Source organism: Sturnira hondurensis, unplaced genomic scaffold, assembly GCF_014824575.4.
Source record: "Sturnira hondurensis isolate 20B ecotype Veracruz unplaced genomic scaffold, ASM1482457v3 Scaffold0004474, whole genome shotgun sequence".
NCBI classification, from domain to species: domain Eukaryota; kingdom Metazoa; phylum Chordata; class Mammalia; order Chiroptera; family Phyllostomidae; genus Sturnira; species Sturnira hondurensis.
Window position 1 is genome coordinate 2886058 of NW_028077105.1, and position 144179 is coordinate 3030236.

At 42.4% G+C, this 144179-nt stretch overlaps 2 protein-coding genes and 1 pseudogene across 2 annotated transcripts; 2 read left to right on the top strand and 1 right to left on the bottom strand.

Moving 5' to 3' along the window:
• The first annotated feature begins 5090 nt into the window (after nt 1–5090).
• Nucleotides 5091–19945, top strand: IL22RA2 (interleukin 22 receptor subunit alpha 2). The gene is made up of 5 exons (XM_037045883.1): nt 5091–5208; nt 8708–8843; nt 11177–11355; nt 18182–18351; nt 19322–19945. Exons 1-5 carry the CDS (start codon nt 5148–5150, stop codon nt 19469–19471), a joined length of 696 nt encoding a protein of 231 aa, XP_036901778.1. The 5' UTR covers nt 5091–5147; the 3' UTR covers nt 19472–19945.
• A 30528-nt stretch (nt 19946–50473) lies between these two features.
• On the bottom strand, nt 50474–51311 carry LOC118986765 (40S ribosomal protein S4-like; annotated as a pseudogene).
• Nucleotides 51312–63068: 11757 nt separating this feature from the next.
• On the top strand, nt 63069–93896 carry IL20RA (interleukin 20 receptor subunit alpha). Its single transcript, XM_037045667.1, has 7 exons — nt 63069–63328; nt 80521–80656; nt 86185–86363; nt 87493–87668; nt 88236–88380; nt 90940–91079; nt 93007–93896. The coding sequence occupies exons 1-7, from the start codon at nt 63205–63207 to the stop codon at nt 93796–93798; spliced, it is 1692 nt and encodes a 563-aa protein (XP_036901562.1). The 5' UTR covers nt 63069–63204; the 3' UTR covers nt 93799–93896.
• The last annotated feature ends 50283 nt before the right edge of the window (nt 93897–144179 follow it).

The window sequence follows — 144179 nt, forward strand, 5'->3', positions numbered from 1 at the left end:
CAAAGCAGAAAACTCTTCTCCCGGCGCCTACTAAAAGCCAAGCACATGCTGGCGGTGGTCCCTATTCTGACTCTGTGTAGGGCAGTGGTTAACTAAGAGCTGCGGCTCCGAAGTCAGACCCTTGTGTCAGACCCCCAACTTCGCTCACCGCCCAGGGGTGGGAAGCCAGGGCACTTTTCTTCAGTTTGCCGTGAAGCAGGGGTAATAGCACTTCTCTCCTAATGTGCTTATGAGATAATCTCGTGGAGCCCTGGCATGGTACTGGGCCAATGGACACACTTAATAAAAATTACCCTAAGGGTGGGAAGGAAACAATAACTAAATCATCACATTCTTAGTGGAAGGAAGAAGTCCTTCCGGACTGTGACCAGAGGACCTCACTGAGGTTGGGAATCGGGTTGGCCTCTTGAGGAAGCGGCATTTAAGCGTAAATTAAATGGTGGCTGCCAGGACGGTGAGTGGGGAAGGAACTTCCAAACCTGACAAACTGGGAATGTAGGATCCTGAACTCCATTTTTTTTTTCACATTTGAATGTACCTAAGGGTGTTATTTTAATTCCCTTTTGTTCTCTCCACTTTCAAACTGACCTTTTACCCTCAGTTCAGCAGTGCCACGGAGCAGAGGCCATCCTCACTCCAGGAACGACTGCCACTTGCTGGCAAAAGCTAAATGGCTTTGTGTGGCACTGACCCAGATAAGGAACAACCCAGACAGAGATGTTACAGCTTCCACAGCTGATGTTTCCAACCCAATACCGGCCCTCAGCAGAATAAAGGTAATGCCCTACTTTGGAGCTACAGGATTTTTAAACACTGAAATATAATTGGCATATAACGTTAGTTTCTGGTGTACAACGGGATGATTTGCTATCTATATCTATTGCAAAACGATCACCACAATAAGTCTACTCAACACCCCCCACCACACATAGCAGCAGTTTTTTTATCTGGTGTTGAGAACATGTAAGATCCGCTTTCTTAGCAACTTTCCAATATGCAGTGTAGCATTATTAACTCTAGTCAACATGCTGTGCATTACCTCCCCTGATCCAATTTATTTTACCACTAGAAGTTTGTACCTTTTGAATATGGGATGTTTAAAAGGGTTCAGGCGAAGAGTCTAGAGACTCCAGAAATCAAATGAACTTGGCGTTCTGGGTTTCTCTGGGCATTTGGGGAGGGGCTGCAGGGATCAGAAAGAGCATCCTGTGATATTTGAGTGCAGGATGAAGACCCCATTGTAAGCGGGGGAAACTAGGAGGAGTATATTTTGAGGGATTTGAACTCAGGTTTCACCTATCTCCAAAGTGCAGGCTTTTTCCACTTTGGTCTGAAGTCTTTAGCTATCTGTATTCAAAAAGGGACATTAAACTTTCCACTTGTCTTTGAATACACAGCATGCTTTAACTTTGACAACCCTGAAACTAGCTCCAGAAATAGCCTTAGGTGAAGCTGGAAATACATAATAAGTGACTTAATACGGTGCTCACACATAATGCTTCAGTAAATGAGATCCAAAACGTCATCACTTTAAAAAGGCATTTCCCTGACTGGGTTTCATGATTTAAATTTTTGCTTAGAAGCTCAGCATCCATCTTGTTGGACTGGCATGACACTTAAGCAGTTGTCTGGCCATGTTTATTTTTGTTCATGAATAATAAATTAACCTCTACTAATTTGTCTTTTCGCCCGCCAACTCCCAGAAAGCAGAGTCATAAGGGAGGGGATTTCCACACTGTGCAGGGTTGCGTAAGTCGGCATCTTTTTCTTCTCTGGAAACAGTGAAGATGAAAAACAAACGGCTTTTCCACTGGGAAATTTTGTTTTTAATTCTTTAAAACCTTGGGATCAGAAAAAGTTATCTAAGTTGCAAATTGTTAAAGGCAAAAAATAAGGAAAATATCTTACTTCGGAGCCAAACAGGGAGCCTATGGGATACATTTCAGAGTATATTCCTGGTATAAATACTTGTATTAATGTAAAATAAAGAATAAAACAAACAAAAGAAACCTCTGACTCAAGGAGTTCTTATAAAAATAAACAACAAATTAAGTGAAAGACAGAAAAGAGGAATTTTAAAAGGTAAAGAAGATATAAATGAGACATAATATTTTCAAGAAAGTAGTTACAAAATCTGGTTCCTTGAAAAATATTAAAGATAAATAACTAGCTAACAAGTAAAAAATAAGAATAGGGTGACAATATTATTACTCAAGATAGAAAATTATAAAAGGGAAACCACAGAAGCAGGGGAAATTGAATACCTCTTCAGGGAATAATTTGCTCAACTGTGCAAATAAATGTAAAAGCATGAATAAAATGGACACACTTCTAAAGTCCATATAATTTGTAGAAACTGAACCTGGAAGAGACTGAAAACCTAAGAAGACTAGTGATCCTAGGAGAATTAGAACTGGAAAACTGCCCAGGAAATGCCACCCCCACCCCAGTCCCTGTACCCCACCTAGAAAAGCACCCAGATGATTTCTCTGGGAAGCCGTTCATTCCTAGGTCACACAGATTAACTGGTTCCACTGAAGAGTTGGCCATGGCGCCACACAGTGTTGCAAAGGCCCGTGCTGCCTGTGTGTGTCTGACTGAACCCCAGGGGCTTCACAGATCGGAGAAGCCCATCAGGAAAACCATCCTATAAAAGGGCAGAGAAGCATCTTCCTGTTCTTTTAGGTTAAATCTTGTAAATTTATGCCCGCTCCTAATATCATATTCATTTTCACCAATTCACCAGACATTCACTAAGTGAACATGACATACAATACCTTCTCAGGAAGAGCATTCAAGCAGAGGGGACAACTAGTAAAAGGTCCCAGTGTGGGGATGCGCCTGGCATGTTTGAGAAACAACAAAAAGACCATCCCTGCTGGTGCACCAAGGGTTAGGAAGAGAGTTGTAGGAGATGAATTTCAAATTAACAGAGCCAGGTAATATAGCCACCTTGTCGGCAACAGTGAATTTTTTGACTTCTATTCTGAGAGAGATGGAAAGACATTGGAGGGTTCTGAGCAACGGCTCTGATCTGACATTTAAAAGGAACATCGCCTTGATGCACACACAGGACAGTGGCAGAGGCAGGGAGAATGGAAAAGAGGCTGTAGCTACAAATCAGGCAAAAGATAATGGTGGTGGGGACCAGTGCAGGGGTTGGCAACTGGCTGGATTCTGGGCATGTCACAAAAATATTTTTAGTGTGGAAAAAGTACAGGCACATGCTAAGGCACATGCTAAGGCACATGCTAAGGCACATGCTAAGGCACAGTGAGGATCATTCAGCGGAAATTTCAAGATCAGTGAAAGACCTTGGTCAAGGACAATCAAAACAATCTTAATATTACAGAACAGAGGTCCAAGGGGGGGCAATATTTGGCCCACCCAGGGACGCCAAAAACTGTTACAGAACAGATACACCAGCCTGGACTTCAGAGGATGGTGTACTAATACCGTCCGAACCACCGACTGGGCCCAATCGTCTGTTGCCAATTGGAAAGACATCTCTCAATGCCAGAGATTTGTGAAAAGGAAAGGAAATGTTTATTTAATGCTATACAGACCTAATATAGTAACCTAACATCTTCATTAAAATATCAAAGTCCTTTAGGGTATCTACCTACACACACACACACACACACACACACACAGCGCTCCCTCTCCCCCTGCCCTAATTCAGGGTACCAAAACTCAGGAAAAGAGCACACATCTGTTTTCCTAGGCCACTGGCACTGTCAGCTGTGTCTAGGCAGAATCTACAATTAATCCAAAGTCATGTGGCACCTTCTCACCGTCCACTGGCAAGAGTTCTTTGTACCCATTTTTCCAGGCAAAGTCTCTCCTGCTCCCCAGGCCACACGGCTAAAGGGAGCACCCCAAAGCCACATGGGCCTCTTCTACCAAAGCTGCAGGGGTCTGCACTCCACCAAAAGTGCATGGTTCTTTTTCAATGGCTTTCAAGAGGTAGGCTTTGGGAAGGCAGGGGCAATGTCCCTTTTATTTGCTGCTGCGGCCTTGCTGTTCAGGACAATGCCTAGCACGTGTTAGTGCGGCAAATATGTGTTAAATTATTGACCGAATGAATGAATGAATCAGTACTGCTCAGCAGCCATCACTGTTCCTTACTAAAGAGACTATTCTACCAAGAACTTGAAAGAGACTACACAAGAGGAAAAAGAAGACAGAATAGATTTCCTCTTTTGAGCCTCTTTAAAAAAATATCTTTGACTCTCTTGTGCTTCAGTGTACACTTTCAGTGCCTCTAAAGATAAGTGATAAAATTTTTTCGGTAAGAAGGAAGATATAATGAATCATGGGCAACAAACAGATGACCTAGTTTGATCAGATTTCCAAGAAGATATGAAAAAGATCTAATATAGCTCAAAATTATTTCTCCACTTCATCCTTTTAAGGACCCATTTGGTTTGACTTACTCAAAAGTTACTCAAAATATTTATCAGATACATGGGCACTGAGGGTGGGAATTCAAAGGAAGAGGCATTACTGGCGTGGGGCTCAAGGCCACCAAAGACTGGGAAGACCGATGAGTGTGGCAGTGAGCCCTGAGGAGAGCCAGAGGGTGTGGAGGGTATGAGGTGTACCAGGGACATTACTCAGAGTGCTTCCAAAAAGGGAGGAAAAGGAAGAACCAATCAGAGACCTCACTTCCTCTGAACACTGATAGCTGTAACTGCCAGGCACTTCACTCATAATTAGCATATCAACAAAATTGGGGCTGGTACCTCTTTGCCTCTAGGGCTCAGAGTCCCTTAAGATTGCATGAGTTCCTCCATCCACTCACCTGTGAGCACCTTGCACAATTCCTGCCCTACCCCACCCTCCACCAGTCCTCAGTGGTTTTTTTTTGGCTTTTGTACGGTTAATAAATCCCTAATCCCTGCAAAATCAAGCCTCCGCATCAAAGTGAGTTATAGCAAATGTCCTTGGAAGAAACTGTTTTACTTTCATAATTTCCCAAATAATAATAAAATGTATTAACAAATGAAATTTGTGATTGCTCCAAGGAACCGCTGTTAAACTCACGTGAGATGCTCCCCGCGAGGATTCTAGTTTCCTCTTCTGTTCAGAGCTGTGCTCTCACTCGGGGGAACGCTGGTGGCCAGACCAGTCTCTCTCTCTAAACCATGACGCCTAAACACAGCCTTCTGGGCTTCCTCATCAGTTTCTCCCTGACGAGTGTAGCAGGTAAGTTCTTCATCTCTTTTTAATTGCTCACAGTTTTGTCATCTGAGTGTGTTCAGGGGGCTGTTAGAAATGACCCTGATGCTTTTCTGGGCTTTGTAAACATTTCAGTTTTCTTCTGTCACGAAACGGTCAGCACAGATGTAGAGTCAGCTTCTACCTGCAGCCTGAATAAATCCACGCGGGCTTATGGTGTGGCTGCTACTGAGGAGGCTCTCCCAGTGGGCACAAAACACTTCGTAAGGCCCAGTGCACACCCACCTCCGTCTCCCGGCCACTTCCTTTGCCTTCAGGGGATGTGATAGCGTAGTGGGAACAAGAAGTCTTCTAAGTCAGACCGTCTGAGTCTAGATTTCAGCTCTGCCATTTACTCTTTAAGAGAACTTGGGCAATTGACTTACTACCCCCATGCCTCCAATTTAGCATCTGTGGAATGGGAATTGTATGCATTGTGAGGATTAAATGAATTAATATATGCTAAGTACTTAGAGCCATGCCTGGCACAGACTAGGAACAGTAAAAAAAAATATGAGAATTTGCTCTTGATATTCATGGAGAACTCTTCAAGAGCAGAGACCATTTATCACCCCAACACAGCTCTGAGCAAGGCCATCAGAAACCCCAGTTAACAGATGGGTACCTCTCAGTGTAAGGGGCTCAAGTAAGTTTCCTGAAACTGTGCAGTTGCCTGGTGCCTGTGCAGTTGATAATATGAGAACAGTGCAAGCCTCCATCTCCCAGGATGGCATGGAGTTATGTAGACTATGTCTCTGGTCCTTGGTAATACCAACGACTAAATTAGCATATATGGCAGGAACCCGTATGCTGCTGGAATGATCCTGGCTCTGAAGCTCACCAGAACGGTAACCTTGGGCAAAATATGCAACTTCTTCAAGTCTCAGCTTCCGTATTATAAAAATAAGAATAAAAATACCTGCCTTATTTGGTGTTTGTGGGGATGCAATAAGAAGTAAAGCCTTGAGCATTGTGCCTGATAGATGTTTAATATACATATATATTTTCAGTGTTCAATGACTGCCAGCTGGGAAGAGGAAGGAAAGAGGGAGGAGGAGGAGGAGGAATACCTCCAGACTGTAGCTGTTTTGCTCTCCATTAGCTCCCCTCTCCAAGGCTTTGTTCTTGGTTTTCTGTGGTGACAGGCAGGCTCCGGGGTTTGCTGCTGCTCAAGTCCCTTCAGCTCTTCGAGGCTTAGTTTTCAGTCTGTGAGAGGAAGATCACAGTAGGACCTTTTCGTAGAAGAGCTGTGCAGATTACAGGAGTTACTGCAAGTAAAAGCCCCTGAGTGTCCAGTACACAGTGACTTGCTATGGTTTTGATGGTCATGACGAGAAAAGAAATCCCTCGACAAATGAGATCGGGGGCACCAAGCCAACTGTCTCTGGGGCAACATCAACTCTAGGCAAGGGCTTCCTGAATGTGTGCCTGTCAGCCCCTAAAAACGTTTAGAATTTTTATGTACTAAATATGATTGATTAGGTAGCAGTTTGGGTGAGCAAAAATTAATGGTGGCAGTGGACTCTTTCCCAGTACATGCCATCATTTGACGTACGGAAGGAGGGACAGATGATAAAAACAATCCCCCTCCAATAACAGTATTATCACTATTTGGTTCACAGAAAAATACCTAAGGAAACATTAGGAAATAACAAATCTTTGTGTTCAGAACTGAAGTCATGGGCTTAGGAGTGTTTGCTTCCACTTCAATGATATTTGAGCAAAAATTTGAGGTATGTGGGTATTCCAGGAAAAGGGAAGGACATTTGCAGAGACCCTAAGTGGAGACCACATCCCCCTTGGAGCAGGAAGAGAAAATGAGGTGGGGGGCGGGGACAGGATATGCTTCCTGACTCACTTCCTGTCCCACTTTCCTACCCCTTTTCAGAAACTTTGGACCTGCTGAGGAGGTAAAGCTTTGCCTCTGCACATCTTAGGTTTATGGCTGGGATTCTTTAACAAAAAGAAATATTAACAAGAGAAAAACAAGTTATTAATGCATGCAGAGCACATCACAAAGGAGAAACCTAAAGGAAGAGTAACTCGAAATTGCCTGACTGGTATAGCTCGGTGGATTGAGCTCGGGCCTGCAAATCAAAGGATTGTGGTTCGATTCCCAGTCAGGGCACATGCCTGGGTTGCACGCCAGTTCCCAGTGAGGGACAAACAAGAGGCAACCATACATTGATATTTCTCTCCTCTCCTTCCCTTTGCCTCTAAAGATAAATAAATAAAATATTTAAAAAGAAAAAAAAGAGTAACTCAAAATGGTGGGTTAGAATGATATATGTTAAGTGTTAGAATGTTAAATGTTAGAACATTTTTATCTTACATAGTATCTTCAGGGGAAAAAATACATTTGTAGAGACATGACAGGAGAAATGCAAACAATTTCAGTCTTCCAAAAGTGGAAAACTCTGGAAAAGTTAAACGTGTGACAGGAAGCTGGGTTGTTTGTGGATTCCTCTGGCGCCATCTCTGGGTTGACAGGAATCTGTCTCCTGTAAAAGGAGACTTCATATCTTGCCTTTAGGCAGGAAGGGGGGAAGGTTTAAAAAGGTTTTCCTGAATATATTGCTTACTTGCCTTGAGCTCAAAATAATTTTCATGCCAAAGAGGCATATTTTGGGGTGACATATTCTGGTTTTCTTCAGATTCTAGAAGAAAATGTTGTCAAAGGTCTCTTGCCTCCATGGGACTAAGTGCAGACTGGGCCACCCATGCCACATGACCTGAGGAGGAAAGTACAAGCCATGTCAGTGCACGGTTATTCCCCTTCCTGCCATGATTGCTGTTGAGACCCTTCTCAGGACCACTAGGCCCCACAGCAGGGTCTGCGCAGTCTCCCTCAATAGCATCTATCAGTTTGGGCAATTGCACTGGGCTGCCTGAAGCCAGGATGCAGGCAGGTAAGCACAGCCATTCAGGAGAGGGATGGCAAAGCTGACTACCTGGAATGCAATGAGGTTGCTAGGAGTGGGGGAGGACACTGAGGCAGGACCCAGAGGTTGAGCGAGAGCCTGAGAAAGGAGGAACCAAGTGCCGGCCTGAGGTTCTGGGGCCAAAAGTGATCCCAGGCAAACTTCTGCCTCAAAGCAACAGAATATGGTGGCTCCTAGGAAGGTGTTCGAGCGGCCTGGGTGGGGGTCTTTCATCTCAGTCATTACATCCCGTGGCCATTGGGGAAGGGACTAAAGATAATATTTTTCTCACTGCTATTTACTTCCTCTACAGTTTGGGAATGGGGTAGGAGGATATATCACTTACGTGTTTTCAGTCTGAAACACAATTGTTCTGAAACTTCAGCGTACATAAAATGAGCACATTGAAGATTCAAAATGTTGATTTCTGGGCTCCATTTCCACCATCTGCAAGGAAAGTGATGACTTTAGGGAATCTTGACTCAGGTATTACATTGAAAACTACTGCGAATAGCAAATAGTGCTCATATCAACTTTTGGTGTTTTTCCTTCTCTTATTATTTTAGAAACTCATCCAGCCCACGAGTCTCTGAAGCCTCAGAGAGTACATTTTCAGTCCCGAAATTTTCGCAACATTCTCCACTGGAAGCCTGGGAGGGCTGGTGCCAGCAACAGCACTGTCTACTTTGTGCAATATAAAACGTAAGTAACTTGAGTTTTCTCCAGCTGACGGACATGGCTGCTGGGAGAACGTGGTCTAGCATGCAGTGGAGTTTTAGTATCTGAGCTCTTTCTCAGTTTCAGGGAGATTGAGAAAAAACAGAGGTAGGGACAGGATTGTCTTCTCTCCCCTGAAGGCCACCTGGTGACATAAAATGCATGATTTCATGCAGCTCATTGGGGACATATGTCAGCCCCTGAAAACCCAGCGCCAAGCCCTTACATGCTCCGCCTTCGGCATCACAACAGAGTCTGCACATGGTGGGCTCTCAGTATGTGCTTGTCAGGGGAGCGTTAGACACAACTTGCTTAGCGCATAGTAGGCACTTAACTCAGTCGACATTAATGACACTTGAAAAATAAGTTGTGGGACACCTGGAGATCAGTGTGTAAGATACATTTTTATCTTAAAAGTCATTTTTTAGAGAGTGTTTACTATTTAGAAAAGGCATTTCAAAAATTAATGACTCCTGTAAGCATGAACACAAAGCAGAACATGCCAATGCGTGTTCCTCTTGTGTTATCTTCAAGCTCGTTCAGGGGCATCACTGCCAAAACTAAGATACAATCAACTCCTCTCCTGAATGGAGCCTGGAAACACAGGTTCCCGATTTGCAAATAGCAGGTTTTGGCACTCACAGCTTTCCTGGCTTGGTTGATTTGCTGTTGGTTTATGAGGTTCTTCCTTCTCCTACGTAGTTTGCTATGCTGGCTGGGCATGAAACAGGAGTTGTTATGGTGTCATTTTCAAGGTTTTTCATCAGGAATTCAGAAAATCAGATGCAGCTATGGACCAACATAACAATTTTTATTCCATAAATTGTCTCTCTATAATGATTTCATCATGTCTCTAGAGCATGGAGTAGGTCCAAGGTCAGATTATTTTCCTAAACTAACCTCTCACTAACTTCAGGACTATTTTTAGAAGTTTATCAGTCTTTAACTGCTGCTACTTTTCTTACACTTGGATATAATTTACAAATCTTTGCAATAAGCATTTCTCCATTCCAAGAATAGACTTGTGTATAGTTGGAAGTACTTCCTGTATGTACGAAGCTGGGATTGGTGCTATTTTTGTCCTCCTTCCCCCATAAGCAGTCTAAATAGGTCCAAAGTGGGCCTACTTGTGGCCCAACATAAAAAGTGAGTTCGCATGATACTAATTAAGGTTAAAGTTTAGGGCAACATGGAAGAATTGTGTATTCGCAAGACTTTTTCTTAAAGAGGGCTCCCAAACTTGAATAAAATTCAGACTGCCTGGATCTATTCTTTGCTCTGTGTAATTTTCCAAAGCACAATGCAGATTTACGTTTTTGAAACCTTTTGCTTTGGTCCTATCCAGTGCATGTGAGTCTACAGTTTATGTCTGTCTCGTGTGGGATGGGACAAAAGGACAAGGTGCCACATTAAAAGAGAGGCCAGTCATCACAGCTGAATTCAATAAAAACAATGTCTTATCAATGCAGAACAATTAAAAGCCATTAAATTGTGCTCAATCTGTGTTGTTGGTTCTGTTTTAATGTTACCTTCTGATATAAGGAAACTGTGGATACATAGTTTACAAAGTAAAGACATCAGCCTAATCCTCATCCTGTAGAAAGTCATAGATTTCAAGTCCTCTGGCAAATATTTTGGAAGACTTTCTCCCAGACTCTAATTCCTGCTCTGCTCCCACCATCCTCTCATTGCATTGTCTTCTTTTTGTCACTGATAAGGAGGTAAGCATTAACCTTCTCTTTTGCCGTTCACCCCATCCCCTAGTCTCAGGGTGAATCCATCTGTCTGCCTCTGCCTCACTAACTTTTTGTTTTAAGTTTCATGGTTACTCCTCCCTCTCTTCCAGCTCCCTATTACTGGACTCCTTATACAGCCCTAACTACAATCCCCACTCGATTTTCATTACAGAAATCACCGTACAAGTTGGCTAATCATCACTTGAGATCAAACGTAGTAGCAACTTCTCAGAATCAACCACATTACTAAAAAACAAGCTGATGAGAAGTGAAGAAAACCACAGAGTTGAAACCTCCGAAGCGTTAAGGATGTGGAGAGCTAGTTTTCAGAAACAGAAGTTGGTCCATACAGCAGAAGAAAAACTGCACTAAGTAGTTAAATATTTATAGCAGGTTTCAGGCTTGAATTTATCTTTCAGCAAGAGATTACTCTGGTTAACATGAAGAAATCTTTTAAAGAGTACTTTAGAGTAGCCATAAGCTTTCACAGTAGTACTGATATTGGAGGGTACTTTTCAACCAGTCTGAAAAGCTAACAGACTGAAAAAAGAAACTCAGGCATTTCTTTTTTCCCTTCTATAGGTATGGACAGAGACAATGGAAAAATAAAGAGGACTGTTGGGGTACTCAAGAATTCTTTTGTGACCTTACCAATGAAACCTCAGATGTACAGGAGGCTTATTACGGGAGGGTGAGGACAGCCTTGGCTGGGATCCACTCTGGCTGGACCATGACGCCGAGGTTCACTCCCTGGTGGGAAAGTGAGTTCCGTGAGTTCCTTTGCATTTGCTTTTCTTGTCCTTGAATAGCCCTCATAGAGCACAGCCAGTTGTGGGACTCCGTGCTTTTTGGAGGTCCACACCATCATTTCACTGGGTCTGATAATACTCAGAACAATGCTAGAAGATGGTTTTCACTATCCCTATTTCACTGGCCAAGAAATCAAGGCACAGGGGCTTCAGCAGTTGCCCAGGTCCAACAGCCTATATAACCTACATCAGGATTCAAATTCGGCTGCATCTAACTGCAGAATTAACACTGTATCCCTCTGCCAGACTGTTACCTCCTAGGTTAAAAAAAAAAAAAAGGAGTTTTAGACAGCAGAAAGGAACTCTACAACCCTAGACCCTTCCTAAGAATGGAGGTTAAGTTCCTGAAAATAATCACTAGAAGAAGCATAATATCGTAATCTAAGATGTAAAGGAAAAAATAAATCACTACCAACAGACCTTATGTACAAGAGTACACAAAAAGGAAAGAGGAAAGAGAAAAAAAGAAAGTGTTTAATGTACATGTACACAGATACGCATAGCAAAACAAGAAAGAACATAAGGTATTTATTATAGTCCTCATAACTGCAACCAGTCATGGAGATTTTGTTAATATTGATAACTGTTTCTCTCATTATTAAATCAATGTTCACTTTGCTTCCAGCCAGCATCTCAGCTCTCTGCTCTGGAGGAATCTGAGTCCTTTTGGCCTTTCCTGTGCAAGCTTGACATAATCTTACATTGATTTTTTATCACAGGATATAGAGCTCCAAGAGATGCCTCAGAGAATACCATGTACACGTCTCTCTGCCTCCACTGTGTCTCCAGCAATTCTATTTCTCTCTGATAACTAGAACCAATTGTCCTAGACAACACAAGGACCTCCTTTTCTCTTTGTTGGTTAAATGCATCCAAGAGCTTCAAACAGTTAGGAGGAAGCCTTAACTTCCAATTCTTTGAAACGTTTGCTGTTACAACCCGAAGGATTGAGGATCAGGTACATGGGAACCAACTATTTCATGGGCCATTCACTATGGAAATTGCCCCTCTCACTCCCACATCTCGCACCTTAAACCAGTGAATTCTGTCTATGGAAGAAATAGTGCCATATATTATTGGTCACACGATTAGAACATACACCAATTCATAGATGGCTTCTCAAGGTGTTGTCTCCCAAACTGAGCTTTCCATTATCCACTTTACTTTTCTGTAAAGCCATGGGCCGCTGAGTGATGAGATATATGGTAAGGCTTCACTTCTTACACATTCTCTTAGTTCTTCTGTCATAAGCAATACATCGCGAGCCACCAGCCTCATGAATAGGGTGTCCATTGCATCCATGGAGTGGGGATGGTCAGGGGGATTGCTCATGAAAGCACTGAAGCAGGGAAGACAAATCTGTAATCAGAAAAGTGGGGACTTCTGGCCAAGATGGAGGTGTAGGTAGAAACATTGTGCCTCCTTGCACAACCAAAATTAAGGACAACAAAGACTTAGAAACAAAAATACAACCAGAGCAGACAGAAAATTGAACTGTATGGAAGTCTGACAACCATTTATCTAGACTGGTAAAATGGATGGAATCAGCGGCTGACAGAGAAGGGTCCCGGCAGGAAAAGGCAGTGGCTGGCAGACCCCATGCGCAGGGTGACAATGGGAAGACCCAGTGAGGCGCACAAGTCGGTTGGCTTACTGCAGTCACACATTCACGTGCAGATAACCCAGGCAAAAAGGGGCAGCGAGACAGACTGTGCAACCCAGGGCCCTAGCACTGGGAAATAAAGCCTGAAAGCACCAACTGAAAACACTTGTGGGGGTTGAGGTGCTGGGAGAGACTCCCAGCCTCACAGGGGAGTTTGTTAGAAAGACCCACAGGGTTCTAGAACATACACAAGCTCACCCACCTGGGAACCAGCACCAGAAGGACCCAATATGCTTGTGGGAAGTGGTAGAAGGGACTGAAAGAGAGAGAGAGCAGAACAAGCGCCACTGCTCCCTCTCTGACCCCACCCCCACATACAGCATCACAACCCAGCAACTGGGTCACCCTGCCCTAGTGAACACCTAAGGCTCTACCCCTCATATGTAAAAGGCTTGACCTGACCAAAAAATTATGGCTCAAACAGAAGAACATATCAAAGCCCCAGAGCCAATACTTTTAAATAATCAAGAGATAGCCAACCTATCAGATGCACAGTTTAAAATACTGGTGATCAGGATGCTCACAGAATTGGTTAATTTTGGTCACAAATTAGATTAAAAAATGAAGGCTACACTAAGTGAAATGAAGGAAATCCACAAAGAACCAATAGTGGTGGAAAGAAAACTGGGACTCAGATTAATGGAGTGGACCAGAAGGAAGAAATAACCAAAGAGAAAATAATGAAGAAACAAGAAAGTGAAAAACAACAAGTGAAAAATTAGGAGAGGCTTAGGAAGCTCCAGGACATCTATAAATGCTCCAACATCCGGATTATAGGGGTACCAGAAGGGGAAGAGGAAGAGCAACGAGTGAAAAACTTATTTGAACAAATTATAAAGGAGAACTTCCCCAATCTGGCAAAGGAAATAGACTTCCAGGAAATCCAGGAAGCTCAGAGAGACCCAAAGAAGGTGGACCCAAGGAGGAACACACCAAGGCACGTTATAATTACATTAGCCAAGATTAAAATGAAGGAGAGAATCCTAGAAGCAACAAGAGATAAGGGGACAGTCACCTACAAAGGAGTTCCCATCAGACTGTCAGCTTATTTCTCAAAAGAAACTGTACAGGCAAGAAGGGGCTGGAAAGAAGTATTCCAAGTCATGAAATGCAAGGACCTACATCCAAGATTGCTCTATCCAGCAAAGCTTTCATTTAGAATGGAAGGACAGATAAAGTGCTTCTCAGATAAGGTCAAGTTCAAGGAGTTCATCATCACCAAGCCCTTATTATAGGAAATGTTAAAAGGGGTTATCTAAGAAAAGAAGATAAAAAATATGAACAGTGAAAGGACAGCAAACTCACAGTTATTACCGACCACACCTACAACAAAAGCAAACTAAGTGGACAGCTAGATCAGGAGCAGAGCCACAGAAAAGGAGATCACATAGAGGGTTAGCAACAGGGGAGTGGGAGGGGGAGAAGGGGGAAAAGGTACAGAGAATAAGTAGCATAGACAGTGGGAAGAAAATAGACAGGCGGAAAGCAAGAGTAGTGTGGGAAATGTAGAAGCTAAAGAACTTATGACACATGGACATGAACTAAAGGGGGAGAATGTGGGTGGGAGGGGGTGTGCAGGGTGGAGGGGAATGAAGGGGGAAATGAGACAACTGCAATGGCATAACAATAAAATATGTTTAAAAAAGAAAAAAGAAAAGTATCTATTCCAGTGTCACTTGTCCCTTCCCTGGTGAAATGAACAAAAAAAAACTACTATATAAAAGGAACTATATACTAGACTTGGTTCATCTTACTGGGAAATTGGACACTCAGCTGTGTCAGCCCAGCTTTGGCATGAGGAAGTCCATACTGTCAAGTCTATATTTGGTCTCCATCCATTTCACACCATCGCTTTGTTCATGAACTTGCCAAGCAATTATGGGTCATTGGGGAAATAGGTCTAAATTGCCCCCACCTAGATTTTTTAAAACAGCTTCTTAAAACAGCTTTATAGATATAATCACACCTTTATAATTACCCATATCATGTGTACAATTCAATTTTTGAGTATATTCACAGGTATGTACAACCACCACCCACACTCAATTTTAGAACATTTTTATCACCTAAAAAGAAACTCCATACACATTGGCATCACTCTCCTATTCCTTTACTTTCCAGCCCTTCAGCCCTAAGCAATGCCAGTCTACTCTCTGTCTCTATAACGTTCCCCTGTTTTAATATTTCATATGAATGGAGTCATATAATTTGTGGTCTTTGGTGACTGGCCTCTTCCATTTAGGATAATGTTTTCAAGGTTCATTTATGTTTCATTGTATTTTAGTACTTTAGTACTAAGTACTTTAGTACTTAGTACTTTAGTACTTTGTACTTAGTACGTTTATGTTTCATTGTACTTTAGTACTTTGTTTACTTTTGCAGCTGAATAATATTCCAGTATATGGATATACCACATTTTGTGTATTCATTCCTCAATTTGAGTGGTTTCCACCTTTTGGCCATTATAAATGTGCTCCTTTAGACATTTGTGTATGAGTTTTTGTGTAGACATGTGTTTTTATTTCTTTGTGGTACATACCTTAGCAATGGAATTGCTGGGCCGCATGGTAACTCTGTGTCTAATCACCTGAAGAACTGCCAGGCTGTTTTCCAGAGCAGCTGAGCCATTTTACATTCCCGTGGGGTTCTAACTTACCCACATTTCCAGAAACACTCACTTGACTTTTCCATTATAAAACTTCAGGTAAGTGTTGCTGAGGATGTAGAGAAATCAACATTCAAAAGTTCAAAATCTCATGGGATACTTTGCAAATGGGTAACACAACTAAATGTGGTACGTGTTTCATCCACAATTCATAGAGGCTTAACGAGCCCAGTGAAAGGGTCTCAGCAATAGAGGTGCAAAGTAAAGCCACTTGTCTTTTCCTTGAGAGGAAATGTCTAAACAAGCCCCGGAGGAAATTTAAATCCAACATTTTGCTCCTCAAGCCCCTGTAGTGCCTAGTACTTCAGGCACACCAAAGGCAATCAGTATCATGTGATCAATTTAGTGGACCAATTTGACATCCTGTGAAAGATCAATGACTCTGTACATTATATGTAACAGAGAGCTAGCACGGCCGTGAAAGCCAAGTGCAGGGAACTGTTCTGGCACTTTCTAATTATTGGACAAAGGGAGAGAAAAGCAGTAATTGTGTACTAAAGACTGTGCTCGTTGGCTCCAGAACCGAGACACTGTAACGAATAGACATCACACCTCGGTCACCATCTGAGTACCTTTACAATGATCCCTTTTACTATTCAGTCTTTTTTGTGGGGTGCAGGGGAGAGGGTACAATTCAAATAAATGAGTTAAATGGGGAATTGACACATCTTACTGCCTCTGCACCGTTCAAGGTTTGTGATGCACAAAACTCTGCAGTTTCCCCACGGATACAACAGTACTTTTGATTTTCTATTTTGTTCAAAGAAAGGCAAAGAAAGGATTCCATTGGCTTCCAGTTGACCTTTCATCCTGTAGTAAGTTTCATGCCATAGCTAAGAAAACAAAAATGGAAATTGATTCTCTCAGTCACATGCATCTATATCTCATTGTATTTGCTTTTATTACCTGACAGCTACAAGAACCTGAGGTGCATTCCGAGTCCCCAAGGATTACTATCAGCTCAGAATCAGGATCCATTATTAGGCAAAGCAACTGTACTTACCTTTCTCCATTTTGCAATTACGCTCAGGGAAGGATGAAAGAAGATTTATCTTAAAACTTGCAGCCTTATTACCTCACTTGCCTTTCAGATCTCTTTCTAATAATGTAACTGGTACAATGTCCTCCATTAGAGCCAAACTATTAATCGTTGGATCATGGCCAAAATGCTACATGCAGTGGAGTTTAGAAAAAGTCATGTTTGAGTTTTCTCTTCCTTCAACTGGTAGGAGAGCAGAATGAGAATTGAGCCAACCAATCCATAGTACCCAGCACATTGATTCTTAGAATACCTTGAGATTTGAGCTCAATCCACTGCACCCACAATTCTCTCACTGAAGGAAAGGAGATTGTGTGACTAAGCTGGTATACTCCAGTGAGGGGAATTTTTCAGGGTAGTGTGCTTATTGATTTCAAGCCTAGAAATCGGGTCCAGTTTAAATTTATCCATCAAACAAAGCCTTCTTGATTATGACCCATTTTAGGATACTTGGTAACATTAGCCAAAGAGATTAGCTGAAATGAGATGAAGCTTTGGCTCAATTATATTTAAAGTGAGATAGTGTTAAGAATGGGTTGTATTATTTCTAGACCCTACTAAGAAAAAAAAACTTAAAACGCTTTATGCCAGGACCTCATAGGTAGAAGAAAACCAGTGTATAAAAAAATAAAACAATTAAAATCAGAGCGACTTTTGCTGAAACAGTAATGAGAGCCCCTCCCTCCTGCTGTCTTCTCACCCTCCAACTTTGCCTTCTGCTGCCACAGACCCTGAGGCTTCCTGAGACCATGTTTTGGAAAACACAGTTCTAGGCTGTTAGGACAGCGTGTTCCTAGAGTCTGCAATCTAGGACTAAGGAGCCAACTGCAGGCACTGACCCACCTGGGAACTATTTCTGAGTAGCGGGAATTGTTTTAGGTTACAAGGCTCTGGTTTCTGGTGTCTATCTGGAGACAAAGCAATATTTTTTTTTAAAAAGCTTCTTAAGTTAAAAGCAGCATTTGAGGCTTCAGACACCCAAGGGAAATATTTATACGGATCCAGGACTACTAGAGACACAAATCTGTGGGTCATTTGCATATAGTACAATGAGCAGTGATAGAATTGTTTAGGAAGAGAATATTGTCTGGGAGGGAATGCTGAGTAAGAACAGGTATTGGGGGAATCCTGACAAAAGATGCCTTAGTTGGGGAAGCAGATCTTAAAAGGAGACTGAGAAGAAATAATGGTACTTTTAAAGCTGAAACAGAATCTATTATATCTTTGTAAATAAAGAAGTATCTTCAAAGAAACTTCTCAGATATTTATATTGCAGATGCCAGCGTATCTCTTCGTAATTATTTTTTGCCAGATCTCCAAATTTAATAATATTTGTTGTTATGCAAAATGTATCCATGTGAACATTACATTTTTTAAATTATTTGTCAACATCTCCTATTCTTTTCTCCAGCAAAAATAGATCCTCCAGTCATGAATGTAACTCAAGTTAATGGATCCTTGTTTGTGATTCTCCGTGCCCCAAACACACCATACAGAAATCAGAAGGGAAGAAATGTACCAATGGAAACTTACTATGAGCTGGTATACCGAGTCTTTATAATTAGCAATTCACTAGAAAAGGTAAGTTCAGATGAGTAGATAAGTCTGGCATTTTGTTTTCTTTCGTTCATTTGACTAACATTTTAATCATAAAATGTCTTCTCTCTGGCTACCGTATCCATTCTTATTTTTTTCTTGTGTATTTTCTAGAATCTTCTCCCTCACCCTCATCGATAAGGAATTCATGTTCAGTGTTATCTTCACAGTGTGTATGTGTATATCTGTGTGTCTGCTCTTTTTCAGTCATGCACCTTGCCTCCACTCAATCTTCCCGGCATGTCTAAAGATTGGCATCAGCAATGTTTCATTCCATTTCACTGCTACAAACATTCATTTGTATGGACTTTCCACACTTTATTTTAAAGTGGCTTTCAGATCAGAGCATTTTATATTTGTACCCATTTTGCTATGATATTTTAATTTATTGTCTGTGTCTTTATCTTGATTTGTTAGTTCAATACTCCTTTTTGGGTGGCCATCTAAGACAGGAATCCTTAAGTCCTAAGGAGCAGAACCCCATTCAATCTAGTTCAAACAGAAAATAGATAGGTAGATGGGAGTTTAACCAGGAAATGACAAGCAGTCTTGTGGACAGCAGAAGGAACAAGTATAGAGCTGCCAGGCTCTATAGTGGCTGGGAAGGCGAAATGGAGAAGCGCGTCTTGGAGGAGGACCTCAATCTGCCTCTCTGTGGTCACATGTTGCATGTCTACGGCTGTCTCCAAATCTGTACAATTCTCACCGCACAGTTCAAACTCTGAAAAAAGAGCCTGGCCACTGGGTCAGGGGATCAGCAGCCCTCACAGAGTACCCACACAGCCACTTGACCTGCCTGTTTGTCCAGGACTCTGGAGAAGGAGGGTGTGCCTGGGAAGAAATCAGCCCATCTGCTACTGTGACCAGGAACAACTTATTGATTGAATCAAAAGTAGAGCAAGTCAATGACTTACTGAAAACCACTTACCATCTCTTTTATTTTCTCTGTGTATAGGAGCAAAAGGTCTATGAGGGAACTCACAAAACTATTGAAATTGAAGCTCTAACACCTCACACTGGTTACTGCGTAGTAGCTGAAATATATCAGCCGATGCTAGACAGAAGAAGTCGGAGAAGTGAAGGGAGATGTGTGGAGATCCCTTGAAGGGGTGTGGTGTGCTCTGCAACGTGGAAATCAAAAGCTCCCTGAAAATGGGTTGGCTCATGTTTGAAGGGTCTCATTGACAACTATTTTTATATTTTCTTAAAGTCATGTTATACTTTTGGAACTTTTGTTTATCTACTCTTTCTTCTTTTATATTTCATTTGTAAAATAAATTTAAGCAATGTGCCCCCCAAAACATATTAGAATTTAAAGAAGAGGCAGAGAATAAAGGTTCTATGAAATACAGAGTTTTACTTCTGAATGTAGCATCCCTACCAAGAATCTCCATTCTTCTCATCTAAGAACTATCTCATCTAGTGAAATAGTAGGCATGTAACAAACTGTTGTTGAATTAAGTTTTGACAAATGCCATAGGCAAGCAATCCTGAAGCATTCTTTTTCACTCCCTATTGAGACAATTTGACATAGACGTACCACTTTTACATGAATGAAATTTTTACATGAATGAATGATTTTCCCACGTATTTTATATTATATGAATATAGCTTTTCATGCAGCTATTTTTATTATAAATGATTTCTACTTCATGAACAATTTTTATCTAACGTAAATAAGAATAGTATTTGAAAAAAATCCACAATAGCATCCAAAGACTGAAGGATGTCTCCTCAATTCAATTTCCTCTGTTTAGCACACACCCACATTAAGGTTTTTATATCTGTTTTTGTTTTGTGTTTTAATATCACCTTAGAAGAATTTAACCTTATTCTCAAAATCAAGTATGGTATTTCTCAGCAACAAAGTAAGAAGGAATCTTAACTCTAATTCAGACCATGCCTACCCCTCCACCGTCCCTACGGAGAGTCTCTTGCCGGTTGCATGTCTGTCATTTCCATGTACAAGCATCTTATGAATGACAGTTTGACTGCGGATGGGGGTGGGGGGCTCAGTGTGTGGGGTGGTTCAGGACCAGGCAGAGGTGTTGGCTTGCAGCAGAAAGCACACAGTGGGTGACAGGTGACCTGGGAGAGGGCCTGGTGCTGGCAGAGATTATAGGTCTGATGAACACCCTCCAACGACACCCTAGCAGCTCCACTGGCCACTCTGTCCCCCAGGAAATGCATGTGGCCTGAAGCTCAGTGCTCACACTCTGGGTTCTGTCTTACATATCCGTGTAAGGTTGTCTTTCTTGTGACAGGTTAGAGAACATCTGTACAATTCCTCATGAAAATTGCTCCAAAATGTGATAAAAATATAGTAAATATTTCTGGGTATATCTAGTTGTACAGAATAATAAATGGATTAAAAATTATTCAGAAATGCATGAAGGGAGAGAGTGAGAGATACAACAAGATCTGGAGAATTGGGTTTTTTAAAAATATATTTTATTGATTATACCATTACAGTTGTTCTATTCCCCCCCTTCATTCCCCTCCACCCCCACACTTCCTCCCCCCACCATTCTCCCCCCCTTAGTTTATAACCACGTGTTTCAAGTTCTTTAGATTCTATATTTCCCCCACTATTCTTGCCCTCCCCCTATCTATTGTCTACCTACTGTCTATGCTATTTTCTGTACCTTCTCCCCCCTTTCCTCCTCCCACCCCTCTGTTGCTAACCCTCCATGTGTTCTTCATTTCTATGGTTCCACTCCTGATCTAGCTGTCCTCTACGTTTGCTTTTGTTTTAGGTGTGGTTGTTAATAACTGTGAGTTTGCTGTCCTTTCACTGTTCATATTTTTCATCTTCTTTTTCTTATATAAGTCCCTTTAGCATTTCATATAATAAGGGCTTGGTGATGATGAACTCCTTGAACTTGACCTTATCTGAGAAGCACTTTATCTGTCCTTCCATTCTAAATGAAAGTTTTGCTGGATAAAGCAATCTTGGCTGTAGGTCTTTGGATTTCATGACTTGGAATACTTCTTTCCAGCCCCTTCTTGCCTGTAAGGTTTCTTTTGAGAAATCAGCTGACAGTCTGATGGGCACTCCTTTGTAGGTGACTGTCCCCTTATCTCTTGCTGCTTCTAGGATTCTCTCCTTCATTTTAATCTTGGCTAATGTAATTATGATGTGCCTTGGTGTGTTCCTTCTTGGGTCCAACTTCTTTAGGACTCTCTGAGCTTCCTGGATTTCCTGGAAGTCTATTTCCTTTGCCAGATTGGGGAAGTTCTCCTTTATTATTTGTTCAAATAAGTTTTCCACTCGTGGCTGTTTCTTTCCCCTTTCTGGTACCCCTATAATCCAGATGTTGGAACATTTAAAGATGTCCTGGAGGTTCCTAAGCCTCTCCTCATTTTTTTGAATTCTCCTTTCTTCACTCCTTTCTGGTTGGATGTTTCATTCTTCCTTCTGGTCCATTCCATTGATTTGAGTCCCAGTTTCCTTTCCATCACTATTGGTTTCCTGTGCATCTCCCTTCATTTCAATTAGTTTAGCCTTCATATGTTCCTCTAATTTGTGACTATAATCAACCAGTTCTGTGAGCATCCTGATAAACAGTGTCTTGAACTGTGCTTCTGAGAGGCTGGCAATCTCTCGGTCGCTGAGAGTTATCGGCTCTGGGACTTTGAATTCTTCTTGCGCCATCTTTTGGGCTGTTGGTGCCTGTTACATAGCAGGATCAGAGCCCTAAGGTGTTCACCAGATCAGGGCAACTAAGTCCCTGGGTTGTGATGCTGTATGTGGGGGCGGGGTCAAAGAGGAGGTTCCGTCTGTACCTCATGCTGCTGCAGCCCGCAGCTGCCACCGGCACCTGGTCCCACTGCACGCGAGTGCGCCACCGCCATTAGCCCTCCACCACTGGGTTCGCCCCCTGGGGCCTGCGTGGTCCGTCTCACTGTGCGAGAATGTGCGACCCAGGTCAGTCTGCCCCACACCCTGACTGGGTCCGGGCCACTTGCGTGCCTAGGTCGGGGGATCCTTCCTGCCCGACTCTGCTCTGCTGCTGGCTCCGCCCCTCTTACCGTCCCGGTTGAACGGTTCGTGGTTGTCAGACTTCCGTATAATTCAATTTTCTGTTCTTTGGCTGTGTCTTTGTTCTCCAAACCTTTGTTGTAGTCAAACTTGGTTGTGGGAGAAGGCACAGTGTTTCCACCTATGCCTCCATCTTGGTGGAAGTCTGTGATTGAGAATTGGTTTTATTGCTTTCCCCTGTCGCCAGAAAAAAAAAGGATTTGAGCATGGAATGAGAGACTAAAAGTTACTTTAATCTGCTTTTGAATTATGTGTGAGGAGTTAGGATCACGTGTGGCCAGAAGCATTCACGTTTATGAAATTCAACATTTCTGAAGCCTGATTTAAAAAACAGTCATGGTTGCCTCATGAAAGCTATTAAGCACCATCGAGTTTGGGTTTTGTCTGTGCTGCTTCGTGTTTGCTTTCATGCTGAGGCAAGGCCCTCAGGCACGCTTAGGCAAGAATGAAATACTTTGTGAAAAATAACACTGTCACACTCTTCCTTGTGTTAGGAATAGACTGTCATCCTATTTTAATAAATCTTTTAATTTTTGCTTTGCATTTTGAAATATTTGTTATTTGGGTTATTTGAAAGAGGGTAAACTGTATAAACTCTCTGTTACAGTGGGTGTCAGAAGTGCAAGCCCTGGCCTCTGCTTGTCTCCCTCTCTGCACCCCCACGCCAGCCTTCGCGGGAGAGTAAGGCAGCAGGTTGTACAGAACTAAGAAAAAAACCCCTGCAATTGATCTCGTCAGAATAGGGGTAGTCCAAGGACAGGGACCTCGACTCCGAGGCCCCAAAGATGCAGATTATTTTCCCTGTAAGCTAAAACCTCAATTCCTTTTAGCATCTCTTCAATGATAACTGGTCTCTCTTTACCAGCAGCACCTGGGCCTGATGTGGGCGGGGGCTGGCCCACTGGGCACTCCTCCCCCTCTCAGGAGCCCTAGACCTCTAACCTCCAGATGGTTACAGAAAGCAGCCAGTTATGCTTGACTGATGCTCTCATGAATGAGACAGACCCCCAGATATTTGCATTTGGGACTTTTTTTTCTGGTGAAAGATTAATCTAGAAGAAGTGCTTTGCCATGAGTGAAACTCACTCCAGACACACTGTGCAACTGGACGTATCTATATTTTAGACAGAAAGACCCTTCATCCTGCCCCCAAATCACACTGTGTCCAACTCTGAGGGCCCGGGAGATGCATTTATTTCATCTAGGAAGTCTAGGAAGGCGGGATATAGGTGAGAAGAGGCAGTGTGGCAGCTAGTGTGACCTCCGCACAATTTATTCTTTTTTTCACACTAATCCCTCATTTCACCCACTCACCCCAGGATTCCCACATGACAGCCCCCAGAACTCTGCTCACCATGTCCCTTCCCTGTTTCTTTGTCACTTTATCAAAGGGATCCTTCTCACCTCCCCAGTGCACATGTGCAGCACGATCACCTAGTGGGACGTGACTCAGGAAGCTCACTCAGAGTTCTTTTCAAATACTGATGCTGAAAGGAGAAGGAAGAAGTCTGCTCTCTCTTCTGGGATTATGCTTTGAAAGGACCAACTAAGCTTGGAGCTGCATTGGTCAACATTCCCCCCAGACAGAGAAAGCCCATTAGAGTAGGAAATCAACACAGAGGAATGGAGAGCAGAGGTGGAAAGAGACAGATTTCTGCGGGCACTCAAGCAAACCCAGCTATGCTGAAAACTAGTCTAGCTTCTGCCCTGGCTGGCGTAGCTCAGGACATGGAGCTATCAGACTGAAAACCAAAGGGTTGCCGGTTTGATTCCCAGTCAGAGCACATGCCTGGGATGTGGGCCAGGTCCCCAGCATGGAGTGTGTGAGAGGCAACCACACACTGATGTTTTTCTCCCTCTTTCTCCTTCCCTGCCCCTCTCTCTAAAAATAACTAAATAGTTTTTTAAACTAGCCGAGCTTCTGAACTTTGACTTTGAGCAAGTAATTTTCCTTCCTCTGTGCTTCACTTTCACTAGACATCTATAATTTTCAACCAAAAGATCCTTGACAAATAGAATAAAATAAGAAGTGTGTGTGGCATAATTTGCATGCTGTATTAACAAAAGTAAACTTTTTTATGTCTACTATAACCTCCAAATATTGAGAGAAACATTGTTACAAACTGTTTTTCCACAGATGCAATTTGACCTCAGAAAAGCCCGTCAAAAATGTGCCTGTGGTTCTGGTCAGGACTTTATCAGAGATGTTGTTAGCCCAGGTCTTATGTGTCCAGCACATTCTCATCTTGGTTATATCCCTTGGTTCACATTGCAGCTACCTTGGTATGAAAGACATGCAGAATTTTATTTGTACTCATTTCATAATAGCAATCAAGGCCCCATTAAATATTCTTCAGAAATCATAAGGCTGTATGGTTACTATAACCAAAGAGCCAATTTCTCCCTCTTAATCTATTAATATAATATTCAAGGTAGGAAAGTCCTTTTAGAATGCTCCAAGTTCAGGCCACAAATATTTCCCGATACCTTAATATATACTCAGGACAATGCTAGTGGCTCTATTCCATATACCACGTCTATAGTGTCTGCAGAACTTGTTTCAAATGCTCACAGCATCCTTGTTCTCTCCCTCCCTTCACACACACACACACGCGTGCACACACACGGAGCATCTCCCGTTATAGGCTCGTTGCATGTCATCTCTACTCTTTTGAGAACGGGGCTGTGTAATTCTGTCTAAATTCCAGCCAATACCTGACTTCACCACTATCCTTCATCTTTACATTAAAAAATCAATATTTTGCATTGTTTGAAATTAATCTGTCATTTTTTGTTTTCTCAAACTAACTTTAGCAAAGAGGAATGTTTCCAGACACAATTGTTTGTCAACTCTTCATCAGCCCAACAGCCTCCAAGTTGACTTTTGTTCTTGTTTTTGATGTTGCAACTATACCCCAAGGCACAGGGCCTGGGCCATCAAAAGTTTTGCAACAGTGACAAGAATGGAGCTGTGGAGGCAAGATACTGAAAGTTTGCCAAGACCTTCACAAGCAGGAACCTACTGCCATTAATAAGTATTGCAATGGTTCAAGTTCACTATTAAAAGTAATCAATCCTTCTCTTATAAGAAAAAGTAGTTGAGATCGTTACTCTTGCTTTTCATAAACCTATAAAAGAAAATGTGAACTCATGTTGGTCTAGAAGCAAAAGACCTAATCTACTATTTAAGATCTAAACTTAATTTTTGAGCAGCGTCACCCTGAATGAGCACAAATTCCTTCCCTTCCTGCAAGTAAGGGAGAAAAAACAACAATCTAATAGAAAAGCAATCCAAAGGTTCCCTTCAATGGCACAATGACTAGTGCCCACGGACACACTCTAAGTATTTGTTGAGAAATTGAATTATCTACCTTGTGCAGACATTTGTTATGCTTTCAAGATGCTTCATATTGGAATCTCTGTCTTAAGTTTGAGGGACCCCCAGTTTAGGAGATGGTAGCAGGTGCTCTGTCTCCAAACCTCTCTCGCAACTAAGGGACAGGTACCCCCGCTCTGCTAGTATGATATCCTGCCCCAGACTTTGTGGCCCCAGTTTAGCAACAAAGGACCAGTCTTGTGTCTAATCCATTCTGGCCAGGGCAGTGGCAAGGTGGCACAGAGACAGCTGTGGCTCCAGTTTTGGTGACAGAAGCCCAAGTCTAGAGTTAGAGCTCTGAGAGATGTAAGCTCTAGTGGCCCCGGGGCAACATAGGAGTCTTTAATGGACAAATCTGTGACTCACTGGGACACAGTTCCTGGCTTCACAGCCTCCACATCCGGTTCTCTTCCCCACACAACCCTGGGGAGAGCCTGTGAGTTACCCCAAATCCATTTTTTAAACTTGTATAGCATATAAACAAAAGTACTCAAGTCTTAAGGACATAGGTTTGTCTTCTGTATGCGCTGCAGATCAAGATACAGAACAGCCCCAACAGGCTGAAGGCTTCTTTGCAGAGTCCTCCCTCTCAGGGTCCCTCAGGGGCAGCCACACCCCTGATTTCTATCCTGGGGATGGGTTTTCCCTGTTTTTGAACTTCATATAAATGAAATCCTACAGTGTGTGGTTTTCTGCATGCGGCTTCTTTCTTTTGACGCTATGTCAATGTGGTGGTGTGTATCAACTGTCCATTTTTTAATTAATGCATAAATTTCTTTTATATGTCTGTAACACAATTTATCTATTCCCTTTGTGGACATTGGGATGCTTCCAGTTTGGAGCTATCACAAATAAAGTTTCTACAAACTTTTCATGAATGTTTTTGGTAGTCATATTTATGGATTTCTATTGGATATATTACCCAGGAGTAGATCATTGGGTTTAAGTATGTTTAGGTTTAGTGGTTACTAACAAACCCACTTTTCAAAGCAATTGTTTCCATGTGCACTTCTACCAGCAATAAGAGAAATCTAGTTGTTCTACATCCTTGTACATACTTGGTATTGTTATTATTTTTAATTTTAGCCATAATGGTGGGTATTTAGTCATGTTTTATTGTGGGTTGTATATGTGTGTGTGTGTGTGTGTCTTTAAGTGAGCATGTTTTAAAGATTCAAATTATAAAGAGAAGAGTGGAAAAGTTTATTCAAAGGATTATAGGAGTGGGAAAAGTATTTAGAGTTATTGAAAGAAAGAATGCTAACTTAGATACAAATGCAGTTAATGTCCTACATGCCAATAAAACTGTAACCTTTCAAGTTATCTTTTCCATGGAAAATCATTTTTATCTAGACAGGAAAGAATTTCTTTGCCTTATTCTAGTGAGAATAATTTAGTGAGAATGACATTTGATCTTCTAAAAGTCAACACCTATCTCAGTTGTAAAATATCGTAATACATAGCAATTAGTGCGGCAAGGATGAGCTTGTCGGACAACGAAAAGACTTGTAGTTTGCCGCTCCAAAGCATTTACTAGATAAACTGAGAAACCGCCAAGTTTGACCCAAAACAGGGGTTGGCTTTCTAGCCAATCCAGGCTACAGGACAAGCAGCTCAGCTCATTGCTTATCATGACCCAGAACAACCCATTCATTGTGCTTTTGTGGACAAACCTGAAAGACACCCTGTAGAAAGCAGTGAGGAAAGGCACAGAAGAGAAAAGGAAATTTAAAAAATAAACATATATGTACACATGTATGTTTAGGTTTAAAACATATGCATATATGTTTATTTTTTTAATTTTCTTTCTTTTCTACCCCTTTTCTCACCACTTTTTATAGGGGGTGCTGGTAATTGTAACTTTTCAACTTTATCACCTTTGATGGCAAAGAAAGCCACACCCAGGGAAAGATTCCAGCATCATCTTTCTGAAGCTGGAGATGAGAAGTATGGAGTAGGAACTCATGATTTCCCTCCTCTAATACCCCTTCCACGTTCTATCCCTGGAATTGTTGAGGATGCATGATGGGCAACCCACCCAGACCTTTCTTCCCGGGGCCTTGGAGCCCCATCTGAGTTTAATACCAATAGCTGTTCTTCAACATTTACCAGTGGACATGGTAGGACTGGGAAAACCCCAGAGAATATCTTGGGGGCCAGACACATTCCTGCATGACTACATTGGAAAGAGCAGTTATATTTATTCCTGAAGGTCAGAACAAGTTACCCCAGACAGTCAATTACCCCATTTGAGGTACTCACACTGTAGCACGAGGAACCTAAATTTCCACATAGCAGTTTCAGTTTCCAACCTGTTTAAGCCATTGGAATTGAGTCTTTGTTCCTCCTAGTGGAACATAATCCCCAGCTAATGAAGCAAGTTCAAAACTGTGAGGTCCTTGCTTGTCGCACGGAGTCTGGGACTTTATCTCGTAAGCCTGCAGACTGAGAGAGTGGGAAAGTCTCTGCTCCCTCTCCTTGGGATGTCCCTCCTCTTTTGTCACTTGGCTGGCTCCTTGCCCTGCAGGTTTCAGCTTGATGTTGTCCCCTCGGAAGGCCTCCCTTCATTCCGCTCCTAGAAGAAGTCTCTCTACCTCTATATTACTATGTTTCACAAGAGTCTGTTTTTCTCCTCGTTGGAATTATCACACTTTTTGCTTGTTTTGTTTGTGTACTTTCTTTTTAACGCTCCCCAGGCCCCACTAGACTCAGCAGTGCCACAAGCAAGGCTGCTCTCTCTTGGTCTCTGCTGATTCCTCATGACCTAGAATTGGCACATAAATGGTGTTCAAGCATTGTGATTGAGTTAATTAATGATTTTCTAAAAGCAAACACTGTATCAGATTTTAGTTTTAGGAAGATCACTCTGGCTATCCCAGATAAATAGATGGGCAGCAATGATGCTTGACCAGAGACTAAGAAGGAAGTCTGTGACAAGGCCTAATAATAGGACACAGCCAGGGCTTTTTGGGTTGGGGAGCAAAATTCTACCCTTTTCAGCAAATAACTGGTCTGATTCTGGAAAACAACTATTGGCTTGTTACCAGCTCTGAAGAAGGCTCAAAGACTGGCCATGGGATGCTAGGTGACCACGTGACCTGACCTTCCAATCCCAAATGGGTGTCCTCCGGGATCATCAAGCTAGGAGGAAGGGGTCATAGTCAAGGCTGGATCCAAACATGTTCTTACAATAGAAATAAGCTGTAGGACTTCTGGAATCAACAGACAAGATAACCTACTCTGAGAACATATGATCCACTCAGCCTCTTTCCCAGACACAGTAGTTTTTCTCAACGTGCTCACAAGCAGCTGTCTATCCCATAGGGATGAAGATTATTATACATGGCTTGGGAGCACCAGCTTCCTCTGATTGAGGCTGACCTGGCTACTGCCAGTCTGAGTTTCCTTCAGCAACAGCAGCAAGCAACCTGTGAACACCTTCTATGTGATCACATCATGGAGGGGGCAGTGCTTTGTCCCCGCTGGAGTTCCAGATCTCCCTTCTCCTTCCACATCTAGATTTAGGTTTTCTCTCCTAGCCTATCAAGCTTCTGGCTGGCCTGGACCTATGGACTTACTAAGTGTCTTATTCACTAAATTGAGGAAGTCCAGGAAGCTCAGAGTCCCAAAGAAGGTGGACCCAAGGAAGCACACACCAGGACACATCATAATTACATTACCCAAGATGAAAGATAAGGAGGGAATCTTAAAAGCAGCAAGAGAAAAGGAGACAGTTACCTACAGAGGAATTTCCATAAGATTATCAGCTGATTTCTCAAAAGAAACCTTACAGGCAAGAAGGGGCTGGAAAGAAGTATTCCAAGTCATGAAAGGCAAGGACCTACATCCAAGATTACTCTATCCAGAAAAGCTATTATTTAGACTGGAAGGGCAGAAAAAGTGCTTCCCAGACAAGGCCAAGTTCAAGGGGTTCATCATCACCAAGCTCTTATCATACAAAATGTTAAAAGAACTTATCCAAGAAACAGAAGATGATCAAAACTATGAACAGTAAAATGACAACAAACTCACAGCTATCAACAACCAAACCTAAAAACAAAAACAAAAACAAACTAAGCAAACAACTAGAACAGGAACAGAATCACAGAAATGGAGATCACATGGAGTGTTATCAGTGGGGGTGGGGGATGGGTGAGAATGGGGGAAAAGGTACGGAGAATAAGTAGCATAAATGGCAGGCAGAAAATAGACAAGGGGAGGTTAAGAATCGTGGGAAATGGAGAAGCCAAAGAATTTATATGTACGACCCATGGACAGGAACTAAAGTGGGGAAATGTTGGTGGGAGGCGGGGTTCAGGGCAGAGGGGAATAAAGGGGAGAAAAAAATGGGACAACTGTACTAGCATAATCAATAAAATGTATTTAAAAAATAAAAATAAAAGTCTTCTTCAATATGCAATTTAAAAACTTAAATTTAACTTATTTTGGACTATGCAACCCAAGAACTTGTGAGTTCTGCTCAAGCATGTACAACATCCTTAACAATGACTTTGGTGCCAGAAAAAAAAATTACTCAGGGGACATTAATATTTTGTTCAGTTGGTACTTGATTTATGAAAACTACAAATTCAAATTCGTTGAGGTTTTTTAAATTTAATTAATGAGCCTCATTACTGTGCTTATAAGGCTGGAAACTTCTAACAATCACTTTTAAGAGGGATTTTTATAACCTAATTGAATTATTTTAAGTATTTATGAATTTAATATATTCCACATCATCTTTGAGTACTTCAGCTACACAAGAAACAAGAGATCGAGAACTGTTAGAGGCCTGTTGTTTCACCCTTCTTGAAAGCTACCGAGTTAACCTGTGCAAGTTCCTAGGCCCTGGCAGAAGACACAAGACTCTTGGGTCAGAAACGAAGGGTATTAAGACTCATAGCGATAGCAGCAACCAGAGAATCAGCATTCTGTGTTGATTCACTGTTCAACAGGTCTGGGTAGGACCCAAACGAAATGTGATGACTACATTTAATGTGATATCCTGGATGGGATCCAGAAACAGAAAACAAGGTATTAGGTAAAAACAAAGGAAATCTGAATAAAGTATAGACTTCAGGTAATAATAATGTATCAATCAATATTGACTCATTAATTGTGACAAGCATACCCTACTAATACAAGATGTTAATAATAGGGGAAACTAAGTGTGGGGTATATGGGAAATCTCTAGTATCTTCACAAAATTTTTGGTAAATTTAAAGCTCTTTTAACATAAAGAATATTTTTGAAGTTGAGTAAATGAAGACTATTAAATAAATGGGAGTACGTTCAATGTTGAAAACACTGTGAGAACTATGGTCAGCGGCTTGGGAACACTGGTTTTGCACATAATGAGAAGCATCTGAAGTCTCTGCTGAGCACTCACCCTTTCCCACCAGTGTGACCAGGGGAGACATGTGATCGAACCTGGGTTACATCGCCAGATGATTCTTATGCATTAATAATTAGAAGAGTTTTTCACCAACCACCCTGAGAATAAGCAGAGACTAACCACGGAAAGCAGAGCTGAAACTTCTTCGGGAGTGAAACATGCCTTTCTCTGGAGGGAACTGGGGCTTCTTGACGTCTGGGTTCTCAGGGGATTTCTTAGGTGGGGAGTTACTATCAACACTGGGCACTGGTTTACCACAAGGGTGTGGTTCTTCAGACGCCTCGTGTCCTTCAGCAGACCCCTCGGCAAACTTGAGTCCTTACCTACACAGACAAGATTGCTCACCCTGGTAGTGGGGAGAAGGAATCCAGGACCACACCCCACGATGCCCCAACCTCAGTAGTGCCTACTGCGTGTTTTTCTTCCCAGCCTGTTCAAAATCATCTAGGGGTTATGGCATCTGTCCCTCCCTAACCTCAACAACCAAGGTCCCGAAGTGAGAGAACAGAGCGCCAGCATTCCTCGTCCATAAATGAAGGACAACCAGAAAAGGCTGGTTGGAAGCAGCGGTCGGAAACTTTAGGCTACCCGAGAATCATCGCGGGGGGGGGGGGGGGCTCACAACACAAGCCACTGTGCCCACCTCTTTAGCTCCTGCTCAACACAGGGACAGTAATTTGCATCGGTAACAAGTCCCCGGATGCTGCTGCTGCTGCCGGTTGGAGGGCCGCCCTGTGAGAACCACTGATTTCCATGATCTGGAGGGTATTTGCTTTTTTTCTTTGCTTATTCAAGAACTCCGTTGTGCAATTTCTTTCCTTGTGCTTATAGAAAAGCTAAAGGATGCAAAATACTTACATGGCAGAGAAAAAAATAGCCTATTTGCTAAATTGAGATTAAGACCTCAATTAAGATTGGATTTGACTCTGTTCTATTCTTTCTTTTTTTTATTGCTGTTCAAGTACAACTGTCTCCATTTCCACCCCCACCCCACCCCCCACTGTCAATCCTACCACCTTTGGCTTTGTCCATGTGTCCTTTATACATGTTCCTTGATAACCTGTCCCCTTTTTCCCCCGTTACCCCCTCCTACCTCCCCTCTGGTCACTGTTGGTTTGTTCTTTATTTCAATCTCTGATTATATTTTGCTCACTTGTTTGTTTTGTTCATTAGGTTCCACTTATAGGTGAAATCATTTGGTATTTGTTTTTCACCACCTGGCTGATTTCACTTAGCATAGTATTCTCCAGTTATGGTAGAAATTCCTTCTTGCTTTCTGCTGCACAGTATTCCATTGTGTAAATATACCACAGTTTTTTGATCCACTCATTTACTGATGGGCACTTAAGCTGTCTTCAGCACTTGGCTACTGTAAATTGTGCTGCTGTGAACATTGGGGTGCAGAGGATCTTTTGAATTGGAGTTTCAGGATTCTTAGGGTATAATCCAAGCAGTGGTATTATTGAGTCAAAAGACAGTTTTATTTTTGAGTTTTCTGAGGAAATTCCATACTGTTTCCACACTGGCTACACCAGCCTGCATTCCCACCATCAGGGCACTAGGGTTCCCTTTCCTTCACATCCTCACCAGCACTTGTTGTTTGTTGATTTGGCTGTTATGATGGCCGTTCTCACTGGTCATCATAAGTGGTACCTCATTCTGGTTTTAATTCGCATCTCTCTGGTGGCTAGTGATGTTCAGCACCTTCTCATATGTCTCTGGGCCCTCTCTATGTCCTTCTTAGAGAATTGTCTATTCAGGTCCTTTGCCCATTTTTTAATTGGGTTGTTTGTCTTCCTGGAGTGGAATCACGTGAGTTTTTTACATATTTTGGAGATCAAACCCTTGTCCAAGGTATTATTTGCAAATATATTTATTATATTATTTTCTGAGGAAATTCCCTACTGTTTTCCACAGTGGCTGCACCAATCTGCATTTCCATGAGGAGTTTGGAAAACTCCATTACATCAAAACTCAGGGCACCATCAGTGAATATGGTCTCCTGTTGGAACAGAACGTGGTGGGGAGATCATGGGCATTGAGAGACAGCATGAAAGAAAGCCCCAGGAGAAATGGGTAAAGCAAAGGAGGAGGTGAGAGGGGGTCATCAAGGTCACAGTCTTGTCTTGACCCTTGCTCACCGTGTGCAAAGCATTGCAGAAATCATCTCAATCACGTGGCACACTTCCTTATGCATTATCAGTACTGTTGGGTGGGAGGTCCAAAGGCTCCAGTGGCTACAAATAGGCAAGGTGACACTAAGTCAAAGGGCAATATTGGAAGGTCATCAAATTCATTGATTGTTTCAAATGCGCTTGGTTTTCCCAAACACATAACAAGATATCAGTGGAAAGAGTTTTTATTGACTGATTGATTGATTAATTGATACATTCTCTCTTACATGTATAGTATTCAGGGACAAAGCTGATTTTATGAATAACTAGAGCATATGGCTTTTGGGCCTCTTATGGCCAAGGAGACATGTCCAGGTTTTCACAGGACAATTCATTATTATCCCAGCGTCCTGTGTAGTCCTCAAAAGTACCGTGGTTTGGATGACAAACTGTATTACTTAAGATAGATTAGATAAATTGCTTATAGTTCTACTATCCTATATGTCCATGGATATAATAAGTCATTTATATTTATTTAATATCTCATATCTTAAACCATATCTCTATAAAATAAGCTGAAGATTGTTATCCCCACTGTGAAGTTTTGGAAACCCAGGCTCAGAGAGGCTACGTGGCTGACCAATATCACAAAGCTACTAGAGACAGAGTAAGAACTAAGGCCTTTTCCAAGCTGTAGCCCAATGGAGTTCTTCCAAAATAGTATTATTTGAAAGTAAACTGGTCCTTCTCTTTAAATTCTATTGTCTACCTGTCCCAGAAAACAAAATTTTTTCATTAAGATGTTTGTTCCTTTGAATATTTTAGTATCAAATTAAAATTTTCAAAGGTGGTAGAAGTTCCTCTTAAAATAAAAATATTCTAAGCTTCTATCAACTAATACATCGGGGTGGGGGGCGGTAAACATAAGGTGGTAGAAAGCTGGGCGCAGTCTAGTGGGTAACGAAGGGCATGCCACCACCTGGACCCATGACTTCCTGCCCTGTCAGGCAGTAGGCAGAAAGATGGTGAGACCAGCGAGGAGGAGATGGGCCTTCTCAGAGGTCTTTTGTTGAGGGGAGTTGTGGGAAGAGGGGGGCATCATATTCTGCCTCTCGATTTTGCCTGTGTGGTCCCCGGTAATACTAGTTGATTCGAAATAAGCAGAAACTAATATTAACTCTGACTGGAAGCAAAGGGAGGCTTTAATGTTGGCCTAAATTCTCCTCTTCCAGATTCCGGGACGGAGAGGACCTTCTTATGGAGAGGGACCCGATCCACAGATGGCAGCCAACACGCTCCATTTAGAAGAGCATTTTCAAAATGTCACCAACCAATACAGGAGTTTATCCAGAATGAGACCAAGAATCTTCCTGGTATTTCTTTCTCCTCTGAAAGGCATGATTCTGGGCCATGCCGCTTGTCCCTGGTGGTGACCCCCTGTCTTTCCCGCAGCAGGGGGTGGGGGTTTCTTGATTAAAGCAGAGACTCAAGGAGAAGGCTGTTAGAAAATTGGAAAGAGTGGCAGGGAGAGAGCAGATGCTCCTGCCTTGTAAATTAGCAGAAGATTATGCATGGCCAGCTGCACCATATAAATGCCCGGGTTTTACACCACGCCATGACCCACTGTGTTTATCATATGGTCCAGCATCTGGTCAATTCTGTCCCCAACTTCCATATATCTATTCAAATCAAGCATTGGCTGGGGACTTATTTATGTATACAATTCAATCCCGATCATAATACCCTCCTGAGGTCTTAACTTGCAACACAGCCGAGATTTAACCCAGCGCATCCTTTGTGTCACGACTCTAAGTTCCTCTTTCCCCGGAGCATCACTTTCACAAGGCGCAGGCAGTGAGTAGCAGTCAAATGAGAAATACACACACACACACACACACACACACACACACACACACAGGTATAGATATAGAATTCTCAAAGCCTTTATATACCCAGAGAACCAGAAAAGGGTACTCTAGAATAAGGGAAAAGTCATGTTTTGTATGCCTTCAATAACTAAGATTTTAAAAAAGAGAGACAGGTTTTCCTGTGTTTTAAAAATCTTGGCCTTAACCTGAGGTGGCGTGAAGGTTTTCTAAGTTTCTTTCTTTTGTAAAGACATTTTCCAAGGAGAAAATCCATTAATTGATTTCTTACCTTTGGCTGTTTTGCTTTAGATGTCTTCATCCATTTATTTTTAATAGGACCCAAGTTGCATGGGCCCATCTTTGTGGAACAGTCGAAAGAATACTCTGATCATCCTCTCACCCGGCCCATCAAAACAAATTTTAGGTTGATCAAAGCATTAAATTGAAAAACTCAAACCAAAAAGAAACTTAGAAGAAAACACTTTACCAATTTTTTTTCTGGTGCCTGGAAGGGGAAAAGTTTTAGATTATAAAAACAATGGAAGAAGTTGTAATAGAAAAAGATTAATAGATTTTACCCCATAAAACTTTAAATTTTCTAAGTCTTAAAATTTAACATACTCTGATTTAAAAGACAAAAAGCAATGTGTGAATTTCTTTTTTGCAACAGATAATGAACACAGTTAATGACCTTAACAGATGAAGAATTCTTAGGGATCAACAAGAAAAACACCAAAGCAAACACCAAATAGAAAAAAGACACAAACAGTTCTCAAAAGAGTGCATAAGTATGCCTCTGATTGGTATGACGTGGGATAGATTAAGATCTTCAGATTATTCAAAATAAAGCAACATAAGAAGGAATTATCATGCTAATAGTAATACTTTACTTGCAAATAGAGTTTTTTTTAAAGACCAAAATATTTGCAGGAGAATATTGCCTTCCTCACTATCATTTTACTCAGTCAAAAAGTCGTCTGGTATCTAGAGGCAAGTATGCCTAGAAAAGGCCAACCCGAAACTCTAACCCTGGACACCAAAGCATGTTGCCCAGTGGAACGCTTTATCTACGACCCAGCGTGGTATGAACAAAGGGGTCTCAAAATCATTCACCTGGTGACTTACGAACATCAGTGATGGAAGAAAAAGTAACTTGTTTGTTTCTACGACATCGTAATGATCAGCGTATTCTCTTTATCGGATTTTGTTGCCTCCATTTTTCCGTTGTTTTTGAAAGGCAACATCATCCCTTCGACCATGTTTCACACATACGTCATTTCAGAGATTTATACAGCAGAGTTGGTAAACAAAGGCTGTGCAAGGTGTGTCTCTGCCTGGTACAGAAAGAAGTTGTTTAAGACTTTAAAGTGATTTGGAAATTATTTAAGAATTAGAGGAAAAAAAAAGAATTAGAGGGTAAGAACCATCAGGTAAAAGCATTCAGTTGAGAGAGCTGGTTTTGAAAATGCAAAGGAGATGAGGGAAATGAGCTGCCTCCTTTTCCCCATCATTTTTATTTCATTTTAATTTTATTTAGGCCCTCTGTGTGCAAATGCATCAGTAAACACGCAAATGTGAAATTACACAGCTTGAATTTGAAACATATTATTGAATGGAATACTATAAATGTGGTCACAGCTGTTTCTTCACACTCTTCAAAACATAGGTGCCAACTTGGCCCACCGAGTGGCTTCTAAATATCAATGATGCAAAAAGCATAAACTTGGTTTTATATAATGGGGCACTGCGGAGATTTTGTAAGGCTTCCGATTTTACTGCGCACGCTCTAACAGCCAGAGGTCACACAGAGAGAAGGAACTGTCTCCCTTTGACCTCCACTGGGCTCCACAAGCCCAGTCTCCCGTTTACCTTTAGATTCTCCCCTAATAGGAAGAACACTGGCGTTCAGAGCGACAAACTGTTCACAGCTTTATGTTAGGCACTTTACCTACCCTGTCTCACTTAATTATGAAAATAATGGGATAATCTCCATTGTAACGATTAGAAATTGGGGCTCAAGGAGATAATGCCATGGTCCATAATAATAAGAGCCAAGATACTCAAGTGCCATCCCAAATAGCAAAGAAACATGAAATTTTGCTTACTTAATTCTAATGATATGTGTGAGTGTATTTTCTTTGAAAAGTTGTGATCTAAATATGAGATATAGGATAACACAAGGGTGTGAACCAAAACATAGGTTTAATGAACATGCCCTTCTTTCAAACACAATGGTATCATAGTGCATGAATCTTAAAAAGAGGTCAGGGCCTATTTTAGTTCATAAGGGGCAAACATGCTTTCTTCAAGCTAAGCTGTCAATTTATCTGAGTGTATGGAAGGAATAAGGCACTGCTGGTTCAGAATAAGGAATTTGTAGATTAAAAATAGCAGAGGGAGCTCAGTTTTTTACCTCTTCGTAGCCACGTGGCACGCTACTGACCTCCTGTGGCTACATTTCAAGGTGCAGTCTTGAACTTAAACCAGTTTCTTTGGAGGGCTAAGCAGCAGTTGCCAGAAAGAACTCTGTGGAGTAGGTTCCCCATGCTCCTGCGTCATCATCAGGAAGCTGATTGTCATTGGACTTGAATGTGGAATTACTGAGCTAATAAGCCAAGCTTTTCTCTGCTTGAAAGCCACAGTGCACTTCTCAATGATTTGCCCATGCCTTTGCCCACAGCCCAACTTCTGTGTGTCGTCTGTTTCTGTTCACTGAGCAACTATTATATTTGGGGCATCTGATGGTATTTAACCTAAATTGTCTCATTTTTTTCTAAATTGTCTCATTTAATCATTGCAAAACTTGCATTGTCCCTATTTTACAGATAAGAAACTGAAGTTCAAGGAGCAGTATTTTCTCCCAAATCAAATGCATAAAAAAGGGATTTTGAAAAAGAGAATTCACCTCTTCCTCCCCATCTTCAAGGTCTGCTAACATCTCCATGAAGGTTTCCACAACTGCCTGGCATACAGAAATCTCACCCACTCCAAACTTTTGTACTTAGCATCCCGTGCTCTGAATTATTGGATGTGAGTGGGTAAAAACTCCAGGTGGTGTCTGGAGGGGAGGGGTGTGGGGCTGTAAATCCAGAACAGAACGGAGGCAGCATCTGCACATGTCGTGCCAGAGAACAAGGGTGATGGCTGACACACCTGCCAGTCGCTCCCCGTGCATTGGGAACAGGACACCTCAAATGCTTCACATGTTCCAATGACTGAATCTTTACACCAACCCCACAGTGTGAGTATTATTAATAGCCCTGTTTCATGGGTGAAACTAAGACACTGAGGAGTGAAAAAGTTGTTATGGGTTGAACTGTGTCCACAAAATATTCACGTGTTGAAGTTTTAACCAGTATCTCAGCATATGATCTTATTTGGAAATAGGGTCATTGCACATGTAATTAGTCAAGATGGGTGTTATGCTGCAGAAGGGTGGGTCCCTAATCCAGTAAGAGCATGGCCTATTAAAAAAACACCATGTGAAGAGACAGACACACACGGTGGGGCGGGGGGAGACACTGCCCCCAAGGAACACCGGAGATTGCCGACAAACCACGGGAAGCAAGAAGAGAGGCATGAGACCAACCCCCTCTCACAGCCCTGAGAACAGAGATCATTTTCATTCTTTCTTTCCAACTTGGATACCTTTTATCGATTTTTACTGCTTAATCCCTCTGGCTAATAAAAGCCGTAAGCGTGAGCACTCCTGTCTCGTTCCTGATCTTACAGGAAAAGCTTTCAGCCTTTCACAATTGAGTATGATATTTGCTATGAGTTCTCCCATATATGAGAGAGTTTTTATTACGATGAGATAGTTTCCTTCTACTCCTAGTTTATTGAGTGGTTTTATCATTCAAGGACATTGAATTTTGTCGAATGCTTTTTCTGCATCCATTGAGATCATTGTGTGGGTTTTTTCTTTATGCTGTTAATGTGGTTACAGGAAGACCTCACTTTACTGAGCTTCACTCTATTGCGCTGCACTGATACTGCATTTTCTACAGATTGAAGGCAAGATCCTCCACCAGTAAAAAGATCACACTCACTTTATCGAAATCTTCTGTTTATTGCAGTGGTCTGAAACGGAACCTACAATATGTCCTAGGTAGGCCTGTATTACATGAACACATTTTCGTATATTGGAACATCCTAGCGTTACAGGAATAAAATGCATTTGGTCATGGTGTTTAACCCTTTTAATATGTTGCTAAATTCAACCTGCTAGTATTTTGTTAAGGATTTTTACACCTAGGTTGGTAAGGGATCTGTGCCTGCAGTTTTCTCTCTTCGAGTGTCTTCACTCCGTTCTGCCCAGAACCCCCGGTCCTGTGTCTCGTCCACTCTCCTTCAACTCACAGGGAGACCACGCAGGCCTGCCCGGCGCCCCTTCCCTAATCAACAGTACTGAGTGGAACTTACAGAATTCAACTGTTGAGTCACGGTCTGAACTTTTATGGGCACTCTGAAATAAAAGAAAGGAGGTGCTTGTAGAGAATTGGAAAAATGAATTAGTCACTTTAGAAAAAGAGAGACGATGCAGACCCTGATGTTAGTGGGAACTTTCTTCTGTCCTCTTGAGTGTTCACTTCCTGTGAAAAGGGCTGTAACTCCAGGCCGCTCTCTACCCCTTTAACCCAGCAATTTTTAGCCCTTTTCATCTCACGGCACACGTAAATTAATCACCACAATTCCGGGGCACACCAAAAAAATACTTTTTTTCTGATCTGACCAAAAAAAAGTCATAATTTTGATTCCGTCACACCAGACAGCTATTGTTGTGATGGCTCTTGTCATTTTCTCATTGGACCATCTAAGGGAAAAGAGGTCAGTGCCCTGACTACGCAGCCAGGTGTTGCATATTTTAAAAATGCTTGCAGCACACCAGTTGAAAAGTGCTGTTTCGACTACTTTGCCGGTCAGTCTGGGAAGGATAATCAGACATTCTCAACCCTACTCTGCCTTTCTCCCTCCTGGGAGTGAGCTGGTCGGAGAGAGCAGGAGCTCAGCTCTGCTTTTCGCTCCCAGGAGCCTGCCACCCCCCAGCGTCGCGCCGGCAGGTGGCCACGGTACTATGAACCTATGATTCATAGCATGCCCATTCGGCTCTCATGAGACGCTACACCCTCCATTTTAAACTCTCATCAGCAACGAAGGTATTACCTTTACTTCAACATTTGCCTTTTTGTTTGCTTTTTCAACTAGGTTAGAAATTATGTAAAAAGAGGGGCATCATCTCTTGATGACATCAACAACCGGCAGCCTGAATAGAAGCTGCGGTCAATCAGCAGAGGCTCAAAGAATATTTTTCCTCCTACTAAGGAGTGCACAGCTTCTACCGCTACTCACAGTGTGGTCTGCAGGATCGCGGCAGGCCTGCTACCCAGGGGCCTGTGAGAAACTCACTGTATTGGTTTCCGACCCCCACTTACGGCAATGGAATCGGCATTTTAATAGGATCCGGAGGTGATTCGTGTGTGCATTAAAGTTTGAATAGCAAGGCTCTAGAGAGTCAGTAACAAATGTGAACAAGAGGAAGCATTGCTTTCTCCCAACCCCATCTTACACCATAAAAATCACCTCTGGTGATTGCATGGTTTCTAGATATTTTATTATTTAAAACATCATTTTAATTCACTCATGAATTATGTTTCATGTAGATAGTACCTCACAACAAATTTCTCCACAAACCTCTGCAATAGTAATAAAATTGTATAAACATAAATCCATTTTTGTAAGCGCATAGCACAACTTGCATTTTCAAAGGAGGATAAGTATTTTACATAATAGAAAAATAGATGAACTCTATTAGATAGATTTATGGGTATTTTCTACAGTATTGGGTTTCCAGTCAATAATTTAGCTCTAACTCAGAGAGCCACCGACACTCCCGCAAGTGGAATAAAGCCTTTCGTATGAATCTTTATGAAAGTCTCATTTACATTTTTGGCAGTGATTCACCACTTCTGACAGAAGAGGGTGGGAGGCAAAGGAAAGTGTGACTCATTTATTTCTTCTTTTCAATAGAATGTCAGCCTGCGTCTTACCGAACACATTTCAAGGTCGTGTTGTGAGATAATAATACCTGATGTTGGTGCTGTGCCACCAGTAGTGAAGCACCTTCCCATTTATCGTCTTGTCTCTTCCTCCCACCCACCAGCCAGGTGGGTGCGAGGAGCTTTTTTTCTGATGAAAAAGTCAGGCTTGCTGAGGTGGAGGACTTGCCTGAGATGCAAAGTGGTAAAGGGCAGGACAAGAGGTCCCTTCTTCTCCCTCCAAGTCCAAAGTCCAGGCCCCTCCAGATGGGGCCTGGATGGGATTTGTCCGAACGTGTTTGGTTCCACTGAGCTACAATCCAGATATGGATGTACAAAAGCTAACAGTGATGGAATAATTAGCATGTTTTGGCACTGCTTTAAATGTTTTAAATTTGAAAATTTCCTGAAAATTTACAAATATCCACATTTCATTCTCACAACAACCCAATAATGTAGTTTCCATAATTTTATTATTCCCCTTATACGGATGATAGGTATTCATATGTGCTCTTGGTTTGGGGTTTGAAGAAAACTTATCAATACCATGTCACAAATTAGCTCCTATGAAATTAAAAAAAATCTCTTCATTACTAGAATAAATACATCGATTTGGGTTGTAAATGACTTCACACAACAAATAACATACATTCAGTGGTGTACCAGTAAATACCTAAAATCAGCTTTTTGGAGAGAAAAGACCCCAATTGGTAGATCTGGCTGATTTCTGTGGTGCGATTATTTCCACCAAGGTCAGCATCAAGCCACCAAGTTCACAGCACTGACCCCAGAGCCAGGAAGATGTGTGCAGTCAGCTCTTACAAGCTGGCTCTGACGTGTGACGGGCCCAGGGCCTCGCAAAACCCATTTTCAAGCTGGTGTTCTTCATAGTCGTGAGTGAGCCCAGAATGCTTTGTTTTTAAGTGTAAATTGTAAGAATTTTGACAAGTTTTTGAATTCTTATTAATGAGTTATACTGGTAGTCTTTAGACAGCATGAAGACCCATACATAAGCCACTAAGTCAAGGGTTGGCAAACATTTTTGTCACAGGCCAGGGCTATATGGCCTGGATATTTGTGTCCCTCTTTCCCACAAAATCCATCTGTTGAAAATCTAATGCCCATGGTGATGATGTTAGGAAGTGGGGCCTTTGGGAGGTGACTAGTCATGGAGGTGGTGCCCTCACGAATGGGGTCAGTGCCCTTACAAAGGAGACCCTGAAAGCTAGCTCACCCCTTCTTCCACCACGTGAGGACACAAGGAGACATCTGCCGCTGGGGAGAGAACCCTCACGCAACTGTGTTAGCACTCTGATCTTGGACTTCCAGCCTCCAAAACTGTGAGAACACAACCCTGTCTGTGGTGTTCTGTTGCAGCAGCCTGAATGGACTAAGACAGCAAGAAAGGAAATGTTCTGGGCTTTGCAGACCACCTACCATCTCTGTTGCATATTGTTCCTTGTTTTTACAATCCTTTAAAAATACGAATGTTATTCTTAGCTCTTGGATGAATCAGAAACAACTGGATTATGCCCAGGAACTAGATTTGCTCCACAGGCTACGGTTTGCTGATCCCTTCTCTAAGCCTTGAGAAGGCAAATGGGGGAAAGAAATGAGAATGGTCACCGGGTCAGATACTCCTCTTCTGTACTGCATATGTGATTCAGCATATGTGAAAATGCAGGTCACAGCCTTCTACCTTACAGAGTTCTGTGGGTTCAATTAATTAGCTCCTGAGAGCTCTTCCTAAAGTATAATGTTTCAACAACCATAGGAAATAGCATTATCCTAAATTGCCCATGAACTACTGCAACTACAATCCCAGTTTAATTGAATGAGTACCCAGAGCAGAAAGTACTAGCTCTTCAACTGGAAGCCCCAGAAATAGAAGAGAACTGGAAGAAGTTGGAGTCATTATTATGAAACCCTCTGCCTATTCTAAGCCACCCTGTAGGCAACATCCAGGCATCGAATAGCAATTTCAACCTAAGCTTGACTTAGCATTGTTCAGGGCTCTGACACCGCAAACGCACTGCCTGGCATACAGTTGGTGCTCAGTCTACACTGAATAAACGAACGAATGAATGAATGATCATATCCAATAGCTGAGCCCTCATCTTCTGTGAACTACAGCTCTCCCAAGCCAAAGACCTAACCTATCTGCTCACACAGCCACCTGACTATCCCAGCGCCAAGAGGAGGTCCTCTCTACGGAGATGTTTCTGGGGCTCAGTGGACAGAGAAAAATGAAGAGAGCACTGTGTATATGATATCCAACCATCCATAATTGTTGAATAAATGTCTGACCCATTCTTTATATTTTCAAAGTTAAAATATTATAATCATAATTACATTCTACTGATAGATAATCATTGTAAATAAACAAATAAATAAGAGGAAGAAATCTCACTTTCAAGCTGACTTCGAAAACCAGTCTGGCACTGAGGAGGCATGTCCTGTGAGCAGGATTGATACGAGGACACCCTAGGACAGAGGTGGTCTTAGGCTCCACTTCTCTCTCATTAGTATCTAATGCTCAGACAAAGGGTCACTAGTTGAAACTACTTTATAATGATTTGTTAATCTGGTATACTTTATGACCAAGAATTTTAGAGCATGTTCATTTTTAAAAACATTTCTATTTGAACACATTAGTTGCATTTCAAATTTTGATGTCTAAATCAAAACTCATTCCTCTCAATTCTCCTGTCTCAAAAACTCCCCACCTTCACTCTGGAATGTGAGCCGGGACCCCCTTTTTAACTTCAAATAGGGACAGTTCTACCTACCTGAAATGTGTTTTTACTTTATCTGTTTAGTAAAGGTGTTTTACTACATGAGTTAAAAGATGATAAAGACAGATTTAAGAATCGAGTTTTAGAAAAGGCAAACTTTGTTTTCAGATGCCAGAGAGAAAAACTGTGCTCTTTTTCTCTATCAGTAAATGAGGAAATGGAATTTGGCATTGAATTACAACATGTGTTAGAATCCAAAGAGACCCCATGAAGTCCCACTGGACACAGGAACTGGAATAATTAGAAAAGCTGGTACTGAAATAAATAGCAAGGGTTCTTCATAGGCCAATTCAAACTGGTCGATATGTTTTTATAGAGTTATGAAATCATGCAGCATTCAGTTATATTTCACTTTTATTCATCTCCAGTGAAGCCATGTGCAAACCAGGAAATTAATTTTGAGTAAAAGAAGGATGGAAATACCACAAAATAGTGACATTTTAAATCAAATGAGTGAATCTAAAATTTTCAAAAATCGACTCTGGGGTTAAAAGCAATGAAACAAAGTTGCTTCTAACCTTACATACCCGATCCTAAAATACCTAGCAAGAAATTGCTACTGCCAGACCTCACAGTGTGTAGAACCTACACTGGTGCCCACCCTCACCTCTCCACTGTGAAATTAGACAACACTGCTGACCAGTCTCAATGACTTTGCCTATATAAATTAGCCATTTTCTGAAATCTCTACAGCCTCACTTTACTAACCAACTCATTTTATTCTTTACTATTCTATATATGTTATGAAACATCTTGTTTTCCATCCATTGGTATCCCCAAGAGAATAAATTAATTTAGTAAATAATCTAAGCCTGTGTTTCCCAAATTTCATTGCAAGCAACAGTATTCCTGGAAGATGTTCTATTTTTTAAAAAGAGGTTCATCATCAAATAAATCGGAATATATACTGCCTGATTCCTCTCTTGTTAATGTACAATGCGGCCTCAATTTTTAAATTTCTGAGGAGACTGGCAGTAAAGAAATGTATTTGAGCATGGATAGCGTTTGTGGGTTTTTTCCCCATGTAACATCCCATGGAATAAGTACTCACAGAATACATCTTTTGGAAAATTTCTATAAGTAAACTAAGAAGAAGAAAAATCAACTGATAAATCCCATAGCAATGCTTCAAAGCCAAACTTCGGAGCAGCAGAATTTCACTGCACCATTCTGGGCCCTGGGGTTCGCGCCAACTCCTTCCTCACTTTTACAGGCACTGGGAGGCCCCAGCACCAGCAGGCCTCTCTCCTCCATTCTCCCTGCAGCCCACCCTAGTTACCTACCAGCATTGTTTGTTTAGAGAACAAAACTCTTTGAAGTTCTTTGAGCTTCAGTTAAAAAACAGACTTCTGTCTTCAGCTGGAAGTTAATAGTACTTGAAAAAAATACAGGCACCTCAGCAGGTCATTAAAAGTATGTCTAAGCAAAATAGAATAAAAGCATAAGAAATGATATTTAAAATGTCATTTTTTGAGGATATATGATATTTTTTGGACTAAGCAAAGACATTAGAACTATGTCTACTTCCCCCATAAAATTGCACTAACTTGAAACACCAACGAGCAATTGCTGAAACTGGTCCAGAAGAACAGAGAAGGAAGTGATGAGAAATGGCCTTCCGAATCCCAGAGTGTTTCTTTCAGATGCAAAGTAACAATGAAAATCATCTCGTTTCAGGAAATGCTGTATGGGGTGGACATGAACTAGACTTAGTGTGCTGATCATTTCGCAATACACCCCTATACTGAGTAAGTACGTTGTACACTTGGAACTAATACGATGTTACAATTACATTTGTATTTTATCAGTTATATTTTAACTAAAAAATACTAATAAAAATCATACTTTCACATTTCCCCCTGCCCCCAGTATCCAGAAATTTTCAAACATAGCACTCACCACAATTACAATCCTGTGGTTCTTGGTAACATTATCTGCTTAATGTCTCTCTTACCCACCAGAGTGCGATCTTCCTAAGAAAAAGGACCGTGTCTCCGTGTGCATTGCTGTGTCCAGACTAGCGCAGTGCCAGCACTTAGAATGGATGCGTCAATAAAATATCCGTGGAAGTTAGGAAAGAAGGGAGAGAGGGAAGAAAGGGATCTTTCTGAGGTTTGGTTGTTTTAGCAAAGTGAGGATGGATTTACACTGCCTCGTCTGGTTTTCCTATGGCCCTGAAGGTTAAGTGTGTAATTGGCCATGAACCAGGAGGTAATTAATTCACAGAGGCATTAGATCGTGACATTTCTTTCATGTGCATTGCAATAGTGCACCCATATTTTCAGAGAGAAAAAAATGTAGTTCTTTTTTTTTAATCCTCACCCAAGAATATGCATTTATCAAAACACATATTAGAATTTTAGAGAGAGAGAAAGGGAAAGAGAGGGAGGGAGAGAGAGAAAGAGAGAAAAACATTGATGCGAAAGAAACATCAATCAGTTGTCTCCTGTATGTGACCGGACCAGGGACTGAACTGCAACCTAAGTAGGTGCCCTGACCAGGAATCAAACCCACAACATTTTTTGTGTGTGAGATGACACTCCAATCAACTGAGCCACCTGGGAAGAACAAAATGTAGTTCCTATACCAAATGGACTCCACCCACCCAGATTTTATATCTAGGCAGAGTTGTATGGTCATATGAGGAAAAGAATAGGATAGGAGGAATTAAAACTTGGTATTTTATATCGTTTGCATGCTGCTGAGAAACTAATATTTGATCATTACGATTTGCTGGGAAATCTCAGTGTGGTAGAACTCATTACGACATCCTCAAGGTCATACAAGTGCTTTCGTAGAATGCACTGGGTGTGCACTTACCACTCAGTTCCAAGACGCATTAAAAAATTAATTTGATTATCAGGGAAGGAGGAAGATAAAGGGAATCTGGTCGTTCTGCCGCACACTTTCCCTCTCTGCCTCCAAAGCATGACTAGGTGGCCCCCTTGGGCTGCTGTGTATTTTTCCCTGTTGTTTAGCTAAGGCTGCAAACTGCAGCTCAGTAGACAACCCGACAGCACACAAGGCAGCAAACATTTAAGTATCATCAACTCACAGGCTTGCTGCGCGAGATCACTGATATGTTCGCACAGAATAACAAGGCAGAGGGGAGACAACTGTTCATTTCTTCACTCTGGTCAATTTGATGCAAGCAAAACCACAAATTAACATCCTTTTTATTATTATGCTGGGTAAGGTGTAGGCAAAAAGTGCTGCTTCAACAAAACAGAAAAAGACTCAGGTATTCTCGTATTTCTTTCCTGAGCCTGGATTTGAGGGGGCCATTTGGTCTGATTGTAATTCCTGTAGGTAAGCAGATGTTTGGGCGGCGCAACAAGAATTATAATAATCTGCGTGGGGTGTTCCTAAGACATGAGTTAGTGCTTTCAAACCCATATAGCTTGGAGTTTTATGGAGATGAACCACATGATAGGTCCATACACAAGCATGTGCTCATCAAACTATCTCAACTGGATCAATAGTTCAGCTCATTTGCACCTCCTGACCTCCTGGAACTGACCTGCGAGATGTATCTTCAAACCAATGTCTTCCTTCTAAAGATTAAAATCAGATATAATACATATGTGTGCGTTTTATACATATAAAACCAGCGGTGATACCATGCGTTTTCAGGTTCAGATTTCTTGATCTAAAACAAAAATGGGAAACAAGGTGAAGTGCCAAAAGGAATTAACTTTAAATTATAATCCATTGCCTCCCGACTATTTCAAGGGACACTGCCAGAGATGACTGGGCCAGAGACAGGAGCGGGGGCAAACAGGAAAATTCACAGTAGTAAACCAGTCTCCACAGACCCAACCCAACTAACCGCGAGTTGGCTCTGGTGCAGTGAAAAGAAGGCGGAGCCGGGAATTCAGGAAGCCAGTTTCGAACTGTGGCTCAGAGACTTTTCCCTCAGTGACATCAAGAGGTTACCTAACCTGTCACCGCCAGAGTGTCCTCAGGCTTCGAACAGGGATAACAATACCCGCCTCACAGCACGGGTGTAAGATGATCTGTGGGAAGTCCCTGGAACCCAGCACACAGACACTTCCTGTTTTTTGTTTCTTTCCTCTTATATTTTCTTTTCATGATAATACTTTCATCTTTAAAGTATCTATTTTCCAAGCTCTTCTACATATGGACTCTTTTTTTCATGCTGTATTATCTTTTTAAATATATATTTTATTGATTATACCATTACAGTTGTTCTATTCCCCCCTTCATTCCCCTCCACCCTGCACAACCCCTCCCCCACCATTCCCCCCTTTAGTTTATGACCACATGTCTCAAGTTCTTTTTTTTTATTTTTTATTTTTTTATTTTATTTTTTTAAAATATTTTATTTATTTACCTTTAGAGGGGAAGGGAAGGAGAGAGGAAGGAAACATCAATGTATGGTTGCTTCTTGTGCATCCCCTGCAGGGAACTGGCCCCTGCCAGAAACTGGCCTGCAACCCAGGAATGTGCCCTGACTGGGAATCGAACTGCGATCATCTGGTTCACAGGCTCAAGTTCTTTTTTTTTAAAGAATGGATTTTATATTATTTTTTTAATTATTTTATTTATTTATCTTTAGAGAGGAAGGGAAGGAGAGAGGAAGAGAAACATCAATGTATGGTTGCTTCTCATGCCTCCCCTGCTGGGGACTGGCCCCTGCTGGGGACTGGCCTGCAACCCAAGCATGTGCCCTGACTGGGAATCGAACCACAATCGTCTGGTTCGCAGGCCCGCGCTCAATCCACTGAGCTACACCAGCCAGAGTCAAGTTCTTTAGATTCTATATTTCCCCCACTATTCTTGCCCTCCCCCCTATCTATTTTCTACCTACTGTTTATGCTATTTTTTGTACCTTCTCCTCCCTTTCCTCCTCCCACTCCACTGTTGCTAACCTTCCATGTGTTCTTCATTTCTATGGTTCCACTCCTGATCTAGCTGTCCTCTTGGTTTGCTTTTGTTTTAGGTGTGGTTGCTAATAACTGTGAGTGTGCTGTCCTTTCACTGTTCATATTTTTATCTTCTTTTTCTTATATAAGTCCCTTTAACATTTCATATAATAAGGGCTTGGTGATGATGAACTCCTTGAATTTCATCTTATCTGAGAAGCACTTTATCTGTCCTTCCATTCTAAATGAAAGTTTTGCTGGATAAAGCAATCTTGGCTGTAGGTCTTTGGATTTCATGACTTGGAATACTTCTTTCCAGCCCCTTCTTGCCTGGAAGGTCTCTTGAGAAATCCGCTGACAGTCTGATGGGCACTCCTTTGTAGGTGACTGTCCCCTTGTCTCTTGTTGCTTCTAGGATTCTCTCCTTCATTTTCATCATGGCTAATGTAATTATGATGTGCCTTGGTGTGTTCCTCCTTGGGTCCAAGTTCTTTGGGACTCTCTGAGCTTCCTGGATTTCCTGGAAGTCTATTTCCTTTGCCAGACTGGGGAAGTTCTCCTTTATTATTTGTTCCAATAAGTTTTCCACTCGTGGCTGTTTCTTTCCCCCTTCTGGTACCCCTATAATCCGGATGTTGGAACGTTTAAAGATGTCCTGGAGGTTCCTAAGCCTCTCCTCATTTTTTTTGAATTCTCGTTTCTTCATTCTTTTCTGGTTGGATGTTTTGTTCTTCCTTCTGGTCCACTCCATTGATTTGAGTCCCAGTTTCATTTTCATCACTATTGGTTTCCTGTGCATTTCCCTTCATTTCAATTAGTTTAGCCTTCATATGTTCCTCTAATTTGTGACTATAATCAACCAGTTCTGTGAGCATCCTGATCACCGGTATTTTGAACTGTGCATCCGAGAGGTTCACTATTTCTTTGTCACTTAGAGTTATCAGCTCTGGGACTTTGAGTTCTTCTTGAGCCATATTTTGGACTGTTCGTGCCTGTTACATATGAGGAGCATAGCCCTAGGTGTTCACCAGGGCGGGGCAACTAAGTCCCTGGGTTGTGATGCTGTATGTGGGGGCGGGGCCAAAGGAAAGCAATGGCTGTCCCCTCTGCTACCTCCGACTGCCGCTGCCGGGGGCCATGCGATCCTTCCCGCTGAGCTCAAATGTGCAACCGAGGTCAGCCCACTGCCTTGTGCACTCACTGGGTTCACCCGCTGGGGCCTGCGCAGTCTGTCTCACTGCTCACTTCTCTTCTGGTTTATCTGCGCACAAATATGTGACTGCGGTCAGCCTGCCCTGCACCCTCACTGGGTCAATGCTGCTACCCCGGGTGCCTGTGCATCTGGGTTGGGGGATCTTTCCTTCCTGACCCTGCTCCACTGCTGGCTCCGCCCCTCTTACTGGTCCCGGTTGAACGGTTGTTGTTGGACTTCCATATAGTTCAATTTTCTGTTCTTTGGCTGTGTCTTTGTTTACTAAACCTTTTTTGTATTCAAACTTGTTTGTGGGAGAAGGCACAGTGTTTCCACCTATGCCTCCATCTTGGTGGAAGTGGCCATGCTGCATTATCTTTAATTGACTTCAAACACTCTTGCAATCATGTCACCAAGACCTCACATCTCCCAATGCTCTGCTTGGCCACCAGTCTCTTGTCTCTCTCTCTCCAGCAATGGTGAGGTGGATACCCTTTCCATGAGGAAATCTGTGGTTTGTTGCCTTTGCCAATAACAAAAATGTTGGGAGCTGGCAGCAATGCTGTTGCCATTGGCATCTTTCACGTGAACTACGTCAAAAGAACCAAGGTGTCTTTCTACGCTGGCGATCACACCAATTCTTCCCAAGTCATCACCCCGGTGACCATACACAGGTTACTAGTGTAAAATTGATGAAATCTGTAGTTTTGCCCTTCTCCAAATCAATCTAAATGGTGCCATTCACCTTGATGAAAGGATTAGGGTAGCAGAAGGCGTGAGCGTCACAGGTCACCAGATGAGGGATCCCTTTTGTGCCCTCAAAGACCTTCCTCACTTTGCATTGCCTGTCCTTGGCTTCTGCAGCTGTAATCCCGTGAACAGCAGAGCAACCTTGGTGTCATGGATCAGATGGAAATTCTCTCCAGTCTCGTCATTGCTGATGACATCCTTAAAACCAGCAGGGGAGGTTGCATTGGCTTGGACCGTGCCAGCAACCTTTATAAATTGCTGCGCATAGATTTTCTTTGCTTCATCCCCTGTTAGGGCATACTTAAGTCTGTTCCTTAGGAGAATGATGAGAGGGAGACATCCTCTCAGCCTGTGGGGGCCAGTGGTAGACGGCCGAGGGGCAAACACACTGATCGGTTTACCCATCACCCAGTGCTTTGGGGCTGCTACACGTTTCAGAGGCTTCTTGGGAGCACGAGCTGTGGCTGTGGCAGGCATGGAAAGAAGCCACATAGATTTTTCTTAACTGATCTCACAGCAAAATATGACATAAACATTCATTCTTTTTCACGTATGAGAAAGCTGAGTCTCACTGTAGGATCCAGGCTAATCCCACCAGACTGGACATCGTGCTAATGGAATTACATGAGAAAATAGCTCTATTATATAAATGAATAGAATCAAAGACCAAAGTTTAATAATATAAGACTTTTAAAACTATTAGGTCAGACAGACATAAGAATACCATGCCAACCTAGATAATTTCAATTTCATTTTTTACCACATAGTTGGGGCTACTGGAGAATGGAAATAAATATCCCATTATAGAGTACACAGTATGGAATTTGGTAGGCTTGTGGAGAGCTGTGAAATGATTCTTTAAAACAATTCTTTCTTGTTTGTGGTTATTGTTTGCATAAATATACAGGTAGTATATACACATAAATATATGACAGTTATTAAAAAGTTCTTGCCATACTAAAGTCAATGTTAACTAGTAATAATGCATCAATTTTAGCAACCTGAAAAAGAGTAAAATAACAATATATTGAAATACTAGTGGTAAAACATTTTTGTTTTATATCTATTTTTCATTCTTTTACTACCACTAGCATACATGAATACTACTATGAGAAGTCTTCATTTAAAAATGAAGTTTTAGAACAACTTTATGAAAATCTCAGAGAAAAAAAGATGAAACAAAGAGGTAACATTAAGGGTTCAATGTATTTTTTAACAACTTTTTAAATTGTATTTTTCCATTACCATTTAGTCCTCTTATATACCCCTCTCCCCAGCAATCACCACACTGTTGTCCATGTCCATGAGTCCTTTTTCCTTTTTGCTCAAACCCTCCACCCTATAACCTCCCCTCCTTAGCTCTCACCCTGTTCTCTGTCTATGAGTCTATTTTGCTTGCTAGTTTGGTTTGTTCATTAGGTTCCACATATGAGTTAAATTACATGGTATTTGTCTTTCTCTGACTGGCTTATCTCACTTAGCATAATGTTCTCTGTCCATCCATACTGTTGCAAAGGGTAAAATTTTCTTCTTTTTATGGCCAAGTAGTATTCCATTGTGTAAATGTCCCATAGTTGTTTTATCCACTCATCTGCTGATGGACATTTGGGCTGCTCCCATATCTTGGTGATTGTAAATAATGCTGCAATGGGCATAGGGGTGCATATGTTCTTTTGAAGTAGTGCTTCAGATTCCTTTGGATATATTCCCAGAAGTGGGATCGCTGAGTCAAAAGGTATCTCCTTACTGCTTTCCACAGGGGCTGCACCAGTCCGCACTCCCATCAACAATGCATGAGGGTTCCCTTTTCTCCACATCATTGCTGACATATTGTTTGTTGACTTATTGATGATAGTCGTTCTGACAGGTGTGAGATGGTATCTCATTGTGCTTAAATTTGCATTTCTCTGATCACCGGTGACATTGAGCATCTTTTCACATGTCAATTGGCCATCTGTATATCCTCTTTGGAGAGATGTCTATTCAGGTCCTTTGCCCATTTTTAACTGGGTTGTTTGTTTGTTGAGTTGAGTTTTAAGATTTTATTTATTTAACCTTAGAGGGGAATGGAAGGAGAGAGGGAGAGAAATATCAATGTACAGTTGCCTCTCGTGTGTCCCCCCCGGGAACTGGCCTGCAACCCAGGCATTTGCCCTGACTGGGAATTGAACCACGATCATCTGGTTCACAGGCCCACGCTCAATCCACTGAGCTATACGAGCCAGGGCTGAGTTTTACAAGTTCTTTATAAATTTTGGATATTAACCCTTAATGAGATGTATTGGTGAATATGTTCCCCCATTCTGTGGGTTGTCTTGTTATTTTGTTGATGCAAAAAAAATTTTAATTTGCTGTGCAAAACCATTTTAGTCTAATGTAGTCCCATTTGTTTATTCTTCATTGGTTTGCCTTGCCTGAGGAGGTATGTCTGATAAAATATTGCTATGAGCAATGTCTGAAATTTTGCTGCCTGTGTTTTCTTCTATGATTTTTATGGTTTTAGGTCTAACATTTAAATCTTTAATCCATTTTGAATTTATTCTTGTGTAAAATGTGGTGTAAAATGTGGTCTAGTTTCATTTTTATGCACTTATCTTATCTGTCCAATTTTTCCAACACCATTTATTGAATAAACTATCTTTAGCCCACTGTATATGCTTGTTTCCTCTGTCAAATATTAATTGATTACAAAGTGTGGGTTTATTTCTGGGATCTCTATTCTGTTCCATTGATCTAAGTGTCTGTATTTATGCCAATACCATGCTATTTTGATTACTTTCTGTTCCATTGATCTAAGTGTCTGTATTTATGCCAATACCATGCTATTTTGATTACTATGGCTTTGTGGTATAGTTTCACATTAGCTAGCACGATTCCTCCAAATTTGTTCTTCTTTCTCAGAATCACTTTTGCTAGCGGGACCCCTTCTGGTTCCCTATGAATTTTTGAAGTACCTCGATTTTTTGAAACACCTCATTGATATCTTAATGAGAAAGATTACCTGGCCATGAGAGGAGCTGAAGAAATGGGCAATAAATCTCTAGAGAGTGCAAAAGAGACAAGGCGAAGGGTGGCGCCAGATGGCACTGGAGAAACAGTCAGGGGCCAAATCTCAGCCACGGTGGAGCTCGTTGCTCTTATCTTAAGAGCAATGATTAACATTTCTGGTAGCAAGATAGCAAGAAAGCCACAGGATAGATTTGCCTGAGAGAGAAATCTCTTTGGCTTGTTGTGAGCCGATTAGAGAGAGCCAAAATGGGCCTTCAGAAAACAGCCGCTCCAGACGTCTGCCGTGTGGCTGGTGTGCGTTCAGCAGGGCCGGGGTGGGGGGGTGGGGGGCTCGCCAAAGACTCATTTACTTATTGAGCTTCCAAACAATCCGGGTGACTTATCCCCTTAGGTTAAAATTTTAATATCTATTTAAACACTGGAATATAGGCTCCACAGTAAAAGGGACTTTATCTGTTGTTGTTCTGCCAAGTCCCCAGCTCCAAAGAGTGCTCAGTATTCAGAGAGTGGTGCTCAATAAATAATTGTTGAATAACGGAATGAATGAATTTTAAAGGAAATACTCCTGTAGGGGCTATAGAAAGTTCCAATGGATCACTTCATACCCTGATATGAATGATGAATGTGAGCACGCAGGGGGTGGGTGGGGCGGCGCTGGGAAGCTATGGGTAAGGGGGCTATGGCAACTTGCTAACTTCATGACATTTGTATTTATGTAAGTATGGGAGACGGACAGGTAATGCCTTAGGTTGGAGATTTTAATAGGAATGACTAAAGCTATACTTCTGAGTCAAATCAGAAGTAATCTGAGTCTGTAATCCTGTGTGGTTAAAAAGTTCTTTCAAAATGACAGCAACTTTTATGTTTTGACATAAACTGGTCATTAAACCATGTTTTTCATGTCTTGGTTTCTTTTTTCTTTCACAGGGAGGAACCGGGTGCTGTCTTTGAACGTAGTCCAAACCAGCTGTGGAACCCCACTGATGTCCAGTCCTGGCCTCCAGGCCTGGACCTGTAGGACAGCCAGTTACTCTAGACAGAAAGGTCAGTGGCAGCAGAGTCCCGGCTCCTGAGCATTGTTTGAGGGCTGAGACCGACCTTGAGATGGCTCATCTGTTCCAAACCTTTCTGTGCTGTTGAGAACCAAAACTCAGCTTTACGTGGGAAGAAAAAGTGATCCCGTATTGAGAAGGTCTGCACCGGTGGGTCTCCATCCTCTGTCAGGGTTGGAAACTAGGACAACACATGTTCAAGCGTGGATAACCCCGGCAGGACAGCCAGACTCAGGAGCGTGGGAGCACAGTGACATCCGGTGGCTGGCGGGGCTTTTCCCAGGTTCCGTGCACACAGACGGTGAAGGATGGAGCTCACACTACAGCCTTTACTTCTGCTTTCGCCCTTCCGGGCCTGGGAACTCCGTCAAACTGCAGGAAGACTCTGAATTCAGACCAAGCAGTTCTACCAATCACATTTCTACCTACAAATCTGCCCTTCCATATTCTCTCCCAGGTTTTCACTACCAGAATAACCATCTCTTTCTAGAGTGGCAATGTTTTAAATTAGATCATAAATGTTAAATCTTAATGTTCAACATCTGAGAAAAGACTAAATTCCAAAATTACATTTTGGTTTTAAAAATTAGGCTTCATCATTCATTCTGCAAATCTTTATTGCGTACCTCCTTGGTACCAGGCAGTAAACAAAAGAGGAATTCGGACCCTCTTGGATATCCTCATTGGAGAAGACAGACAGTGAAGTACACACACATGTATTCACACACACCTACCTATACACTACGGATGAACACCATGTTGAACGACCCGTTGAAGCATTTGTCTGTTTTTGTATTGGGTGTCTATTTTTCTTCATCAATTTGTATGAACTATTTGCATTTTCTGCCTTCTTTCGATGCATACACATACTGCAAATTCCTTCTGCTCTGTACTTTCTCAGTCTCTTTAACAGACATTTTTCTGATGAACAGCTGTTGTTAATTTTAATGAATCTAATTTGTCAACTTGTACCTCTATAGTAACTTGGTGTTAATCGCCCAGTTTTGCTTTTCTTTGAGAGTGTCATGATTGTTCTAGCCCATTTTGAAATAAAAACTCCAAAGTGACCTACATGCTAACCTAGAACTTTCAACTCTCATATCTAAATTACTTAAATTATCCAGCAGAGGGAACTATGCTACAAAAGAGTAAAGCCGAACTACCTCTGGGTTTGGATCAACATAGGTTAGTTACTAAGGTGGTAGTTTTGTCTTTCCATATCAGAAAACAGGACTCTTTAATTTCTTTTAATATCCTCTTTATCTTTAATATCTTCTTTTAATATGCTAATTAGCATGCCCAGCAGGCAGGTGCGACCCCCAGCTGAATTATTACACCAGCAGTTGCTGCATTGAGATCTATTTTGGTGATCACGCATGCCAAGGCATTCGCATTTGCCAGGATTTTCATCTCCTTTATTACCACTATTCTTTATGCTCCTGACTAAAGTAACCTCTGTGGCGATTTATCACCCTCCCAGAAGCCAACGTTTCTATTAGGAGAACTGTTTCCATTTTCTACAGTAGTTCTCAACCTCCCAACAGAAAAGAAATGACCAAAACATCACAAATCCCTTAGTTAAGATGTTCTAGAAATTAAGTAATAATTGCCTCATATCCGGAATATATGTATACAGAATGTCCTATACATACAGTCTTCTAAAATCATTCTACTTTTGCCCTCACATTCAGTTCTTGAATCTTTTTTTTTAAAGATTTTATTTATTTATTTATCTTTAGAGGGGAAGGAGAGAGGGAGAGAAACATCAATGTATGGTTGCCTTTCGTTCGTCTCCTGCTGGGAGTTGGCCTGCAGGGAACTGGCCTACAACCCAGGCATGTGCCCTGACTGGGAATCACACCACAATCCTCTGGTTCGCAGGCCCGTGCTCAATCCACTGAGCTACACCAGCCAGGGCTTGAATCGGTTTGTTGTCGCACAGAGAACAAACAGTTCTGGAGGCTGGAAGTCTGCAGTCAAGGTCTTGGCAGGGTTGGTTCGCTCTGAGGGCTGAAAGGAGGAATCTATCTCATGCCCTTCCCCTGGCTTCAGGGGGTCACTGGCAGTCTGGGGTGTTCTGGGCTTGTAGACACATGGCCCCAATCTCTGCCTTTCTGTTCACATGGCACTCTCCCTGTGTGCGTGTCTGCACCCGAATTTCCCTTTGTATAAGGACGCAAGTCATATGGCTTCGAGGCCCCCCCTATTCCAACAGGACCTCACCCTGATTTACCTGATTACATCTGCGACAACCTGATTTCCAAACAAGGTCATTTTCTGAGAAATTGGGACTTAGACCCTGAATATATGAACTTGAGGGGGGATATTATTCAACCCATAATAGCTCTTTAATGCATCTGAAATTATTTTTGTATGTGGTATGAAATAAGGTAATTTTTCCCAAATTCACTGAAAATTTCATTCTTTCCCCCATTAATCTAAAACACCACCCCCCCAGGTCATTCACTGGATGTCCATAAATGTAGGTCTCTATATGCTGTTTCATTCGTTTTTTAGCCTGCCACATTGTCTTACTGTACCTTTACAATGTCTCCCCTCGTCTCATTGGTTTCTCTCATTGCAGGGTTGTTAGACTTGGAGCCATATGTTCCCATTCAAAGGACAATAAAACTTATCTCCCTCAAAGCCAAATATTTGCAGTCCACAGTAGGGACTCTCCCCTTCTGTGTCCCTGGAGATAAGAATTCATTTACTTTCCAAAGAACTTGTTGAAATCAGGGACAGCGTTTCTCTCCCTCTCTCCAAACGTGATAATGGCAGCTGAGTAGTGTGCAGCCTGTACAAACCTGCAGACTCCTGGCTTGGGTGTCCTCGGCTGCTCAGCCTCTACCTGGCTCTCATCACGTCGCCCCGAGATAGAAAAATGGGGCGTGCAGAACTGATACCGTTATTGCTGTATGTCAGTGATTTTCACCTGTGTGCCACAAGAATTTTTAAAACATGCAATACCTGACTATTTAGTCTGGGGCACTGGCCTCTTTTCCCTTAGACTGTCAAATAAAAAAATGACAAAGCCAACACCATACCTACCTGGCGTGACTGTATCAAAATTATACCTATTTTCGTCAGATCAGCAAAAAATACATTTTCTGGTGTGCTGCAGCATTTTAGTAACTAGTTTACATGTGCCATAAGATGGAAAAGATTAAAAATCGACACTGTGTGTACTATGATCTCTGTTCTAGAAACCTCGTTTGGTTTTGACATAAAAATGAACAAATGCAGATACGAAGAAACTTATCATAGATCACTCCCAGCAATAAAAAAAGATAAAAACTACTTATACGTGGAACAACATAAATGAACTTCAGAGATACTCTGTTGAGCAAAAGAAGCCAGACACAAAGGGATACAGACACAATGGTTCCATTCACTGGGAGGGGAAAGAAGAGTCAAACAGGAGTCAGGTGGCAACGGAAGTCGAAACGGGGATCTCCCGTGTTGCACGGGTCTGGGAAGAAGCCCGAGGGAAACTTCTGGCATGCTGGAAATACTCTATATTTTCATCTGAAGTTGGTAACGTGGTTGTGTAGAAATGAAAACCTTAAGATTGGTATGCTTTATGTACTTCATGTATGCCACGCCTTCATAAAAACTTAAAAAAAAAAACTTCAGCCAGTTGTTTCTTCGGAATTGGCAAGTGATTCTAAAATGTATATGAAACTGCAAAGGGCAAACAATATCCAAGATATTCACATAAGAGCAACATAAAGGGACTTGCTCTACCAGGACAAAGATAAAGTAATTAAAATGGTACTGGAATAGTAACAGACAGGCCAATGGAACAGAGTCGAGTCCATATTCATGCACGACATGGAGCTTATGAAGGAGGCGGGACTGAACAGCTGAGAGGAAAGGGTGGAGAAAATAGCGCTGGGTCAACTGGTAAAATGAAACGTAAACCCCCACTTCTCATGATATATAAAAATCAATTCTAGGCATGTCATAATTTGAAATGTGAAAAAATGAAACCGTAAAGCTTTCAGAAGATAGCTTAGAAGAACATCTTCATGACCTGAGGGTGAGATAACGTTTTTTAAACGGGACACAAAATATAATGACCATAAGAGAAATAATGGTAAGTGGACTATATTACATTTAAGAACTTCTTTTATTACCCTAGTAAGAGAGTAGAAGGGCAAGCCATAGCAACAGGAAAAGTATTTGCAACATATTACAACTGCTAAAGAGCTTATGTTTGGCATGTATAACAAATTCCTTCAAACAAATTAAAAACAAAATAAAATACAATCTAATAGAAAAAAATAGGCAAGAAACTTGACCAGATCATAATATGAATGGCTAATAAACAAACTTAAGAAAAAGTTCTAAATGTCATTAATTGTCAGTAAAAGGAAAATAAAAACCACAGTGAGATACCACCACATACCCTCTAAAATGACTAAAATTATGAAGCTTGAAAACACCAAGTGTTGGCAAGAATGTGGAAGACAAACTCACATTACAGCTAACAGGCACGTACATCATTACAACTACTTTGGCAAACAGGTTCAGCATTATTTACTTAAGGTGAAATCATGTTTGTCCTATGATCCAGCAGTTAGACTTCTGGGTACATATCTGGCAGAAAATGTGCACCTAAGCAGGAGACACAATGAGTATGTTCAAAGAACACTACTGTCAATAGCTCCAAACCAGAAACAAAGTTCATCAAAAATAGAATGAATAAACACATTGTGGCATAGTCAGACTTCACAGCATTACACAACGATAAGCAACAACGCGGATGACTCTCATAGTATAATGTTGAGTGAGAGAAGCCAGACACAATGGAATACACACTGATATGGGGCAGAAGTGAAAGGTAAGAGAGAGGGCTCTGTGGGGTCAGCAGGGTTCTATTTCTTAACTTGTGTGTTGCACATCAACATTTGCACTTTGCGATAACCCATTGAGCTGTAGCATTTATCTTTGTGCATTTTTCTGTATGTGAATTATACTTAAAATTTTAAAATCTTTTAAAATGTATGAACCACTTCTCAAAAATTTTGAAAAAAAGTCGAGAAACATGATGAGATAGCATTCTATAGGATTTTAAATAGTAGGTATTATTTGGATTTAAGCAGAGGACATAATATAAAAATTGCTAGTGGCCTCAAATACCCACAAAGAAGGGCAGAGTGCACCCAAAGGATTTTAGAAATCTCAGCACTGGATGCTCATCCGCTCCCAATACTCTGTCCTTTCCTCAAATTTGCCCCCACCCCAACTCTATCCAGAGAATTTCATCCTGCCAACTCTTTCCCGCCACCACCTGTCCCCTAATTTTCTGGTTTATTTTTGTAGCAGTCACCTTAGTACATTCTGAACCTGCCTTGCACCACCAGAGTGTCCAAGAATGGGTATCTGTTGCCATTCACAATTGAGTTTACCATATGGAAATTGCACCAATGCTGCGTTTTCTTAAATTAATAAGTATACATCTCAATGTGTGTGTTATTTTACAGTTCACCCCTCAAACGTATTTGCTTGATTTTCTTCAGTGCCAGAGGCACAAAAGGAAGTCACTAAAAGCATAGACTTTGGAATTAGATTAACCAGGATTCAGATTCCAGTTCTGTTGTTTATTAACAACATTTTGTAACTCGGGGTACCATGACTCACTCACAGAGCTGGAGCAAGGATCTGAGAAGGCCGTTAATGTGAAATTCTTAGCATAACAACTGGCTCAGAGTAAGAAATCAGTAACTTCCAGTGATGGTGATGATGATGGAGGAGGGAGAAGACTTATTATTATCATTCCTGGAAACTATTTAAACTGCAATAGAAAAAGTTTGTATTTTTTGTTTGTAGTATTTACTGCTGGGGTTGAGGGTGGGAGGTATTGGCACATGACGTTTCTGACCAGAAAGCCCAAAAAATCCTACAGTGGGCTCCAAAAATTAAGATCTCAGCAGGATAAATCATGGCAAGAAGCATAATCTTTATAGCAGAACAAAATACCCATGTAAGTGTGTTGACTCATTTCAGAAATCTCCTGAAAAATACTCTGCTTATTTTTGACTAGGAAGGTTTAGACTGGGAGGAACTGGGACAGGGGTGAGTGAGAATTTAAAGGCACAGAAGAAACTCCCTAAGGTGAGTCCTGGGTCAGAGGTAAAAAACAAAAGTCCGAGCTCCACTCTTCCACTTAATGCAGGGGAAACATCAACTGCACGCCCAGCAGTTGCTCAGTCCACTCAGCCTACAAAAGCCGGTGTGTTGAGTGCAGAGTGATAGGTTGCTTAACAGGTATGAGACCTGAGAAATTCTGATTGGTGGAAAGGGGAAGCTGAGCAGGAAGGGGCAGATGGAGGGAGGCGATACAGATTACCGGCTCACAAACAAGGGCTGCCCCACTTACGGGGAAGGACTCCAAGTCCCAGGTACCTACCCTTTTCCGCCTCCTAGTAGGAGGAGGCAATGAACTGTTACTGCTCAAGTTAAGAACGGATCAAGGGAGAGCGGATGCAGGGCCACGCAAATGTCTGCTTTAGCCCCTTTAGGGCCACGAACCATTCGCGTTTGAACAGAAATGCATACAAGTCCTAAAGCTCAGATACCAAAAAGTAACTGGCGCACAATATCTTTGTGGCGAATATGATGCATATTTACTAATCCACTAGACTTAAAATGACAATGGGGCTAAACTAATGTAATTTTCAGTTAGTAAGAACAGCAGCTCAAGATAATGCCGATGATCTAATAATAACGTAGAATCTTTCCTAAAATGTTCAGCCCTTCCTAAACGTTTACTAAATCAGTAAGAATCCAGCCAGGAAAACAGAAACCATACCAGTTATTTTAACAGAAAGAATCTGCTATGAGGAATTGGGTAAACCGATGTCGGAGAATTTAAAACGTGCAATGGAAAAGGGATTCTGAGAGTGAGATTGAGTAACTACGGGAAGCAGTCCTAGGGCTGAAGAAACAGGGGAAGACGTGGGGGTTACATCTTGGAAGAAGAAGCCAGGAAACTGCAACTCAGACCTCTGAGAATGAGGCATGGCCAGCCCGTTGCTGGTATCCATGAGGCAGAGCAACAAGGCTAATGCTGGGCGTCGAGGGAGAAGCAGGAAACCAGCAGAGCTCCCACCCTAATACCGACCCTGTGGCGCTACGCTGACAACAGACATATGAAGCTGAAGGACACGGAGCTCCCCCTCCAGTTTTGCGTGTTTCTCTAGCGCCCTCTATAGGTGGGACCTGGAGCACCTGGCCACAAGAAACGGAGTTTGCAGTCCTAGGTTGTGCATCCCAAAGCCAAGTCCAGTCAAAGAGACAGTCTTAGCCTGGATTCATCCTCTGTTTCCAAGTCTTTCTGGGGAGGGGGAGGTAACCTGTTTAGGGGACTCTGAAAATTCTGACCATCCTCTCACTCACTCCCATCAAAAAAATAAAATAATCTTTTTTCAATTATTGAAGATTCTTTTTCTAAGATAAAAGTAGTTGAGCGAATTTTAGGGTCGTTTCACATTATCTGTACATTTGTAAACAGGTATTCATGAAAGAGAGGTAACACATCTGAAGTAAATCGTTTATTCTATTTTAGGGCTGTGCCCAATTTTTATAACTCCTTTCAAGCCAAGACTGCCTCTCAGATTTTCCTTATACCATTTCCACACGTTTCTTAATTGCAACCCCCGCCTTCCCACTATGAAGAGTATGAGACCGAGAATCAGGCCTGTTTGGAAGTCTCTACCCCACGGCTCACAGGCTTGGGAGACTGCATTCAGGGTGACACCTCACTTTCTGAGTCTCCCCTTCCTCATCCGTAAAATGGGACAATACCTAATTGCAGGTGGCAAGGATAAAATGTAATCAAATACAATGTATGGCAGTATGTTGAGAAATAAATAATCCATTTCATTCTTCTTCCAGCACCGAACTCTGACATTTCAAAAATTTTCGGGAGGTGGCCATGAGGCCTGGTTACTAGAATCAGTTTCAGTGATTTGTGGTGTTTCTCCTCTCTCTCTACTGCGGTGAGGTTTGACCCCTGGTAGCGGCCTCATTGGTTGAAACTCACACGATCACAACCGAAACAAGGAGTGGCTAAGGACCAGAAATCGCCGGGACCCTCCCCTCGTCCCGGCGTCCAGCTCGGGACTCCTGCGGAACGAGGGTGGGGCGAGGACCTGGCACCGCCTCCGCGGGCGCTGAGCGTGGAGAAGCGTGGAGGAGCGCCGCGCGCAGCCTGAGCGGCGGGATTTGGGCGCAGAGGGAATCCGCCGCCGCCCGGGGCCTTCGGGGCGTCGGGCGCTGCCGGCCTTCTGCGGAAATGTGACCCCGCTCCGCCGCCCATGTGGGGCTCCCGACCCCCAGCGAGGGCGGCGGCCAGAAGGGCCCCGGTGCCCGGCCGTCCGGCCCTCCCACTGCTGCTGCTGCCGCCTTTGCTGCTGGCGGCCGCGCCGTTGGGACGCGCAGGTAAGTGGGCCGTCCTGGGGCGCCGCTGGCTGCCGGACCAGGTGGTAGCCAAGTCGACTCCGTCCCGCCCGCGCTGGGTTTGCTGCTCGGAGAGCCCCGGGCAGAAACTCTCTGCCTCCACTCCCGCGCTTTGTTCTGAGTCAAGTTTGCACCTCGCCGAGTTTCACACTTTCCCCTGCGGGTGGCCGTTTGACTGTAGCCACCGTGGCCCATAATAACCCCGCGCAAGGCTTTGGTCCGCGCATCGCAGGCTCCCGCCACCCCTGCCGGGGCTGAGCGGAGAAGCGCAGGTGGATTGCGCTCTGCGGCCACCGAGACCTGTTGCACTTAAACAGGGGACTCCCCGGAGCTGGAGGTGATGTCTGCACTTTACGAAACCAAAATCCCAGAAAGAAAGGTTCTGATCCGAAAGAACCGGGTCTAGAAAGAAGCAGCGTTCCCAAAGAAAGGTCCCCTCTCCTGGGCACGTCGTTTCCCCCCTTTCACGTACAGATATGTGGTGTCCTTTGATTTTTTAAAAATTAAAAGTTGTGCCCTGGCTGGTGTAGCTCAGTGAATTGAGCACGGGCCTGCGAACCAGAGGATCGCAGTTCAATTCCTAGTCAGGGCACATGCCTGGGTTGCAGGCCAGTTCCCAGGGGACACACAATACATTGTGTGTCCTTGGCAGAGGCAACCATACACTGATATTTCTCTCCCTCTCTCATTCCCTTCCCCTCTAAAGATAAATAAATAAAAATATTTTTTAAATAAATAAATAAAAGTTGTAACTGATCCATGACATAAGGTAACTGCACTGTTTTTGGTTTTGCTCTTACGTTTTGACTCCAATGAACCAGAATATTTCATTCACCTGATTTCTTTTTTCTTTTGCATTTCTGGTATAGAGAAAAAGTTGCTTTTTTTTCTTGGAACGCCCCCTTTTTATTGACATAGAATATTATATGAGTTTTAGGTGTACAACACGATGATTCTACATTTGTATACATTGCAGAATGATCTCCACCATAAGTCTATCACTATTACTATCCACAGTTCATACAGTGTTATTGATTATAGTTTCCATGCTGGACATTCCATCTCCATGACTTATTTTGTAACCACAAGTTTGTACCTCCATCCTCTTCAACCATTTCACCAACCCTTCTTCCTTTGGTAAGCACCAATCTGTTCTATGAGTGTGGTTTTGTTTTGTTTTTTTTTGTTTTGCTTTTTTAAAATTCCACATACAAGTGAAATCACACAATATCTGTCTTTCACTAGCATAATACCTTCAGATTCCATCCATGTTGTCACAAATGGCAAGATTTCATGCTTTATTACACACACACACACACACACACACACACACCCTCTGCATCTTTTTTATCCATCCATCGATGGAGACTTAGGTTGTTTACCTATCTTGGTTATTGTAAATAATCCTGCTATGTACCTAAGGGCACATGAATCTTTTCCAATTAGTGTTTTGCTTTCGTCAAATAAATACTTAAATTTGGAATTACTGTATCATATGGTGGCTCTGTTTTTAATTTTTCAAAGAATTTTTGTAATGTTTTCCATAGTGTCTGCACTAGTTTACATTCCCACTAACAGTGCAAAGGATTCCATGTTCTCCACATCCTCATTGACACGTGTTATTTCTTGTTTTTTTTAATAATAACAGATGAGGTGATATGAGGTGATATCTCATTGTAGTTTGGGTTTGCATTTCCGTGATAATTAGTGATGTTGAGCATCTTTTCATGTGCCAGGTGGTCATTTGTATGTCTTCTTTGGAAAATTATCTGCTCATATCATCTGCCCATTTTTAAATTATATTTTTCATTTGTTTTTCTTTTGTTATTGAGTTGTATGAGTGCTTTATATATTTTGGATATTAATCCTTTATCAAATATTTGATTTGCAAATATTTTCTACCGTTCAGGTTGCCTTTTCACTTTGTTAGTGGTTTCCTTTGTTGTGCTAAGTGTTTTAATTTGATGTGGTCCCACTTGTTTACATTTGCTTTTGTTTCCCTTGCCTTTAGGGTCAGACCCCCCAAAAAATCATCACCAAGACTGATTGATGTCAAGGCACTTACCTTGTGTTTTTTCCTAGGAGTTTTGTTTCCGGTCTTACACACAAGTCTTTAATCCATTTTGAATTAATTTTTTGTATGGCATAAGGCAGTTCATTCTTTCCCATGTGACTGTCCATTTTCTCAACATCATTGATTGAAAAAAACTGTCCTTTCCCGGGTGTATATTCTAGTCTGTCCATTCTTTTCCATTGATCTACAAATATGTCTGTTTTTATGCCAATGCCATACTGTTTTGATTACTATAGCTTTGTGATATAGTTTGAAATCAGGCTGCATGATACCTCCAGCCTTGTTCTTTTTTCTCAAGATTCCTTTGGCTATTTGGGATCTTTTATGGTTCCATACATATTTTAGCATTGCTCTGTTTCTGTAGAAAATACCATTGTGATTTTGATACATATTGCATTGAATCTGTAGCTTGCTTTGGGTAATATAGACATTTAAACAATATTAGTTCTTCCAATCCATGAGCATGGAATATCTTTCCGTTTATTTGTGTCTTCTTTAATTTCTTTCTTCAGTGTCTTACAATTTTCAGTGTACAGGTCTTTCATCTCCTCAGTTAAATTTACTTCTAGGTATTTTATTCTTTTTGATCCAATTGTAAATGGATTGTTTTCTTAATTTCTCTGTTAATTCATTGCTAGTGTATAAAATATGACAGTTTGAAATATTAATTTTGTACTCTGTAGTTGTATTCATTTTGGGGTTCTAATAATTATTTTGTTGGAGTCTTTAGGGCTTTCTATTCATAAAATCATGTTGTTCACAAATAAGTTTTACTTCTTCCTTCCCAATTTGGATGCCTATTATTTCTTTTTATGTCAAATTGCTCTGGCTAGGATTTTCAATACTATGTTGAAAAAAAGTCTCCAGAGTAGGCATCCTTGTCTTGTTCCTGATATTAAAGGAAAAGCTTTCAGTTTTTCACCACTGAGTATGATGTTAGCTGGGGGCTCCTCGTTTATGACCTGTGTCATCCTGAGATATGTTCCTTCTGTACCTACTTTGTTGTGAGTTTTAATCATAAATGAATGCCAAATTTCGTCAAATACTTCTGCATCTATTGAAATAATAGTATGACTTTTATCCTTCATTTTGTTAACGTGGTGTATCATATTGATTGGTTTTCAGATTTTGAACCATCCTCTCTTATCCTTGGAATAAATCCCACATGGTCATAGTGTAGGATCCTTTTAATGTATTGTTGAATTCGGTTTGCTAATATTTTGTTGAGGACGTTTGCATATGTGTTCATCAGGGGTGTTGGCCTGTAACTGTCTTTCTTTGTGATTTGCTTGCGTGGTTTTGGTATTAAGGTCATGCAACCCTCATAAAATGAGTCTGGAAGCATTCCCTCCTCTTCAGTTTTTTGGCAGAGTTTGAGAAGGATAGGTATTAAATCTTTTTCAAATGTTTGGTAAAATTCACCAGGGAGGCAGTCTGGTCCTGGACTTTTGTTTGTTGGGAGTTTGGGTTTTTTTTATTATTATTGATTCAATCTACTAGTAATTGGGCTATTCAGATTTTCTGTTTCTTCATGATTCAGTCTTGGAAGATTGTATGTTTCTAAAAATGTATCCATTTCTTCTATTTTGTCCAATTTGTTGGTATACAATGGTTTATAGTATTCTTAGGGATCAGTTGTAACCCTTTTTTATTTCTGATTGTATTTATTTATTTGAGACTTATCTCTCTCTCTTTTTTAGTGAGTCTAACTAACGGTTTGTTAATTTTGTTTCTCTTTCCAAAGAACCAGCTCTTAATATCATTGATCTTTTTAGACTCTATTTCATTTATATCTGCTCTGATCTTTATTTCTTCCTGCTACTAACTTTAGGCTTTGTTTGTCCTTCTTTTTCTCATTCCTTTAGGTATAAAGTTAAATTGCATCTTTGAGATTTTTCTTGTTCTGTCTTACAACTGCTTACAAATTTCTGTAAATTTCTGTCTTGCAGCTGCTTTTGCTGCATCTCGTAGATTTTGGCGTGTTTCACACCCATTTCCATTTGTCTTAAGGTATTTTCTTTCTTGATTTATTCATTGACCCATTGGTTTTCAGTAGCATATTGTTTAGTTTCCACATACGGTATTTTTTATTTGTTCAGTTTTATTCTGTAATTTATTTCTAGTTTTGTACTATTATAGTTGGAAAAGACTATAATAATGATGATTAAAGATTTGATAATGACTTCAGTCTTCTTGAATTTACTGAGACTGGTTTTATGGGCTAACATATGATCTATCTGGAGAATGTTATATGTGCGCTTGAGAAGAAGGTACATTCTGCTGCTTTTGAATGTACTGTTCTGTACACAGTTATGAAATCTGTGTGGTCTAATATGTTGTTTAAGGTCACTGTGTCTTTCTCTCTCTGTTTCCTTCTTTCCTTCCTTCCTTCCTTCTTTCTTTCTTTCTTCTACAAAAAATACTGTGCATTTTCTTCAAATGGGGACAACATACAGCAGTTGTTGGTGAAAGCCACGGCCATGATATTAGATGATTAAGAGGCGGGTAAAGGCAAGGCCAGGCTGTTTTCCTTTCTGATGACTTAGCCTAATTCACAGGTAAACTTTGGCAAACCAAGGAGGTGGGGTTAACCTATTCCCTACATACTTTCTCACAGATGTTAGAGGTTTCACAAGCTTTGGCGAGTGCTAGATGTGTAAACCAAGACCATATTTCCTGACAAGTGGCTAAAATTCTAATTTCTATGTTTGTTGTTATATTTCTATGTGGCTTAGTCTCTCCAAACAGCAAGCAGCTGAATGAACATTCTGCTTTGCACCCCGAGGAGTGTCACTGTGTTCTTTTTTTATTTATTTCATTATTTATGCTCTTACAGTGTACCAGTTTTTGCCCTTTGCCCCCGCCCACCCAGCCTGCCCCAGCTCCCACAGTCAATGCCCACACCATTGTCCGTGTCCATGGTTCTTCATACATGTTCTTCGACTAGTCCCTTCTCCTTCTTTTGACCAGTCTCTTCCTCCTCCCTCCCCTCTTACCGCTGCCAGGCTGTTCCTTGTTTCTGTGCCTCTGGTTCTATTTTGCTCTTTAGTTTATTTTGTTTATTACATTCCACTTATAAGTGAGATCACATGGTATTTGAAGGCTGGTGTTTCTTTATTGATTTTCTGTCTGGATGATAAATCCACTCATGTAAGTGGGGCATTAAAGTCCCGTACTGTTACTACATTGCTGTTAATTTCTCCCTTCATCTCTTAATATTCACTTTATGTATTTAGGTGTTCCTGTGTTGGGTGTATAAATACACTTGACTCTCGAACAAAATCCCCCAAATCTTTCCAAAATCCTCAAAGAGGGAAAAATACAGAGTTTTTTTATATCTGTAAACAACTGAACCTAATTTGGTTTTGAAGCTTTAGAATACAATCTAAATATTAGTACTACACTCACACTTATTAGAGCTAACATACTATAATGAACACAATGAGGGTGTTTGTTGAAGTGTCTCCTCTTTGATATAAACATAGCAGTGTTGGGGATTTTATTTTACTGATCTGTTATTCCAGGACATAGTTCATACACACACAAATGATTCTAGCAGAATTAATTAAGCTTTTTTAAATTATTTTTTAAGCTTTGTATTTTGAACTAATTTGAATATTACAGACAAGTTGCAAAAAAAACCCTGTGGAGTTTCCATAACTCCCTCATCTAGTTTCCTCCAGTTTTCACCTCCTGCGTAACCATTCTGCAAGGTTCGAAACTAGCAAATTAAGGTTGGTGTGGTATGTTTACTAACCTGTAGAGCTTGCAGGAATTTCACCAGTTTTTCAACCAGTGCCCCTTTTCTGTCCCAGGACCCTACACAACATTATTGTCCCATCTCCTTCATCTCCTCCAATCTGTGACAGTCCCCTAGCCTTTCTTGGCGTTCAGGTCCTTGGCACTTGTAAAGAGTTCTGATCAACTCTTCCTTAGAATATTCCTCAATTTGGGTTCATTTGATGTTTCCTCATGATTAGTGAGGTTATTACTTTTGCACAGGAATACCATATACATGCCCTGACTGGTGTGTCCCAGTTGGTTGGGCAACATCCCACAAGGCAAAAGAAAGGTTGCAGGTTTGATTCCCGGTCAGGGCACATGCCTGCATGGTAGGTTCGGTCCTGGGTTGGCACACTTGTAAGAGGTAACTGATGGATGTGTCTCTCTCACATTGATGTTTTTCTCCTCTTTCTCCCTCCCTTCTTCTCTCTCTGAAAATGAATAAAATGTTGAAAAAAGGATACCATACATATTATGTTGTTTTTCTCAGTGCAGCATGCCAAAGCATTTATGATATTAACATGTCTTTACTGGTGACATTAGCCTTGACCATGTGGTTGAGGTGGTGTCCAGAGAATTTTTCTCTCTAGAGTTAAAACTTTCTACTTTGTGATTAATAAATATCTTGTGAGAAAATACTTTGAGATCATGCAAATATCCTATTTCCCCTCAAACTTATACCCACTAATTTTAGTATCCACCAATGGATACTGTATAGCTATCATGATTAGTGTTGATATTTTTTATTTCCCTCTTTTCTTCTCCATATTAATTGGAATACTATTGCAAGGAAGAGCCATTAACTTCTTTCCCATTTACTTAGTTATTTGATTGTTTAAATGTGTCAATAAGAACTCATAAACATTTACTTTGAGTTATCATCCAAAACAATTATATTTTCTGCTTAGATTTTTCTAGCTTTGGTCATTAAAAGCTCTTTCAGTTTGGCTGCTCTGCCCTGACTTCTATAATGGGCACGTTCACTGCAAAATCCTCACTGTTGCTCTGACAAAGGCCGTTTTTCATACGCCTAACTGTCCATGTAATTCCAAGCCAGCCCTCCTCCTCCATTTTAGATGAAAATATACATGTTATTAAAGGGCCACTAAACTATCTCCTAAATGCTCTACCTTCTTATTTTGAAAATTGGCTCATAGTTTTTAAGTTCAAAGTATCGCTTCACATGCAGTTCAGAAGCGAATAGCAGAGGGGAATGAGGTGTTTGAGAGAATCAGATTTAATGAAGAATTACCTTAACACCCATGCATCCATTCTGAGTTTTGAAAAGTTAAAATGTACTTGACACAGTATGACTTTTAAATCATCTTGTTTTGAACACTTTTTATTCATTTATTGATTCATTCGTTCATTCATCTAATGTCATTCATTCCTACTTTCCGGTGCTGTTCTAGGCACTGAGGTGAGCAAAAACAAGGCTTCTTATGGGGGGTGGGATGGGATGGGAGTAATAGACAGAAAACTGTACTTGAAAAATAATTAAATAAAAAAAACGGAAAAAAAAAAAACCAAGGCTTCTTTCTTCGTGGAGCCTTCAGTCTCAGACGGGTTATTACGTTACAGTGTAAACGCCAGAGGCCAGGAGATGGACTTTATTCAGAAGCCCAGGACAGGGCAATTGGTCTGATTTAGGGGTCAGGCTGGGCTCCCTGTAAGACAGGTCTCTTAAACTGAGACTCGTGAGAATTGCAACGGTGTGTGTGTGCACACACACCTGTCACATCACACTCACTCTGCCTGCAGAGAAGATGCCCTGGAAAAGAAATGATGTGTCCACGTAAATGCCTTACTGTGAATAAATACTGCAAAACCTTTTAAAAAACATAAATTCAATTAATAGTCACAGATAGGCTGCCGTTCATCCACATTGTGTGAAATACTTATAGTTCAGTATAAATTTGTGCCTTTTCATTTAAAATGTTAGCAAGAAAATAAAACCAAATTCTGCTTTAATAATACTGTATTCATAAATTACCAGGTAGTTAATATTCTTTTTTTACACGTACATTTCTTTGTTATAAAACTGCATTTCAACAAACAAAAACCTAACAAAAAATAGCAAAATACCAGGAAAAGGACAGTATTCTTGAGGGTGGTATCACCAAGTACATAGGAGAAAGGAGCTTCATAGCTATAGGCAGCCTGACTCAAGGTCATTGTCAACCTCAACAAGTCACCCCGTGGTCTGCGGCTCTTCTGTTCTCAGTACGGAATCAAACCACAAATAATTATCCAAGACCGCAAATGTTAAACTGTGGTTTTCTAAGGTAGACCTGCTGTCCTACATGCTATTTCCCACTTTCTGACTCAACACAGTCCTTGAGTGTCTGTGGGCTTGAACGAGCTGAGCAAAGGATGTATCTTAATGGATTTATTCTTCCAGTTGTTCCTGTGTAAGTTCCACTGTTGTCAGGATCTTTGACTCTTCTTCATGCGTGGCCTATCCATTCATTGTTACACTGCTTTTATCCTAACCGGTGGTTTGTATTTTGGGTGCTTTTTTATATCTTTGTGGCAAGAAAGAACTTCAAGAGTTGATCTTCAGGAAGGCCTATGTGGAAGCCCTCTTCATTTTATTACATTTAGTTGTACAACTCTATCAAGGCATAATTCAGCCCTGAAGAGTTCTGAGCCTAGTCCTGGTCACCCTCAAAACATCAGGCATCTACCTGCCACTACAGAGTTAACCTATTGGAAAATATTTCACCTTTGACCGTGTTTTGACAGCTACTGTACTCTTCCATCTTCATCCTGTCGACTGGAAAGTCTGAGGTCACACTATCAGCCTCATTTGCCTCAGAATCTCAGTCAGCAGTACACGCAAGTCAATACTATTAATTACTTCCAAGTCTCCACTAGATAATGTCCTCCAAACCTTTACTGAAGAATCATTTTTAGACCTCTTACATTTTCTATTCATTTCTGCTCACACTTTTATCTTGTGGATGGTTTCTTTAAAAATTTCAAGTGGTGGCAATATTAATGAAAGAATCACATTACCTCTATGAGGATAGAAAAGAAGTACTAGTTGTGAAAATGATTTGAAAAATAAATTGGATGATGTATGTTGATGTTTAATAAATACCTGCTGATTGAACTTGGAGTTCCCAACAGCTATTCTTTCCAATACCTTAGTGGTTCCAGGTGGTTTGTCTTTGACTCTGTTCTTTCTTTTATCGGTTTCCTTCCAAAGCAAGTTAGCAAGTAAGCAAGTAGTAGAGACTCCAACCTACACTCGAATTTACTTTTCCACAGTTACTATGATAGGCATTACTACTAATCAAGACACTTTAGAAATAGCCAGATGTGGAGAAAATCAAGTCCCTGGCCTCAAAAAGCTAATTTCCAGAAGGGAAGGGAAGGGAAGGGAAGACATTCATACAAGAGATGGCATGAGATATTAGGACTGGTTTTCTAACAATGGGTCTGGCATATAAAAATCATTAATGGAATCTTGAAAATAGGCATTTTAAGAGGCTACACACAAAAATCTCACAGCAATGTATTTCTTACACTCTTCTTTACAGAATACCAGGTAGGTCCTGGTACACCTTGGTCAGAAAAAAATCATTAAATGGTGAACCTTCACCTTTGGTACGTGGATTTAATCTCAAAAGTATTCAAAGGCACTTCAAACTTGGGTAATCCATCTGGGAAATGCTAGGTCGGGCAGATGCAGAGGCCTGACTGTACGATAATGAGATGGGAGTGTTTGCATTGTTAGCTGTGTCTGGAGATAATTGCTGCTGGAAGGAATCATGCCTCAGATGCCGAGAGCTGTGCAGTACCACGGGGATAATCACGAACTGGCCCAAGCGAAGTGGGAGATACAGTCTTTGATGGGTAAACTCCAGTATGTCTACGATAAAGTCCTACTTGCTATTAAGCACCAACAGCAGTATTCAAAAACATGGCTAAGAGCACGAAGATTTATTTATTAAGGTGCGGCTGTAAAGAACATTGCTTTTGCTGGATGACTTTCGCACCGCTCATTTGTATAAACATGCATATACCTGAATACATTGCATACCTCGATGGATGGTGTCCCACATTCAGAAAACATCTGCTCCGTGAGAGCAGGGCCTCCTGCGCATTTCTGTCCTCTGCTGCCCTGCCCCAGTGCCTGTCAGTTTCTGTCTCCAGCCCAGAGCTGGCACCCGGTAGCTCTGTGTTGAATGAACGGTGTGGCTGTGCACAGTTCCGTCAGCTGAAGCTTCGTAAAGAAGAAATACTGGGGCTGACCCCATCGAGTTTCTTCTGTCTCTCCTTAGAAGCAGTCATTTGTAACTTGCAAACTTTACGATGACCTTACAGTGCCTTTTTCCCACAACACTCTTCCTTACAGCATTTCCTGAAGGCAGTAGGTGAGTTATCTTAGCAGACAGAGCCCTGTGCGGTCAGAACACGTGGGTTCAGGGACCTGACGAAGGGCTGAGTCACCACAAGCAAGCCAGACTCTCTGAGCCTCTGTCTCTCTCTGTTCAGCAGTAAAATGAGAGTGGAAACTATGGAGAACAATACTGAGCTAATAATTCTTTAGCTCTTTCTCAATGCCAGGCACTGTGTCAAGGATCCTATCAATGAGCCTATGGAGCAGATAGTACTATTGTCTCATTTGACAAATGAGTAAATTGAGGCATGGAGGTTAAATAAAACACAGACACATAGCTGGTAAGTGGTACGCAAGGAGGAGGCCCCAGTGTCCCCCTAGAATGCTCGTTGTTAGAATGTCTCTCTGACGTACTCATACCCAGTAATTAAAACGATGAGATAGGGCAGATGGCAGGGCCCTGTAGAAATGTATTGGTATGCAGATGTACGTAAGTCTTGTAGAGAAACTGAGGCAGCTTACATGTACAGCAGCGAGTGGGCAGAGAAATAAATACTGGGGATGGCGGCTGTGGGGAGATAAGAGAACGCAGCTGTGTGTCTTTTCTCAGGTGAACAGTTTCTGAGTCGCATTTTAAGTGCTGCTTAGATGGCTTACATTTTAAGGGCACTTGGTATACAATTAGGAGGTGAGGAGGAGAGAGGAGTTGATATTTTTCAAGACAAACAGTTTCTAATTTGAGACAAAAAATACACCTTTCCTTTCACCATGGTGAAGTTAGAACAACATTTACATAAGCTGACTCAAGGCAGCCATCCTGTTGGCTCTCCTTTGTGGTGGTTAGGATGAGTTGTTTGAAAGTTCTCAAAGCTTCTTGAAATCGGTTATTCACCTTCTGGTGCTTTTTGTACCTTAACTCTTTTTAACCTCATTCCCCACAATAGAAAAGTCATTCAGGAGGTGATTTTTTTCTCTTTCTTTCTTTCCTTCCTTCCTTCCTTCAGGGGGGTGGGGTGGGTCTTACACCATATTAAGGGATGTAGCCACCACTTGCCACGGGTTACTACTTCTTCCTTAAAAAGCATCTGTCATGCTGAGCCCTGAGTATAGTGTAAGTGTACCAAGGTGATTTCAAGTTCAGGCTGTCCGCCCCCATTCAGATGCCTGTGGGTCCCACCCTGATCCCGCGGTTTATGTGAGCCCCACCAGCCCCTGATTAGTTCAGGTCTAAAGCATTTCTATTTGCCAGGCACTGGGGATGGAAAGGCTCTGTAAGACGTGGTCCCCGATGGCAAACATCTCATAGCCTCGTGGTTCCTTCAGTCCGCTCCAGCGTCAGCAGGACACGGCGGGCTGGCCGGCTAGAGGCTTTCTTGGGACAAGGCTGGGCAGAGCTTCCTCAACGCCAAGGCTTCTCTAGTCAGTCATGAGCTTGAGATACTTGAATAACCCCAAAGCAGAAGTCTCTTAAGTCTGGTGGTTTTCTCACCAGTGGAGAAACATACTGTTTTTCCCAGAAAAGTTGACATGTCTCAGCCCTGAAACGGAGAGGTTTGGGTAACCACGAGACTGATTACTCTGGCTTGTTGTGAGTCCACTCTGAGAACCTCACCACTTTTTGCTGGTGTTCATCAGGCACTAATGTATTCGAAGCATTTAGGCCTCTCCCATAGTACAGTGAAATGCAAGTACGTACACTTTCCTGGCAGGCATATAATTAAAACTGCAACATACTTAGATGATGACCTTAATAGTAATTTTGAGGCAAGTAGGAAAACACCACATGTCATTTCACTATACCTAGAGACCTGTCTGCAAGGTGCCTCTTGGAAATAACCTAACAGCCGTATTTTACACAACTCTACTAGTGCAGATGTCATAGACTTGCCCAGTGCAAATGCCCTTTATCTGTTGTCTTCCTGCTAGAAGGACCCAAGAGCTGACTTAGGGTGTTCTTCCTGTGGTGCTGTGACAAAGGTGAAGGTCAGGCTAGAAGGCTTCCCCAGAGGCCAAGGGGAAACAAAAGGAAAGAAAGCGCTGAGAGGGGACACCAATTTAAATGACGTGGCTTACAAGAGACAGTTGACCAGTCCCTACTTGGAAGTTCATTAAGTGGACACCTCCTTGCAGACCCCTCAGAGCTTTGCTTTGGCACAGGCTGTCTTAAGCACCCACCATTCAGTGGGGCACCCCAAGTGTTCAAAGCCTAGACTCTGAAAAGCTGAAAGAGAATCCAGAGAGGTTCTGCCCCTTTATGAGATCTTACGAGTTCAATTTTTCTCTTCAAAGACCAGACTGTTACCCAGAAACCATTGTCAGCCTTCTCATTGGGTTTGTAATTTTCTTTATAAAGATAAAATTGAGCTATTACAAAGAACGCTTTTTCAAGATTGTCAGCGCCCACTTCCTTTGGCGGAAACCGCGCATACCCGACATAACATCACAGCGTTGTTGTACTTTATCTGCTAACGTAGTACAGGTTAGTAGTCATTAAATGGACGCACAGATGGAGGAACAAAGTCTCTTTAGTTCCGAAAGATACCATGGGCAGAGGGCACCGCAACTGTAAAGGCCCAGAGGAGCAGGGCAAGTTAGGGTGTTGGGGGAATTTGGTGTGGCTGGTGAACATGGTACGTTTGGTAGAATTGCAAAGGAGAGGTTGGACCAGACCAGGAAGAATTTCGTGTTTCAAACCACAGTCATAATGGTACAGCACTCTCAGAAATAACCATGTGTGTCGGTCCAACAGTTTCGTGACTGGGGCTTTGAGGTCAGTGAACCATGAGAGATTCAGAGCCGTACTTTTGGGCCCTGAGTCTGTGTGGGGAAAAAAGTGCTTTCGTTGCCCACAATTGGCACTTGGCTCCTGACATCAGTGTGGGTATGATGTATATTGAGTTTGGTGTGAAATTACCAGTGCAGAAAAATTACCAGGTTAGAAAAATGCCTTCCGTCAACTGGAACATTTATCCATTCTTTCTCTCTCTTTTCCCAGCTTGGGACAATGCCATGCCTAAAAACTGCAAAGATTTCAAAACCACAAGAAATACTAGTTACCAATTCTTTGATTCTTAAATGGGCTATTTCTCTCCTTAAAAAGTACTAATTCTATTTTTATCACTCCTTTGCACCATCAAAACAGATAAAAGGGAAAGTGTTCCTTGATAAATCCCCATCTGTTCATTTAGTTCTCACAAAAGAATGCCTCTCACTCGTCATGAGACCCTTGGGGCTTGGCTTCATCAGGATGTCCGTCCTGTTTCTGCTTTGAACATAGAGCTCCCTGCTGCCCACCCATCTTTCATCCACAGCCAGCCTCTGGGGTGCAAGCTCAGCCTGCCTCACTGGGGCAGCTGTAATTACGGGGTTACTGGTCTCTCCAGTTCTGTTCTTGCCCTTATCCGGTCTTTTCCCAGCAAAGGGTGAAGTAATCTATTTGAAATACAAAGAGGCTCATTGGCATCTCCTCATAATGAGGCTTCACTGCTTACCCACTGGATTTCAGATATAATCCAGGTTCCTTTTCGGGGCTTACAAAAAAGGGGGTCTGACCCCTTTGTGCTTCTTCAGTTGCCTCTTAGCCACTCTCCTCCTTTTTCATGGTTGGGCTGCCTCCAGATGACACTGCTTTATTGACAAGGGGATGACCCGAAGCTGATAGCTCCTTCACCTACACAATCGAAAAGACAGTGTCAGTCCAGATGAAGAATGGGCAGGACTACAAAGCCAGGATGTACTCGCCCCAGAAACAGTGTATAAAACAGCAACACCCACTTTAAATGCATCTCTGTTGGAGCTATTTACTACTATGACTCCTTGTCATGTATTTACAATGACCTTAACTAAGCATTTGTCTTAAGAAAAAAATCCAAAAAGCTGTTGCTATGATTTCCATTTGCTACTAAAAGTCTAAGTTTTTAGTCTCCTCATTGGGCCTGTAGTTTTCTTTATGAAAATCAAATTGACCTATTACAAAGAACACTTTTTCAAGATTATTAAAGCAGGAGTCATAATATTATTGGGAATCGAGGGGCCCTATTTTTTTCTCCTGTTTAATTTGCTTTTTTGGGGGTGATTAATCTCAGAGTTTCTCTCATCTTTAAATCCTTATTGTATTAGCTATCTGCTGCTGTGTAACAAATTACCTCAAAGCTTAGCAGCTTAATACAACCAACACTACCTCACAGAGTTTCTGAGGGGCAGGGGTCGGTGATGGCTTAGGCGGGTGCTTCTGGCTCAGGGCCGCTCCTGAGAGTTAGTTGGGTTGTACTGCTACAGGTCGAAAGGCTGGGGCTGCGGTCACCCACAGGACCCACTGCTAAGTTCACTGACACGCCCCTTGGAAGGAGGCGTCCAACCAAGAGAGGAGAAAGCAAGGTAGAAGCCAACGAGTCTTTTATAACCTAATCTTGGAAATGGGGTACCATCACTTCAGTCATATGCCCTTGGTCACACAGACCAACCCAGACACCATGTGGGAGGGGACTAGACAGGCTGCCAATGTCGGGTGGAGGCAATACTGGCGGGCCATCTTGGAGGCTGGCTGTCAAAACTGTGGTGACACATACAGTGTACCCCGAATGTGGAGAGGTACACAGATTATTGTCATGTTATTAATTCCCTCTATTTAACTTATTATTATCATGGTTCGGTAACATTTTGATAATCAGCATAGCATTTCTAGAGGATTTTTTAAACATTAAAAAACACTGAACAAAATGTTGAATCAATGAGCTTTAATGATTGCCAATATATTGCAAAATGCAGTTCACTTCAGAAAAGCAAAATGATTTTGTTTCCTCATGGCGGTGACCAAGAAAAATAAATTAAATTAAATGAGCAATCTGGTTTTTTTTTTTTACTTTAAGTTACTCCTTAAACCTTTTGGGGGTATGTTTTAGGCATTTTGGTCCACCGATTTTTACTTATATTAAAAGATGAGCAAAAACCAATGTTGCATAAGATAAAGACTTGTATAAATTAAGCACTGAGAAAATATGCCTGGACTATAATATCTAAGATAACTTGTGTTTTAAGTCTCCAAACCCAAGGTGCCAGAAATCAGAATATTCTAGTTCCTTATCTGATAGTTCCATGGAATCACATGTTGGTAATATCTTACATCCGTGATATTATAATGCACAGTCTGTTTTAATTACAGTTCTTACAAGATGCTAACCACTCTTAACGTGTTAGTTCATCTGCACATGCAGAACCGTATGTAGCATTTTAGATCTGGAAAGATCTTTGGAATCTTTTATATTGAAACTTTTGAGTGGCTGAGAAATACTATCCTCCAGGGTTCTGCCTCCCCATGTTCTCTGTTTCATATTTTAAAAATATGGTTAAAATTTCAAGCCTTGTGATAGAGCCCTATGAAATCATTGATCACTGTATATAGTTCACAGTGTAAATATCTCCGGGAAAACGCCGATACGAGCTGATACAGTGTGGTGCCAGGGAGTGGGCAGCATGGCATAGAAATCAAAGGACAGTGGCAGGCTGCGTCCTTCTGAGAGCCCCTTTAGTCCTTTGCACACATACCCACACAGTGATCAGTATTTAACTTTCTTCTTAAAAATAAAACTGAGATGTCAAAAAATGACCAAGGTTGAGAGCAGAAGTCGTTACAAGCACAGCACCTGTGCACACAAACACACACACGCGACTGCCTGCATTTTGCTCACTCTGCCACATGTGAAAGAGATTGTTTAGCCTTAGCCTCAGGGTCACATACAAAGTTTAGTTCTAAGGTTAAAAAAATGGTGCTGCCTTTTTGTTTGGCTTGTGAAATTAGAATACGTTGCATAGAGCTACTCTTAGCCAAGGGTTACCAGAAGCATAAAGCTAATTTCTTCCTTAGGTGAGTCCCAGCTACAGTGCACAGGAATTAGGGGACTTGAGAGCCAAGCTGGACTGGCCTCCCATGACATAGCTGTGGTTTATTTCCTGAATCTGATTTTCGGTATCAAAATTTGATAGTTTCCAAGTTCATTGACTAGAACATACAGATGTGTGAGGGGATAAGTTTTTCATAAAACTCAGTTACTACCCAGTGTTCTGTGATCTCTCCCACAGTTTAATGCTTTGATTCTTACATGTTACCACTGGATTGCTTTACTTACTTAGTGCAAGGACCATCTTTGTTTTCTCTCATAAGAAACTATCTTTCACTCTCTTTTGTCCTTTTCTAATTTTCTGGCAGTTTCTCAATTTTTTATCATTTCTGTACAGAGTATTTTTACAAATTAATCCTCTAGACACAGTTTTTCTTAGATCACAGTGGGAAGTTATCAGCATCTGATTAAATAATTGTCTTCCTTTGCCGGTTTCTTTTCTAATTATTGCTTTATACATACTTTTTAGTAACGCTAACCCCAATCTCCAAACCTCTACCCTTCCGGGGCATCTGTTCTGAATTCCATTTCTGTATCTAATAAGGGAATTATTTAGTTATCTGCGGATGCACAACACACGACCCCAAAATAGTGGTTTTAAAACAACCCCTTTATTATCTGTCACAGTTCTGAGTGTTAACGGGGCGCAGTGAGATGGTCTGCTGGTCTCCCCCAGAGTCCCTCATGCACCCTCCATCCGTGACAGGTGGCTGGGATGCCCACAGTGCTCCCGCTGGCCCCTGGGGGAAGGCCGGGCTCAGCCAGGACAACTGGAGCTCTCCCTCGTTGCATAGCCTCTCCACACGGTGTTTCCAGCAGGGTAGCACAGTGTTTATGTGGCAGCTCGGGGCTTCCAGACGGCAAAAGTGGAAGCTGCCAAGCCTTAGCCTCTCAGTCACCTCTGTCACCTTCTGTTGGTTGAAGTGAGTCACAGTGTCCACTCAGGCTCCGCTTGGGAGGAGGGGCACAGTGTGCCAGTACTGCAAGGCCTTATCTGGAGACTAGTGACCCCAGGGGTTACGTTTTCCTTGTCCTCCACCAAGACCTTGATTTCTCTCTACTCCTTTTTCAGTTCCTTGTGTCCCAGGGGGTTTGCCTAAGCCTGCAAACCTCACCTTCTTGTCCATAAACATGAAGAATATCCTGCAGTGGAGTCCCCCAGAGGGCCTGCCAGAAGTGGAAGTTACTTACACTGTACAGTATTTCATGTAAGTAGGTCCTTTTCCTTTTGGCTAATTTATAAACACAAGACTCAGGCTTCAAATAATTGCTCAAAGATAAACCATCTTTTGTATTAAGTAAGTACTATATTTGAAAAGAAGAAATTTTTAGATGTTTCATGTTAAATTTTCTTGTTACTTTTTGAAGATTTTATGTATTTGTTTTTAGAGAGAGGGAAAGAAAAGGAGACAGAGAGGGAAAGAAACATCAATGTGTGGTTGCCTCTCACACCCCCCCCTACTGGGGAACTGGCCTGCAACCCAAGCGTGTGCCCTGATTGGGAATCGAACCAGTGACCCTTTGGTTTCCATGTCCACGCTCAGTCCACTGAGCTATACCAGCCAGGGTTCTTTTTATGTTTTGTTAGTTTAAATTAGACAAGAGTTTTGTTGTTGTTGTTGTTGTTGTTAGAAAAGAGTTTCTTGGTGGAGACAGGAGCATTGGGGGCTAAGGCAAAGGGAAGTTATTTATGTGGGGAAAGAATTTTAGCCAAAAGATTATTATGTGGCTGAGCAAACAAGGAAGTCTACTGTCTCTGAAACATCTAAACTTATGAGAATTATAGACATTTTTAAGTGAAACTGAGCACAGAATTATGTGCAACTAGCATTCATATTAGAGATAGCAATTACTTTTTACTTTTTACCTCTCCCTCAAAACTCAGTGCAAGCGAGAAAGAACGCTAATCAGATGGATAAAGCCCATGTTCAGGGTGACCCAGGAAATGGCCACAACCTCTAAGCCACAACTAGGAGGTGCACAAGACAAATACTGTGAAATCTGTAATAAAACAACCACAGAAGCTTGAAGTAAACCTATACCTTCTCAAACTCCAACAGTAGAAAATAATTTCACAAGTATAAATGTCACAGTACTAAGAAGCTTACCTAACAATCTAAGGATGTGGAATCTAAGGATTTCGCCACCAGAAATTGAGGAAATGCCCCCCCCCCAGAGCTCCAGATTGGTGCCACAGAGTATCAGAGGAGAAGAAGCTACAACAGAAATCAAGGTCAAGTGACATATCAGTTGTAGAAGCTCAGCAGCAGCCCAGGGAGAGACCCTAGTGAGACGGACAGGGCAGGTGGGAGGTGGGCAGCCCAGGGAAGTGCCATCAGCTGCATCAGCCTCTTGCTGTTGAAAACATGTTTCATGAGTATGTTTCTAGTGATACAGCTTACAGAGAATAAGTAGCAATCTCTTCTCAAGGAAGAGACTCTAAGACCACAGAAGGAACTTTTTTAAAAAGCAAGTGGGCAGGACTTAGGAAAATGATGGAATATAAAAATGTTAAATAAGAGACTTTTAAAACTTGTTATAGCCAGCCCTGGCTGGTGTAGCTCAGTGGATAGAGTACGGGCCTGTGAACCAGAGGATCGCGGTTCGATTCCCAGTCAGGGCACATGCCTGGGTTGCAGGCCAGTTCCTGGCAGGGGACACACGATACATTGTGTGTCCTTGGCAGAGGCAACCATACATTGATATTTCTCTCCCTCTCTCCTTCCCTAACCCTTCCCCTCTAAAGATAAATTAATTAATTAAAAAAAACTTATTATAGCCAACTGGTAGTGATAGTTGACCAGATAGTAATGACTATCTGGAAGTACACATCGTAAATGCATGTTGCATCCAGCAAATTTAATAAAAACATAGGAAAGGCATACCTTGGTGGCCTTCAAGAAAATGCCATGATTTCTGGACGTCATAGCAAAAGCAAGACTTAAGTCAGGTGGGAGGCGGTGGTTGCTGTTGGCAGCACTCAGCAGAAAGGGGACACGGCTTCTGAGAGAGTAGTGGGTGAGGCCTGGGACTCGTACAAGTTCAACAGAAGACTTTCAGGCATTTGGGGAATTCAGGCATTGTTCCCCTCAGACCTTAGTGGGAGCGAGGGGACCCACTAACTAAAAATAATAGCCTCTTGACATTAAAAAAAAAGATGAACCTGAACAAAGAGCTTAGTAGTGACAGGATGATGGTGTGAAGGTCAGTAGCATGCATTGTAACAATCTAAATGAACACCCAAGACTTAATTGCAATGGGATATGTGGTTATTGAAATTTCTCGTCAATGTTTGATCCTAGACAATAATAGAACAAATCAGAAGGTGGGGAGAAACTATTATGTGCTGATTTTCGTAGCAGGAAACCATTAAATATGATCTAAAGTGAAAACACTTTCACATCTAAGCTCTCAATATTTCTCCAAAAACACTTTTAATTTAAAAGATCTTTTAAGAACTAGTATCTCTTACGGCAATGAAACATTTGAACTATAGCATTTCTTTAACTTCACTTTTTTATATTACAGTTTAAGTCAAGTTAAATTTAATATTTTTATGACAGCCATTTGTGTGGTATAATCTGGTTTTAGCTGCATATTCAGCTATCTAATTATCCTATCTAATTATCCTTAGATAGGACACCTATCCAATTAGGTGTCTCTCACATCTGGACACTTAATGCGATGTCCAGAATCCTGTATACCAACTATTCCAGGATAATGGGTTGCAGGGTGATTTATTTCTCTCTTGATTCTACTTTTCTGATTGTTTGAGTTTTTTAAAAATATATTAACAAAAAAGAATAAAGTCATTTTTATCTTTGAAAAAAAATTCTGGCCACCAAAGGCAGAAGGAGACTTCAGCTGCCGTTCCTAATGACCTCATCTGTCTAGACCCTCATCCTGGTTTCTGAGGAGTCTCCCAGGCCCTGGGCTTAGGACTGAGGACTTCACCATGCGAAGGGGCGTGGATCGCAGTGGGGCCTTGCCTCCTTCTCCATTAGGTGGAGCAAAGAGCTTGCTCTGTCCTTTGTCTGTGTCTGTGATTCAGAAAAGGACTTTTAAAAGCGGGCAGAGTCATCACTGCTCTCTGACAGCAGATAATTTAGATTGCTCAACTTTTGAAACAGACTATTTAAAAACAAATTTATGGGTGGGCAGGAGTGCAGGGCCGTATATTTTACGGGCAGGGCTCCAGGCTCAGCTCCAGCCAGACAGGCCTGGGTTCACAGCCAGGCTACCAACCAAGCGGGGTAGCTTTGGGCAAGTTACATAGTATACTTGTGAGTAAAGTTTGTTTCCAAGTAAGAGATGAAATTTGAAGAAAAGTTTATATCTGCCAAAAGAATTTAGTGTAAAAAAACATAACATAGTACTGAAAACTCAAGTTTTGTCATCAAGGAAAAATGGTTCACTGGTACATCTTTTACTAGTGACATGAACCTGAGTGGTTGGGTCCCTTAATCTCACCGAGCCTCTGTTTCCTCATCTGTGAATCCTCATCTGTGACACCATGATAACTGAGGTAATGTGCACATACTAAACACCACCCGGCACACAGTCAGCACTTGGTACAGGTTTCCTGCTACTACCAGAAAGCAGTCCGAGACCACCACCAAATGCCCCTCACGACATTTTACCTTTCACAATTGTAATCGCTGGAGTATTTATAAAGCGATTCCTGTTCCGGACAAAGCATTTTGTCCGGAACCCGGTGAACAGCATTTTCTTCTCCATCGACTCTGTCCTGGGAAGCTGCCATGCCCTTGGTACAGTGAGGAAGTGGGAGGAGGGAGGGTCAAGTAGGCACTGGCCGTATTTCTCAAAAGACACATCAAGACCTGTTAGTGAGCCATGAAATCAACTTGGAGGGACAATACTAACGTTATTTTTAGTGGAAAGGACTGGAGTGGTGTGGAGGGATTGGAGTGGAAAATAAGGGAGTGAATGGCATGCAGCAAAGTTAGGTGTTGTCTTACCAAACCTTTGTTTTAGTGTGTTACATGTATGTATGATTTTGTGAGCCGGGTCACAAGGGAAAACGTGTTTCTTCATGTGGCTCACAGTCACAGTTTGAAAGCCCCCAGGCAGTGGAGGTCGCTCGGATGGAGCAGTTAGGCGGCAAGATCTGACTGTGGCATTTCTAATGAACTGTGATAGGTGTGAGGTATCTACTTTCACGAATCTGTGGCCATATTCTGAAAAGGGAAGATACCCTTAATCTTTGCAACACTTGACAAAATATATATTGCCTCCTTCTCAAGACGTTGCTCCCCTTGCTTTTGTGATACTTGTTTTTTCTTCTTTCTCTTTAGCTGCTATTTCTGTTTTTATAGGTTTCATGTGTCCAGTTCTACAACACATCATCTGTGTATTGTGCTGTGTTCACCACCCAAAGTCAAGTCTCCTTCCATAACGTTTAAGCCCCTTTTACTCACTCTGTTCTCCCCCTGCTTCCCTTTCCCTCTGGGAAGCCCCACACTGTTGTCTGTTTCTAAGTGTGCTTTGTATCCAACCTTTAAATCTTCATGTTCCTGAAATCTCATCCTAGGCTTTACTTTGTCTCCATGGATAATTTCATTCATGCCTACGCCTTCAAAGAGCACTTTTTTGCCATTTATTTCAAAATCACTACCTCCCACTCACATCTCTCCTGAGCCCCAGTATCTGTGGACATCTGCATTTGGGTATCTTTTACATACCAGAGGCCCCACATGTCAACCGGATTCGTCGTCTCTCCTTCCCTCTACTCCCCACTCTCCGTTTTCCAAACCCACTCTTCTTCCGTCTTCCTTGCCTTGGTAAACATTACCACAATTACAACTGTGTCCTAGACAGAAAGAGACGTCATCCTTAACTCATCTCCTGCATGCACTCAATCCCCAAGGCCTGTGGCCTGATATTTCTTCATTTGTCCTACCATTAGCTCCATGGCCACCATCCTTGTCTAAGCCACCTGCACCTTGCATGTGGACCACTGCAGTGTCTTCCCAGCGCCTCTCCCTGTGATCCCCTGAGCTGTCTTCTCAAACCTTAACACTCTGCTGGGGTCCTTTCAGCAGCCTCCTGTGCAACCCTGTCTCTTTCCCTGGCTTATCTCTTGTCGCTTTCTATACCTCAGTCTCTCCCACCTAAAAACATTCCCTCCTCTGTATTTACTCTGGATGTTGTGTTTTTAATAAAGGAAAGGAAAAGACGACGTTAACTAGTAATCATCGTCATCATCACTATAATTATTGAAAATGCAGCTTTGAGCGAAGCCCTTGGTGGCAAGTACATTTTTAAGTTTTATGAGAATGTCAAGGTAATTTTTCTTCTAAGTAAAAAAAAGAATTACTAATGTTTCTTAAAACTACCCATCAAACTCACCTTAGTATGCATGGTGGACTAAACACTTACATAGATATAATTACCAAAAGAACTGATCACACAGTATGTAAAGCCTTTACTGTAGCCCAAGAATAATAATAAAATACACGCTTGCAAACTGTACTATCCACATGGTAACTCACAGAAAAGAAAGGTGCTTCCAGAACCTCTGACTCATGTTCCTGACAGCTAATGAAAAAAATTGCCAGCGGCAAAGCATGTTCTTTTTTTATCTCAGTGACAGGCACTTCTGTTGTTCTGAAGAGAAGGTCTTAAGTTCCATTCAGTTTTATATAATGACTGTGTTTTTCCTATTGAAAAGCATAGAGGGTGCTGCATTATTAATTCACAGTTTCGTTTCCAGCAGATATGGGCAAAAGAAATGGCTGAATAAATCTGAATGCAGAAATATCAGCAGGACATACTGTGATCTCTCTGCTGAAACTCGTGACTATGAGCACCAGTATTATGCCAAAGTTAAGGCCATTTGGGGAACTAATTGTTCTAAATGGGCAGAAACTGGACGATTCTATCCTCTCTTAGAAAGTAAGTAACACACTTGTCTGTTAAACACAAATCAGTATCACGTTCATCTGATGTCACAGCGTTAACAGTTTTGTCACAGACCGCTCTGCCCGAGAAGCCAGCACCCTGCTGGGCTCTGTTCTGCACTCTGTCCATCAGCTGGCGAGTGACCAACCCAGGGAACCTCTTCCGCTGGATCCCGGAATCTCGTCTTTAGAGTGAGCTCTGGCCACGTGACCTCTACTAGCTCTCCCAGATCCCAAATGGACACTGGATGCCAATTATGCCAAAAAATTATCCAATTTCAATTTTATTTTATCATTTAGTGGAGACTTTGTAATTTGAGTTACAACTAATAGATTTTTAAGACATGTTGTGGGTGTATAAGACATTGACTATGTCCACAAAATTGATTAAAGATTATTCTGATCACCAAACTAAGCTTTTCTTGTAAACTTGGTGGTGTGATGGAGTACATTTCTGGGAGTAACCCAGAAGTAAGGCAGCATCTTCCTGGTAGCTGGTTTTGATGACTCCATTCTTGATGTGTAGCTGACTCAGAGCTGCTATAATGAAATTTGCATGTTCTCCTTTGGGTCCTCATGCGGGCGCCTTCGCCCTGGTGCCCTTCGAGATCTGAAGTCAGCAAACTGTGCCCTCAGCCAAGTGCAGTGCCTCCACCCCCTCTGTGTTTCTCTACAGACCAAGAGCTAAGAATGGGCTTTACATTTATATAAATAACAGTTGCAACAAACATCATACCCGGGGGCTTAGGGTGAAACTTCGCTAACCTCTGTTCCAGTCACTCCAGTCACATCTCCAAAGGTCTGGTGCAATGCTTCACTTCCGCGTGTCCGGTTTTTGCCATGTGTCAAAGCATAATAATGTGATTTATCACCAGTTTTTCACGTCACAGCAGTGTTATAGTGTCACTGCATTTACCACCATCAAGTACCGTTTACTCATGTGACTGGGAACTAAGTGGAAGCAGCTCTTCGAAATGCTTGCTCCAAGATTTGGTGTGGTGCGGGCCCACCTTAGAGCACCCGGAGGCATCTCCAGAGAGCGTGGGCTTTGGAGCTTTGATCCCTGTGGGATTAGAAGGTGATTTCTACAGCTGAGTATAATTCCCTCTCTTCTTCCTTTTAAGCACAAATTGGCCCACCAGAGGTTGTTTTGACTCCTGATGAGAAATCCATTTCTGTTGTTCTGACTGCTCCAGAGATGTGGAAGAAAAATCCAGACGAAAGTTCCATTTCCATGCAACAAATATACCCTAATCTGAAGTACAATGTGTCCATCTATAATACCAAGTCCAACCGAACGGTAAGCCCTAGGTGGGTTGGGGGCACACGGCCTGTGTCGCGATTTGCAGTCAGTACTGGAGCAAGGGGTCTCTGAGGCTTTACTTCTCTGCATGTGAAAATGGGAAGGTGTGACGTTCCAAAGAGATGGTATCCAAGTCACAGTTGAAGCTACATGGAAACTTAAAGAACTTTCCTCAGCTGTCCTGTACAGAAACTCTCTGTAAATGGGTATGATGTTGTAGTTGGAGAAGTTTCCATCTTAATTGGATAGACAGCCTCCATTTGAATTACATCTGTCAAACACTCTCCAAGAAAGATCAAAATGTTAACAAGAACACAGGACAGAGTTGAATAAGAAACCCACCCTTGTGTTATTATTAATCTCCTTCCCAGGATTGTTCCAGTCCCTGGCCATGCTCTGCTAAGCTAAAGGAAAAGGGTGTTTTAAAGCCATTGCTAAAAAGAAAGCTCGTAGTCATAGTAAAGGATTTCATGCTCCCCTGGTCTTTTATATCCTGTAGAGTTATTGTCTGGGTGGTACTGGAAATCTTTGCCTGTAACTGCTGTTTGCAATTCCCTAACCTAGTGGTCTCAGTGCGTGACCAACCACACGCTGGTGCTCAACTGGCTGGAGCCAGACACTCTGTACTGCATTCACGCGGAGTCCTTTGTCCCCGGGCCTCCTAGACTCGCTCAGCCTTCCGAGAAGCAGTGTGTCAGTACCTTGAAAGGTAAGCTTTAAAAAACTCTCAGCTGGTCTGAGGAAGGGTGTCTGACAAAACTAGAAGAGAACACTGGCAAACCCATTCCTGTCAGAAACAGGTTGAGGCAAAGGCAGGAACAGCTGCCACCAGAAATGCACTGAGCAGCCTGGGACACTGCCATTGAACTTGGCCCATGTGCGGAAATGTTTTCACCCCCTCGGGGAACTCTCAGCACCAGTCCAGGTGCTTGCTGCCAACAAGCCTCTGCCTTGGGAGATAACAGTGAACAATTTTTACACACATCTTTTTTCTTTTTTAAAATTATAATCACCCTGGTCAGTAGAGGTTCTGTGGTCTTCAGGAACGTTAGATCACTTTATTGGTAGGAGCAAAGCAGTATCTTAAAAACACTTGGAGACAGAACCCGTTGCTCCTCAGGAACATGACTGACGGGCTCCATGAGTTGCGTTCGTGTGTCACTGACGGGCTCGTCTGGGGTCCACGAGTCAGTAATCCCTGCCTCGCTCTGACCATCGCTTCTCTCCCCTCCCTTTCACTTGTCTCCTCATGTTTTCTGACCTTGGCTTCCAAGGAGCCTCCTTCCTGTTAGGAGACATGAATTTAGGAGCTTGGCATTTGTTTAATTATTCTTCCCCCAGGGTGAGGGGACCTTATACTCAAAATGTGAAATTTTAAAATAAATCCTAAAGTTTACTTTCATTGGATGGCTCTTCAGTCATGTTTCTGTCTTCCAAATGGACTGGCCTGAGACCAATGTCACAGCCTTTTCCCCAAGCCTTGGTTCCATCACCAGCTATGAGCAGGAACGGTGGGTGGCAGGACCCTGCTCTCCTCTTCCCTCACGCCTCCCTCACTGCGCGATGAACATATCCCAGTGAATAAAACGAGAATTTTGTGAGCACAAATAAAGAGAGAAAAGCTTTATTTTTTAATCTTATCAGACCTTTCTCTTTCAAATAAAGGGTTCTCTACCACATGTCAAATAAAACTAAAATGCTAAGCAAGCAAAAGCCAAAACAAAAGAGATGGAAGAAATCATTTTTGCATTTTGGATAAAGTGCTGTGTTTACTAATAGCTTGCTCAGTGGCCAAATGGTAGGCCTACATTCCAGTGGAAGTCATGTAAGCAGTTGGCTGTGCTAAGCAACTAGAGTGCAGATTAAATTAAATACTTCCCAGTAAGCAGTGGAGCAACTGCCTGAGCAGTTTAGGAAAGGCAACCAAACTACTAGGAGGCCCACTTCCGGCCCTGACCTTTCCATGGCATCCCAGCTGTTAAGTCAACTTGGATACCTTTCCAAGACACTGCTGTGACAACCTTGTTTTTAAAAAAATCAGTGTTATGTCTTTGGGGACGCTTCTTCAAAAAATACTTTTGCTCTCCGCAGTCCCCCAACCCCTAAAATACAGATACAGTTTCTTAGGCTTACCGTAGTCAACATGTGGAGGTGTCCACCAAGTTCCTCCGGCCGTCACTGTCCTGGCTCCTCTTAATTAGGGCAGCTTCTGCCCAGAGACTGGGGCAGTGTCTGGAGGACCGGACTGAGCTGTAGCCTGAAGTAGGAGCAGGTGACGCTCGGCCACCTGCAACGTCTGCGTTGCGGTGGTGGCACCTTTTACGTGGAATTTGATGACAGATGTGCTCTGCAGGAACCGTTCAGGGCAGAAGGGCCTGCAGGTGGTCCCCACACCTAGTAACCTGCTTTACTCAAGTTTACTGATTCAAATGCTAATCTCATCTTAAAAAATGCCTTCATGGAAATATCTAGAATCATGTTTGACCAAATATCTGGTACCATGGTTTAAACAAATGAACACGTAAAATTAACCATCCAACTCCCAAGTACCCGACAGGAGCTTGACAGATAAAAGCCACAATGATCCCTGTCCATCAGCAGTGTACTCTGACCAGTGAGGGGGCCAAGACCACTCTTCTTCAAACTATTCACCAGGTCTTACTATTCCCTGATGGACGTTTACTCATCATGAGCCCATAGCACATCAGAAGCGTTCTCAGCACACAGCAGCTCAGCCATCTGCCCACACACACTTCCAGCTCCAGATAACCCAGGATGTCTGGCCAACCAGCGCAAGGAGAGTCCTGTGGGTCACACAGAAGGTGGCACCATGCATTCCTGTCCTTTTTCATATATGAAAAAGATGGAGTCAAGTCAGTGGCATGGGAAAGTGGGGCTGCTTAGTGGGATCTTTACAAGAGGGTGTCGTCACTTGGTTTGGAGTGCTGTGAGTTGCCTGAATTTTGGGTACGTTTACCTTCAAGTATAAAAACCAACAGGAATCTCGTAGGCAGACATAACACGTTGGAATATAGGCCGACCCAGACTGTTAATGCAGCGTCACTGTAAAGACTTGAGGCAGGCCAGATGATTTCCTAAGACCAGCTATTATCAGAGACAATGAGTGTTCTGAGAGCCTTGATAACATTATTTATAAATGAGAAAACCGAATTCCTAAATGGAAGCAGTCTGTCTGCCCAAAGCCTCTTGACATTGCCAGTGTTTTCCCACCACACAAAATTACGTCTACCTTCCCCTGTGTTTACAGATCAGACATCAGCATGGCAGGTTAAAGTCATCTTCTGGTATGTTTTGCCCATATCTGTTACCGTGTTTATCTTTTCTGTGATGGGCTTCTCCGTGTACAGATACATCCACGTTGGCAAAGAGAAACACCCAGCAAATCTGGTGAGTGCTCAGCATGGCGGGACTTGTTACAACAACACACCTGCAGGAGGGTAGAAAAGGAGTCTCTGGAACAGATACCATTCCTTTTAGGGGCAGAGGGAGTTTAAGGTTAAAGAGCTGATGAATTAAAAAATACTTAACTAGATTAACTCACTAGCATAGCCAAAGAGAAAAGGATCCCTTAGCTTTGACAAAGATTTAATGTTTAATGACCAGATTAGATGAGGTCTTGGGGTAAGACAGAAGGTGAGTCATGCCCTTCCAGAGGTTCAAGTGTAGTTGGGGACAAGAATTTCAAAATGATATGTATGGCCAAGATGAAAGCAGGTGCTGGGGATCCTCGGGGCACAGGTGGGCACTGCAGCCCTCCACGGGACATCAGGAGAAGTTTCGTGCCTGGGCTTGGCTATGAAAGGTGAGTAAGAGTCAGGGACCTACTGCAGGCAGAAGAAACAACGGGGGGAGCCGTTTGGGAAACCACATAGGACTGTTAAATCCTAAGGTTCCTAATGAGGAGCCATGAACGATGAGACAAGAATGGGCGGGAAGGCCAGGTAATGAGACAATTGGGCCGTGGTTCTAAGGAGCTTGGGCTTTTTTTTGTTGGCAAAGAAATCTCTGTAGGATTTTACGTTGAAAATGTCACGATCAATAGTGTGTTTTACATGGATCCAAATGCATAGTGGGTCTAGGACAGCATCAGGGGGAGTGAGACTGGAAGAAACAAATAAAGCAACTGGGAGGGAAGATGAGCATCTTAAAGGAGGAAAGTAGGGTGGAGGGCTGGAGACGAAGATATGGAACGGAAGTGCACCTAAGAGGCAAATGGCCAGGACGACATCATTTGCAGTGAGGAGAAGCAAGAAAGGAAAAGGAATAAACCTTATGCTTCTGGACCACACACTGAAGGGGTTTGAAAGGCTGAGCATAGTTGAACAATAAAAATGACTTCTTTGGGAATTATTAAAATGTATGTTCACATGTACACAATGCATATGGGTATTTTTATTATTTCGGTTTTAAAATGTTGCTATGAATCTGCCTGCATGTAAGTTTTGGAATTAGCTCTTTAATGGCATAGGGGGGCCTTTCCTGGGAAGAAAATTCACAGAATTGACCCACAAGTGACTTTTTGAAACCAAAAAATTTGTGAAGGAGTGAGGCTGAAAGACCTGTTTCATAATGTTAAATGAAATCGCACCATAGATTAGACAATGTGGGTGTCACCTAACTCATCATTGGCCATCGAAGTAGGCACCTCCCACATACCCCAGCAAGATTTAAATCCAAAACAAGTTTTAACAAGTTTTTCTGACCCGATTTAGAGTTTCTCCATCTGCCATAAACTGGCAAATGGATTTCCCTCTGGCTTCCCTACAGCATGACTGGACTGTCACATGGATGGAAGTAAGAAGACCATCGCTAGTCATTCTTATCTTCCTTTTTCCGTCCGGTTTCCATGCTCATTCACATGTTTTTGTCTAGGTAACCACAGCCTATTAACAAATACTATAATTAAGCTATAATTAACAAAGCAATTTCAAAATCTCTATTTCACTTAGTTCGCACCACTCCTTATGTGGCAGAAATTCTGGTTTTGCAGAATTAAAAACCAAGGCTGGAGAAATTAACTCCCCGAATTTCCTCAGCCAATTAGAGGAGGGGACAGTCATACCCTCATCTTTGACCTGGAAAAATACCCACTCATGAACCACTTTTTCACTTCCACGTGCATTTCCTGTGTCTTGGGTCTCTTGCCTCCAGGTAAATGAGGTTTTCTGTATGTTCCAAGCATAACTTTCACTTCCATGAGTTGGTAAGAATAGATTTTTCAAACCTTCTGATGACAGTATAAGTTCTACTTAACAACTGTTTTTAATGTCTCTCTTAAAGTGAAAAGGTGAAAACCATTCTCCTCTCTTTATAGATTTTGATTTATGGAAATGAACTTGACAAAAGATTCTTTGTACCTGCTGAAAAAATCATGATTAATTTCATCACCTTCAATATTATGGAGGATTCTAAAATTTCTCATAAGGATATCAGTGTGACGGAAAAAAGCAATGATGTGTCAGACCTGAATGAGCCCAGCAAGGGCCAGGAGCCCAGTCAAGAGGAAATAGAGGTAAAACACTTAGGGTATGCTTCACATTTGGTGGACGGTTTCTGGGTCACTGAGCAAAGCTCCAGAGGACCTCTCCTGACCCAGCAAGAGTCACTCAGCAGAACAATACCCATAGATAAAATGGTTGTTGAATATGGATACGATGTAAGAACTACTGACCTTCCTGGGGGGCCTGGAGACCAAGAGCTCAGTTTGCTGGAGGAGGTGTTCCTACCAGGAAAAGTGTCTGCGCAACAGGCAGCCTCCGCAGACTCAGGCCTGCACACACTACTGTATTCATACGCCCCTCAGCTCAGGGACCTGGACTACCTGCCGCAGGAGCATGTGGACCCAGACGAGGGGCCAGAAGAAGAGCCATTGACCACACTGGTCGACTGGGACCCTCAGACTGGCAGGCTGTTTATACCTTCATTGTGTGGCTTTGAACATGACTCAGAGGTCTGTGAGCATCCTGAGTACAAGGAGCTCCCAGATGAGAGCCTTTTGTCTAGACTTTACGAGGAACAGCCTTCAGACAAGCCTCTGGAAGAAGATGAAACCTATCTGGTGCAATTTTTGGAGGAATGGGGATTGTACGTACAAATGGAAGACTAACACCCAAACTTCCTTCCCTTACAAGGCACGCGAGTGTGAACAATGGAGTGACCGAGCAATAAAGTACCTGGGATAAAAGAAGTCTACCCATATTTTACTCGTATTTTTCTTTGTCTGGAGAACTGCTTATTTCTTCCCTGTCTTCCCATAGCGCTTGTTTCAGTCTGTCTCCTGTGGGCGGTTGGTCCGTGCCTGGGAGTTCCCCCAACAGTGATGGCGGGCCCTGGGGGTGCCGTGGCTGACACACTGCTTTGTATCCAGTAAGAAGTCCAAAATCTTTGCCACACTGGATGTCGAATGTGTCCAGGGGGATGTCCTATGGCCTCTTTGTGATTTCCTAATAAGCACACTTCCACAGTTATTTTCTGGGCACTTAAGTGTGTAAGTAACACTGCAAAAAAAAATACTTCATGTCATAAATACCACTTTTTAAGAATTTGGCTTATTAGAAGAATGAGATATATGAAACACGCAAATATCACTAAGTGGGTGGTAAGTTGGTCACACTTAGGGACTCTACCCCACCACTGAATCAATAATACATGTGCAAAGTGAACAAATCAAGCACAGATCTTCTTGATATCACACACTTTTTGGCTAGTTTAGTTAGTCATATTAATACTTTATGAGAAGTTATGAAATGTAAATTGTAATTATTATTTTGTAGTCAGAAAATGTCCTCTCAGGAACTTAGTCGGGACTTTTTAGTAGGGGACTAGCCTGAAAGAAAACACATTTTATAATGGAATATTACACTTATTTCTAGAAAGGTTTTTCTTTAATTAACTTCATCGGGGTGACATTGGTTAACAAGATTAGGCAGAGGGGTCAAGTGTATATTTCTGTGATACATGATCTATACATTGCATTGTGTGAGGGGTCAAGTGTATATTTCTGTGATACATGATCTATACATTGCATTGTGTGCCCACCACCCAAAGTCAAATCATCTTCCATCACCATATGTTTGGCCCTCTTTAGCCTTTACCAGCCCCTACCCCTTCCCTCTGGCAACCACCATACTGTTGTCTGTGTCTTTTGAGTTTCAGTTTTCTACCCCACGTTTGAATAAAATCATATAGTTCTTAGCTCTTTCTGACTGACTTTCTACGTGCAGCATAGTATTCTCAAGGTTCATCCATTGTCGGGGCCTAAAGATAGCGGATGCAATCTATCAAGAAGATCGCACCAGGAGGGCTTGGCTGAGGCAACCCAAACAGGATATTGCAGCCAAGCCCGGTGGCCCCACCCTTGGGGGCATCCCTGGATCACGAGTACTAACTACCAATCAAGATGCTGATCACATGCCCACCTACCAACCGTCGCCAAGAGCATGCAGTGAGCATGCACAGGACAACCTATCAGGACCACCTCCCCTTTTCCCCTGCCCCCTATATATATAACAGCCCCGCCCAAAATAAAATTTGCAGCTTGATCAGAATCTTTTGTCTTGCTGCCTTTCTCCGCGCCTCTTGTTCCCATCCCTATACATCCGTTTCAGGTAGACTCGGGACCCCCCGTTGACTGTTCGGCGGGACGGAACAATCCATGGTATCACAAATGGCAGTAGGTTGTCTCAGGCTCAGTAGTATTCCATTGTGTACATACACCACGTCTTCTCTGTCCAGTCCTCGATCACAGGACACTCTGGTGGTCTCCGTGTCTTGGCCACCGTGAACAATGCTGCAGGGAACATAGAGTGCATGTATCTTTGTGAATAAATGTTTTCGAGTTTCCAGGTGGGTACCCAGGAGAGGATTGCTGGCTCATAAGGCAATTCTATTCTTAATTTTCTGAGGAACTGCCAGACTGTTTTCCTTGTGGCTGTGCCAGTCTACATTCCCACAGCAGCGGGACCTTTCTCCGCAGCCTCCCCAACACTAGTTACTACTCGTCTTGTTGGTAACAGCCGTTCTAACAGGTGTGAGGGGGTGTCTCATTGTAGTTTTCATTTGCATTCCCCTACAGCTAGTGGAGTTGAGTATCTTTTCATATGTCTGTTGGCCAGTTACGGATCTTCCTGGGAGAAGTGTCTGTTCAGGTCCTCTGCCCACTTTTAATTGGAGTGTTTGTTTGGTGTTGAGCTACAATGATTAAAGCAGCATGGTGTTGGCAGAAAAACAGACACAGAATGGAACGCCATTGATGGCCTAGAAATAAAGCCACGTGTATGTGGGCAAATAATTTTTGACAAAGGAGCCAAAAACAACAATGAAGAAAAGAAAGCCTCTGCAATGAATGGCGCCAGGGAAATTGGAAAGCCGTATGCAAAAGAATGAAACTAGATTACAGCTTGTCCCTATGTGCAAAAATTAACTTGGAATGGATCGATGACCTAAATATAAGATCTGAGACCATGAATTGCAGAGAAGAAGGCATAGGTAATAAACTCAGGAATCTGAGTCTAAGCCTTAGACAATGGGTGGGGCTAAGGCAACAGTAAATGGGTGGGGCTAGATCAGAGTAAAAAGTTTCTGCACAGAGAAAGAACTTCCCACAAAACAAAAAGGAAGCCCACCTAATGGGAGGTGATATTTGCAGACAGTAGCCCTGGCAAGGGGTTAATGTTCAGTGCATATGGAAATGTGTTTTGTAAGATATTTACATAGTCTGTAACTAGAACATGTTTAGCAGTTGAAACAATGTGTGACTATTACATTACTCTATTAAAATGGACAGTGTCTCAAAGGCCACTTGGAATATGTGTGAATGGATATTCCTCATCCACACAGTCTTAAGATGAATAAGTAGACAAGGACATACAAAAGAAATAGGTTAAATGAACAGGGAAGGTTAAGGGTATTAAACATGTGACCTAACTGACTTTGAAAACTAAAGTGCACCATAAACAACACCACCCTGGTTCACTTCCAGTAACTATTCCAATCCCCTTCACCATCATGTAGAAATTTGAACTCTGTAGTTACACTGCATTAAACTAGGACAGAATTGATTAGGTTGGACCGTGTAAAACTGTTATTTGACTGGTTTTGACCTGCAGAAACAGCAATTTCAGATGACTTACCTTAATACATATTTATTTTAATCACAAGCTCATAATCCACTGAAGCTCTTTCAGGAAAACAGATATCCATATTTCCTTATTAATATTTTTGGCACAGGCAGACAATGCTGGTGGTAGAGATGGATGTCGTGGTCTGGAGTCATGGTCTTTTGAGATTGCCCACAAATCCAAACAGCTTCTGATCTAATGGTTTAATTTGGAGCATAATTATATTAACCAGAGTGTTCTGTTCCTCTCAATGTTTGTAAAAGTGACTCTGCCAGTTTTGAAGGACAGGTTTATAATACTCACTGTAGAAGAAGAGCAGATGTGGGAAACAGTGGGTTGTTACTAAGAGCAAAAAGAAAATAAAGTGATTGATGATAGTTCGGCTTCTTTCATTCACAAAATATTTATTGAGCCCCTACTGTGTCTTCTGCTGTCCTCATCTATGAACTAGGGATGACGACTCACTTAGGGTTGTTCTGAGGGTAGCCTTAGAGTTCAGAAGGCACTTAGAACAGTGCCTAGCACTTAGTGAGGGCTACGTATGTGTGTGTGTGTTGTCAGTATCAACGGCAGGGAGCGTGCTTCACACCTGAAAGAGAAGCCATTCAGACATACGACTATTTCTATTCAAAGCAGAGTTGGCCTCCCTTTGTTTTTCTTACCTGAAAGCACAATAGTAATTTGCTTCCCACTTTATGCCCTCAGGTTGAAACTCATCAAGGGTTTTATAGAAAGGAATCTAATTCTGAGTTGTTTTTATATCTTTTGTCAGCCTAAGCAAGTCAGAACTATTGAGCATTTTAAAAATTTTGTTGCTTCAGTATTTTGCAACATATATACACACATGCACATTGAAATGTGAGCACATAAGAGGTATTTTTATGGGGAGGGTAGCACATTCTTAGATTCTGAGGTGTGTCAGTGTTGGTGGTGCCCACCAGGCAGCCTGTCGCCTCTGTCGTCAGGGCTCAGCAGCTCCAAGAAATCGTCTTCTGGGACCTCATCGAGTTCCATCCCCAAGCCTGAGGCCCCCAGAGCTGGGAAGTTGAGGTTTCAGAATCTTGGACAAGTACTCTTCATCCTCTCACTGGCTTTTCATTAGCTCTGAGATTTTTATACCTCTTCCACATTACATAAGTTTTCCTCGTGAACACACCTATTAGTGGCTCTTTTTCTGCAGGAGGTCATAAATTCTGAACAACTGGGTAAATGACAATACCCCACTACAAAGTGAGTTAAAACCTAGTCCCACATTTTGCACAAAGGGAGAGTATGTAAAGAAGGACACTTGTCCCCGAGGACTACGAAATGGAAAAGATTGGGTGCCCCCAGCTGAGCGCAATGCAAAGGCAATCAGTACCAAGAAAAACCACTGGTTCAGGCTGGAGGGCACGTCTGCCCGGCGTGGTGAGTGGAATGAGAACCTCAAATGGCTCCATCGGCATGGACGGCACCCGAGGTCATCTGTCAGAGAAAGCAGGTTCCTTCTGGCCCTCACCTTACCACTCCGGTGCCCTGAGATAAATTTTTGCTAAATTATCTTAGAAAGTGTTTTCCTCTATTTTATTTCATTTGTGGTTCCTCACATTATATCTTCCATAACGCTTGTACCTACAGTTTTTTCAGAGAACTCAGTCAAAAGCATGTGCCTATAATTTTTAAATAAATAGTTCTGTGGTTGTGGGTATTTTAATAGGAGCTTCTATCTTGTTGCCATAAAAGGTGAATGTACAGATAGTCACTCTAGAGTAACTAGAAATAAAGGGGGGTCACCTATAATACTCCCACCCAGATTTAACCATTCTAAACATATTAGGGTAAAGAAATGGTCCTCAGCTGGGGGTGGCTCTGCCTCTAATGGGACATTTGGCAGTGTCGTGAGACATCTTTGATTGTCAGGACTCCTGGAGGGTGCTCCTAGCACCTCGTGGGGAGAAACCGGAAACACTGCCAAAAATCCCAGGATGCACAGGGCCACCCCCACAGCAAACTGCTGTCCTGCCCCGAGTTCGGCGGTATAGCCTGGGTAGATAAACCCTGGTGTAGAACTTTCCAGACACTTCAGTGTACGCGCGTGTGTGTGTGTTGGTTTATACATACACGTATATATACACATACATAGATATGCATAATATTATATATATATATATTTACCCCAAAAGGGGTCATACTGAACTCTTGTATAACTTGCTCTTTTTATTCAAACATGTATAACAAATGATCTTGTTTGAACCATACTTAGATTAACTTTCTGAAGTTTCAGTCTTATTCAACTAAAACTATTGAAATGGCAGATTATTAATTATTTTCTTAATGTAATGCTTTAAAATATTTTTTAGTCAAGCACCCACCAGAAGTTGGAGTTTCTAAGAGCAAAGTGCTGTGAGTCCTTGAAAAGTAGCGGGCCCTCTTTAGACCGTGGCACCCTGAACATCGCTCCCTCTGCCGAGCGGCTGGGCGACTCTTCGGTGGTGGTTTACCTCCCTTCGAGGTGTTGGGCTCCCCGTGCTTAGTTCCCACGGCCTCTCCTCTTAGTCTTCTACATCTTCAGCGACGGGTGCTTGAAGGCCACCTTGGCTTTCCCCGGGATTCCTGGTTAAACATTTATGTTTACCACTGGTATTCCCCCAGACTCCGTTTCTTGTGGCACCTGCAAGATTTCTTTTCTCCTTTGCTAGTTTTAGTTAGTCTTTAACCACGTGTCCCGCTGGCTCTCATTTCTGAACACACAAAGGTGCTGGGTGAAGCTTCCCTAAGCCTGGCTCCCTCCAAGGCCCCTACAGGGAGGCAAGGGCCGGTGTGTTGTGTTGTTTTGGTGGCGCCTGAGGGAGGCTCCTTCTGTCCTCAGAAAAGGCTGCCTGTACTCATGCTCCCTTATAGCTCTGTCTGTGGTACTTTGCTAAATTTGGAAGCACAATGAGGCATTTTCTCCCTTACTTCCCCAACGTATTTCTTTTGACTTCTCAATCTGTCATTCTCTGGACCCAGGTGGCACTTGGAGGCTTCCCCCCAACTCAGAAGACAGGCATATGGCTCCTGTTCACATTCCCACTCACGGGCCACTGAGACGAGCCCTGATGGGGATAAATGCCACATGCCATTCGCCTATCCATGGACTTGACCTTTGTGGGCCATATGAGTTAGTCGCTGCTCGTAAAGGTCTCATAGAGCTAAGATAGTTTACATATTATTGTATCTTCTAATAAAGTGAATTTTCCCCATCTGAAGTCAATTTTTTAAAGATTTTATTTATTTATCTTTAGAGGGGAAGGGAAGGAGAGAGGGAGAGAAATATCAATGTATGGTTGCCTCTGGTGTGTCCCCTGCCGGGAACTGGCCTGCAACCCAGGCATGTGCCCTGACTGGGAATCGAACCGTGGTGGTTTGGTTCGCAGGCCCGCGCTCCATCCACTGAACTACACCAGCCAGGGCTGAAGTCGATTTTAAATGCAGACACTTCAGAATATTTGATTGGTTGTAGGGGGAGTGGCTGGGGTGGGGGACAATGGGAATTTTGACTCCCAAAAAACAGTCATGGGATATTGGATCTTTATTAAATTTGTTGATTTGTAGTTTTAAAAAATTGGACCAATGACATCCCAATACATTAAATTAAAAAATAAAAAAAGAAAAGAATTCAGCAGCATTTGACTTAAACAAAAGTATATGAGGACGAAAGAAAAGGAACCTTAAATTTTTTCAAATTGATTGAGTGGTTAAACAGAANTGGGAATCGAACCGCGGTGGTTTGGTTCATAGGCCCGCACTCCATCCACTGAACTACACCAGCCAGGGCTGAAGTCGATTTTAAATGCAGACACTTCAGAATATTTGATTGGTTGTAGGGGGAGTGGCGGGGGTGGGGGACAATGGGAATTTTGACTCCCAAAAAATAGTCATGGGATATTGGATCTTTATTAAATTTGTTGATTTGTAGTTTTAAAAAATTGGACCAATGACATCCCAATACATTAAATTAAAAAATAAAAAAAGAAAAGAATTCAGCAGCATTTGACTTAAACAAAAGTATATGAGGACGAAAGAAAAGGAACCTTAAATTTTTTCAAATTGATTGAGTGGTTAAACAGAAGTATCAGTAGTCTCATGTATGACTAAAAGCATAGTTTCTAATGCTAAGAAGCTTGGATCAAAGTCAAGCTCAGTTGCTTCTTAAGCTTGTCACCTTAGGCAATGACTTAAACTCGGGATTTCATTCCCTTATCTGTGAAATGGGATTAATAACTGTATCTACCTCATAGGGTACAGGGGGTTTAAATGAACCAGTGCATTAGAAGTGTGCCTGACTCAAAATAAGTGCTCAATCAATATCAGCAATAAAATAAAGCACCAGGACACATAGAGAAAATTTTTCATAGAAGCGTTATTCATTTTTTAGAAACTTGGAAAGAACATTCATATTCGTCAGCCAGAGAAAGCTGTGAAAATGAACGAAGCACACCTATACAGGGCGACACAGATGACTCTCTCAGCCACGTTGAGTAAAAAGAGAGATTCCTAGAAGACTAATGCCATTTATATAAAGTCTCAGCCCTGGCTGGTGTGGCTCAGTGGATTGAGCGCTGGCCTGTGAACCAAAGGGTCACCAGTTCAATTCCCAGTCAGGGCTCATGCCTGGGTTGCGGGGCCAGGTCCCTAGTTAGGGGCACATGAGGGTCAACCGCACATTGATGTTTCTCTCCCTCTTTTTCTCCTTCCCTTCTCCTCTCTCTAAAAATAAGTAAATGAAATCTTTTAAAAAGAAATCTCAAAGCATACAAACATGTAAAATTAAATGCTATTTCTACACATACGGTAAAACTATAAAGAAAGGCAAAGAAATTATTAACACGAAGTTCAGGACCATGGCCCCCCATGGACTCGGAGGAGATGGAAGCAGACACAGCTCACAGGGGCCTCGGCGGCGTTGGTAACAGTCTCCTTAAACAGGGTATTTCTTTGATTCTCCTTGTACAGACTGACACCATGTGTGCCCTAATGTATGTCTATATAATTACAAAAAACAATAACTGACCCTGAAGGACCCTGATTTTGTGTCATTCGCATAGGTTCCACAGTCGGAGTCAGCTTTGTACCCTGGGTCAAGGCATTTAGAATGAGGGTCGTCAGACATTTCCCCCTGGGAATTCAGAAACAAGTATATTTAGGGTTATATTCTGTTTACAAAGCTTCTTAGTGTCCAAAGTTTAATGTCGAACATTCTGATGCAAACAAATTGTTGGCAAACTGACTCACTGGGTTTCTAGGGTGCAGGACACGTGCTGACAACCTTGACTTTGCTGAGAACAGCCAGTATTCAAAGAGGGGATACCCAAGGCTTAGCAGGGAATGAGGAGGACACGCAATTTGCACAGACTCTTGAAGTGCAAGCGCCAGCTCCTACTCACAGGTTGTCTACGTTAGTACGTAATCAGATCACAGGCAGACGGGCAGTCCCACTGGCAAAAATGACGCATAAACAAGCCCCTTCCTTACAAAGCTGCTGCTAATGGTTGAGCTCTGCTAACTGATTTTAGCATGCGAGGGAGAAAGATCAGGGTTTTTAAATACTTGGCCCTTACGCTTCAGCCAACTGTTCCTTTCTGTAATGGGCTCGCCTTGGTTACAAATGGTTAGTGACCATGAGCAAATAGAATGCGTTTGCTCTTTCTCAGCCCCATATGTCTTGCTGGCTTGTTGCCACCAGCTTCCAAAATGAAAGGTTTCTGAAACTGCGCATAAAACACTTGCAGGTGGAAACCCATTTAATCTGGGCATAATGATGAACTGTAAATACTCAACTTTACCAAAAGAAATAGAAACAGAGGTGTCACCAAGATATTTGCTAACATTTCTTCTTAGCAGCCCACCTCATCTAAATCTTCTTCTCAAAACTCTGGAGCGTGTGTTCATTCTGAGGGTCCCATTTTAACAAAGGCTCTAACCAACTAGAAAACATCTCCAAGGGGGTCTGCAGCCAGGGCCTAAGGGGAAGCGTGGAGCAAATCCAGGAGTTTGTGAAGCCCTGACAGCTGCCATGTGCAAAGGACTTTTTCCTGTGAATGAGGACATCAGCCATGTGTTTGTTGCTTCAGAGAATGGAATTAGGACACACACGTGGGAGTTACTAGAAGGCAGAGTTCAGTTCCAAGGAAGGACGTGCTTTCTATAATTAAGTAGTAGCTCAGTTCTTACCCGTAGGAGGCACTGAGGTCCCTGCCCCGGGAAGGGTTCGAACGTAGGCTGGTTTCTGCTGAGGCCTTTGCAGGGCGGTGCCTTCTCTGTGGGCCTGGGGTTGGGAATGTGCTGTCTCTAAACATCTACTACCAAAAAATAATATTTGAAATCATCTTTATTTCACCTCTTTTTTTCTTCATTTTCTTTCAGGCAGTTCACTGGCTGGTAAGCCATGCTCAGCTTTTTTATAACTGCCATGGACCTGTGCTTTGTGGATGGGAGGCAAGGAATGCTCTCTCTTGAACGTGACACACAGGAGCCTAGAAATTCCACCTGAAGCACTCAGCACAAAACACACAGTTCTGAGCTCTCACCCTTACAGAAAACCATCTGAAGTCTAAAACATCATCTTTCTTTTTTAATGTCCCCTTCCATTGCTATCTTGCTTAAGCAAGTCCCTTTCACTATCTTTTTCCTTAATGCAGTTTTGGGGGGTTATCAGAAAAGGAAATACTGATACAGGGTGCAGCCAAGGGGAGGCCCAGAAAAATTTGGAATGGTGTCCAGAACTCAAAGTGTATAGGAATATTGGAGGAAATATGAAGATGTCCTCACCACCACCACCCCAGGTGTCAGTTGGGGGAAGGGATGAATGGAGCAGGGCCATTGAGAGCTGTTTTGCATAGCAACAGTTTTGCAGCTAACCTCTGGAATGGTCATTTAACATATCTATAACCTTTAACTGGTTTCATAGATATGTTAAATAGCTGTGGCCAAGTTTTGGGCCAGGGAGAAGTGAGTAGCTGCCCAGGATGTAACTGGGGGCTGCTTCTCTGAGAGAGTGCCTGCTTGAGAGCCATGTGGCTTTAGCAGAGTGAGGACCCCCTCTTGGCCAGGTGAGGGGGAGAGCCACACTATTTAGGAAGATGTAGACCCCTGTATCCATTAGGAGGGAGAGCCACGCGGTTTCAGCAGAGTGCAGACCCCCTCTTGGCCAGGTAAAAGGGAAGACCATGCAGCTTTGCCAGAATGGAGATCCCTGCGGCCAGGTGAAGAAGAAAGACGCTCGCTTTTGGTGGAATGTGGCTTTGGTAGAAGAGGCCCACGGGACTTTGGCGTGCTCCCTTTGGCTGAGTGGCCTGGAAACCAGGAGAGACTTTGACTGGAACTTGGTACAAAGAACTCTTGCCAGTGAAAGGTGCTACATGACTTTGGATTAATTGGAGATCCTGCCTGGACAGGCAGGCGACACAGCTCACAGTGCCAGCGACCTGAAAAAAACGGACCTGTGCTCTTTTCCTGATTTACGGTACCCGGAGTTGGGACAGTGGGAGAAGGGAGCTGTGTGTGTGTGTGTGTGTGTGTGTGTGTGTGCAGGTGTATACCCTTAAAGACTTTAATATTTTAAGGAAGGCATTAGGCCTGAATAGCATTAAATAAACATTTTGTTTCCTTTTCACAAATCTCTGGCATTGAGAGATGTCTTTCCAATTGGCGGCGGACAGAAGATCCCAATAGATATTAGTTTACCCTCCTTGGGAGGGGCCTCTGTTTTCTGAAGCAGTTTTTGGCATCCCTCAGTGGGTCAAGTATTGCCCCCCCCCCCCCGGACCCTTGTTCGGTAACAATACTGCACACGAGTAAGGCTCAGAAGCCATCTTGTTTCCATTTATCTCTTCCGACTCTTAGAACTGAACTAGGCATCACTAGAACAACTGTGTCTCAGAGAAGTACAAATCAGTGATAGATGAAGGGCAGTTTACGTCTGAAAACATTGCCCATATCACCCTCAATCTTAATAAGTATTGTTTGTTCTCATCCTCGGTATCCAGAACACCCCCAGGCAGTTGACACTGCAGTGCGTTTCTTTGCTGGAAGTATCAGAGCAAGCTATGAAATATAACAGCCAGTATCTCATTTCTTACTGCACTCAAGGTCTCAGATATTTCTAAATCTAAAAACTATACTATTGTGCTTTTCCGACAGGTAGAAGGTGGAAATGGCACGCAAGGTGGAAGGGAAAGGGGATCACATCCCCAGCACCCTGCACAGTGTCAGCACGTGGCTGGAATTCATGCTGAATAAACAAATGCACTGGAAGCATGAGCAAAGACGTCGGCATGTAAATGTATGCTGTACTTCACAGGAAAGGAGCATGACTCTAAAAATATTTTCATATGTAATATATTACTCAACTTCTAGAAAGTAAACTCCAGGAAGGCAGGGATTTTTATCTTTTTTCCCCCACTGATACTCCTGTGTTCCCTGTAGGAGACTGTTCTGTGTGGCTTGAGCCCAGCTCCCACTCAGAGATGCACAGGACCCACTCCCACGGGTAGGTTCTCCCGTGGGGAATCAGGCCTGCAATGTGCCTGGGCCACTTTGAGTCTTGCTTTTTGCTAAAAACGCCCTCATCTGGATTTGTGGCAAACATTAACTGCAAAGTAACTTCCTAAAATCCATGCTAAACTTTCCAAGGATGAGTGTAACTGGTTCAAGCACTTTTGCCCTTTTCGTTTGCAAATATCCCTCTTCTGTGATGTGATTAGCAGCATCGGCTCCTTCGTTTTCTGTAAAGGGTAACCACCTAAAGCAATCCTTGCATAGTAAATGAGGGCTATCACATAATGTGCCGAGAAACCCAATAAAGGCCGGTCACGACAAGGGCTGCAGGTTTTGCTCCCCTTGAGAGAAAAGCCATGCTGTCCCTCTTCCTCCACAGGACTCCGTAGTCTGTGTGAATGTCTCATTTCATCCATAATGATGTGGACACTGCGGGCCGGTGCCCGCATCAGTTTCCAGCACCTAAAACTGTGTCTATCATATATGTATGTATGTGTAAATGAATCTTAAAATTATATAAATCTGCCCAGAAATAAACCCATACAAATATATTTAACTGATCTATGATCAAGGCACATAGGCAATTCAATGGAGAAAGGATAATACATTCAACAAACGGTGTTGGAAAAACTGGCTATCGATATGCCCCCAAAAAGATTTCTAGACAAAGATCACCCTCCTTTTGCAAACATTTAGTCCAAATGAATCATAGACCTAAATTTAAAATGCAAAAGCATAACATTTCCAGAAAAAAACATATGGTAGAATAGGTGACCTGGGGGTTGGCAATTCGTTTTTAGTTACAACACAAACAGCACGATGCAGAAAGAGGCTCTTGGCTGAGGAAGGGGCAAATGCCAAGTCTCTGAGATGTACGTGTACTCGCACTTGGAAGAGAAGGTCAGAAAGAAGATGCCTGGGGTATAGTCAACCAGGAGGATCCTGAAGGAAGAGGAGGGCAGGGAGCAGGTGAAGGCCAGGAGGCCTGTGGCCACTGTAAGACATTCAGGTTACACCCTAATGACAATGGGATGCCATTAGAGTTTTATGCAGGTGACTGATGTGATTTGATGCAGTTAATAAATGCCAGTTAATTCTGAATGTGAATGACTTTTTGATGGTAGATAGCAGGCACCTTCACTTTAAAAAAAAGAGGGCACAGAAAGAGAAAATAAGTTGTTTGATTTGGGGGAGGAAGGTGCTTTTGTTTTTATTTTCATATGTTTTATTTTGCTGGGAGTTTGGAGTAAAGCATGAATTCATTCTGAGGAATACTAACTTTGAGATGCCTGCCACGCCAAGGCGCCAAGGTGGTGGTTGGAAATGTATGTCCAAGGATCAGGGGAAAGGTGAGAATTCAAGAATTAATCATGCTCACAAGTTAGAATCAGGAAGAATTAGCTGAGGGAGAGTAGAGACTACAAAGAAGGGAAGCCAAAGACAGAGTCTTAAGAAATGCAGGCATTTGAAGAAAAGCAAAGGAGCAATGTTGAGAGAGAAGAGGAAGTAGGGAGGGAGATTATAACTTTGACAGAGCCCCATATGACCTCTAGTAAAGAAATAGAAATCCCAATGTGAGGAATTTCTAGAGATACATACAATGAAGACTCGAGGTCAAAAGAATATGAAGAATTCAGGAGAATCAACACTGTCTTCTGTGTTGACAAAATCAGGTCTCATTTGGAGGAACCAGTGGAGGCCGTCAGCAGAGCTGTGGTGAAAAAATAAACTGGGTTCCAAGAATATATCTTACAAAAATACTTGAACAAATGCCCAAGCATATAACTATGGGGTGTCCATTACTGAATTTACTGTAGTAAAGATTTTTAAGTAATGAGTCTTCAACAATTAAAGCTTAATTGTATTATACCCACACAATGCAAAATTTGGCAGCCATTAGAAGAAAGGAACATGTTCATGTTATGATAAGCAGGAAAATATTAAAAAGTGAGCAAACGTATTCCATGTTTGGTAACTGACTGTGGGGGAAGGGGGCAGGAAGGGTTGAGGAGGGCAAAGGGGGACTGAGACAACTGTAATTGAAGACCAATAAAAAAAACTTTACAAAATGAACGAACATGTACATATTTATAAATATAAATATTTATATTTCTTTCTGCTTACATGGTTTCTCATTTTCATCAAGGATATATGTTACCAGAGACATTTTAAAAAGTGTGGAAATTCTATTATGAGCACATTGCTTCTTCTTATCAGCATCACCCTCAGGAACAGAGAGGCCTCGAGGCGACCACATTCGTGGAGCCTGAAGCCTCACAGAGAAAGTGGTTAGGACGGGATGGGGAGAAGTAAGTGAATGCTGTCTTCCCAGTAACGGTGTGAGGACAGCACAGTGGGTAAGCTTAGACGGGGACATTCACACTGTATTTGCAGTAAGAAGGCAGAGCCAGATAAATGCAGCTGAGGATGAATAGATCCACAAGGTGTCCATCAAGCTGAAATTAGGGAGCAGTAATAGAGTCTGTGGCCGTAAGGATAACAGTAGCTCTTCCACTCAGCCACAGAACAAGGAGCTCAGCAACCTCATGAACCTCTCCACTTTAATTTTAAATGTTGAAAAGAACCAAACTAAATCCTGCAGTTGTAAGTGGGATGAATTTTCTGAGTATTTTAACACTGCTGGGTACAGAACAGATGCTGTCTTATAGAAGCCGTGTTTGGTTTGTATAGAATCTGGAATACGAAAATGTAATTGTGTTGCAGAAAACAACTCAGCCGCTTTCGGGTGTACGGAGTGGAACTTTATTTCACCCGTGCGGGCCCAGAGGAGTCAGTCTCCAAATTCTGGGCCCCGATCACTGGGCAACAATTGTTTATATAGGGTGAGGGGCGACCGTTACTTCTGGCTCAAAAGCAAGAAAGCGGAACTGCTGATAGGAGTTAATATGAATTTCTTTGTTCTTACTTCTAGTTACTTAGTTACTTGCTCTCCCTGATCCTGTTGACTCAGCTGCGAGCCCCCTCCTGGGCAGGCCGTTAGCCATTACATTTATCGTATTGATTCCCTGGCCAGCTCCCCTTCTGGGCAAGCCACTACAATTGTATAAGCAAGTGCCATAACCTTCGATATATCTGCCTTTTAAATAGCATTCGAGGCCAGCTGGTAGGTATGACCGAAAAGAATTGTTAAAGTTCCCAAGTTTACAAGGACTTGGTAAGGATGCTACATGTTGATCGGGGTAGATGGTAAACATAAGTATCTCTGTGACATCCATAGTGTCGGGGAAAGTGCAGAAGGCCAGATCTAAAAATTAAATTCTGAGACCCCAGCAAAATTCCAGAAAAGCCCAGAATTTATCTCAGAATACACAGACTCGGCACGTCTCCGACAAAGAAGGCTCCAGGGTTTGGTTCATACATTGCCCTCCATTCCGGAGCCTCCGGAGCCGTCCTCGCTTCCGTGGCAGCCAGTCACCCTCTGCCTGCTGGAGTTTCACTCTGCTCTCCGGGTCTGAATCCTGAGAAGTTACAGACACCCTCAAGAGTGGGGGAGAATCACGAGCAGGTGCAGCCTCTGCCGCCTCCCCCACCCCCACCTCTGTGGATCTGCTGCAACCGCGGTGGGTGGTTCAGCGCAGGGAAGGGAGTAGAGGGAGGCAGCACGCAGCAATTATGTCTTCTTCGAACCGCTGCAGGCAAAGCCACTGACATTTATATCCAAAAATGGCTCCTTCTGATCCCACAGTCTTCCTGGAGGAATGTTGTGTCTTCATCACCTTCCATTAAGGGCAAGGATCTGCTCTTCACAGGAGACAACATGATCAGTGGCCTGCCTCGCATTCAGAAATAGAATAGAGTTAGTCACTGTGCCTGGCACTGCCCAAATCCTGCTGCCCCCCCCCCCCCCACACACACACACACACAATACCTCCTTTGCTGCCTATCTTTTAATGCAGCCGCACCTGCTCCCAAGGACAGCTTTGGGCTGACCCAGTCTTCTCACGACCTCATAGCACCTGGGTGGGGCCAGCAAGTCCTGAGAGCGGTGATACAGGTCTCACCTCTCCACGGCCTCCCTCTGCTCCCAGGAGCTAGGCTATGCTCCCCTCCATGCTAAATTCTTCCAGAATGACCTCACCACAAAGAGGTGGCTGAAGTAGGAACCAACTAGCCAGCACAACTTCCTGAATAACTTGCACGTTTGCAGAAACTACAGATGCTCCGGGAAGATTTGGAAGAGAGAAAAAAACATGGGTCCTCCAGCCCAGAGTGGTAAACTTGTACCGAGAACACCCGAGGCATTTTTAGTTCAAGCATTCATGCCCTTGCAGCGTCATGTTCCTCAAAGCAGAGATTTTTGTAATGCCAAAGTCTGCTATTCGAACTCACAGACTTGGCGGTCTGATCTGATAAGTTACGTTTCATATGCAAGGATGAACATTCTTGGGAGTGTTTTTGGAAGCTGGTTTAGCTTGTGCAATTTGATGCTGGTTTTATTCTGTTTTCACTCCTGCTTCAAAGCCCAATGAGATTTTATAGCTGAGTTTTTCAGACATACCAGCCACGACTCGTAGCAATTTAATAAAGGATAAAATACTTCTATTTCCCAGGCTTAGCTGTCAAAATTAAGCATTCAAGTAGAAAAAAATTTTATTACTCTGGTAGAAGTCAGTGATTGAGTTTATGAAAATAGTTCTTTTCAGAGAAGCTCCACGAGGCATCTAGACTGATTTTTCCCTTTGTCCAACTCCGACTTAATTCAGAGCTTTTCTTCTAAGTGCATCTTGATTTAACAAACTCTTTACAAGTTGCCTCGCACAGATGAGCTACATTTCTGGCTAAAAACCCTGAGGAAACTTCTAAGGGTCAGGGAGTTCTCTGGAGACATTTTGCCCCTTGAGGTTAACCGAACCAGGCCTCCTTCCCTTTAAGGAGAGACAGGCTTCTCCTGGTTAGGGTCCCTGGGGCTGAGAGCAAGCAAGATGCCTGTGAGTACACAGGGGGCTCCCAGGGCCCAGGGCGCCTGCCCCCTCCCTCCACATCCCACAGACTCCGGGAATAAACTGATGTCTGTGACTTCTAGAAAATCCGTTGGAAGCCTGAGGAGATGCGAAGGCTGCTGGTCAGGATCTTCAGATCTGATCCAATAAGACAACTCGGACTTTTCAAGTGTCTTAAGAAAAACTCTGTTTGAAAAAGACATCTATCTGGAGCCAATAGCTCTGCTCAAGGACAAAGGACATTCATAATTTCCTCCGTCTTCTCCTATTCCCTAAAGGGAGAGGCCTAGAAAAGGTCAGCACGGTTTTAATTGGTTTCTACGAGTCAAATAAATGAATTAGTCTTCAGGACCCACCGTATGTGGGCAGTGGGGACACATGGACAAACGACACGTGCCCTGCCCTCAAGGAACTTCCACAGACTTCTCTGTGCACCATTCATTTAGAATGCGGTGTTTTATCCCCCAACAGAAAAAATCACTGCTAAGCAGATTTCATACTTCTCTGCCCTTTCATCAGGAATCCCAAGTCCTCACTGTAAATGTCAACTGTAAAAAGACGGTGCCCTCCAGAGAGACCGGAGCCTCTAGCTCTTTTCTTCACACCAGCTGGAAATCTGAGCGACATCTGTGACTTTTCCTTCCCCCTCCCCCTTCACACCCCATCATCAGTCACCCTGAACCAGTCTCAGGCACCTCTCCGTCTCTCCAGTTCCACGGCCACTGTCTCACTAGGGCTTGGTCACATCTCTTCTGGGAGATTTTGAATGCGTTTCTGACTCTTCGCTCTGACTTCAGCCCTATCTGGCACTTAATCATTCTCCATTCTCCATCATAACTGCCTTTTCATATGCCAACCTTTGTGCTAGATTAGAAACCCCTGGAGGAAGGCCCTGAGTTTCTAAACTCTGTATGCTGGGCACCTAGCACAGTGGTAAGCCAATAAAGAGGCACTGAGCTCATTTATCAACTGCGTGCGAGAAAGGCAGAAAGAGAAAGGTGTGCACTGAATGTTTCCAAACCACCGTGTGTCTACAGTTCCTCCTCTTCGGTTTCCCACCCAATCACTTTACATGTTTTAGCAGTAGTAGTCTATTTTCTCTACTGTAACGAATTGTTGGTTTCGATCTACTATGAGCTAGCAAACTATAACAGGGTGCAGCCAAGCGGCGGCTGGGGGGGGGGATCCCAAATAGGGTTTGTAATGGGGTCCAGAACGCAGTGCCCAGGAAATATTAGGAAAAAATGTGTATGTATATATGGAATTTCCTCACCCCCACAGTCTGAGCTGGGGATGGGATGCATGGAACAGGGCCGTTGAGCATTGTTTTGCATAGCAACAGTTTTGCAAATAATCTAGAATGGTTGTTTAACATATCTATGACCTTTAACTGGTTTCATAGATATGTTAAACGGGCTGTGGCCATGCTTTGAGTCAGGGGAAAGGGAGTGACTTCAACCATTTATTTATTTATTTATTTATATTTATTTATCTTTAGATGGGAGGGAGAGAGGGAGAGAAACATCAATGTATGGTTGCCTTTTGTGCGTCCCCTGCTGGGAGTTGGCCTGCAGGGAACCAGCCTGCAACCCAGGCATGTGCCCTGACTGGGAATCCAACCGCAATCGTGTGGTTCGCAGGCCCGCGCTCAATCCACTGAGCTAAACCAGCCAGGGTCCTGGCTTCAACCATTTATGTAACTGGGAGGCAACTCCCCCTGGTTACAGCACCTGCGTAAGAACTCAGAGATGATTGGCTGCACACCACAGGGCCACCCCTGCCTGGACTTACTACAGGAATGCTGGCAGCTGTGGCCAGTTGTGGGCGGAGTCAGAAATGGGGCAGCAGAGGAAGATTGGCGCTGGATTTTAAACCAGGTGCAGCAGCCACACGGGGTTTTTTGGGGACCACACTTGGGTTGGGCAGAGAAGAACCACAGACTTCTATTTCTTTTTCTGAGCTATGGTACCCGGGTCTGGGCAGAGGGGGAAAGAAGGACTATGCATTTGCGGGTATTTGTGGGTATTCTAAAAGACTTTGGGATCTCAGTGAAGACATTAAATCATTACTCTTAAGTTTGTATAACTCTTTAAATAAATAATCCCTTTCCTTTTCACTAATCTCTGGCGTTGAGAGGCGTCTTTCCCTGGTGGCAGGCAAGGTGAACCCAGTACGGGGAGGGAAGCCCCTGGAGCACAAGGGTGGGTCCATTCTATCCTTCACCACTCCCACCCAGGTCTGTTCTGTAACAAAACCAGATCATCCAAGTTTTTAGAGAGTGTAAAAAGTAAGAGTGAATAGGCACTGACTGGGTCCCTCTTCCACAATTAAAGCAAACAAGCTTCGGTTTTGTGAGTGCTATTTCAGCACCTCAGGGAACTGTGTTTCATGGCTGGGTTCCAAATTGGAGAAGTTGTCAATAAGCCTGAATTAAATTTTTCGGTAAGCTGTGATTTTAATTTTTACTTTTATTTCAACAGAAATCTTTCAAGTGTGCTTCAGGAAGTGTGTACCACGACTTTTGATTTTTCTACATTCTTTAAGTGGTAAGTATGAATCTTTAAAATGTTATTAAATTTATCTACTTGGAAAATATTAATGTTGATATTTTTATTTTTATCTTTGCTATTTAACACTATCAATCACATTTTAATATGAAATGAGACAGCATATCAAAAACCCATGTTAAAATAAATTTAGAGAACCCTCGATTGTAAATGCATGGACACTGCATTATTCTGTTGAAAATCTCCACCTACTCCTGTCCCTAATGGGTTCTTTGTCAATGGAGAGCTGAGCAACACAGCCCTGAAACACTTCTCGGCACAGAACATTGGTTTCTGCTTTCCCTTCTAAAACCGTGGCTGGTTAAATTTAGAAGTGGGGATGCTGAACACCCTTAAAAAAAGCAGTTGAGCTTGGAATTGGAGCCAGTTTATCCTCCATGGAAGTATCCCCATTGCCTCAGTTGAGAACAAAGCCCAGCATACCGCCTCCTTTGAAACTGCCATCCACCTAAGCAAAGGTGGGCCTTTGCAAAGGCCTCTTTACCTCTGCAAAGGTCGACCTATGGTCAGCCTACTGCCAAGTACCTATGTGGCCCCAGATAATTGGAACAGCTGGACACCGGACACCGCACCAACAAATCCACAGGCTAGACTAAGCCAACTAGATTCTTGCTCCTGGAAATGTAGAGCCAGGATTCTGAGACAATTAATGGGCGGATGTTGAGCACTTGACCTGAAAGGTCACGTGGAGGCGGGATGGCAGCAGCCTTGTTGGGCTGTGGGCAACAGGGAAAGCTGATCTAGAGAGAGAGGAGCAGAAGGGTCACCCTGAGGCCCTAGGAGAGGCACCAAATGTGACCTCAGTTCAGAGAATGTTATCTATATAATTTGGAAGACCTGGTGCAAAATGAAAATGTGGAGCCCCTTGTCCATAAGCAAGGGTAAGATGCCATTAAAGGTACTAAAATATAATGATTTTTCTTTTAAAAAATGTATAATTTATAAAATGCACAGGCATATATTAGCTCAGGCTGCCATAACAAAATACCACAGTTCCGCAGGCTAGAAATCCAAGGTTAAGGTGCTGTCAGGGTGTCTGATAAGACCTCTCTTCCTGGTTTGCATATGGCTCCCTTCTTTTTGTGTCTCACCTTTACTCTGTGCAGTGAGAGAGAGACAGACCTACTGACTCTTCCTCTTCTTTATTGTATAGGCTGTGAAAACAATGGAACAAATTTCTGATTAATTATTTTGCTCTACTGACTGAGCTATCCAGGCACTCATTGATTATTTTGAAATACAAATATTAGTACACAACAAGGCCTGTTTTGAAAAAATCCACCATTGTTAATATAACAAGAACGGTTTGCACAACATCCATGTAACCTGGCAGCCAAAGAGAGTGGGCTAGCATGCACATGTGTGGACAATGAGGACTTCATTTACGGTACTGGTCCATGGAGGTGGTGGATACCATTGAGTGAGCATGTGTACTATGTGGCCTTAGCATTCAAAATGACTGAGTGAGTAGAGCAGTGAATCTGCATCAAATTTTGCATTAAGCTTGAACATTCCTCCAGGGACTATTTGGCTTATTCAGAAGGCCACAGCCGTGGGCAAGTGGTGATTGGCAGCTTTATCATGACAGCATGTCTGCTCATATATCTTGTCTCGTGCAGAGTTTTTTGGTGAAACATCAAATCACCCAGGTGACTCAGCCCCACTACAGCCCAGATTTGGCACTCTGTGACTTCTGGCTTTTCCCAAAACTGAAATCACCTTTGAAAAGGAAGATATTTCAAACTGTTGCTGAGATTCAGGAAAATACAACAGGGCAGCTGATGGTGATTAGGGAGAACTGTGTGAGGTCCCAAAGTGCCTACTTTGAAGGGGACTGAGGTGTCATTGTCCTATGTACAATGTTTTTTGTATCTTGTATCTTCAATAAATGTCTCTACTTTTCATATTACATGGCTGGATACCTTCTGGACAGACTGCACAGGGCTGATCATTTGTCTAAAAGGGTAAAATTTTTCTAAAAAAATTTACATTTTATAAAATTTCAATCTAAATTTTTATCTCATCTAAATTTTTTTAGAAAAAATTAAGCCTTTATACAAATTAGTTTCATGCAAGTCTAAATTTAATTTTAAATATAAATTTGTATAATGCTATTTTACTATTTCCTCTTATGGAGGTTATACAAGAAACTGACTTCATGATTTATATATAATGCAAACACCTATTTACACATCTTGTCACTCTTCAATTACAAAAGAAAAATTAATTTTAACATTATCTTCATTAATAATTGGTTCATGGATGCTTCCTATGAAAATAGTGGTGTTCTTTTCCTAAAGTGTGATGATCTTTAAATTTAATTTCTAGTTCTAAGTTTGCAATCTTGTGGCAGTTTTCAAAACCAGAGACTTAAAACTATGAAGAATTCTCCTAACTCATGGAGAGGTGTTGCAATATCCATGCGTATGTTTTTATTTTGTGGTAATTTACTGACCACTGGAGTGCCAACAGCTCCTGGCAAGTTTTAGGATTTGAGCTGATACCCTAGAGGTGGACCCTACAGACAGACTAGCAAACAGAACTCCCACCGTGGGTCATTACCCTCACCTGGGCCCTTCCCCCTCACCGGGGCTGTGCTGCTGCCACTGCAGCCCTCGCCATCATCACCACCAATCCGGCCCAGGTCCCAGCCTTGGCACGTTGTGCAGGCAGGCTACACGCTACAAGCACGTTGCCCTCGGCTCACCGTGCCACAGGAGTGAGCCAACACACATGTGTCTGTGCGGCAGCTCCACATATCTCCTCTGCACCCATGCGTGTTCCAACCAGACTTAACGTACAACACACAGCCCTCGTGGGCCAGTTCTGGCACCATCCCTCCGGAAGCTAAGCTGTGTTTGTATCAAGTTCTTGGATGCCCATTAGACAGTCTTTTGTATTTTTACCAGAAAATCCCCCGTCGGGCAGACACTGCTGGATGCCCAGTCATTGTCCATTCTCTATTTTTTTCAGGCGAGTGTGTGCCACCTCTTCCCAGAACTCCTTACGTTAAAAGCAATTAGGTAACTTAGAGCCAAGGAAAAATAATCAGAAATCTGCTAGAGATTACTGGGAAATGTTTGCTTTCCTGATCTGTGTCCGGCTTTCTTCTTCCTGCCAGGAATGAAGGCATAGGCTGAAGGTAAAAGAGACATCTTGCAATCATGAAGCAACAAGCAAGCAGGTGGAGCTGGAACATTGTTCTCTGATAACATCAGGAATCAGCTATGCCATCACAGACTGCCAGCCTCTGAACTTCTGGTTATATTGGAAGCATAAACTTTTTGGTTAGGCTCTGAGTCTGGTTTCTCTTACATGCAGCCAAATGCAATCTTACTCAAGAAACCCCTTAAGTTAGCTTGGGTGGATTTCTGTTTGTTGTGACTTGCTGTTTGTGCTCTGACCATACCCCAAGGGATTCACTTAGTGCACAAAGGCCTTCCTTTAAGGTGTTTTCACTCCTATGAACCAGTATCTGCAGCTCTTTGTTAGAGGGCTGCTGCAGTCCCATTGGTTGTAAGAGCCACAAGCACATGGGGATGTACATAGCCTGTGAGCTATTCCAACCCTCCCCCTGGTTGGGATGGTCTTACTGAAGATTAAGTAAGAGTTATGCCCCGTGAGACTTGAATATAACACTCCATGTCTGCACTCACCCACCAGTTTCTCCTGGGGATGTTTCCTAACAAATTACATTCAAATGAACCTTAATCTCAGGGTTCACTTCTGGGAAAGTCACCCTAAATTGCAATCCACAGATCCCTGAACAGAGTAAATGTCACCAGGTGTCATTTACCACCAGGTGCGCCTGCCTGTGAACCAAACAATTGCAGTTCAATTCCCAGTCAGGGCACATTCCTGGGTTGCAGGCCAGTTCCCGGCAGGGGCCAGTTCCCAGCAGGGGATGCACAAGAAGCAACCATACATTGATGTTTCTCTTCCTCTCTCCTTCCCTTCCCCTCTAAAGATAAATAAATAAAATATTTTTTAAAGAAATTTAAATAAAAAAATAGAAGGGGAAGGGAAGCAAAGTATAGAAAGTATCTATACTTTACTACTATACAAGATGGAAAGAATGTTTGTGTGTCCTCAACACTCCTTTGCTGAAACACTGATTATCAATTCGATGGTATGTGGATGTGGGTAACCACATCCACATCTTTGAGAGGGAGTTAGGTGACAGGGTGGACTACCATGGTGGAATTAGTGCCCTTATAAAAAGAGAAAGTGAAACAAAATCTCTCTTTTTGTGTGCATCTGCCAAGAAAAAGCCAGGAGAGGACCTAACAAGAAAGAGGGACCCTCATTAAGAACCTAGCGCTCCAACTCCCTGATCTCAGGCTTCTAGCCTCCAGACCTTGAGAAACAAATGTTTCAGCCTCCCAGTCAATGGTTATTTTTTATGGAAGCCTAAACTGACTAAGACACTGGGGTTTAAAAGGAATTTATTGTAAAAGCCGATCAGTTTTGACATTTGTTGTACATTCAAAGCTTCAACAAAAATAAAGCATCCTCCTTTGCATCATGTACAATATAAGCTCTGAAAGAAATTCCCATGCCTCTTCCCATCTTTCATTTGATGGCAGTGCAGAAACTTTTATAGTCAAATATAATGTGATACTTTGAATAAATATTGATTTGTTTTTTTAAAAAAACACAATCACCATAAGAAACAAAATGCCACTATCTTGACACAAAAAATATGAATAAATTATAATACATGTCAGTCAATGTGTTGACTGAGGGCTGTCTTTCACACCCCAGAGCAACTTCAGAGCAAGTAGTACCCCAGTATGGTGCTGGCTGCATGGGGACCACAGTCCGTCACAACCTCCCCATCACTGCCCAGCTCTGTGCTTTCCTCATCTTAAAGTCCTAATTATCATGCTACTTTTTTCTGTTGGCCACATAAGACATGCATTTCACAGTTGCGTGTGTGTGCGTGTGTGTCTAAAAGAAAATTTAATAGCTTTATTCACAGCGTGATTATCTTTTATCTTGATGCTATGAGTCGTCCCCTTGATGTCAGCAGGATTGGGGACATTATTTTCAAAGGCCTAAATTAGTACTTTCATTGAGAAAATTGGATTATGCTAGCTTGTGAGATCAAGATGAAAAGCTGAAACCCTTTCCAATGGCTCACTTCTGAGGGCTGAGACCAGGGCAGATGGCTCAGTGTCCCTCCGTATGATTTGATTACCTGTCCCCACCAGATGCCCAGTCTGAAGTACGTGAAGAGAGGCACAGACAGACAACTGTGGCTACAGAGTTTACGAAACAGAGGTGCTATTTTGATTCAATGACTGAAAAGCAAAATTCTTCGGATTTTAAGGAATCACAATTTTTTGAAAATGGGAACTGTCTTCCTGTCTTGAGGTCTGTCTGAGTACATTCCCTCTGGTTCTTAGTTGTTACTGGGTCTTTGTCATTGTCCTAGAGTTATACCAAGCTGGGTTTAAGAAAAGTCCCAGTAAGAGCCCTGGTTGGTGTAGCTCAGTGGATTGAGCGCGGGCCTGTGAACCAGACAATTGCGGTTTAATTCCCAGTCAGGGCACATTCCTGGGTTGCAGGCCAGTTCCCAGCAGGGGCCAGTTCCCAGCAGGGGATGCACAAGAAGCAACCATACATTGATGTTTCTCTTCCTCTCTCCTTCCCTTCCCCTCTAAAGATAAATAAATAAAATATTTTTTAAAACAATTAAATAAAAAAAAGAAGGGGAAGGGAAGTAAAGTATAGAAAGTATCTATACTTTCTACTATAAAGTATAGATATGTTTAACTTAAAAAAAAAAGAAAGAAAAGTCCCAGTAAGAAAGTACCATTGATTTCAGAGACTCGTAGAACTATAGGGCTGGAAGGAAACTTGTAGATCATTTAGTGCAGAGCTCAGCCCTTTGTTTTTCAGAAGGTGACGGGTGACCTCCTGGCATTCTGGTAGTACATAACCATGCACTTCACCCAGTGAGATGATGGTGCATGTCAGCTTTGGGCTGCATAAATCAGCAAACTCCAGCTGCCTTAAATAAAGGAGAAGAAGGTATGTAACTGAAAGAACCCTGGAAGTTCTCACAAAATCCAGGGGCAGAGAGCGCATCAGCACTCATTGGAAAATTGAGAAACTGAAGAGTCCTCGGAAACCCACCCCGAGCCTTCCACAGGGCTTCGCATGTGACCCGACACACCTGCAGCTCAGGTGCGCACCACTAACTGACTCAGGGGCAAGTCCCCAAGAGGAAAACCTAGTTGGCACCACTCACAGTCATGCCAGCCTGGTCACTGGTCACTGGAAAACCTACTGAGGGAACCCCCTGGCCAGGTGTCCAATTCTAGTGCGGTCAGCTGATGCTTGGAGTTGAAAGGGAGGGTCACTTGCTCAGCTGTGGAAGAATCCCCAAGGCAGGAAACAATTGGTATCTCTAATAACATGAAATGATTTGTTCTCCTGTGAAGTACTGTCAAATTTAAACAAAATTATCTCTTAGCTGAGTTTTTGGAATAAAACGATTGCCCAACATATGGTTTATCTTCATTACTGTAATATGTCACATCTATAGATTTAAAAATAAGAAAAATTGTCAATAAGTATCAATAATATATTTGGTATATTATCAATATATATCAATACTTATTCATAATTTTTAAGCTCAAAAAGTTGTGGACACCATTAAAAAGGCAAATAACAAGCTAATGATATTATGTAATAAACAAAGGGGTAATACCTTTAGTATAGAAAGAGTTCTTGCAAGACAGTATTTGTTAAATTACCTTGTCAATTTAAAAGTAAGCAAAGATTTTAGGGCCCTGGCTGGTATAGCTCAGTGGATTGAGCGCGGACCCGTGAACCACATGATTGCGGTTCAATTCCCAGTCAGGGCACATGACTGGGTTGCAGGCCAGTTCCCAGCAGGGGACTCACAAGAGGCAACCATACATTGATACTTCTCTCCTTTCCTTCCCCTCTAAATATAAATAAATAAAATCTTAAAAAATAATAATAAAAGTAAGCAAAGATTTTGAAAAGGTAATTTATACACTCAAAAATACTCAGCCTCATGAGAGATTAAAATGCAAAATAAAACAATGCTAAAGTATTATATTTAAAATATAATTTTAAAGATTAAAGGTTAAAATAATTGATATACTAAGGCTGTTTATGGTGTGGTAAAACACCCAGTCTCGTGCAATGAATTCTCTGGATAAGCTTCTGGTATTATTGATCAAAAGCCTTAAAACTGATTATGCCATTTTACTAAAAATTTATCAGATGTAGTCTTGATATTTATGCAAGTAGATATTTATTATCATGGTATCTCTTAAAAAATAGGAAAATTATAACATTAAAAATGTATAATGAGTAGGAATGTTAATAATTATGATACTATAAAAATAGAGATGACCTGAGAAGCTGGAAAAGAATATACATGAAATACTTATAGGTTTATTTGTAGGTGAAATTTTTTAATGTGAACTGTGATTTTTATTTTCTTCTTTGTGCTTTTTTATATTTACCAAAGTTTTTATAATAATATTAATTTTGTTATTGAGAAGGTATAATAAAGGTAAGCATTCACAAAGATACAAAAGGAAAGTAAAATTTCAAAATAGGAAATAATAGGGAAATATTGAATCCATTCTCTTTAAAATCAGGACCAATAAAAAATGTCAAATGTTAAACTATTATACGAAATTTATATTTTGTAAATCCAAGAAATGAAAAGAAATAAGACAGAAGTCAATCCATGGGAAACAACTTAGAAAAACTAACCAGAGACGGACGACAGCCTTCTTGAATACAGCCGTCATATGCCAGAACTGTAACATAGTAATAATGAAAATATACAAACTTGTGACTCGCAGAAATAATCACATCTAACTTACCTTCCTGAAAATTGTTGTGAGGACTAGGTAAAATAATTCATTTGAAAAGTCCTTTCATATTTAAAAAAAAATCAATGTGATTGTAGTCATTATAACTGTGTGAATATATTGTTTAACAAAGATGGTGTGATCCTTTCCAAGCAAGTCACTATTCTCCCAATATGCCAAAATGTACATTTTATTCATTTTTTAAAAGGATTTTTATTTATTTATTTTTAGAGAGAGGGGAAAGGAGGGAGAAAGAGAAGAGAAACATCAATGTGCGGTTGCCTCTCAAGTGCCCCCTACTGGGGAATTGAACCAGTGAACCTTTGGTTCACAGGCCCATGCTCAATCCACTGAGCTACACCAGCCAGGCAAAATACACATTTTATAATATTAGTGGGTACTTGTTGATATTCAGGAGAAAAGATATAAAGCAATGTCTTATTGCAGAAAAATGGTTTCTATTCCTGGTTCTCACCGCCCTATAACTATCTGGGCTTTGCACCTACCAAACAAAGCCAGGATGTGAAGAGAGGACCTGAGGAGCAGAGACCCAGAGAGAGGTCAAAACAAGAACTGCCCCACACTGGGGGTTTTGTGCTCTATCTTGCAGATGCCTCGTATGCAATATCCAAGGTCACTTCCAGCCCACCTCCATCCAGAATGAGTGAGTAGTGGTTTTCTCTAGAGGCAGCAGAGGTCAGATGGGGCTAGGAGACACAACAGAGAGAGGAGGCGGAGGGTGCCGGGAGAGACATGTCTAAATAGAATGGGGTATCCAAGAGGGGAGGGTGGGGCCCTGACCCTAAGGGCCAATACTGAAGGACCAAACCTCACGTAGGAGCTGGGAATGAGTTGGACAGTGTATAGGAGCCACCCAAACCACTACCCCCAATGCCTTCCCCCGGCTGTCTCCTTAGGTTCTGAATTGGTGGGAAGATGAAACTCAAACCTGAAGTCAAGAACTGTTTTTGCCTGAACCAGCTCACATACAAAATAAAAAGCAATTCTAAAATAGAGAATAATTAATAAATTAACAGGATGGTTTTTGAGTACTTATTCCCAAATGTATTTTACCTATCTAATTCTCTCTCCAGCCTCCCCACCGACATCTAGTTCAGAACTTAATGTCCTTCATGCCTCCTTAGGTGAATGTGTATATCGCAGGAAAAAGCAAACTACTAAGTTTGAATGCCAGCTTCACCACTTACTAGCTGTGTGGTTTCCAACAGATTGCTTTGTGACTCATTTTCTTCCCTTAAATAATAGGGAGTAAAACACTTACTTTATAGGGATGCCAGAAAGGTTAGTAAGGTAAGCAAGGAAATCATTTGGAAAGTGCTCAATACATATTAATGCACCATAAATGGTGCTTCTTAGAAGCAAAACAATATATTGTTTTAACATTATACTTTGCAAGTTCTGTAACATTTTATAAATGGAATGACATAAAGAAACTTTCGTTCACTGAGATTCCTCTAAAGGAGTGTTGTATATTTACTTGGAAGAAATATTCTGATAAACTGGGATTGAGTGTTAAGACCTCAAGATCATGCTTCAGGTAACAAAACTACTACATTGAGATTCAAGAGGCAAGTTGAGGCATTGGTTTTGCTTCTGAGAAAGAGGAAAGAGAAGAAAAAGCCAAATTGGGAGGCAGAGAAAGAATGAAACTCCAGAATTTCATGCCCAGGTTAACTAACTGGGCACACACAGGAGAGGGTACCAACAGCTAGGTGGTCTGGTCCAGAAGAAAATTATCCTTTGGGGGGACTTCAGCAATGATTTTTGTATAGTTTTGTGCAGTTCACTGATTTTGCAGAGGAACAGATGCCAGGCCTGGATGAGCCATTTCTTCTAGTCTGCAGGCCGGGCATCTCACAAGATCGTGTCTCCAGAAATACTGAGAGGGCCAGGTGAGCTACGAAAGTGCTGGCCTGGGAAAGGTCACTGGCTGAAAATATCCACTTCCCAGTAGAGACAGCCAATATATTTTGACTCGATGCTTTCCTACCTTTCCTCTTTTCATCCCCCTTGAGACCGGTCACCCCAGGAAAGTTAAGGCAGTGTCACAGGTGCACACACCGCATCATTCTGGAGTGTGCCCTTCCGTGTCAGTTTCTTCACCCCATGATATTGACTTGATTTCAGAACGCAGGCTTAGCTTTTGCCAGCTTAATTCTCTTGCCATACCAGCAGGGCCAATTTGGAAAAACGAGTATCTGTTATTAATTTATATCTAACAATTCATACATGGTTAAGGAGCCAAGTGATATCACTTGACTACATTAATTATATTCCATCAAGGCAAGTACTAAGAAACTCATGAGGCAAATAATAAGTAGGCTGTTTGGAAATGAAATTAAGATCTGCCCCAACACAATCCTAAATCAGAGAATGCGGATGAGACATTGAAGCCCAGGGGGTATTTTTATTTCATACGTTAGAAGACACAGTGTAACGTTACTCCAAACCTACTACCTGGAACACGCAGGCGTAGACAGAGCACTCATGACCCTCATTCATTCCCCCAGTGCTGGGCACTGTGAACTGAGGCAACTTGTTCAAATAATTATTTACCTCTTTTTAAAGAGTAATAGAAATTAGAAAAATGATAATGAAGATTACCACATTTTTTTAACCTCAAAGAAAAAAAATATCTTCTCCCCACCCTATGCACACACAGCATCCAAACAAATGCTGGCATGTTCTATTTGTTCTGAAAAGGACATTCAGAACATTGAGTTATTCAATAAAACCAAAAATGATATTACACACATTTACAACAGATAAAGCGCCTCTAGAGCTAACTTTGTTCATTTTGGACTTCCACCACATCCGTTTTGAAAACTAATTTAGCATACTAGGGGTATAAATCTACATTAAGCAAATTCAGCTTTAGCCATCTATAGTTGAACAAAAATAAATTTAAATGAGTGGGCTTTTAATTTTTCTCATTTATAAAAATAATACATGTATATTGAGTCAATACAGGAAATATAAGGAAAAAAATTAAAACCAACAGTAATTCCAGCACCAAGAGAAAACCCCTTTAACATGTGAGGCACTTATCCTTAAGACTTTTCTATTAATATACTTAGAAATACCTTTTATTGTTATCCTTATGATATGCAGGTTTTACATTTAGAATGATTTTAACAGATAAAACACATATTTCGCATTAAATTCAAAAGGCCATACAGTGAAAATAAGACTCAAGCTACCAAACTGCATTTTCCAGAAGCAATTAGTTGACAGGTTATTTTAGAATATTTTAACTTAAAAATAAAGAATTTATTTTTAAATTCTTTAAAAAAAATAATACATATATGAGTGTTACCGAACACTCAAAGGGTCCGAGGAGGGGGCAATACTTGGCCCACCAAGGGATGCCAAAAACTGCTTCAGAAAACAGGGGCCCCTCCCAAGGACAGTATACTAATATCTATTGGGCTCTTCTGTCCACCACCAATCGGAAAGATGTTGAGGGCAAAGGGGAACTAGCCAGAACATAGCTGTAAGGAAGCAAAAGGTGTTTTACTAACGCAAAGAGGCTCCAGGACACACCCGATGAGCGGGGTGTGTTCCAGGATGTGGTGTAAGAGCAACAAGGTTAGTCAGGCAGATAGCCATCTGGACAGTTACTAGGGAGGGAAATTTTGCCCCTGTGCACGAGCTCAACTGACCAATCAGGTAAAGGAGCACGAGCCAGTGCACGAGTTAACTCACCAATAATAAGTAACCCTATTGTGCCCCTGAGCCAACCGCTAACCGCCACATCTGCTTCTGTATCCAGCTTGCTTGCGCGCCTCCATAAAACCCTAAGCCTGTAAGCGTTTGGCGTGACTCCCGTTTGCAGCCCTTGCGGGCATCGTGTCTCCGGACACTTTGGAGAGTTCGCCCCTGCGCAGGTTAAACTTGGCCAATAAAGTAACATCTTTGGAACCCTGAAAGTCTCCGACATTTGTTCTCGCGGTGGGTGAATGCAACAAAAGACACCTCTCAATGCCAGAGATTTGTGAAAAGTAAACAAAATGTTTATTTAATGCTATCCAGGCCTAGTGCCTTCATTAAAATATCAAAGTCTTTCAGGGTATACACCTACACACAGCCACACACAGTACTCCCTTCTCCCACTGTCCCAACTCCGGATACCGTTGTAAATCAGGAAAAGAGCACACATCCGTTTTTCAGGTTGCTGGCACTGTGAGCTGTGTTGCCTGCCTGTCCAGGTAGGATCTCCAAGTAATCCAAAGTCATGCGGCACCTTCCACTGGCAAGAGTTCTTTGTACCAAGTTCCAGTCAAAGTCTCTCCTGCTTTCCAGGCCACTCAGCCAAAGGGAGCGCCCCAAAGTCCCGTGGGCCTCTTCTACCAAAGCCGCACTCCACCAAAAGTGCATGTCTTTCTTCTTCACCTGGCCGCAGGGATCTCCATTCTGGCAAAGCTGCATGGTCTTCCCTTTCACCTGGCCAAGAGGGGGTCTGCACTCTGTTGAAACCGCTTGGCTCTCTCTCCTAATGGCTACAGGGGTCTACATCTTTCCAAAACAGCGTGGCTCTCCCCCTCACCTGGCCAAGAGGGGGTCCTCACTCTGCCAAAGCCACACGGCTCTCCTGCAGGCCCTCTCTCAGAGAAGCAGCCCCCAATTCCATCCTCAGTAGCAGCCACTCACTTCTCCCTGGCCCAAAACCTGGCCACAGCTATTTAACATATCTATGAAACCAGTTAAAGGTTATAGATATGTTAAATGACCATTCCAGAGATTAGCTGCAAAACTGTTGCTATGCAAAACAGCTCTCAATGGCTCTGCTCCATTCGTCCCTTCCCCCAACTGACACCTGGGTGGGGTGAGGACATCTTAATAATATTTCCTCCAATATTCCTATACACTTTGAGTTCTGGACACCATTCCAAATCTTTTCTGGGCCCCCCCCCCTTGGCTGCACCCTGTATCATGAGTATGCATATATAATTTTAGTATAAACTATAGCATATAATATACACTGTTCTGTGCCATTTTATTTGGTTGCTACCAATTAATAATATACTTGAGAAGCTCTGCCGTATCACTACAAAAAGATTCTTCCTTATTTTCAAAGACTCAGTCATGTGCCGTTGCTTGGATGTGGCACGTTACTTAACCAGTCCCCTATTAATCAGTGTTTATGCTAATTCCAATCTTTTTATGTCTTTATATTTTTCCTAGTATAGCTTTTGATTTTTCCATGTCACTATATATTCTTAACATATATGATTTTAATAAATTGCATACTATTTAACTATATATTTACAATAATTTATTTAATTAATCCCTACTGGACAATGATCATTGTTCAGAACAACTCTTATTCCCATCTCACTCAAAATGTTTTCTTGTGATGTATTCTTGGACATGAGCCCAAAGGATACATATGTTACCGAACAAAGGGTCCGAGGGGGGGCAATACTTGGCCCACTGAGGGATGCCAAAAACTGCTACAGAAAACAGGGGCCCCTTCCAAGGACGATACACTAATATCTATAGGGCTCTTCTGTCCGCCGCCAATTGGAAAGACATCTCTCAATGCCAGAGATTTGTGAAAAGGAAACAAAATGTTTATTTAATGCTATTCAGGCCTAATGCCTTCCTTAAAATATTAAAGTCTTTAAGGGTATACACCTACACACACACACACACACAGTACTCCCTTCTCCCACTGTCCCAACTCCGTGTACCATAAATCAGGAAAAGAGCACACGTCTGTTTTTCAGGTCGCTGGCACTGTGAGCTGTGTCGCCTGCCTGTCCAGGCAAGATCTCCAAATAATCCAAAGTCATGTGGCACCTTTCACTGGCAAGAGTTCTTTGTACCAAGTTCCAGTCAAAGTCTCTCCTGCTTTCCAGGCCACTCAGCCAAAGGGAGCACGCCAAAGCTGCGTGGGCCTCTTCTACCAAAGCCACACTCCACCAAAAGCGAGCGTCTTTCTTCTTCACCCGGCCACAGGGATCTCCACTCTGGCAAAGCTGTGTGGTTTTCCCTTTCACCTGGCCAAGAGGGGGTCTGCACTCTGCTGAAACTGCATGGCTCTCCCTCCTAATGGCTACAGGGGTCTACATCTTTCCAAAACAGCGTGGCTCTCCCCCTCACCTGGCCAAGAGGGGGGTCCTCACTCTGCTAAAGCCACATGGCTCTCAAGCAGGCACTCTCTCAGAGAAGCAGCCCCCAATTCCATCCTCAGTAGCAGCCACTCACTTCTCCCTGGCCCAAAACTTGGCCACAGCTATTTAGCATATCTATGAAACCAGTTAAAGGTTATAGATATGTTAAATAACCATTCCAGAGGTTAGCTGCAAAACTGTTGCTATGCAAAACAGCTCTCAATGGCCCTGCTCCATTCATCCCTTCCCCCAACTGACACCTTGGGGGGGGGGGGGGTGAGGACATCTTAATATTTCCTCCAATATTCCTGTACACTTTGAGTTCTGGACACCATCCAAATCTTTTCTGGGCCCCCCCTTGGCTGCACCCTGTATCACATACACATTAATGTTCTTAACATATGCCTCAAATAATTTTTCAAGTAAAAAAATGATGCCAATTTATAACCCTGCCAGCAGCCCCTTATCGGCACTGAGTATTGTTGATTTTTTCAAACTTTAAAAGTTGCCTGTTTCATGTGCAAAAAAAATCTTGTTTCCATTATCCATGTTCAGTTACCATTTACAAGTGCCAGTACTCGGCAGGCACAGCCGCATGGCCTGGGCATCCGGGAGTGAGCAGAATACCTCCTCGTGGGGCCTACATTCTAAGTGGGGAAACAGATGGCAAACGCCTGAACCTGTTCTCAGGAAAGAAGAAGAAAATAGAGCAAGGTGAGGGAGAAGGGTGCCAACAAGTGTGGATAAGGCTGCTACGTATTTTAAAAAGAGGATTAAGGAGAGCCTCTCTGATAAGGTCACAGCTGAGTAGAAAGTTTGAGGAAGAGGAAAGAGAAACGGGAGCGAGCATCCCGAGTGCCGGGAACGGGTGTGCAGAGGCCCAGGGGAGAGAGCAGGCCTGTTGTGGTCAAAGAGCATGGAGAAAGCCAAGGTGCCGGTGTGAAGTGGGGACCAGGGCCAGAGCCCAGGGGGCTGTGTGGACTGCAGGGATTTATTCTAAGTGTGATGGGAAGTCCTTAGAGAGCTTCAACCAGGAGAGCAATTTGGTCTTAGGTCTTTAGAAGGTCATCCTAGAAAAGCAAGATGCAGAGCATTGTATACAGATTTCTGCCATCTGCATGAAAACAAATAACTAAATATGTTGGTGAATTGATAGGAAAATCCTGGAAGGAACATAAGAAAGTGGCTTCCTCTGGGTAGATGGAGTGACAGGATCAGAAGAGGTTCTGTTTCCATATTTCATTCTCCTTGGAGAATTAATTTTTTAACTTTTAATTTTTTTAATTTTCAAAATTTAAAAAATTGTGTACCTTGTGTACAATTTTCAGTGACTTTGTGAAGACATACCTTTAGGGAACAAGACTGGAAGCAGGAAGATCAGATAAGAGGCTGTTAGAGCTGCCCAGGAGAGAAGAGGAAGTGATTGGACACAGGATGTGGTTTAAAGGGAGAGAACTTGCCAGTGGACTGGATGTGGTCACACACAAGTAGAGAAATCGACAGTGACTCCCAGGTTTCTGGCCAGAGCAAACCGTGTGGAAGAAACTGTCATGTAAAGAGCTAAGAAAGACTTTAGAAAGATGAGGGATGTAGATGGCCTGGATACAAACCGAGAGGGTGTGGTATCCCAGAAGCCACGTGAAGAGAGTATTTCAGAGAGAACGGGATCAACACCACGTGTTGAATACAGATGAGGTGGGGTGGGAGCACTGGCCACCTGGACAAGATCAGTCTCGGCCGAGAGTTGGAGAGTTGGAGACAGAACTGGCTGATTGGAATATGTTTTGTCCCTTTTTATTCTATTGATGCGTTCGTGTTAGAGTTTGGAGAATTCTGCACATGTTTGTCATACCTTTTGTAAATGTTTTCCCCGGTTAGCATTTCTTTTTTCAAATTAATTTTAAGGATTTTTTGACATATTTAGATGTTTACAAACATCTACTACTACTTCCATAGTTAGAAGCTTTGATCTTCTAAATGACAGTAATTTTTCTCTTATTTTCCTCTTTTACTTTGTCATATTTTATGTTTAAATTTAATTCTTTGAAAATTTATTTTGGGCTAAATTTAGCATAAGGTGTTCATCCAACTTATTTTTTTACCTCCAACGAGTTAACAAATTGACTGTTCCTGAGCAATCTCTTCTCTACTATTTAACACACTATCTCTTATGGGCTGAAGTGTGTCCCCCAGAAGGATACGTTGAAGTACTCAGCCCTAGTGTTTCGGAGGGATACTTGGAAATAGGGTCATGACGGATGGAGTTAGCTACAATGAGGGCATGCTGCAGCAGGGCGAGACCTTAACCCAGTACGACTCTCGCCCTTAGAAGAAGAAAAGAGACACAGAGAGGAGAACACCATGGGGAGACTGGGACACAGGAAGAAGAAGGTCATGAGGAGGCAGGGGCAGAGATGGAGTTATGTTGCCACAAGCCAAGGACCACCAAGGACTGTCGGCAGCCATCAGGAGCGAGGAAGAGGTAGGGAAGATCCTTCCTTAGCCCCCTCAGAGGGAGCGTCGCCCTGATGACGGCTTGATCTGAGACTTTGTGCCTTCAGAACCGTGAGAATATCTGTTGCTTTAAGTCATCCAGGCTGTGGCGTTTCCGTACAGTAGCCCTAGAAAGTGCATATGCCCTCTTTCTAATGTATATGTCTAGTATCATATGAGTATTATGCTATTTTATTAAGGTTTGTAAAGTTATTTTAATATTTAGTATTTTCCCCCATTACTTATCTGAATTTTCTTAGTACTCTCATGAATTATTCTTTACAACATTCTAATTTTAGAATGAATATAAGTCCTGTTTCCTCTAGAACACAAACTCAGTAATTTCTATATATACAATCATTCATTTCTTAACAACGAAAATTCAAAATATGATTACTTTAAACAAAATTGATTCATATTTAACAGTTTACATTTGTTCTAGAAAATTGCACCAATGTATGCTTTTAATTATAGATCTTAAAGAACTATAAAACTTTTGTATTGCATATGGTTGAAGGAAACTATAGTTTGAAATAATAATATTGTACAGTATTATTTTGATAATAATGCATGTTTCTTTGATTTCTGCATTATTTTAATGTTTCAAAACTCTTTCCCACCATTTCTTTCAAGTAAATGGTATAACAGACATGCTACACCAAAGATGTCTCCATTCTCTGCCTACCCAGCCTAGCGCCCAGCTGTGATCATAAATGTTTTTCCAAAATCCTCCCCCACCTTCCCCAAAGTCTTCCTATTCCTACCTCAGGAGTGTTTGGACCCCTCCAACCCTTCAAAGCCCACTCAAGGGTTGCTGATACTTCGTAGCCTTCAAGCTGCCCAAGTTAGAAATCATTTCTCCCCCCACCGTTGAACTTGTCTATAGTTCGTTATGTACTTGTCATGTGTTGTGTAATAATGCTACCTTTGATCTCTGTTCAGGGTTTGAACTATGATTTATTAGGTCACATTTGTTTGAGCAATATTGATGTCACATTGCATTGCATACTAAAATGCTTTTGAAAATCAGATTGGCGAAGTCCACCTACTCCTCCTAAGTTTGTGCTTCCAAGTTACCTGTTCTTTGTGTAGAACTGGCCTTACCTAAGACATGTTTGTAAAAGGGAACACCCAGCACTTAAAGTGCATCGATATGTAGGTCAAGGTTGGTCCCTACAGCTATTTCTCTGCAGACTGCTGTTTTCCAATGTGTTGCAGTTTTCTCAGTATGATGAAATACGCACTGGGCAATGGACCAGAAAGACTGGATTCAAGTTCTGACTCTGTTCTAACCTGTCACGTCTCCGGGCCCATTTCTTCATCTGCACGATGATGTTACTGCACTAGGTCACATTTGCTTTGTTTCATTTTGTTTTGCTTTGTTTGATTGCAGCAGCAGTAACGGCTTCTTTGAAAATCAAAGTACAAGGAGGGGCAGTAACAGATAATAAGGAAACTTCCCCGAGAGAAGCTGGGAGTAAAGGCAGGGAGCCTGCCTGTTGACCACCATTCCCCACCACACCACCCCCCTACAGCAGCCAGGGAAGCTCTTCTGTGGTGTGAATCCCAGGGTAGCTCCTGAAAACACATTCTGAAAACATTAAACTAACTCAGGGTTTTCTAAGCTTTAGGACATCCCTATACCAATTTAGGATTTTTTTCCCAGAATCAGCATCTACTGTTATTTATTCTTTCATTCACCGAATCGACAAAGACTTGAGGCTCTATTCTATGCTGTGGACTCAGCAAGAACAGGGCAAATTTGTTGGGGCAAGGAGATCCTATCCTCTAAAGTCAGACAGATATGGTTTCTCTGGCTTCAGATAGTTCTATTCCTTGTAACTGTGGGGCTGTGGGCAAGTTACACAAGTTTTCTTTGCGTCAGTTTAACTTCCTGTAGAATAGAATTCCGTTCAACTCACAGGATGGTTGGGCGGATTAAACGAGGAACTGCACACACCGCACTTCCTAACAACAGCTGTTAAATTGCTAATCTACTTAACTTTCTAACTTCAGTGATTTCTTTAGCCTCGTTCTAAGCGAATACACTTAATAGTCTATGTATTTATAACACACAGATATAGGCACGACAACGCCCCTCATGAACGCTCTTCAGGCCACGGTCAGCTCAGCGCCCCGGGCGGCGTGACATGCTGCCGGGCGTAAATTCCCTTCCTCCTACCAGCAGGGCCTGCCCATGCTCTGGTCGAACGCGGCAGAAGGACCTCGTTTTCCTCCGCGCACTCCCTCACTCCTGTCCATTTTAAGAAAACAGTCATCAGGTGCTTCACAAGCACGTGTGTCCTAGTTAGGGAACAGCCTGCACCCCTTTCTTCGTCATCCAGATAATGATCGAAGCCAGGCAACAGTATGATGACATCACATGCTAGGTCATGCAGACGCCTTGAGAAAAGCAAACAAACCAATACATGGAAAGGCGATAAAACATTTATACCACATCCTGCTGCAGAAGGATTTTTCAGAAACAGAGGCGAGAGTGAAGTCCTGAGAGGGAAGACGAGAGTGAAGTTGGCATCGGGAGCTCCACAGTCAGACCCCAGGCAGGCCCCACCGTCTTCCCAGTGGCCCCACTTTCTCCCCCAGAGCCTGGCTGTTGCCTGTGAGGCCCCTGCCATGTTCCTGTCTCCTTTCTCCATTCCCCTGGGGACGGAGCTGGACTCTGCAAGGGCCAGGTCACTAGGAAAGCCAGGCCAGGGACCTTGTTAGCCTGTTTTGCCACCACATAAAAGCTGCCCTTTCTAAAAACCAGACCTTCCCTAGGGCCTGCCTTTCCAACCCCCACTGCTTCCAACTCCGCATGCATTTTCTGTTGCCATGAATTACCTGCCAGTTACTGACAGAGTTCTAAGGCAGCGGCACCAAGGTGGAGAATCTCAGAAGTGAACGCAGAAGTTATCAGGTCCCTGGGCTGTGGCAGGACCTCTGTGCAGTTCAGGAACTGTCTCTATGGACACCCAGTTCCTGCCTCCACCCAAAACAGAGGCCACCACTGCCCCTGCCCCTCCACGAACGGCTTACAACCTGACTGGTGACCACATTCAGGTGTAGTCAAAGACCTGTGTTCTAGTACCGGCTATGTCTGTTACCTGCCAGTTGTGTGATATAGGGTAAGTGTCACATCCGTTGGCCTGTTTTCCTCTTCTGTAAATGGAGGAGTGTGTTTGATGGGATTTCTAAGATCCATTCCACACTAACTAGCATTTCACCAGTCTGATCCCAACCATCTCTCTCCTTCGTGGCAGTTCTTCGAATGTTTAAGTGCCAAGTTCCTGTAAGCTCTTCCTCAGCAAACACTCCCCTTCTTTTCCACACGTCCCTGTCGAGCCTGGTTTCCAGCTTGCTCTCGGCTCTGGTCGCCCTCCCCTGGAAGGGGGCCAGCTCATTGGCTCAGTTCAGATAAGGGGCACAGCAGAGATTGCCTGGGACTTTTTCCAGAGCACCTGCTCATTGCCAGAACCAAGACTGTCTGTCTCAATTAGAACATCTGGTCACCTTCCCCTGTCCCCTGAATCCTATTGCAACACCACTGGCTTCACAGATACATGGGGCTAGATTTGTAATAACAGCTATTAGGAAAAGACAAAAAAAGTTTTCTGTTCATGCATAACCTCGTGTTTCCCAAGAAATTAATTTAAGGAAAGAGAAACACTAATAAAAGTCCTTGTACCAAGTACTGTGACACTCCTCAGCTTCTAGACAGCAACTTATTTCTGAAAGTACTAGCAGGGGGGAAAACCATTTCTTCTGCAGCTACAGAAAAGCACTCGCTAGGCCACTGAACAGAGCCGGGGAGATGCTGCTGCCACCCTGTGGCAACAGCTGTCATGTACCATCTGTCATCAACGGGACTTTACTGTTGAATCAGTGAGTAAAATATACATTGGCTGGTTTTTGTGTTAGGAGTCCCCAGACAGAGAAAATTAATGGAGATAGTATACTTAACCGAAACATCACACAGATTCATTTACCTCGGTCCATTATTCTCCTCCCTCAGACCACTGGCCTTTCCCCCAGCCCACCCTCACATCAGGGACCAAATGCACTCAACGAGTCTCAGCAGCATGGTGTTCACTCCCGGGTACAGGCAGCAGCATCTCCAACTGAGTCCCAGAGTGTCCAGCAATTTCCAAACCACAGCAGCTCACTCTCTCTCTCTCTCTCATCACCTCGCCCCTACTTGAAAGACATGTAAGCAGTGGCAGATTTCTCCATCCTTCTCCGCGTTCCTTTCAGATAGTTTAACCCCTGATCTGGAACCCAAATAAGACCAGTTGGAGTAAATGTCTTTGTCCCCAGCCTGCTAGGTACAGCACGGAAGCACCTAGGTTGACCTCCATCTCTGCCCAGAAGATGCACCCCCTCCCTTCTTAGCACTAGGGTCACATGATTGGTGTCATGTACAGTCTCCACCCAGAACTTTACCTGGAGCTCTCCATGCCTGATGGGGGCTCTGGGCCACACGGTTGGGTGGGGGGTTCTGGGGTGCATGGTCACAGATCCCAACAGCAGAGTGGGTCCCTCTGGATTCCAAGCTCCATGTGCCTGTCTCCAGGAGGATCTGTAATCCCAGCTTCTCCCTCTCATAAACGTGTTCCCTTTTCTCCTAAGTGTCCTATTGCAGAGCCATGGGGGGTGGAGAGACTACATCCAGGGAGCAGGGGTCACTGTGTCTATCTAGTCTAGTAATAGTCCCAGAGGATGATTTCTGGAAGTTTGTCAGCCTTAAAGTAACTTATTTTCCCCATCACTAGCTCACAAGTGCTATGAACTGAAGACAAAGGTGCAAAGAAATAGGAGGTAGTCAATTCATCAGTAATAGAAAAGTGCTAAATTTAGCTTATTTTACAGCACAAGCTGATGTTTACCTAAGGACCTTTCCAGGCAGCCACAGAAAGAACGTTGCTGTCTTAAAGAGAGAACAGGACCCATGTGTTCAGTTACAAGGTACTAATCATGTAAGTGGGGAGGAGATGGAAACATAAACCGAATGGGACCTACTAAGTGTTCGCTGCATGGCCTGGAGCAGAGATACAGCCCCCTGCCCATCATGAGCCTGTAGTTTATGAGCAGAAGGATTTGCAGACCAAGTAGAGCCACTCGGCCACGCAGTGGGGCCCGTGCCTGGGAATGCTGTATCGGTCCCTCCGGTGCAGTGGCACACGGACAGTTCTGTGAAATACCTCGAATAGGATCTGGAAAGATCCACACAGACCCAGACTGTGGGTCTTACCTTTGGGGGTGCAGGTGGGGAGGATAGGAATAGAGATGAGTGATTAATGAGAATGTTTACTGACAATGCTTTTTTTGGCCACTAGAATGTATTATTTATCACCTGTGTCATTTCAAAAATACAGTGAACTATGTTACAAATCTGGTAGAAAGTCATGGGTGTAAATTGCACACCTGAGTTTCAGTGCCAGTTCTGTCTATATCCTACGAGTGTTGAACTTTGAGCAAGTCACCAAAATGCTTGAGCCTCAGTTTCCTTGTCTGTGAAAGGGAGGCATTAAGACCTAACTCACAGGGTTGTTGTGCTGACTGGAACTTTAATAGGACGTACTTGACATTCAGTGGGGCCTAAATAAATAATTGAGAAAACAGATTGTTGCTCAGACCAGAGGTAATGCAGGCTTATGAGGTGGAGGCGAAGGTGAACAAAGAGGAAGACGGGAGAAACATTTCGGAGAGTAAGACAATTTGCCAACAGAGCCGAGGCTTAAAACCCGAAGCCTCATTTCCGCGCCCTTCACCATCCCTGGCTGTCCATTTGTTCTGCTTTTCTCTTTTCAGGCTGCCGGAAAGTTGCTGTTGTATGAGAGTATGAAGGGAAAAGACAGAAAAGACTATGGAAGTCCATCCACCCCTCAGATTCTATGTCTTGGAACATATTTTTACCGTATTATAGATTATACAGGTTTGTGGGGTTCTGCTTACATTGTTGCTTTTGTTAAATATTTTGCATCCTGTTCATAATTTTTCTGATATTTTGAACAGAAGCAAGCTCTCAATCATAATGCTGTTTTGATGGGAAATTATAATCCATTGATCATACACCATGACACATCACAGTTTCCAAAGGGAATATTTGTACCAACAGGAGAAGCGTGTTGTATACAGTTTTAAACAATCACACCCAGTCTTTTGGATAGAAGGATGAATTGATAGATGGATGGATGAATAGATGGATGGATGGATAACTAGAAGCATAAATTTTCTTGCCATCTAATGTTAGGTATAATTTGCAGGTGACACTGAGGAAATTAAGTGGCAGGTGTATGTCTTTCAGCAATTAAGGGTGTTGGACATTGTCCCTATTCTAATAATAGCCCTGTGGATGGGTCTGCAGCTTGTGTTTGCATTCGCAGCTTGCTCTAGCTGCCAGCTTCCCCAAGGGCTTGCTGGCGTTTTCATAGACTCTGCTTTCTTTCCATTGATACATCTGAATAACATGGCGCCCTTGCTGAAGGAGGCCAGTGACCGTGCAGAAGTCTGTAATGACAACAACAATCTCTCTGGTGGTAGATACACTTCCCTGGCCCCTTTTCCCTTCAGCATTATTACATTTATAGGTTGCAACTAAATAGTCAGGATGTGTTTTTCTTTTTTATAATATCCCATAAATATATATACATACATACAAAAGCATAAACACCACACACATTTTGCACCACTTAGAAAGTCAGTAAAAATTTTAAGATATCAAGAGTAGTGACAAATTGTCAGTGTTTCTAAAAGGAAAATTTCAAACTACAAGGATGTTTTCCAAAACAGTTTTCTGTTTTTCCTCAATGAATTTATATAACCAAATGGCTGCTGTCTTATAACTATTCTCAACTAAAACATACAGCCCAATGACACACGCGAATTCTGATATCCAGGCGGAGAATCTCCCTACGTGTGCTTCCTCGGTTTCCCACTCGGTGGCAGATCTCACTGTCGCCACCACCCCGTGACTGTTGGTTAGTGGCCGCTTCCTGCAGCTGCCACATGGCTGATTAGAAGGGGTAGAGGCCTGTGGTGACAGGCCTGGAGGGCATCACTCCAACCCTTTGGGAAACAGAAGGAAATGCCTCGGACTCTAATTAGAGACCCCGGCACCACTAATAAGCGGTTGGAGCAGCCGGGAAGGGTCGAGTGTGTGGGTCTGGGAGAAGTTCATCCCTTCACGTGCCACGGCCCACACTCTCCACTCGTGCTCTCCTTTCATTTTGGAATAGTCTCCACACTTTATTGTTTGTTTTAATTACAAATCCGAGCATTCCACCATAACCCCATCATTAGAACCTAAGAATTTCCTCTGTGCGTTGGGCCCATGAGCCATTCAGTCACTCATTTGAATCTATCATGTTCCAGGTGTGGAGTTAAATTCTGGGCTTTCAGGACAAGTAAGAGACAAGCTTGTCCCAAGAGTATTTAAAAACAGTCTATTAGATACTCCTCCCCCACTGCCCCATATTTTTCTTTTTCTTTCTTTCTTTCTCTTTTGTTTGTTCATTCGTTCGTTCGTTCCTTCTTTTTTGAATTTTTTTCATCAACATAGCCTGGGGTTTCAGAGTACAGGCTCTGAGCCCACACTGGATTAAAATCTCAGTTCTACTTGTGTCTCAGACAAGTTACTAGACATCTCTGGGCCTCAGTTTCCTTATCGGCAGAGTAGGGGAAATGATAGCTCTTACTTTGTAGAGGTGCCTAGAAGACGTTTGGTTCGCAGGCCCGTGCTCAGTCCACTGAGCTACACCAGCCAGGGCAGAAGATGTTAAATGAATAGGAAATGTTAGCTCTTACGAATAATACACCATTTTCTCTGCTGCTGTCAATAACAGCATTACCCTGTCTTTCATCTGCATAAAAATTATACCTGAGATCAGGAAGGCAACATTGGAACTGTCCATCAATGTCAGCAGGGAGCTGAAACACATTAATTAGAGTTCTGAGTGTTGCTTTAATTAATAGAGAAGCTGACTGTTTCTTTACACACATTACCCCTTGTGCCGAGGGAAGGTTTTCAGAGTCCCAGGATGTGGGTGTTTCTTATCAATTGGGGATATTGGAGCAACTTTTTTGTCTTTTTTAGAGAAGAGGAAGTTTGTGTTTTCTTTAAAAATGGAATTACTTTCATTGTTCCCTCTGATTATAAGGGTTAGTCATGTTCATTACACAATTTTTGGAAAATACACTAAAATATAGCCAAGAAAAAAGTTACTTAAGATCTCAATGGAAATAACTGGGAGCATTTTCATATGTATCCCTCCATGAATGTTTATGCACATATATTTAATAAAATAGTAAAGATAAAAGATAACAATGGTGAGAACTTATCGTGTGCCAGACACTATTCTAGGTGCTATACGTGTACTGACACGTTTCACAACGACCTTGTGAGACAGGCTACCGATAGTGTCTCATTTCACAGCAGAAGAGACCCAGCCACAGGAAGAAATACTGTAAGTAAAATGCCAGATTAGGGTATTCGCTTTTTAATACTGTTAATGTTTGCTGCCAAGCTGCCCTCCGCAGACGTCTACCCCTTAGGGTATAAACGTGACTCCCCCACATTTTTGCCAACAACGACTGAAAATTTTTGTTAGTCTAAGAAGTGAGAATATGATTGTTTTTTCAACTTCCTCTTTCTTTAATTAATAGTGGAATATTTCTTTATTAGTTAATTACCATTTATAATACTTTTAAGAATTGCCTTATTCTGCTTTTTTCTAATGGAGTTTTTGGATTTTTCTTATTGATTATAATTTTGATTAACCTTTTTGTCTGATATTAGATGTTGAATATTTTCCTTAATACTTAATGGACTTGGTAAAGGAGAGGGTGTTTTTCTTTATAAAATATATGTATATAGTTTTAATTATTTTGTTTAATATCTATATCCTTCTCAGTGCCAAGTTTATACATATATTTACTTATATTTTATTTAAATATAAAATGAAGGACCTCTTTTTAAAGACGTCTTCTTTTAAAAGTTAAGATTTTTCATGCAACTGCCGCAGGTGTGGCTAGAATGGCTAATAACAATAAAAGAAAAAATACATTCCTTAACCAAACCAGGAAAAAAATGCTACTAAGCCAAACCCTGGGTTTATCATAGTTGTACAGAAAGGAGAACAGCAAACTGTCAGGCTCACAGGGAACGATTTCACGGACAGGAGCAGGTGGTGCGGGGTCCCAGAGTGATGACGTGGATGGGAATCACCGGTTCAGGCTTCCAGGTCTGAGCTCCACATCATTTAACTGCTCTTAAAAGGTCAGTCACGTCCTCTATCCCACACCCCCTGGTTCTTGTCCTCACTCAGTTTATCGCTTTCAAGGGGGTCCAACCTTTTGGCATCTCTGGGCCTCACTGGAAGAAGAGTTGTCTTGAGCCACATATTAAATACACTGCAATATGTATCACAAAAAAAAATCTCATAATGTTTTAAGTACATTTACAATTTTGGGCTGGGCTGCATTCATAGTCATCCTGGGCCGCATGAGGCCTGCCGGCTTCGGGTTGGACCCCTCTGCTTCCTCACTGTCCCTTACTCTGGCCGGAGAAACTTTCAGCTCTCCGGATGTTAGGTTGTTCTACTCGGAGATTTTGGGGGAGCAGTTGGCTTCGGTAGTCCTGAGTCACCACCCTGGTCTCGAGGACCCCTTGATTTAAAATGAAACAACAACAAAAGTTTTTTTTCCTTTTATCCCCACAGCTTTTCTCTTGCCACTTGTGGTTCTTTGTTTGTTTTGTGTCCTAACTGTCACACTAGCAGGAGCACACAGACACTGACAGGGTGATTGCAGAGCCCCCAAAGTGCTCAGAGTCCTGAGCGGTAGCGCACCGAACAGGTGTGTGGGGTGGGAGCAGGGCCCAGCCTCAATGAGGGCAGGCGAGCGGCCAATGTGGGTGCCCACGGCCTGAGGATCCGGACCCCGACTGCCCAGAAGGCAGGGAGATTGCAGGAAACTCGAGGCTCCCAGCTCTTGCTCCACTGTCTCATCGGACTTCCCATAAAACACACAGATTTAAAGATAAATCAGAATTGGAAGAGGGCGACCAAAGAAATTGGGATGTTGGATCCCCATCTGGGCATGGGCCAGATGTGACAGCACTGGTCGCCTGCCCAGGCAGCCAGTCCTGCCCTGGTTCCTCGTTCTCGGCTGCAGCACCTCCTTCCTCCCTGAGCCATGACCTGCGTGCGCTGGGCCACATTTATCTTTTTTCCTCCTCTCCTCACCACCCCAGCCCACCACCACCAAGCTGGTGGAGATAAGCCCAAGAGCCGCAAGGACAGACAGGATGCCCTTCCATGTGAGGTCGGCGAGTGCACCAGAGTGCATTCCACTTAATTACCAGGAGAAGTTCTCTAGGATTGCTTTTGATTCTATTCCCAGAACCAATTAGCCAGAACCTTTCATTTGGATGCAACACAAAGATGCAAAAACAAATAACTGTGGTACTGTATTTTAACAGCTTAAACATCTCCATTTGTTTGGTTAAACAGATGAATAGCTTTCCAGAAACACACAGAAGAGCACTTCAGGGCCTGATGAATTCGTAACAACGACAGCTGCAAAGTCACAAAGGAAGTGCCACTTAGGTGGCATTCGCTAGTAAGTTGTATTTTGGGAAAGAAAAAAAAGTTGTTAAAATAATGAAAATCAAAGCCAAAATAGAAACCTTCTCCCCATCTAATTAATTTTATGAATTAACAGCTGGATTAATTGTGTGGAATATGATCTGGTTGGCTCAGCGAGGAGCAGATTATAACATTTAATAAGGAAAAACTCTGTCTCAGGACTTTTTTTTTTACTTCACTAAATAGAAATCATATACACGGGACTCCTTTATAATTGTGTGAATATAGCATTTGTTTTTTCTTTAATAAAGACATGTGTTAGCAATTACATAAATACATATACCTTAGTCATATTTAGAAAGGAGAATTTCTACCAATAGGTGGATGAGTTTGCAATTTCAGGGAATGCAGTTAAAAGCCGTGCTAAAAAATATGAAACTAATTTTCAAATATTTTCTTCAATTTAAAGTTATTCAAAATAAGTTTAAAAAATCCATGAACTTTGAATTCAAGCAAAGATTTTAAAAGTCAGTTTTCTTTCTTTCTTTTTATCTGTTTGTTCAAATGTGTTTTCTAAAAATTAGCTTAATTGCTTTTCCACCTCAACAGCCTAATCTCAACACGGGTGATTTTGAATTATGTGGATAACAGTGGAAGCCTGATGATAGCAAACACTCCCTGAATTTATGCAAACCTGTCGATCTGCGGATTAATAGACGGATCGGAGAAATGGCCTGTTTCTGAATGACACTCAAAATGTTCGTGTTTACTACACCCCAAATAAAGACCCTTTGTAGTTCTGAAAGTGCTGAGAGATACTGCACTCTGATTGAAAGATAACTGAACTGGATTATTCCAGCTCTGAGGACACTTTTATTTAATTTGGGGAGAGTAAGCAACATCTGCTGCTAAAATGGTGCTAATGACAGAAACCAGGGACAGAGAATCAACCTCCCCAGTATTTATCTTAAATCCTCTCTTCTTTTTCCAAAATGCATGCTTCCTGTCTTTGGCCTGCGTTAGAGACCTCAGTCTGATCTTCATTTCTTTCTGAACTGAAACCCTGAATAAAAAGCAGCTGATCCCACACACACAAGACAAAAACACTGGGTTCTAAAACCTTGTGCTTCTAACAACCTGACGATGTGACAAGAGTCCATTTCCAGTTCGTGAAGCAGAGGGGCCAGCCACAGTCAGAGTGTGAATCTACTCCTTTGTGCCCTTTCAGCTCCTCCCTATTTTCCTACTTGACTGAGGCTGCTTCCTCCACACACCCCCTTCCCCTCACTACCCTACTCCCACCCATGTCCATCCCAAACCTTGAGAAGAGTTTTTACCAGCTTGTTCACTTTTGAGGACCTATCCAAATGGTCCTCAAAGCGGGTGCAGGTACTTTTACGGAAATCAGTTCCCAGATCCTCAGCATCTATGTGGGTTTTTTTAACCAAAACCATTTTACCTGAGCCCTGGCTGGCATAGCTCAGTGGATTGAGCGTGGGCCTGCGAACCACAGGATCGCGGTTCGATTCCCAGTCAGGGCATATGCCTGGGTTGCAGGCCAGTTCCCAGCAGGGGACTCACGAGAGGCAACCATACATTGATACTTCTCTCCTTCTCTCCTTCCCTTCCCCTCTAAAGATAAATAAATAAAAAATTTAAAAAAAAAAACACTTTACCTGAGAAAGAGCCTGTGGTCCAGGTGTTCTGGTAGTTTCCTGTTTCTAGCTCCCCTTTCACGGGCACCTTTCTCTCACCTAAAAACAAAAAGGCTCATCTTTCTGGGCTCACTGTGGTGCATTGCCTTAGGGCTTACACCATGAATGACTCTAACCACTGGCTAACAAATCCTTCTGCAAATGGCTTCTGATTCTTTTTTTTTTTTTAATGATCTCACCTTTAACAGGAACTTAAACAACAAAACAAACAAGCAAGCAAAATATAACCAAAGACACTGAAATAGAGAACAGGCTGACAGGGACCAGAGGGGAGAGGGGAGGGAATTTCAGGAGAAAAAGGGAAGAAGGGTTCACAGGAACAAGTATAAGGGACACATGGACAAAAACTAAGGGGGGTGGAAATGGGAAGGAGGTGGGGAGCACTGGGGGGGTGAGTTGGGATGGGAGTAAAAGACAGAAAACTGTACTTGAACAACAATTAAAATAAATAATTTTTTTAAAAAGTGATAAAGCATTAAAAATAATTTTTCATGATAGGTCACTATGTAAGTAACTCTGTTAGGACATGCCTTGGAGAAGTGAATGACTATCCTACACCCAGACTCTTTCCATTAATTACCATGCACTTATTTAGTGAACAAAATTTCTTAATGTATCTACAAAAAGGACAAATATAAGGAGACTCGGATCTGAACCTTGTTTTTTCAAACCATCATATTCATCCATAAATACGAGAAATGACTCAAATGCCTTATCTATCTTATTAAGAAGTACAGTTCTAATATAATGTTATTTTTATATTTAGTAACTTAACATTTGTAGCATAATGATGTTAAGGACCTACTGAGAACTACTAATAATTATAATGATAACTCAATTTCAGAAGAAAATCTTTAAATACTTAGGGTCTTGTGGTGAATTTATATGCATCTTTTTGCTTCAGAAAAATATTTAAAACTTTCAAGCTTAGAAAACACTAGGATAAAATTTCTATTAGGGAATGAAATAGAAATATGATTTCAAAAAGATTAAGAAAAAAAGGGGAATGATATAAAATTCCCCCTGTATTTTCCCATGTCTTTCTTTTTTTTTAAATATATTTTATTGATTATACCATTACAGTTGTTCTATTCCCCCCCTTCAATCCCTTCCACCCACACCCTCCCTCCCCCACCATTCTCCCCCCCTTAGTTTATAACCACGTGTCTCAAGTTCTTTGGATTCTATATTTCCCCCACTATTCTCGTCTTCCCCCCTATCTATTTTCTGCCTACCATCTGTGCTATTTTCTGTGCCTTCTCCCCTCTTCTCCCCCTCCCACCCCCCTGTTTCTAACCCTCCATGTGTTCTTCGTTTCTATGGTTCCACTCCTGATCTAGCTGTCTTCTTGGTTTGCTTTTGTTTTAGGTGTGGTTGTTAATAACTGTGTGTTTGCTGTCCTTTCACTGTTCATCTTTTTCATCTTCTTTTTCTTATATAAGTCCCTTTAGCATTTCATATAATAAGGGCTTGGTGATGATGAACTCCTTGAACTTGACCTTATCTGAGAAGCACTTTATCTGTCCTTCCATTCTAAATGAAAGTTTTGCTGGATAAAGCAATCTTGGCTGTAGGTCTTTGGATTTCATGACTTGGAATACTTCTTTCCAGCCCCTTCTTGCCTGTAAGGTCTCTTTTGAGAAATCCGCTGACAGTCTGATGGGTACTCCTTTGTAGGTGACTGTCCCCTTATCCCTTGATGCTTCTAGGATTCTCTCCTTCATTTTGGTCTTGGCTAATGTAATTATGATGTGCCTTGGTGTGTTCCTTCTTGGGTCCAACTTCTTTGGCACTCTCTGAGCTTCCTGGATTTCCTGGAAGTCTATTTCCTTTGCCAGACTGGGGAAGTTCTCCTTTATTATTTGTTCAAATACGTTTTCCACTCGTGGCTGTTTCTTTCCCCCTTCTGGTACCCCTATAATTCGGATGTTGGAACGTTTAAAGATGTCCTGGAGGTTCCTAAGCCTCTCCTCATTTTTTTGAATTCTCATTTCTTCATTCCTTTCTGGTGGGATGTTTTGTTCTTCCTTCTGGTCCATTCCATTGATTTGAGTCCCAGTTTCCTTTCCATCACTATTGGTTTCCTGTGCATCTCCCTTCATTTCAATTAGTTTAGCCTTCATATGTTCCTCTAATTTGTGACTTTGTTCCTCTAATTTGTGACTATAATCTACCAGTTCTGTGAGCATCCTGATAAATAGTGTCCTGAATTGTGCTTCTGAGAGGCTGGCAATTTCTCGGTCGCTTAGAGTTATTGGCTCTGGGACTTTGAGTTCTTCTTGTGCCATCTTTCGGGTTGTTCGTGCCTGTTCCATAGCAGGATCAGAGCCCTAAAGTGTTCACTAGAACAGGGTAACTCAGTCGCTGGGTTGTGACGTTGTAGGTGGGGGCGGGGTCAAAGAGGGACAATGGCTCTCACCGGTGCTGAAGGGCAACTAAGTCGCTGGGTTGTGACGCTGTATGTGGGGGCGGGGTCAAAGAGGGACTCTGGCGTCCTGTCCGCAGCCTGCCGCCATGGCCCTCACTG

What these genes read in the sequence shown, in the direction of transcription:
- IL22RA2 (XM_037045883.1), top strand. Translation starts at nt 5,148, where the DNA reads ATGACGCCTAAACACAGCCTTCTGGGCTTCCTCATCAGTTTCTCCCTG. An exon ending in TACTTTGTGCAATATAAAAC is followed by an intron (nt 8,844 to 11,176) that starts GTAAGTAACTTG and finishes TCCCTTCTATAG; the next exon opens with GTATGGACAGAGACAATGGA. An exon ending in GTTCACTCCCTGGTGGGAAA is followed by an intron (nt 11,356 to 18,181) that starts GTGAGTTCCGTG and finishes TCTTTTCTCCAG; the next exon opens with CAAAAATAGATCCTCCAGTC.
- IL20RA (XM_037045667.1), top strand. Translation starts at nt 63,205, where the DNA reads ATGTGGGGCTCCCGACCCCCAGCGAGGGCGGCGGCCAGAAGGGCCCCG. An exon ending in CGCGCCGTTGGGACGCGCAG is followed by an intron (nt 63,329 to 80,520) that starts GTAAGTGGGCCG and finishes CTCCTTTTTCAG; the next exon opens with TTCCTTGTGTCCCAGGGGGT. An exon ending in AGAAACACCCAGCAAATCTG is followed by an intron (nt 91,080 to 93,006) that starts GTGAGTGCTCAG and finishes CTCTCTTTATAG; the next exon opens with ATTTTGATTTATGGAAATGA.